Source organism: Nelumbo nucifera, chromosome 1, assembly GCF_055504915.1.
Source record: "Nelumbo nucifera cultivar China Antique chromosome 1, China Antique-T2T, whole genome shotgun sequence".
Classification (NCBI taxonomy): domain Eukaryota; kingdom Viridiplantae; phylum Streptophyta; class Magnoliopsida; order Proteales; family Nelumbonaceae; genus Nelumbo; species Nelumbo nucifera.
Window position 1 is genome coordinate 150,772,503 of NC_142649.1, and position 144,179 is coordinate 150,916,681.

At 39.3% G+C, this 144,179-nt stretch overlaps 5 protein-coding genes, 1 long non-coding RNA gene and 1 pseudogene across 26 annotated transcripts; 2 read left to right on the plus strand and 5 right to left on the minus strand.

Annotated features, from left to right (window-relative positions):
* Nucleotides 1–14,623: 14,623 nt before the first annotated feature.
* LOC148803989 (uncharacterized) lies at nucleotides 14,624–16,787 on the minus strand. The gene is made up of 2 exons (XR_016080390.1): nucleotides 16,243–16,787; nucleotides 14,624–16,039 (listed from the first exon to the last, which is right to left on the minus strand). It is a non-coding gene; the product is annotated as an uncharacterized LOC148803989 (long non-coding RNA).
* Nucleotides 16,788–17,180: 393 nt separating this feature from the next.
* LOC104606605 (serine acetyltransferase 1, chloroplastic) lies at nucleotides 17,181–18,533 on the minus strand. The gene has a single exon (XM_010271896.3). It carries the CDS (start codon nucleotides 18,406–18,408, stop codon nucleotides 17,347–17,349), a length of 1,062 nt encoding a protein of 353 aa, XP_010270198.1. The 5' UTR covers nucleotides 18,409–18,533; the 3' UTR covers nucleotides 17,181–17,346.
* Nucleotides 18,534–48,004: 29,471 nt separating this feature from the next.
* LOC104606606 (Ribosomal protein S10p/S20e family protein) lies at nucleotides 48,005–51,152 on the minus strand. The gene is made up of 3 exons (XM_010271897.3): nucleotides 50,697–51,152; nucleotides 50,492–50,551; nucleotides 48,005–48,610 (listed from the first exon to the last, which is right to left on the minus strand). Exons 1-3 carry the CDS (start codon nucleotides 50,928–50,930, stop codon nucleotides 48,299–48,301), a joined length of 606 nt encoding a protein of 201 aa, XP_010270199.1. The 5' UTR covers nucleotides 50,931–51,152; the 3' UTR covers nucleotides 48,005–48,298.
* A 1,059-nt stretch (nucleotides 51,153–52,211) lies between these two features.
* Nucleotides 52,212–78,301, plus strand: LOC104606608 (transcriptional adapter ADA2-like). Of its 21 annotated transcripts, none has more exons than XM_088894705.1 (14): nucleotides 52,212–52,762; nucleotides 54,419–54,477; nucleotides 55,031–55,209; nucleotides 56,108–56,173; nucleotides 56,349–56,474; nucleotides 56,578–56,634; nucleotides 63,170–63,233; nucleotides 63,320–63,414; nucleotides 63,511–63,618; nucleotides 71,942–72,164; nucleotides 73,454–73,676; nucleotides 73,783–73,905; nucleotides 75,944–76,252; nucleotides 77,842–78,301. In XM_088894705.1, exons 5-14 carry the CDS (start codon nucleotides 56,459–56,461, stop codon nucleotides 78,031–78,033), a joined length of 1,410 nt encoding a protein of 469 aa, XP_088750831.1. In that variant the 5' UTR covers nucleotides 52,212–52,762; nucleotides 54,419–54,477; nucleotides 55,031–55,209; nucleotides 56,108–56,173; nucleotides 56,349–56,458; the 3' UTR covers nucleotides 78,034–78,301. The 21 variants fall into 21 exon arrangements, with proteins under 21 accessions (XP_088750831.1, XP_088750826.1, XP_088750819.1 ...); XM_088894693.1 differs by having other exon boundaries at nucleotides 52,214–52,762; nucleotides 55,031–55,186; nucleotides 56,139–56,173; nucleotides 56,559–56,634; XM_088894702.1 differs by having other exon boundaries at nucleotides 52,216–52,762; nucleotides 54,422–54,477; nucleotides 56,139–56,173; nucleotides 56,559–56,634.
* A 2,215-nt stretch (nucleotides 78,302–80,516) lies between these two features.
* Nucleotides 80,517–90,094, minus strand: LOC104606609 (uncharacterized). The gene is given in 8 exon segments (XM_088894706.1): nucleotides 80,517–80,737; nucleotides 81,208–81,252; nucleotides 81,255–81,431; nucleotides 81,522–81,578; nucleotides 81,581–81,607; nucleotides 82,828–82,912; nucleotides 88,317–88,647; nucleotides 89,797–90,094. Coding segments are annotated over 8 exon segments (960 nt in total). The 5' UTR covers nucleotides 89,958–90,094; the 3' UTR covers nucleotides 80,517–80,660.
* Nucleotides 83,215–83,420, minus strand: LOC148803990 (small nucleolar RNA U3; annotated as a pseudogene).
* Nucleotides 90,095–103,060: 12,966 nt separating the features above from the next.
* SAP (Transducin/WD40 repeat-like superfamily protein) lies at nucleotides 103,061–108,932 on the plus strand. The gene is made up of 2 exons (XM_010271906.3): nucleotides 103,061–103,482; nucleotides 107,473–108,932. The coding sequence occupies exons 1-2, from the start codon at nucleotides 103,240–103,242 to the stop codon at nucleotides 108,595–108,597; spliced, it is 1,368 nt and encodes a 455-aa protein (XP_010270208.1). The 5' UTR covers nucleotides 103,061–103,239; the 3' UTR covers nucleotides 108,598–108,932.
* The last annotated feature ends 35,247 nt before the right edge of the window (nucleotides 108,933–144,179 follow it).

Consider the following 144,179-nt stretch of genomic DNA (forward strand, 5'->3'; position numbering starts at 1 on the left):
AGAGAGAACTGCAGGGAATAGTAAGAGAGCTAAGAGTGCAGATAGCGCGAGATCACCTTGTTCCCGTTCTTTTTCTGTCCCTTGGGGATCAAAACCTTTATATACTAATGTTCTGTCAAATCGGGTGTAACCGCCTTTGATCCTCTGCTATAGCCGTTATTCTCTAGGCTGATCCGATTGGGGCAGGTATCTGTCGCAGTGTACGGTCCTGTCGGTTAAGAGACATTATGCAGACCTGGCGTGTACCACGCCGCCTGACGTGAGACATTGGCGCAGTCCTCTAGACTGGCGAGTGTTGTGCCATTAGACAAGAAACGTGAGAGCAGTCTGACAAACACGATCTTGTCGGGTAGGAAGCTTCCCGAAGACTTCGAGTTATTCAATAGCGAGCTCCCTTATAGCGAACTCCTTTATAGCGAGCTCCAATAGCGAGTTGCCTTGAAGTGTAGCGAGCTGTTGCCAACTGTCTTACAGTTATTCTGTTGGGGTTTCAGTGATCTCATTACACTGAGTTTTGGTCAAGCTGTCACTTACGTTGAGTCATGCCCACGTGACACCTGGTTAGGAGGTCGGGTCAAATCACCCTCCATCAAAATCTACATCCTTCAAAAGACAAACACCCTTGATCTAGATCTCAAATACATGAATGATTGTAGATGGTTTGGGCAGATGTTGGATATCTGAGTTCCAGATGAAGAAAAATAAGGGAAAACTACAATGCGCAAACAAAGATATGCATCTTCATGCACAATGTCCTAATCGAAAAAAAAAAAGAAAAGAAAAAAAAACAGTAAAATGGATTGCCAATGTGTTATGGGCCCGCGCGTAGGATCTCGTCACGGGTCGGTCCACGGGGAGAAAGACCTGCCTTCCCTTGCGTGCAGACCCTATTGCGGAAACTGAATGGGTGATTTGTCCAAGAGACCACCCGAACTCTCCCTTGGGGTGATTTGTCCAAGAGACCACCCGAACTCTCCTCACTCTTTTCTTGACTGGAAAACTAAATACCTTTACTTCAATTCGTAGCTCCTTAAATAGGAGATTACAGAGGGAAATTCCTTGTTGGATTCGGCTAGGATAGGGTAATCCAACTCAAACTAAAACTCCTAATTACCTACTCCTAATGGTAACACAACTCTTACTTAAGAAGAAAAAATAAGATAAGGATAAGGGATAAGGAATGGTGAGGCTGGAGGCGAGTTGGTGAGCCGAGCTGATGTGGTAGGATAAGTGTGGACCCACCTTGATGAGCTGTAATGTGGGCCCCGCCCTACTACTGCTACCGGCGGTGCATGCGTCTCGCAGTGCTGCTGCTGTGCGGTGCGTGCTGCGGCCGTGAGGTGCATGCTGTTGCCGTGCAGTGCGTGCTGCTACCTAGTGCTGCTGCCGTGCGGTGCGTGCTGCGCGCTGCCAGGTGGTGCGTGTTGCGCGCTGCCAGGTGGTGCATGTTGCGCACTACCGGGCGGTGCATGCTGCGTGCTGCCAGGCAATGCGTGCTGCACGCTATCGGGCGGTGCCCGCTGCTGTGCGGCCTGCTATGCGTGTTGCTGCCTATGACTGCGCCGCAGTGCGCTGCCGGTTGGTGTGACCATAACATCACACCCCTCCTAGACAACGAGCTTGTCCTCAAGCTCGAGTTCCGGATACGGGGCTTGGAACTCTGTCAATGGATCAAACGGTTGCACACTATCTCTCAGTCCACCAACAGCATGAACAACAGGGATCGTCCTGTAGCCCAGTGCATAAAGCTGGTTCCATTCTGTTGCATCAATCCCATTCACGATGCCCTTCAGCTTCCAATCACACATTTATTATTTGATGCAGACCCCAGCTACTTTCAGGCCAGCTACAAGGACCTTGAAGTGTTCCCCACCTCCTGGGTCATGTAGTTTGAAGTAGTTTTGTGGAAGGTCCACATAACGAAAATCGCATCCTAGACCATGACCCCGGTGTGTTATGTTGTGGATCACAGGAACGCCCCAGGTATACTTACAAAAGAGAACCTCAAGAGCAGCCTTACAGAAGCGAACCATGTGTTTTAAAATATCCCCTCGGCCTCCCATATATATATATTTTCCTCAATATTGCGGAACATAGGGCTGTCTATGAACACAAAATCCATGCCATCAATATAAGCTTGAGAGAAAATTACCTCCATATCCTGCCCATCCACCTTATATCTCTTGCGCACTCCTGTTTCTTGGATTTCTGCATAGTTACCATCCCCAACCAAAGGAGGAGACTTTACAGTTTCATCCTTCGTGCGCTGGTTATGAAAGAATTGCTCGCAGCGGTACAGCCATCCCACTGGGTCGCCGCTGCCGCTGTATGAGGAAGACTCCAAACGGCTATCCTTGGAAATAACTATGGTTGTCGGGGGCAGCGATCTGCTATTCGCTGGATGCCTCCGCCCAGTACGGACAACTACTATTTGTGTTGGCGCTTCCCTCAGAACTCCCTTCCTTGTTGGAGAGGAATGCTTCCAGCAGGAGTCGCAGTTCCCAAACATCTTCCTTGACTTCACGAACCTCCCTGCTGGTTTCTGCTAGCCTATGTTCCAGTTCGTTGACCTTGAATGATAGCTGCTCCATATCGCCCGTGACGTTTGGCTCTGATACCAAATGTTATGGGCCCGTGCGTAGGATCTCGTCACGGGGAGAAAGCCTTGCTTTCCCTTGCGCCTTCCCTTGCGTGCAGACCCTACTGCGGAAACTAAATGGGTGATTTGTCCAAGAGACCACCCGAACTCTCCCTTGGGGTGATTTGTCTAAGAGACCACCCGAACTCTCCTCACTCTTTTCTTGACTAGAAAACTGAATACCTTTACTTCAATTCGTAGCTCCTTAAATAGGAGATTACAGAGGGAAATTCCTTGTTGGATTCGGCTAGGCTAGGGTAATCCAACTCAAACTAAAACTCCTAATTACCTACTCCTAATGGTAACACAACTCTTACTTAAGAAGATAAAATAAGATAAGGATAAGGGATAAGGGATAAGGGATAAGAAATGGTGAGGCTGGCGGCGAGTTGGTGAGCCGAGCTGATGTGGTAGGATAAGTGTGGACCCACCTTGATGAGATGTCATGTGGGCCCTGCCCTACTGTTGCTGCTGGCGATGCGCGCGTCTCGTGGTGCTGCTGTCGTGCAGTGCGTGCTGCTGCCGTGAGGTGCGTGCTGCTGTCGTGCGGTGTGTGCTGCTGCCGTGCGGTGCGTGCTGCTATCGTGCGGTGTGTGTTGCTGCCGTGCGGTGCATGCTGCGCGCTACCGGGCGGTGCGTGTTGCGCGCTGTCAGGCGGTGCATGCTGCGTGCTACTAGGCAGTGCGTGTTGCGCGCTGTCAGGCGATGCGTGCTGCGCGCTACCGGGCGGTGCATGCTGCTAGCTGCTAGGCGGTGTGTGCTGCGGCACGTGCTGCTGTGCGGCCTGCTGTATGTGCTGCTGCTGCCTATGACACAATGCAACCATTTTGGGTTCCGGGTAGAGAAATAATGAGAGGATGTATAGATGTATGGAGGTCGAATCTAGGAGTAGTGAATGTTTGATTTGTAGAAAAAGATGGATTGTGCCTTTGTCAAAGAGAACAGCGAAATAGACGAAAGATTTGCAAAAAGTAAGAGTATCACCACATCATTAGGTCAGGGCAAGCTTTCACCTGTTATTAACATAATTTAATCAGCTTGAGGCCGAGACCAGCCCGTGGGGAGAATGGGATAGAGAGAAGCAGAGGAGAGGGGGAGAGAGAGACCATTGTTGGGGAATGGGGAGGCGTCGTCAACCGCTGTAGATGCCGCCGACCACTGTTGGAGAATGGGGAGGCGTCGTTAAAGAGATGATGGAAATTGCGTGTGGAAGGAGAGAATCAGAGAATGGGACACCTCACTAGAGAGATTATACCATTCGCCACCTGTGGAAGGAGATCAGATGATACCGCTGCTAACCTCGTCGGTCACTATATGTGGAAGGAGATAAGATAATGGGACGCCTCTCCAGTCGTTGGTCACCACCTGTGGAAGGAGATCAGAGAATGGGACACATCACTAGAGAGATTATATTGTTCGCCAGTCGCTACCTATGGAAGGATATCAGATGATACCACTGCTAGTCTGCTAGTCTGCTACCGCCGTCTGCTGGTCTGGAAGGGAAGTTCAAGTTTGAACAGAAAACAGGTTGAGGCTGAAAGAGGGGAGAGTATCGAATGAAAAATTAGGCTTAAGACTTATGAATTTAAGAAAATAATATGTATATTATAATATTTTTAATAATATTATAATATACATATTATAATATATATATATATATATTAATATTAATATTTAACATTCTCAGGTTGGGCCGGGCTGGGCTTTTATGTGAAATCCCGAATCAGGGCCTGCAGGTCTAAGAGCATGTCCAAGCGCGACCAGGGAGTGGGTTGGGTTGGGCCGAGCCGGACTGTCGGGCTACCTGGCCCATGAATAGGTCTATACATCATATGAGTGAAGGAGATCTGCAAAAGCAAACGATTCGAAAAAATCGGTGGTTGGTCATGAGTGGCAATGACAACGTAGTGGTCGGAGATGAAGATGAGAAGTTACCATTGGCGGAACTCCCAGGAGCGGTGCTTCTCCTCTTGCTCGATCAAGACAATCAATAAGCCTATTTACTTCGATTTTCAAAGAGCACAACTTTGTATCCAAAAAATGGATACAGAAATGCATTCTCTTCACGACACAAAGTTGTCGGAAAATCCACTTTTGCTCTCTGAATCAATGCATTTGTGTATGGAAAACAAATGCTCACAAATCCGAACTAGGGTACATAAATGCCTCGGTTTTATGTTTGTATCGTAAATAAGCGAAGCCTTAAGTTTAGACTGGTCCAATTCAATGTTTTATTGATCCTTGGATGGGGTCCAACCCAAAACTGATCTATTAACACCCCTAGTGTAAGACACAAAAACATACTTTGCACACTTGAATTTGCAGCAAATCCTAGTTCAATGTATACTATGTAACTAATACCCACTCACACACACATAAAAATAAATAAATAAAATAATAAAAATAAAAAGTCTATGGAACTGGAGGATACTAAGGTTGTATTTGGTATTCCTTATTTTAAGAATTTATCTCTTTTTTGTAGTTAAAAAACTTTCTTTTTTTGTAGTTAAAAAAGTCGGTGTTTATAATGGCATTTTAACGGTAGATAAATGATAAGTCCTTAAAATAAAGAATGCTAAATGCAGCCTAAGCATATTAAGATTGTATCGCAGACCCAGAGCTCATGGGTATTGCGGTGGAATCGGAATTTGCTCCTCATAGAATACATCTCACACCGAACTCAGAGCACTATCCGACCATGTATTGGAAACATCTCCCAATGAATAACAACACAACAGGATGTGCGGCTGGCAGGTGTTATAAGGTTTGTGTGGGGAGCATATCCCATTTCCATTGTGGTGTATCAAAGTTAAAATTGTTAGATGGTGAGACCCGCAGCAGTTTATGTGTCATATTTATGTGAACTGGGATTGGGGTACAAGTGGAATTCAGATCTCTTGCCCACGAGAACCCTGTTTACGTCTTACCCACAACACACTACCTCCATGAATTGGGAATATCTCTCTCTGCATAATATTATGCAGAAGATGAGATATTCTTCATGTGTGGCTGCGATAAATGTGGGCAGTATGGTTTTTAAAACCGACCTGGTGACCAAACCGGTCAGGGGTCTGGTTACCGGGTCGAACGGTCTGACCGTTCGAACCGAACACTCGGCCTATTCTGACATAAAAAATAAACAAAGATCAAAATCGTTTGAATGATTAATCACTCAGTTCGGCGGTTCATTGACCAAATCAACGGTTTTAGGGGAAAATTCAGTTTTTAGAGAAAATGAAACCGGTCACATGACTGATTCTCGGTTTTTCTGGTTCGACCATCCGGTCCGGTCCGGTTTTGAAAACGATAATGGGTAGAGTTTGTGTGGGCAGGAGATCCGAACTGGTACAAGTGTATAACTTGGACGGGCCTGGCCGCCTGGGTTGAGAATTTGTTGGAAGTTTGTGCGGGGCCCAACGAAGCGGAAATTCTTCAAATCAGATTATCAGAGTACCTGAGCTGATTGGACCCCTACCGAAATCCTATCTTTTTGTTTTTTCCTCTTGTCCTCTTCTTCGGACATGGCAGAGAAAAACTCCACCATTTTCTGAATGGATGCTTTGTTGTTGGAATAGCGTTTAACAACTGGACCAGGTCGTATGGTTGAATATCAAAAAATGAAAAAGAAAAAACAATTTGGTAGTTTAGCTGGTTAAAAACATAGATCAACTATCCGATGAGCTATCATGCATGTTGCTTAATACTTTACCATAAAAAAAGGGTGATATAACCCACCAACACACGACGAATGTTAAATCAACTGATAATACTCTATAATTGTGGCTTGTGCATTTGATTCCACAACCTTCCTTTAAAAAAATGATTTCTTTACCAATAAGTCTAAAGTGGTTTTTTGGGGGGCTTAAATTGATAGCTTATAAGTTACCAATAAGCAATGCTGTACATAACTGTTAGTTGTGAAAAAGGTTCAACTTTTGAATCTTGATACTAAAAATCAAAATCAATGCATTCAGACTTTATTTGAGTTGATACTTTTTTGGGAGAATGATGGTTTAGCCCAGGGTTAGAAATTTTAGGCCCAAAGTGTAATTCAGGTAGGTGCCAGTTCAGAATGTGGGCATTGGTCTATAGAGTATGGGTATTTGATATTTTGAATGTTTATAAATCTGAAGTAGAATTCAAAAATCTGTATTGGGTCTGTCCGTACTTTTTCATACTTTCATTTGGTTTGACAATATATATATTAGGTAGTTTTTACATTTATAATATTTAGTTTTTATAGAAAGCTTGGCTCATAATTGAACTCGAGCTTGAGCCTTATAGTGTTTTGGCGAGCTGAGATTGACTAGCTAGATATTTGACCCTGCTCGGCTCAACTCAAATCCACCCCTACACCTAATCAATCAGTCATTCTCATTCCAATGTTAAACCCCTAGTCCCACAAATCAAACAGACCGTATCATTGACCCTGAAAAACCAATACATATCATATGAAATGCCATAATAGGTATCGATGCTTTGAACCTTGGTTGTAAATGAATAAGGAGGATGAAGGGGAATTTGAGTTTTCTTTCAGAACATCATTGAGATGTTCTGCTAGTAAATTTAAAATATTAAATAAGAAAATTTTGAGAGCATTTTAATGTATTTTGAGGGATTGGTCATCATTTATAGAATATTTGAGGGCATTTTTGGGATTTAATAAGAAAATCAAAGTTCTGAAAAATGCACATGTTTGTTTTACGGTATCAAACACTGAAAATGAAAAAGCTAGAAGCCAGGAAAAACAGTTTCACCTTAATCCAATGAAGTAGCTACAAAGTATCCATAAGAAGTCAACCCAATGTAGCCAAACGATTCCAGCCTGGCTTTAAGCTTCACAAAAGTTAAAAGTGAGAAGCCCAACAGGCCCAATCAAGAAGCTGCGCCAAACGTGGCCTCAGTAGCACTAATGATTATATTACTTTGTGTAGCATTCATGTGAATACGTATACCATGCACACAAACAAATTAAGGTCATGCTATTTCTTATCACATACATATGAATGGGGCAATACATACAACCAAAATATGTATAAATATATATGGGAAGGGTTGGCCCACGAGATGTGTACATGGGCACCTCGTACTAGTTCGAGCCCATTTATAAGCCCAATATCATTCTGGGCCAACCTTCAGTAATGCTTATACTCAATCCTGGTTTCGACCAAACGATGGGATCTCTAGGTCATAGTGGTTGGAAAACAACTTTTGTGACTTCATTGTACAATCCACGAGAGCTAAGAATAACATGTTAAAGAAAAGAAATTTGCCCATAAAACAAATCAGATGTTTTCCAGAAGAGGGCATTTTGCCATGGAAAATGAGCTTGGATAGGAAATAGAGTAGTGAAACCGAAGAATGGATTGGATAAATTCATAACTGAGTGAAGAACTAGACAAGCTCAGAGCAAGAGTAGCCGTAAGGTCATATCTCTGGCACCAGTTATCATTGTTTAACATGTCTCTACTCTATTATCAAGTTGAACACGTTTTTCATTAGTATTTCCAGGTTAAGACTTGGGATTAACTGCTTGGTGATTCTATGTTTCCAAAAAAAAAAAGACTGAAGAAGTTTTAAGAGAAATGCTAAAAGGACGAGTCTTAAGACCCTTGCCAGTTGGCAGTTGCCACCTCGTTTCGTATTAGTTCCAGTCCCTTAACACCATGAAGCTGGTCCATGGTGTTTCAACATTGCTTTTAAGTACTAGCACATACACAAGTGCTCCATTCGCCTTTTGAAATGTTACTTATCATGGTAAATGCATTTATCCATGTACCGTGTTATTTATTTTTCAAGTAAATAATACAGTGACCATTTTACCTATAAAAATCTATTATTAATAGGGGCAATTTTGTCCTATCCAAGTGCTGGCAACTTGTTCGAGGTGGGAAAGTTATTATCCACTTAAGGCCTTGTTCGCTTTTCAGTAAGTTACTTATCTAGGTAAATGCAATTACCTGGGTAAATGCATTTATCCATGTACCGTGTTATTTATTTTTCAAGTAAATAATACAGTGACCATTTTACCTATAAAAATCTATTATTAATAGGGGCAATTTTGTCCTATCCAAGTGCTGGCAACTTGTTCGAGGTGGGAAAGTTATTATCCACTTAAGGCCTTGTTCGCTTTTCAGTAAGTTACTTATCTAGGTAAATGCAATTACCTGGGTAAGTTTTTCCTAGGAGGAAACACTTACTCAAGTAAGTGCATTTACCCTTGTTTTTTTATTTCCCACGTAAATAAGGCAATGACCATTTTAACCATAAAAATCTATTATTAAAATAGGCATATTTGTCACATCCAAGTATTGGCAACTTTCCCCCAAGTCGTGGGAAAGTTATTTACCCACTTACGAGATGGGTAAGTGATACCTAGGAAAATAAACTTTTCTTGGTCCCGACATAAATCTGAAAAAAAAAACATGAAATTCTTGGTCAATGGGAACCAAACTCCTTTTGACCAACTTTACCCCTCTCAAAATCCAAAAAAAACGCCCCTAAGAGATGGGCATCAGTTATCCGATAACTGATACACAAAGAAAATTAATTTTCCATGGACCCCGCATAAATCTAAAAAAAGAATATGGGTGTCTTAGTCAATGAGAGCCTAAATCCCATTGACCAACTTTCCACTCTCAAAATCCAAAATAAGAACAAAACCAAGATGTTTTGGATTTGGATCCATGGTAGTTTCCAAGGCACATTATTCATTTAAGGGAAATTGTCTAAAACTTACCATTAGTTTTCAGCATTTCTCTTAAACGCATCATAATTTTTCAAAACGTCTAAAACTCACCATGTCAGTAAGTTTTTATTTTCCAAAACCCACCTTCTGTTAGTGCACCGTTAATGTTTCTTAATAGAAGTGTCCACATCAGCATAATGTAAAAAACACTAATGTGGACCCCACTATGTTCGTATGGCAGCATAGTATATTTTTTTGTTAGTTATGTCAGTATTAGTTGGTAGTTATTTCAATTTATTGTTACAGCTTGTTATTTCAGCTTTATTATTAGTTTATTTGCCATGTAAGCAATAAGGGCAATTCAGCTATTTTACAATTAGTCAACATATATAAATATTAAGAGTGGATCGGCAGATCATTATGATTGACCCTCTCTCTCTTTTCTAAAACCCTTTATGTGCTTCTACTTTTCTCCCTCTCTTCTTCTTCTTCCTCTTTTCTTCTTCTGAAATCTTTTCTTTTACTTTCGAATTCAAGACTGATTGTAGTCTTGATCGACTACTCTTAAATAACAATTTTTATGACCAAATCACCCTTGAATGGCAAGTTAGAGGAAAAAGGGTCTTGTTAAAATTTCAATTTTCTTTTTTTTTTACATTTTAGTGTTTTGTTAAAATTTCTAATGGTTTTTATGATTTCTGTTTTTCTTACATTTTTCTATTTTTTACAATCTATAAAATATCCTGTATTTTTTGTTATTTATTTGCAATTTCTGTGTTTTTCTATAATTTTTGGTGTTTTTTCTACAATTTTTATTTTCTGATTTTGTTTTTCAATTTATGTAGTTTCTATAATTTGAAAATACTTTTTATTTTGTGTGCAATTTCTATAATTTTTTAAATTTTTTGCAATTTCTGTGTTTTTATGTATTTTATATTTGAAAATATTTTTTGAACTTTTTCCTTTTTCTCATATCTAAATATTAAAATATATGTATATATTTTATATTTTTCTATGAAGGTTAAAATAGTAATATATTAACAGCTGTTAGTCTCTTTAACGTCAAGTTAGAGACATGGTGAGTTTTACACATTTTGAAAAGTTGTGGTGAGTTTAAGAGAAATGCTGAAAACTCATGATGAGTTTTTGACAATTTCCTTTCATTTAAAGATGAATTTAATAAAACAACGAACTATCATCCTTTAGCTGAGAAGCATATATAACATGTATTAAACAGAGTCCGAATCTTCTCTTCACATCGACCTCACAGCATATACCAGCTGTACATTAGAAAATCTCCCGTACTTATATGTTATTATTCATGGGGAGATGTTCCCAACATACGGTGGATGTGGCTACAAGGTCTGTGAGGAGCGTTGAGTGAGGAACAGATCCCAGTTCTATCAAGCAAGGTCTATAAAGACAAGATTTGATCAAGCATTCCCATTTGCAGGTGTCCCTTATTGGGGGTTTGTTCAAATTTGTACAAATGGGTTTTTAACTACGATTTGTAAATTCATATTAATTGCATTTGAGCAGCTGTTTAACCAATAATCACACACCAGATCAGCTATACATGCAAGCGAGAAATTCATTGGTTTTTTTTTTATTTTTTGTGATAAACATTGGACTAGTTACGGGGCATCATATACAGTTTGACCTTGGATGACTAAACAGCCCATAACACAGCCATCGACTGCAGCCATTCCGGATTTATAATTTACACCTTATCTAATAAAAAATTTGCACTCATTCACAATACAAGTTTTATAGAATTTATGCCTTTATTTTACCTTGGATTACATCATTTGATTTTTCATTTTATTCCTAACAAAATCTTCTACATTTTATTTCCAATTTGACTCCTCCCAAGCCTGTATATTGTAATGATTTAGATAGTATTTCAATTTTTAATACTTTTATCTTTAGACTAAAAGCCCTTTATCCATTACGGTCCCTGCCTCCCTACCATCTAGGGTCTTGGGAGTGGTTGGACTAGATATAGACCCTTAGAAGTTAGACCCTTCCTTTGGTAATAAATTAAACGAGAAGTACGGTGCAGCCTATTGCAGAATTCTGAATTCTATTACAAATCTACTGCTACAATAATTCAAAATGTCAAATACCTCCACTTTATACATCAATGCCCGCCTATGAATTGGCATCAATTCTGAGCTGGCACCTACCCCAATTATATGGTGGGTTTAAGAATTCTGACGCTGGGATGAACTGTCATTCTCCCTAAATTAAATGACTACATATGCACATAACCATTGGCATTTTTTATTTTTACAAAGTGATTTTTACAAATTTATTCCCAAAGAAAGTTCTGCAAAAACTAGACCAATTACTGAGAAATTTCTAGTGGAAAGGAGATAAAGATAAGTATGGGGACATAATATCTTTTTGCACAAAATCTGTAGGCACTTTTCACAAAGCACCATGGAAACAGATAGAACATTTGAAGTTAAAGCCGCTATGGAAACTCTTAACTATGGGAGATTAACTTCTTTGAAGTTAAAACCAAAAAATCACACTCTCAATGGTGGAAAAGCATTTTAAGAGTAAGAGATCAGATATCTCATCATCTCTGTTGGAAGGTTGGAAATGGAGATAGAATAAATCCAATCACAGATCCTTGGAATCCCTGGCTTGCTAACAATACACCCCAGTTAAGATCTCATCAAATACCAAATAGGAGGAAATGGGTTGTAAAAGATTTCGTACAAAATCAGAGAACTTAGAACCTACAACTTCTAAATCAAGTCTTTGAAGCTCCTTCAACCAAGGCAATCTCTAACATTCCTCTCAATCCACAACAAAGAATTGATACAATGTTGTGGAAAAGATCGAAAGATGGGTTGTACTCAGTTGAATCAGCCTATAGAAGCTTCTCCCAAGTAGATGAAGAAGGTACCTCAAAGGGACATGTTCGTTGGCCAAAACTTTGGACAATAAAAACTCCTTTTAGGTGCCAGCTCTTCAGATGGAAGGTTCTGATGAATGGGGTTAAGACGAAACAAACAATTTGGAATTTAAGACACTCAGGAGATGTAAATTGTACTTTCTGCGATAGTACTCCTAAAACTCAAACTCACATCTTCTTTGGATGCACTTTAGCAAGAGCTGCATGGCTAGATGCCCAAGTGGGTTTCAACCCAAAATATTTTGTTGCCTCAAGGTCGGTGGATTTTTTAAGTTGGTGGTTGGGTAGCTACTCTAGTTCAGAAGAGTTAAAGAACTTTTATATGGCTAGAATTTTGGCCTTCCTTCGAGCGATTTGGGATCACAGAAATGATGTGATATTTAGAGGTAAACTTCTGAATCCATTGGAAGTTAAAAGACTTGCAGATAAATATGTTCCTTTTACTGGGAACACTCAGTAGATTGATATCCTAAGTAATAGTGCTCACGCTGCCCTCCCTATTAATCTGTTCTCCTTCAATTCACACTCTCTAGGTATAGTTGATGGATCTTGGAATACAAACACCTTCTCTACTTCTATAGGATTGTACTTATTATCTTACACATACAATATTTGCATTGTAGAAGGACAACAATGCCATGCCATTAATGTCACAAAGCTGAAATTTTGGACAATCATCAAAGGCTTAAGAAGACTCATTTTGCTGAGAATCAGTAAAACCACTCTTATCTCGGATGCAAAAGACGTTCTATTAAAGCTAAAGGGAGCCATTGGAAACATTAGATGGAATGAGCAGCACTACTGAATCATATTAAGTATCTCCTTACCTTTTTTTGATAATATAAACTTATTGTATGTAAATAGGAATGATGTTAGCACCGCCCATACTAAAGCAACAAGGGCAAATGTGAATAGGACCCAGTTTTTTGTTTCTCGACCTCCCTCAAAGATCTCACTCTTACTTTTGTATACTTGATATTTCTAGTGGATCCGTTTACTTTAAAAAAAAAAGTGACCACTCTCATAATTGAACCAATGGCATAAGACTCATAAAGTTATTAAATTATCTTTATGTTTTAATTACGATATATCACATAATCACTATCAGCTACATGAATCCTAATTCGCCTGTTTAATGCCATGTCCATTGCTAAATTATGATCACTAAAATCATGTAAATATAATAAATAAATACGGTGATTATGATTGGAAAGACATGATATTTGAACAATTCATAACCAACCAATTGACATCATAAAAGTGATAACCAATCAGGTAGGTTTTTATTAAAATTCAAGGGGTTTTAATTGGTCAAATTCATGGATTTTCCCTTTTTTAGGCAGTTTATAGCTGTTGTTGAAAACAACGCACTGTGCACACTAGAGAAAAGCAGACAATAGGGTAAAATACAAAAACCTCTCCTGAAGTTTTTGACAATCATAAAAAACTCTCCTATAATTTTAATTTAACAAAAGCCTCCCCTGAATTTTTAAAGAATTCAACAAAAACCTCCCTTCCATCATTTATCTTAGATGAAAAACTGTTAAAATTACGAAAGTGCCCCTAATTAACTGTCAAAGTGTCACTAAAATATTTCAAAATACTAGAATTGTAAAAATTTCAAAATACCAGTTCCTAATTTAGCTTTAAAGAAGCTCATTCAGCAGTTATGTTCCGACAACCGAATACCAGTGGTTGAAACAGGTGGTAGGAGTCGTGACATTACAAGAACCATTTTTGTCAACAATTCAGCAGCTGCAGAAGACATGAAAAAGCTTGCAAAGTTTTTAGCCGGTAGGCTTGCAAAAGGGATGGGTGAAGAGAGAAAGAAGGCCGCTAGTGAGATCAGGTTACTTGCAAAATCAAGCATATTCAACAGATCCCGCTTGGCAAGTGCAGGCACAATCCCCAATTTATTAAAGCTTCTATCCACAACTAATCCATCAATACAAGAGAATGCCATAGCATCCCTATTGAACCTTTCAAAACATTCCAAGAGCAAAATGTTAATTGTCAAGAACAATGGATTGGAATTGATTATGGACGTTCTAAGAGGAGGAATTACAAAAGATTCTCAGCAGATAGCAGCTGCTATACTTTTTTATCTTGATTCAGTTGAGGAGTACATAGATGCCAAATTTAATCTCTTCCTTGGTAGAGCTGATGAGAATTGGAACAGTTTGTAGAAAGAAGAATGCTTGTGAAGAGAAAGCAGACCACTGCCACTAAGAGTTGTTGTGGCGGTGAAAAGAAACAGAGGAAGGGAAAACAGAAAGAAGAGAAGATCGAGAAGAAGAGAATGAGAGGAAAAAAAACGAAGAATAATGGGAGAGGGGAGAGAGGAGAGGATCAAAGAGAAAGAGAGAAAAAATAAGAGAATGAGAGTGCTTCGAGGAGGTCACCACCGCTAGTTGGCAAAACTCTATTCGCTGTTAATGTGAAGAAGATGAATAGTGCCTTTCGGTTGCTCCGGCTCAATGGAAAAGAGGGGAAGAAAAAATAGTGAGGGAAGATTGGGGAAGGATTTCACGTTGTTCCCTCGTTCTATGTCGAGAGGAAGGGGAAGCAGGGCCAATTTTAATATTGGGTAAATTATAAAGGCCCCCCTTTTACTATGGGGTTTGTGACAAAGGCCCCTGTACTATGTTTTGCGACAAAGACCTCCCTGTACTTTGATTATGAGACAAAGACCCCTTCCGTTAGTCTTCCTTCAAATCCGCCGTTACAATATTTTTTAATCCCCATACTACCCTTATAATAACTATTCTCATAAAATATTGTTGATCTTCCCCAACCTCAAGATATTGCAGATTTTGAGCTGAACCATTCTCGAGCCTTCCATTTGGCTATTTAGGGAGTTCCAGCTATCCATACATCGTGACAATCAAGTTGCAGAGTGTTATCCATCTTCTCTCACTCGTGTATCCATAACGACGGTCGAAGTCGTTGAACCAAGGAAGATTCTTAGGCTGGTCGAAGCGGGGTGGCCAGTCACGGACTCTCCAAACTCGTCGATATGATAGCGGCGGTGCCGGAATCGGAACGCAAGTCTCTACTCCCCCGCCAATGAGACAAGCCCATCTGCACCGCTTCTAGTATTGTTTGTGGCTATCATGTCGAAGCCCCATCGTTGTCCACACATCGCTACCACTGGGAACATCTGTGTGTATTTCCCCGGTGTATTCCCCCATTACAACATATTATAATCGTCATTTGAGTAGTAATGGGAACCCAAACAGCACCCACTGGAAATTCCAGTGAATGTCGTACACAAGCGTAATCCCAGTGAACGCCTGTCGCAGCACCCATCAGAAATTCTTCTTCTTTCTCATCGACCCTTCCAACGGCTAAAGTCATTCCAAAACCCTCGAAACAAAACACCACCACCCCTCCGACGAACAACAACCCGCCAATGCTTGTAATCACCTCTCTTAGAAAAACCGTCAAACAATTGGAGGTCTTCCTTAACGACGATTGCCATCACCAACACGTTGCAGATGTCTGCGAAGATGGTGAAAGGGGAGAGAGCGGAGAGAGAACGAATCCATGAGAGAGTGATTTCGACAAGGACGAGAAGGAATATGTAAGAAGATAATGTCAAGGTATGGGTGCCCACGATGGATGGCAGGTTTTGGCCGATGAAGACGAGATAAGCAACGTAGTCACCACATTAGGAGATGCAAATAAGGAACTCCGTCAGATACCAACCTGTCATTCCAATGGCTTTGAAACCCAAGTCACCATACATATGAACTTCTTCTGATGCTAACCTGTCTCTGCATTGAACCTGTAGAAACAGAGAAGATGGATTATATTTGTGGGTTTTCGATATATGGTAGAGTTAACCAAAATCTTGACGAAAGGAAAGAGGAAAGAAGAACAAACAAGGAGGAGCATGCAGCTACTACTGCAAAACAACACTAGCTCCCTACTCAATTCATTAATAGCACGTTAGATCAAGAAGAATGGGAATCGTAAGTGTAATCTTACAAGCTAGATCGCTATAACCTGGCCTTTAACACACTTGATCCCTGTCCATCCCCCTGAACAAGCTCCGAAGCCACTATCATTCCAGCTCCGTAAGATTCCCAGAGGATTGAGTGACGATTATCCCATCCCACGACAGGTTCAATACTGAATGGAAGGTGAAAAGCAGTAGTTGAAGGAGCAAGAACAAGTGGTTAGAGCAATCGCACCAAAATAGCAGGTGAAATGCAACGATCCTCTTCCCCTTCACATCTCACTCGGTTAGAGCAATCGCACCAAACTCGTATGCTGTTAAGGGAAAGGGGAAGAAAAGAGATCGGGAGAGAGAGAGAAATGCAAAATAAGGTCAGGGAAGATCAGGGAGTCTTTGTCACAGTCCCCATAGTATTTTAATATTTTGAAATATTTTAATGAGAGGTATATTTATAATTTTAATGGTAGAAGAAGAAAAGATCGTGACTTCTTGAGACAGAGATGTTTTTAATTTTCGTTGCCTGCGTGCGCGTATTTAATTGGAGAGTCGTGCAGCAACCGAGAGATATTGGGATGAAGCCAAGGTTCAAAGTATGGATACATTTAAAAAGCCGGTGGAGGCATATCTGAGCGTATCACTACCTGTTTCTTTATTTATTTTTAGTTTTTTTTTTTAAATTTAATTAAGAGGGGTCGATTTATAAGGTCCGTCCACTCTCTAAACAGGCTAGGACCACGAAACACCCCTTATAGAGGAATATGAGAAAACCCCAGTACGATATTTATCGATACGGTGGAGCCAATGCCAAACTGTTATTGACGTGTAAGGCGCAGGCCCATCATGTTGGTCAAAATGAGATGAGGCGGCCGGTGAAGGAGGTATGTGTGAACGTCAAAAGTTGATATTCTAATGGTCAATTAAATAGAAGCTCTAGTGTTCAAAATTCAAACATTGACCAGAGAAGAGATACGAAACTTATCCTGTGGATCTCCTTTATCTTTATTTCTATGGAGAACTTAAGTTCTCTCTCCCAACTCCCAAGTCCCAACTACATCATATAAGTTACAACAACAGAAAAGAAAACGGGAAAATAAAAACGATAACAATCGACGAGTTTATCCCCTAAATGGCTGCTAAATGACATAATCAGACCACTCAGTAATAAATGAGGTAAGATCCATGTTGAAACTAGGGATCTCATCCAACTTAATTGGATTCGCCTTCCCTCCGATCAATTTAGCAGGGTTTCCCACAGCAGTTGTTCTTGGGGGTACTTCCTTGAGCACTACTGACCCTGCTCCAATTTTGGCTCCATCACCAATTTTAACATTCCCCAACACATTAGACCCTGCACCCACCAACACCCCATTCCCAATCTTAGGGTGTCTGTCCCCGCTTACTTTCCCTGTACCCCCTAATGTCACGTTATGCAATATAGATACATTGTTCCCAATCACCGCAGTCTCTCCGATCACCACTCCGGTTGCGTGATCCAATAAGATGCCCCGACCGATTTTCGCCCCGGGATGGATATCCACTGCAAACACTTCCGAAACCCGATTCTGAATCAAAAGAGCTAGTGATTTCCTACTCTGTGACCACAATTTATGTGCAACTCTATGTGCTTGGCATGCTAGGAACCCTTTAAAATTCAGCAGGCACTGTACATAACTGATGCAAGCCGGGTCTCGTTCCTTCACCGCCCTTAGATCATCTCTGATGTCTCTCCTGATCTCCCAATCCTCCGTGAAGACGCTCAAGAAAACCCCTGATAGGGTGTCTGAAGAGATGCTGGAGGTGCTTAATTTGTTTCCTAGATGGTTTGCAAGTGCGCTTTCTAAAGAATTATGGGACAGGATCGACACAAAGTAGTAATTTGCCAATACCGGCTCTTGCTCTGCCTCCGATTGAGCTTCCTCTCGCATTTTCATCCATATTTCTTCTTTGCCATTGCTGTCTTGACTCGCCGGAGCACACGGAACAAGCTCTGAAACTGGATGCCTTGAGGGTTTCATGTAATTGTTGTAAGGAGATTTGTCGAGATGGGAGTCGAAAGAGAGCAGTTTTGTGGCAGCATCGGTGGTTCTGCAACGGTCGACGCATGTTGCCATTATTGTCTTGGAGGTCTTCCTGTGGCACCTACTAGACCGGGTGGGTTCGGGGAGGATCGGCGAACCGACTAGAGAAGCTGACATTAGAGAGAAAGAGAGATGTGGTTGGTCGAGAGAAGGATTTTCAGATGGCGGTGGTGGTGTTGGAATTGGAGGTGCCGCGTAGGTTACTTATATAAAAGCTCAAAAAATCATGAGCTCACGACTTACGCCGTTACGCCTACGCGCAGTTTCGTGGGGAAGTCTTCTTTATTATTATTTTTTTCTTCTGTTTGAAAAAAATAAATAAATAAATTTTTTTCAGTATATATCCTCTGCTTCTCTTTTATTATGCCTGGTGCTGGTCTCGAGGAAGTTAGAGCAGTCAATGGACCCCATCTGCACCCTTTTTGTCCCACTCCTGTGCTCCCCTTCAACGTTTATCGTATAATATCCAATAAATAAAAGGAAAATTTCCTCATCAGTACCCTCTACTTTGGGTCACTTTGATATGATGCAAGTCGAGCGGGTTGGGGTCGGGTTTATTGTCAATCCAGGCTCGGTTCTAAAATTTGGGTTTAAGGCCCGAGCTCGAGGTCAAGTTTGATTTTTTCAATCCAAGTTTAAACCGCCCTATAATTTGATATATTCGGGTTGGGTTCAGGCTTGGGCTAAGTTTGGGTTGGTCAATGAATCCACTCTAATATTATATATATAAATGTATTTATGCAAATATATATATATGTATGTAAATGTGTACGTAAATTATCTATATAAATGTTATATGTACAAATATGTATATATATATATATATGTATGCAACATTTACATATATATACATATACATATAAATGTATATAATTGGGTTGGGCTCAAGCCAGGTTCAGGTTACCTAAGGGCTAGGCCTGAGCCCAGCCCGAAAAAAAATTGACTTCTTGGGCCCAAGCCCAGCTCGAGGACCGAAAATCCAAGCCCAACCCGTGCAAAATTCCGGGTTGGGCTTGTTCGGGCTCGGGCTGGCCTTCCCAAGTTGCACCCCTATACTTTGATCCCCAAACTTTAAAATGTGACAATTTAGTACCCGAACTTTCAAAACGTGACAATCCAATACCTGTCGTTAACTAGCTGTTAATCAGCCATTAAGTGACATTTTAAAAAGACACAAATGCCTTTGAGTGTCATCTAATTTTCTTAATCAACTATCCAAACATTGACAAAAAAAGCGACATTTTAATAGTCCCAAATCCTTGCCACTTCTATTCAAGAAAGTTGGGGTCATCTAAATGCCCACTCAAACTTAACCCCAACTTTCTTGAATGGAAGAAGCAAGGATTGGGAACTGTTAAGATTTTGCCAACGTTTAGATGGTTGATAAAGAAAAATAAATGACACTCGAAGGGCATTTGTGTCATTTTCAAATGTCACTTAACAATAGGTTAACTGTTGATTAATGATAGGTACTGGATTGTCACGTTTTGAAAGTCCGGGTACTAAATTGTCGCATTTTAAAGTTTGGGAACCAAAGTGGCACTAGGCACAAAGTACAGGGTAATAATCAGGAATTTTCCCTAAATAAAAGGTTGGTGACTCCAATCTAATTAGGGATGAATAATAAAAACCGAAAAACTAAAAAACTAAATTGGACGAATGAGACTGAATCGAAAATTTTGAGTGGCTACGAGTCGAGTTCTTTACGAGCTATTCAAGCTCGGCTTGGTTTCAATCAAGCTTTGAGTCGAGTTCAAACCCAATTTACAAGATTGTTTATTAGTCGAGCTGAGCTCAAATAGCTACATATAATAATAATAATAATAATAATAATAATAATAATAATAATAATAATAATAATAATAATAATAATAATAATATATTATAGAAAATAATATATATAATAAAAAAATTATATATAATTTTAATTTTTATAAAACATTTTTCTCAAATCGAGCTTGAGCTGAGCCGAGCTCGAGCTTTTGACTCGAGCTAAGCTCGAGCCGAGCTTAAATAACTAGCTATTCGGTTTGGCTCGATTTGAATCCACCCCTAATTTTGATTAATTGAATTAATCGATTCAGTTTAGGTTTATTATTTTTAAAAAACCAAAAATATCATTTTAATTTCAATTAATCAATATAGAAAACCAGAGGTTAATCGAATTGATTGGTGTATATACATATATATATATGTATATAATATTATTTATTATTTAAAATGTAATATTATATATATTTCCAGTTTTTTATTATATATTTATTTATAATATATACTATAAATATAAAAAACCGAAAAAACGACAAACCAAAGCGATGATTAACGAATCAATTTTGGTTTTATTTCAGTTTTCTAGAAACTTATAATACCGGTTCAATTTAAAAAATAGGCCCAGGATTCAGTTAATTGTACCGTGAACACTCCTGGATCTAACATTTAAGCCGCCTCCCCCGTCTCTGACCAATAAATTTCCATCTCTGCACTGGATTTGTATAAATTTATTATACATCCCCGGTCTCTAGATTCTTTACAGATGAGTTTACTTTAAGCATCCGAATCCTCAACAGTAATTTTTGAAAAATATATTTATTTAAAATAAAAAATGTTAAAATATAAAGAATATAGCTAATCGGGGTCAGGGCTTCAGAAAGTCAAGAAATGCAAGTGGTAAACCGAAGACTAGCTACAGGTACAGCAGTATGTGACTATATGGGATCCAAGCAATTATTAAAAAGTCGTCGAGTTGTCAATAATATTTTAATTTCAAGTATTTCAACGCTGTAACTTGGTCTTGCCTCCAATAAAACCGCCTTTTATCATGGTTTCATTTTGGAATTTGGACTAAATCATATCATATCCATTTTAACTCTTAATTTCTTCTTGCGTATGCTAACCCAACAAGATTCAGCTCCTCACAAATCATAATCCAATTCCAGCCATTTGTATTGGTATCTCCTTTTTCTACTTTTCTTTGAGAGAGATCTATTTTAGCGTGGAAATTCTCATAGTAGTGGGACTCCGCATGGAGAGCGATCCTTGTTTGTATTATGCTGCATTGTTAGTATTATATGCACTTGGACATAGTAGTCCAGTTGTCCAATATTTTATAGTACTCTTTTTCTATATTTTATTCTTATTTGGTATTGATGTTATTGTTTTAGAGATATGTTTTTGAGAAAATAGTGTTGTATGTACAAGGTCTTTTGTATCATTTGCATTAATGCTGTGTTACATAGGTTGTTTTTTAGAAAAAATAGCATTGGTTTTATTTGGTACAAGTGATGTATTTATAACTGTTTTTAGCATTTGTCTATTTATCTAACGCTGATTGATGCCATATCATTGCATCGTTGATAATAACAGATTATTTTTTTAAAAAAAATATTGTATTTGACATTTCTTCGTACCACACTTTCTTAATTTTCAAGATATACTTACATAGTTTAAAACAACATTTTTTTTTAGAAAAAACGATGCCAAATAAAAGACCGCTTTCTAAAGCACTATTTTTTCTGATATGGACCCGATGTAGCACTATTTTCTCAACGGCATCGATGCTGTAAACACCGCCATGGTCAATAGACTCTTCCTCTTCTTTTTAGTTTTTAATGGTCAAGTCATAGTTAAGAGTTGGTCATACGGTACATATATGCTTCTTTCTTAATTGTTGGGGTGTGCTTAATTTATTTCATTTCAGGATAATTTTTTCAACCTTCAAGGCTTCATCAGCATGATACAATATTAATGTAAGCAAATTTAAAATGTTCAACTGCTCAAGTAGTCTAAGCGGGCTGATGATTGATTACGCTGGTTTTTGACGTGAGGCTGGGTCAAGAATGAACCGTTCAAGGATGATCTTGACCCGCCGAATGTGAAACCGGAAGCAATCGATGCGAGCTCTAACCCTGTAAACTCAGATTCATTATTCTGATGTTTTCGTTTTCTAAGTAAAAATGTTGGAAGTATCAAAATATTCCACAGGATTTATACGTATGTGCTTTTTTTTTTTCTTTTTGAGAAACTACGTATGTGCTTGTTAAACAATTTGATTGGAATTCGCTTTAATGTGATAATCCCACATTCCCACTTTGCTTTGAAATTGCCTTAAGTGTCGTTTGATAATATTGAATCGGGCTCTGAAATATGAAAAATCTGCTTTTTACGCCACCTTAAAAGTTAAAATCAGATCTAAATAAACAAATTCTTTCATCTGAAATCATTTTCAGAGTCAAAAGACGGCTCTTATTTTCAGAGGTCAAGGGAGCAACTGACGTGTTTTTAACTGATAAATTGTGGAATTTTGCATATCTTAGATCCTTATCTATTTTGCAATTTGTGCTGATTCCATTTGATGCGATGCCAATCCAATGGTAAAATGTTTGCTTCTTCTGTTTTTTCACTTGACATGGACGTGATCTGAAATCTTATTCTTCTTTATTACCAGCGTTGCTTTTTCTTGAAAAAATGGTTTCTTGTAAGTCGTAACTAATTATACTTCTTTTATCTGGGTCTCATGTTTCTACTGTATTCCTTTCTTTTTTGACAAGCAAACCAAGGGAGAAGGGAAAGTGCTAATTAAGCTCAGACATCATCAACCAGTTAGCAGCCTAGCTTATGTCAAGTTTTCTTCTTCAATGGTAAAATGATAATAATAATCTGGACCATAACTCTTTAAACAGGAGGATCCATCCGGTTTCCTTAATAACGTTTCTTCACCATTTAAATATTTCACAATTTTCCTTCCCCTATGTAGAACAATATTATTATATATTAATGAGTGTTTTCAATTGGGCAAAGTTTTTCCAGTTTGAATAAGTTGCATTAGCTATTATATATATATATATATATATATATATATATATATATATATATACAAATAGCTCTTCCATTAAGCTATGGGGTAAGATTAAAGAAAGCCATGGGACACCCAACAAAAGCTACTCGTACACGCACATTCATTAAAACGTCGGTATCACCATTATGGATGTTTATATTCGTGGTTGTGAGAAGTTGAAAATATTGTTGCATCTTTCGCTTAGGGATGGCAATTTTTCCCATCCTAACGGGACTCAAATTCCTCGACTTGATGGGTCAAGGATGGGGATTGTTTTGGCGGGATGGAGATGGGAATGGGGATGGAGATTGAGGTCCCCGCCCCGCCCCGACCCCAATTAGGTATATATATATTATATTATTTATATTTATATATATTAAATATATATTATTATATTATATTATATATATCAAAACATATTTAAAAATCATTTATAATTTAAAATTTTTATTTGTTTTTAAGTAAATTTATTTTTCAAATAAATACTGCTATCTAAAAAAAATTGGGTATTTGGGTCCCCGTCGGGGATCGAGGATGGAGGACAAATTTTATCCCTAGTGGGGATCGGGGACGGGGATGGGGGTTAATTTCATAATCAAGGACGGGGATGGGGATTATGATCCCCGCCCCATTTCCATTCCTACCTTCACCTGCTGCTGCCCCTATGGAAGGTTCTATATATTGAAAGATAATTCTTGGAAGGGTGCATGTCAACTCTAGTGGTTGAATACCTCGGATCGCATCTCCACATCAGCACCATGGTCGTGACCGTATGGCATACCAAGGAAGAAGAGTTTCACATGGATAAAGAAATGAATTCCATCAAGGAAAGGGAAACTCCCCTAAGACCTCGAGAGGAAACCTCATCTCAATAACCTCGAAAAGCCTAATCTGACTACGACACAGATGTCCAGCTATAAATAGGCACCTCCCACTCGAGGTAAAGGACTTTTGGCTCTCAAGTCACCTCAACGCACATTGCATTCACCTCGTTCCATGCTAACCTACCCTCTTCGGTTCGTCCCGACCTCCCTCTCCATCACTAGCTTGAGTGTTAGAGTGCCTACTCGGGGAATAACTCTTCAGGCCTCTGACCCTTCTTGTGGTTGTAGATCTCTTCAATGTACGACTTCGTCCTTTCCACCTCTGCTTCATCCAATTGGCAAGATCATTAGACTACGTCTTCAATTTGAACCACCTTGGACCGGACAATATCAATACTTATAATTTCTTCTTATAGTGGTTAGGAAGAAGTCAAACTGTGTTTCCTCATGTTTTACTCAGGGGAAGGGAAGCTACTTTGGAAATTAGAGAGAGAGACCCCTCCCAGCTTGTTTGCTTGTATCAGAAAATTTTGAATAAATAAATAAGTATTTAGGTCCCTATACACAAGAAAAAGATATTGGGGTTTATAGGACTTAAAACTTATTATTCTATAGGGATACACAACCTAGGGATAGGGATGGCAATTTTCCCCATCTATGTTAAGTATCCCATCTCCCCAACAAGGGAGGGATGGGGAAGGAGACTACCTTAATGAAGACAAGGTGGGAATGGGATTAACGAATGCCTTATTGGAGGTAGGGAGTGAAGTCCACACCCTGCTCTGACCCCGATTATATATATTAAATATATGTGTATATATATTTTATTAAATATATAATATTTTCTATGTTATTTACAATATTATTTATATTATATATCAAAATATATTTAAAATATTATTTGCATTTTAATTTTTTATTTATTTTAAAATAAATAAATACCTTTCTAAAAACAAATTTTTAATTAAAAATAAATCAAGGATTCAAGTTCCCAATGAGGAACTCATTTCCGTCGGGGACTGGGAACACAAGCTAAATTTTTCCTGATGGGGATTGGGGTCAAAGATGGTGATTAATTTAAAACTCAGGGTCGGGAACGGGGGAGTATGATCCCCGTCCCAAACTTGCCCATTGCCATTCCTACCCACGGGGTCATCCCCCAAACCCATGAATATAGTTCCAATAATTATCACAGTCGTAAATGTAGTATCCAATAATTATGGAAATTATTTAAATTTTTTAATTATTAATTTGAATAATTTGAAGTTTTATAATTTAACTTTCATTAAGTTATATTTCCAAAATCACTAATTATTGCTCAAAATTTATAGTAAATATCAAAATTACTAAAAAATGTAAAAAAAAAACTTTATTTATTGAAAGTAATTTTCCACTAAAGAATTACTAAAAGATTTTAATTATTATTGAAAATATCAATAACTAATTATTGCTAAAAAATATTGATAATATCAAAATTACTAAAAATGTAAAAAAAAATTAGGGTTCGTCTGGTTTCCAGGAATAGGTGCCTAGAATCGGAATCAAAATGGCCCATTTTGATTCCTACTGTTTGTTTGGTAGGAATGAGATTCCGATTCCCATTCTTGGGGGAGAGGCTATTCCAGCCTCCCCTCCCCCCCAAGGGAATTAGGAATGGCAACGGAGTGGGGTAGGGCTAGGTTTTGCCTGCCTTGTACCCAAGTATACTTGTTAATTTATTTTTTTATTTTTTTTTAAACCAACCTAGAACTATTTTATATTATGTAATATAATATAGTGTAATACAATACAATGCAATATAATATAATATAATATAATATAATATAATATAATATAATATAATATAATAATTATATATATTATGTTTTATAATATATATAGTCTGGACGGGGTCGGGGCAGGGCGGACAAATACTGCCCCTAACCCTAGAGTTTTGGGTGGGGCCCGATAGGGATGGGTGAAATTGCCATCTCTATAGAGAATGGGATTCTCATTCTAGAGTATGTCAATAAGTTTTGGAGGATTTTTAGGTGGAAGGGATAGTTTAGGAGAAATTTTAGGAGGGGTTGGTTAAGTATATGTTTGGCATCAATGCTGTAGATACAGTAGAAAACGGTATTGTTGATGTGTGGGTTGGAAGCATTGTTTTCTAAGAAAATGGTGTCTTTTTTTTGTTTGGAAACGTTGCTGCCACTTTCAGGAGCAACGTTTCTTGGTTGGTCTTTTTTTTGTTTGCAATGTTTCTTGGAGCAACAACAACACTTTCTGTTTGATACCCGTGCTCCATATTTGTTTTCAGCACTAGTACCCATTATAGGAAGTTCATGTCACTACCACATCATGTCTTCGTTGGCAGCAACAAGCTGCAATATGAGAAAACGTCAAAATAGGCGTTGCTCCAAACCACGCCTTCTCAATTTACAAGGCGTCACTTGGAGCACAATTTTTTATGAGAAAACAGTTCCAAACAAATAGACGTTTCTTGGAGCATCATTTTTTTTCTAACGTGGCACTGATGTGTCACCGTTTTATGGAGCAACGACATTGATGCCAAATAGACGCTAAGTGATTAGGAACATCAGAGAGAGAGAGAGAGAGTTGTAGTGAGACTCAAGTGATGAAGAGGAGAGAGCTGCCACATGGCTACATGAAAGGGCAGGGAAGGGGGAATGGAGGGAAGAGAGAAAGAAAGAGAGGGAATTAAGGAGAAAACAGAAAAATGGATTTGAAGAAAAGAAAGGTTGCTGACATGGCTTATATATGGCTATATAATATAGTATAGATAAGAATTCACATCAGTGCCCCATTGCCCATCCCAGTTGTGTATTAGGAACATATCCCTATAGAGAGGTGTTCCCAATGCATGCTAAGATGCGGATGTGGGGCGCCTATGGGGTGCCAATCTGATGTTTATAGATAAGTGCTTATTTCCTGAAAAAACACCGGGCTTTTCCCAGTAAGTATTTTAAAGTAAACACTAGAAAACAGGAGCTAGCCTAGTTCACAAGTTAATTTTATTTCTGGGCAAATGTTGTGTATGTAAAAGAAGTTTTTTAATATGATATGGAAATAATTATGAACCACGCACCTATCCCATGAATTTGCATGCTACTCATTTTACGACCGCAGCTCCGATGAAGTGAGGAAGCTGAGGTTTTAACTTACCATTATATTTTTAACTTATTTCTGAAAAAAAAAAAGAAATAACTACAATGAGTAGTTGATTTTTTTTTTGTTAAAGAGGGTTTTCTTTTGTTTTTTTATATATGAAAGAGAGAGAATTCACAGCCAAATAGGACAACCATGCTGCAGCATTTCCCTCTCTATGTGCATGTGTACAGAGGAACTTTGATGACAATCCACGAGCTAGACGTTTGTAATATCATCCTCTAGGGCCTAGAGATTGGCATCTCCGAGGAACCTTTATCCTGTGTTTGAAGAATTTTGATGACTAGAGACAGTCTCTTTCGGTAATAATGGAAGGGCACTGAATCCAAGTTTGTGGGCCTCTGGGGCAGCCCACATTTCAACAACTGAGATGGAGGAGCAACCAATTCTGCCCCACTTAGCTTTCAAAATTTCTCCATAGTGGTTTCTCATTAGTCATCATGCACCCAAACACACACTTCCCATCATCTTGCTTTACCGAAGTATCAAAATTTATTTTTATAGACTTTTGACCTTGGGGGAGGGGGGGGGGTTCCTTTTATCCAGTTTAAACTCTTGCACCCTCTTAATTTTGTTTTTCATTCATCTAAGTTTGCCTCAAGAAAATCCTTTGCCTATTCTTTTGCTCTACTTATGATTTCCCATGGGATTGAGGGCCTTGTTTTTTTTTGTTTGTTTCACAAGAACCAGTAAATTGCTATCAGTTCCTCGCAGTATTCCTGGTTATTATCCTTCACACCATAGTTTTCAAAATCGGACCGGACGGTCAGACCAGAAAAACAGAGAATTGATCAGGTGATCAGTTCTGTTTTACCCTATAATTATTATTTCGTCAAAAACCGTTGATTTAGTTAGTAAATCATTGATTCAGACGGTCAAATCATTCGATTTTGACTTGTTTTGGGTCCATAAACTCAGCCACCTTGGCTTCTAAATCAACTTGATTCCAGCCTCTATCATTTAGCAACTGATACGTCTCCGTATCAGTTTTGCACAACTTCGAGCGCGTGCGGACTCCGAGAGAAGAAGAATAGAAGGGAATGGACGAACAACGGATGAAAGAGGGAATGAGATTATTATTATTATGCTGGCTTGATCTTCCAATACAATCATAGCTATTTAAATACTTCCACAAAGCTTCCTTCCTTAATTAACTCACTGGTAATAAAAGTAAATCTCTCCTAAAATGTCTCTAACGGCTCTATGATTGACAAGGGAATCTTCATTGCTCCTTATTATTAGCTAGCCATCCATGCATATTCCATTCAGTCATAAATATAATTTCCATCCATCCATTTCGCTGGTTTCCTTATGCGGCCTGAGCGTCTGACTTGGGGATCTTCTTGTTGATTGAGTTCCTGAATGATTGGCATATCATTCTCCTCCTCTAGTGAAGCCACCTTGTCCTCAAGGTGGAGGGTCAGCTAGAATCGCTTGAGTGACTCGAGAGGTTCCCAGGTAGCGTCATCCGGCGAGACATCACTCCATTGCACTAGTGCTTGGTCTTCGGTATGGTTGCCCTTCAGGATCTGTCTTCTGGCGCAAATAGCAACCGGAATTGCAATCGGTTTACTGTCGTGGGCTTCTGGTGGAAGCGACCGCGGGGCCTCTGTGTCGTCACCCCGGAACAGTTTTAAAGCCGAAACGTGGAAGACAGGATGGATTTTGGAGCCTTTCGGTAATTCCAATCGATAAGCTACTCTACCAATTCGCTCAAGCACCTTGAAGGGACCATAATACTTTTTCGCAAGTTTATGTGAGGAACGTTGCGCTACCGAAGTCTGTCGGTAGGGTTGGAGCTTAACCAAAACTTGGGTGACGGGTTCCAAGAGTAATTTACGTCGCTTCTGGTTGGCTTTTTGCTCCATACGGTGTTGTGCCTCACGAAGGTTGGCTTTCAAGATTCTAAGTAACTAATCACGTTCTTCCAAAAGCTCGTCTAAGGCATGAACTGTTGTCGAGTGCTTTATGTACCGAGGAATGACCGGTGGTAGACGACCGTACAAGGCTTGGTATGGTGTCATCTTGATGTGCTGTGATAGCCGGTGTTATAGCTAAATTCTGCCCACCCCAAGAACTCATACCATGTCTTTGGCCGGTCTTGGGCAAATGCCCTTAAGTAGTGTTCCAGCCCCTGATTCACGACTTCGGACTGGACGTCGGTTTGCAGGTGGTAGGCAGTGCTGTGGTGTAACATTGTCCCACTTAACTCAGAAAGCTTGCCCCAGAATTTGCTCTTGAAGATGGAGTCGCGGTCCGAGACAATAGAGCTGGGAAAACCATGTAACTTGACCACCATAGTAGAGAATAATTTGGTTGTTTTGTTGTCGTTACATTCGTCGAAAGAGCTCCGAAGTGGGCATACTTCGTTAAACGGTCCACCACGACCATAATGACCATGCAACCATGCGACAAGGGTAGGGCAACCACAAAATCCATTGTTAAGTCATCCCAAACTTGTGCCAGAATTGGAAGGGGTTGGACTAACCCGGCCGGCACTTGCGTGGAGGTCTTGATTTGCTGACACACAAGGCACTCCGCAATGAAGGACTCGACATCGCGCCGCATCTTGGGCCAGTAAAAATTGGTCGACAACCTGACCAAGGTCCGTTTCACACCGGTGTGCCCGGCCATCGGCGTTGCATGGAATTCGTGTAATAAACCAGACTTGAGAGATGATGAGGGACTAATGTAGAGCCTGTCTTTGTAGAAAAGAAGCCCATCTTTAATGGTAAAGCTGGGAGGTAGTGAACCAGCCGCCATTTGTTGTAGGTGTACCATATCCGGCAGTGTATGGCTTTCACTTCGCAATGTGTTGAGGAACTCCGGGATGGGACTGCTTGCAATCATCATCAGCGTGGATGGTCCATCGGTTGAGGGCTCGTCTTCGTGCACCCTTGATAGTGCATCGGCAACCTTATTGGCACAACCCGGTTTGTATTCAATTTGGAAGTGGAAATTGAGTAGCTTACGGACATAAGCCTATTGGTCCGACGCTTGAACCACCTATTGCAGCAGTTCTTTAAGGCTCCGGTGGTCTGTCCTGATAATAAAAAAATGGCCCAACAAGTATTGTCTCCATTTTTGCATGGCTTCAACGATCGCATGCAATTCCTTGTGGTACGTTGATGCCGCTCGCATTCTGATTCCCAGCTTCTTACTAAAGAAAGCGATCGGACGGTTTTCCTACATTAATACAGTGCCCACACCGACGTTTGAGGCATCCGTTTCAATGACGAACGGTAGTTCAAAATTTGGGAGTCTTAGAACGGGTGCACTGGATAGAGCATTCTTCAGTGCGATGAATGCTTCCTCGGCTGGCTCAGTCCAACAGAACGCGTCCTTCTTAAGCAACTCTGTTAACGGTGCCGCGATGCTTGCATAGCCCTCGATAAACCGACGATAATAACCGGAAGTCCCAAAAATCCACGGAGTTGTTTTATTGTAGTGATAGCCGGCCATTGGAGCATGGCTTCCACCTTCTTGGGATCGGCATGGACACCCCGACTGTCGACAACGTGGCCTAAATAGTCAATTGACTTCCGGCAAAAATGACACTTAGATAGCTTGATGTAGAACTGTTGAGAGGCTAAACAGTCCAAAACTTGTTGGAGATGGAAGACATGAGACTCCTCATCAATGCTATAAATTAGGATGTCATCGAAGAACACCACGACGAACTTTCGCAAGAAAGGAGCTAGTGTCTGGTTCATGGCAGCTTGAAACGTTGAAGGAGCGTTAGATAGTCCAAATGGCATCACCAAGAATTCGTAATGGCCCTCATGAGTCCGGAAAGCCGTTTTGTAAATGTCCTTGTCGTGAATCCGGATTTGGTGATAGCTGGCTCGCAAGTCCAATTTAGTAAACACAGTTGCGCCTCCAAGCTCATCGATGGTGGGAATAGGGAATTTGTCTTTGATGGTTGCGGCGTTTAAAGCGCGATAATCCACGCAAAATCTGTATGTACCATCTTTCTTCTTGACCAAGAGCACTGGCGATGAAAAAGGGCTCTAGCTTGGGCGTATAATCCCTTGGTCTAACATCTCGTGCACGAGCTTCTCCATCTCTATTTTTTGGAATTGCGGGTACCAATAAGGGCGAACGTTCAGTGGGCGCGAGCCCAGCAAGAGATGGATGCGGTGAACTTGAAAACGATGAGGGGGTAGGCCAGTGGGTGGTCTGAAAACGTCTTCATAATGCTGCAAAACCTGGAGGACGGTTTTCGGCAATCCTTCTGGGAAGGATATATCTGATGCCGCCTTCTCCTGTGTACTGTCCTGTTGCAACTGGTACAGTTCATATGCAGCAACAATCCCGTCGTGGGACACCAAAGCTTGTAATTGGTTGAAAGAAAGTCGTTTTGGAGCTAGCGTGGCATCTCCTTGTAAGACCACCATTTGACCCTGCCATTGAAATTCCATGGAAAGGGTTGCGAAGTCCTGAGCAACAATCCCTAATCCTTACAACCATTGTATGCCCAAGACGATGTCCGACCCATGGATCGGTAAAACGAACAGGACTACCGGAAAAGAAAAGCCTTGCATGTGAAGTGGAACCTCTGGGCATTGGTGATCACAAACCAAAAAGCCCCCATTGCCAATATAAACCTTAAATGAGGAAATGGGGGTAGTGTGCAACTGAAGTTTCTCTGCCAATCGGGGTTGAATGAGATTGTGCGTGCTGCCGCTGTCGATGAGGACATGAACTCGATGACTATTAATGTCGCCCCATATCCACAATGAACGAGGGCTGCCTGGGCCAGCCATGGAGTTGAGGCTCGAGATGTCACCGGTTATGACGGGGTTGTCTTCCCTCGTACTACCGTTGTCATCTTGAGCAGTTGGCTCAACCTCCTCGTCTTCGGAGATTAGAAGCATAAAGGATTTGCCGTGAAATTTATGATTAGCGGACCACTTTTGATCACAATTAAAGCACAAGCCCCGTTGATGCCGTTCTTGCATCTCACTGGGGGTTAACCTTCAAATGGGTATATTCGGGGTATTGGGTGGTGCTTGACGGTTGGTGTTTTGCCTCGGCGGTGGTAGCACTAGTAAGGCGAGAGGTGGTGGAGTGGGTAGTAACGCCGGATTTTGGCTCGTGGATGAATCCGTGATAATTGGAGTGGATGTTGTTGTATATTGTATCGGTTGTGAGGACCGTTGTTGCCAGCGTGGGCCTGAAGGGTAGGGCATCTGTGAACCTTCATATTTATCTTCAAATAAGTGGGCTAAAGAAAAATCCTCGTTCAAGGATTTTGGTCAGGCGATCAACAATTCCCGCTGCAGCAATGGTTTTAGTCCGGATATAAAAAACGAGATTAACAAAGATTCCGAGATACCCACGACACGGTTCATAAGTCTCTCGAATTCTGCCTGGTATGCACTCACCGACCCATGTTGAATGAGTTTTGAAAGTGTCCCCTGATAATCCTCAAACTGAAACGGGCCGAACCGCACCTTGACTTGGTGAAGAAAATCGGTCCAATCACGGAGGAGGTTATTATTGGTCATCCATTGGAACCACTCCGAGGCCATTCCTTCAAGATGAAATGCCACAATCTGAATACGTTGATCTTCTGCGGTACCGATGAAGTCAAAATATTGTTGAATACGGAAAATCCATGTGAAGGGATCGGTGTCATTGAAACGAGGAACGTCGAGTCGCAACGATCTGTTGGTGTCGTGAGCATTGGTTGAGAGCGGCCGGGATGGATGGTGTGTTGACAGAGGCTTGGGCAACCTGCTAGACGAATCGCCGCCGGTGGTTTCTGGTTCCTTACCACGGACTTGAGATTGTAGTTGGCCGATCTGTTGTTGCATGGCATCGATCGACGCTTTCTGAGATGTGTATTGGTCCTGCATGGACTGTATCTGCACATTGAGCAAATCAAATTGTTGTTTCATAGCAGCCATAAAATTTTCTTGCATGGTTTGAAGGATTTTGGTTTGATCAGACATGGTTTTGGATGTTCGGGTTCACGCCATCTCAATGAAAGCACCAGTTTGATACGTCTCCGTATCAGTTTTCCACAACTTCGAGCGCATGCGTACTCCGGGAGAAGAAGAATAGAAGGGAAGGGACGAACAACGGATGAAAGAGGGAAGGAGATTATTATTATTATGCTGGCTTGATCTTCCAATACAATCATAGCTATTTAAATACTTCCACAAAGCATCCTTCCTTAATTAACTCACTGGTAATAAAAGTAAATCTCTCCTAAAATGTCTCTAATGGCTCTATGATTGACAAGGGAATCTTCATTGCTCCTGATTATTAGCTAGCCATCCATGCATAGTCCATTCAGTCATAAATACAATTTCCATCCATCCATTTCGCTGGTTTCCTTATGCGGCCTGAGCGTTTGACTTGGGGATCTTCTTGTTGATTGAGTTCCTGAATGATTGGCGTATCAGTAGTAGGGGGCCTCTATCATTTAGCAACTCAGTTAGGGGGATCTGATCGAGCCAATTGTCAGTCCAAAATTTATAGTGAGTTCCATTTCCAACTTCAAATGTTCTCTTTTTGTTGAATATTTTTCCTCGAGGCCCAGGAACACGATTTTGAGGGGTGGGATGATTTAAAAAATTTTCACGTTTTAAATATTTGGCTTTTATTACTTGGACCCAAAGGTTCTCAGGATTTTTAATAAATTTCCAACCAAGTTTCATGAAGTTGGTTTGATTTATTTGGGTCATCATTCTGATACCTAACCTAGCCCTCTGTTCCTTTTGCTTGTAAAAATTGAGCCCCAGTTGGTGAGAGCAAAGATTCAATTATTCTGTTTTGAGCCCCAGAGGAGTTTCTTCTGTTCTTTATCAATTTCCTGTGTTGTTTCCTTACTATATGTTTGGTTTGATGGAAAATGCAGGGAAATGAAGGAAAAGGTAGAGAAACCTTTACAAACATTGTATAGGTTTTCTTGTCTTTCCCTTCCTTTTCCTACCTCTTCCTTCAAACATAGCCTTAGGGATTCCAAACATCATTTGGTATTGAGCCATGTTACCTATTACTGCTTTTACGAGAACTAGTTTCCTCCCATAGAGAGTTTTACTCTTCCATCCATCTATTTTATTTTTTACTAGTTTTAGAACTTCCTCGAAGGTGTTTTTTGTAATTTTTTGATTGATTATTGGAGCACCAAGATATTTTCCTTCAATGTTTGTTCTTGATTCCTACTATTATTGCAATTAGTCTTTGAAATTTGGAGCATGGTTTTTAAAACCGAACTGGTCAGGGCACCATTTTCTGGTTCGGCGGTTCAACCGTCTGAGTCGAGTGGTTCGACCCGTGATGTCATAAATAAATAAAAATAAAAAATACTTATATATAATAAAAAATACCATAGAAATATACAGAAAAATATAAGAAAAAGAACAACATATGAAAAAAAATAAAAATATCTAAATATAAAAATAATAAAATACAGAAAAAAAGTATACCTTTAGGGATTTGCCGCCGGTGGTCTCGGGCAGTTCGCCACTGCAAGTCGCTCACCGTCCGCCACTGCTAAAAGTTGCTTGCCATCCACCACTACAAGTCGCCACTGCTACAAGTTGTTTGCCATCCGCCACTACAAGTGGCCACTGCTGCAAGTCACTCGCCGCCCGTCACTACAAGTCGCCACTGCTGCAAGTCGCTTGCCGTCCGCCACTACAAGCCGCCATTGCTGCAAGTCGCTTGCCATCCACCACTACAAGTCGCCGCTGTTGTAAGTCGCTTGCCGTCCGTCGCTACAAGTCGCTCGCCATCCATCGCTGCAAGTCGCCGCTACTGCAAGTCGCTCGTCGTCCGTCGCTGCTGCAAGTCGCCACTGCAAGTGCTTGGGTGATTCTTTTCGCCGTTGCAAGTTCGTTGGTCGCCGTCGGTGTATGTCTTCGTCGGATGCCAGAGCTGATGGCTGCCGCAGGTGGTAGGGTGTGAGGGTTGAGACTTGAGAGTTGAGAGGACTGAGGAGTGACTGAGTGAGGAGGGAACTCGGGAACCCTAAAGGCTAAACCAAATAAAGGACTAGGATTGGGATTCGAAAGTCGTGGGATATAATTGGCATTTTATTTTTTGTTTTTTATTTAAAACATTAAAAATAAAAATATTAACCCACAAACCGCTGCTCGGGTCGAACAGTTTAGCAGTCCGACCGCCCGGGTCAGTGGTTTTTTTAAACTTTTCAACGTTTTTTTTAATTTTCCGATTTCTAGTAAAATCGGACCCGGATGGCTGACCGGTTTTGAAAACCATGATTTGGAGAGCACATTTTTTGAGAAGAACATGGCCAATTTTTGAAAGTTTGGGTTTTGGAAAGAAGCTATTGCAAAGTTATTTAAAATAACTTTTATGATGTAGGAAGCTTCTAATTTTGCTTTGGCAAAAATTAAACAATCGCCGGCAAATTGGAGAATTGATACCATTGGACCATTTCTTGAAGTTCTAAAACCTATATTTGCTTTGTTTTCCACTATCTATGTACGAATATGTCTAGATAGAACTTCATTGCATAGGACAAATAAGAGCTTCATTGCATACAACAAACAGATAAGAGGATAGAGGGTCTCTTTGAAAATCAGAAACATTTGAGAAGGCTGGACTTTGGACTGCTATTTGGTATGTCACTCATACATTGAAATTTCCTATATATTCTTACTAGTGTTGCTTCAAATCTCCTAACGCCAACCTACATTTAAACAGGCTTGGCTCAAATTGTAAATAAAGACAAAATAACAATAAGAAAGGTGAAGGTAGTATCCATGTAATCAGAATCTCTATTCAAATACTATATATTTTATGAAACATGAGATCAAATTATCAAAGAAAAGCATATTTTTGGAATCAAAAGTTCAAGAAGATGTTTCTGATTTTATTTTTTAAAAAGTAGAAAAGTCGTACATGACTAAGAAAATGTTTCTTTTTTTTTATTTTGAGAATAATATTTTCAAACTAATTGCATGCCCCAGTTTTCTTAAAATCAGAATAAAGAAAAATAGCTTTTTTTTTCAAATAAATCTTAACCATTAAAATTTTTATAAGAGATGGTCATATTGGGAACATCCTATAACAACATAATATTTATATTTGCTTATAAAACACAATTATTTTAATCATGTTAATACAGTCAAAACACTGTGCGGATAGCATTCTTGTGAATAAATGGGTCCCTGATGCGTCCACCAAAAACAAAAAATGGGTCGCTCATGATGTTGAATTGTTGAAACTCCCCAAGAATTTGTATGCGTGTTACTGTTTGGTTTTTGATCTGGCGTAATCCGGCTGCTCTTTGTTGGAGACGATCTGACTCCCAATAATGATGAGAACTGGGGTAACCTGTAAGAGAGGAGTCAAAGATCCCAAGGTGGCTTACTTGACGGAGACACTCCGATGGCTAAGTTAGCATACAGTAATAGTAGTAGAGAGCTTGAAGATGATAATAGTGAGTTAGAGAGCTAGAGAGCAAATATTACGTATAAAAACATACCTTCGCCCCTGGGGGGTGAAGTCTTTATATACTGGAGTCCCCGTGGGTAGGTGGAGCGGTTCCTGGATCCTCGCTGTGATGGGATCCGCTTGCATGTTAGGTGGATAAAATGCCACCAACCGGTAAGGTTGCCCGTTCCCGTCTGAATCGGGGAGTGGATGAGCTAATATATCCGTTACAAGGTACGATCCCGTAAGATGCGGAACACGGTGGTGAGATCCTCGGGGTTGCCATGCGGTGGTCGGTCTGAATGGGAGGCGAGCTGCCTATAAGGTACCAGGTTGCCTGGTGGCGAGCTGACTGGTGGCAAGCTGCTTGAGCTCGTGCTCTTCAGGTCTGCCCTGATATGAATGCCGAAGTGCCTTTAGACCGAGGTGATCCTGGTGTGACCTTGTGTCGAGGCATACTTGTCCGGAGGTAGTCTTGACCGAGGTGGTCGTTCTGTCCGGGTTCGACCTGTAGCGGACTTGATATCGTTATCCTGGTCGCGATCCGATACCGGGGTGACTTCAGTTTGGGGTATCGAGGTGCCCGAGGTTGCTTTGTAGTGAACTGATCTGCCACTTGTGTCGAGTCACGTCCACATGCCAATCTGGTCATGTTGAGTTGTCGCTTATGCCGAGTCACGCCCACGTGTCTCCTTGCTCCCCACTCCTCAAGCTAGGGGTCTTGACTTGGTTCGGGGAGTTCACGATGTGACAAGTGGATTTGGCTCGAAGTCCAGACTGCTCTGTCAGATAGATCACGTGCGATTCACGTGCAGATGTCATGGGATCTATTAACTCCGCAGATGCCAAAAAACGTGCTAAACTATTTTCGACCTCGAGGGTCGTACAACCGGTTTTCTTAGAAGCCGTTAGATTGCTTCGATCTCGACCGTTACTTCTCTGGTATGGTGGCTATAAATAGGGGGTCTCGAGATTCACTTTTCTCGCCACAAATTCACGAGTATGTTCTGAGGTCGCGTCGGGATCCTCCAACTCGCTTTTCTCTTTGTTTTCCGAGGTCAACCTTGTTTTCGGTGAGTCTGTGCTTCCCTGTTCTTCCTTTTTAAACATGTCCAGTTCTAGTATAGACAGACTCTTAGGTAGTTCTAGCGAGGTTGAGGGTGCCGTGGGGTAATCCGCGACCCCTACTAGGGAGCTCAGCTCGCCACAAGGTGATTTCCCTCTTCAGCTTTTAGGGGAAGCTTCTGCTCCCGAAGTTGAGCCATCTCAGCTCGAGGAGACCGAGGTTCAGGAAGAGGGTCCGTCTTCTTCCCAGACTCGGGATCCAGATAACTTCGGTCCTTCCACCCTGACTTCCGATAGGTTGATGTACCTTGTAGCTCGCTATCGTCTTCCCGATAGCTTGGTTTTCAGCCTTCCCCTAGGTCAATACCCTTGGGCTCATGATCACCATGAGCTCGCAGTCTTTGAGGAGCAGCTCGCTGCCGGGCTGCGCTTCCCTCTCCACCCCTTTATTGTAGAAGTAATCAAGTTTTTCAACATCACTATCAACCAACTTCATCCGAACTCGATTTGGAACATAGTTGGTACGATCTCACTTTTCTACGAGTACAACCATCCCCTGTCCTTAGACATTTTTAGCTCGATCTGTGCCATTAAGAGGAACTCGGCTTGTCTGCGTGGGGATGCCAGACAGAGCTATTACATTTCTCCTTGGCCTGGGTTCAAGATCCTGTTCGGCTATCCGAACAAGGTTCCCTCCTAGAAAAGGAGGTATTTCATTGTTCGTAACTCTGAAGGGTGGTATTTTCCAACCCACTGGAGGGTAGTTATAAAGGATCCCGGGGTGAGCTTGGATGCGACAACTAGGGTAGTCATCAACTCGTGGAGGGACCTCGGCTTCGAGATGAAGGATTTCTTGGCCGAGGAGAATCTTGCACGAGCTGGTCTGAGCCCTCCTGGTAGGTTTTCTCCTTAGTTCTTTTATTTTAGAGTTCTCTTTAAGTTTTTGACTAACTATCCCGTTTTTGCAGTTACAACGCCAGAGGTCGACGCGGAGAGCCTCCTGAGAAGCTCCCAGAGGAGGAAGAAACGGAAGGTCGCGAAGAGACTTCACTGGGAAGTCGGGCCTTCAACCTCTGGAGCAACCGAGGTCCTGGCCGTGGAGCTGATCTCCACTGAGCCCCCCAGGGAGGAGGCCCGACCAACGGCCCCCAAGGTGGTCGTGGACGAGGGCCGCAAGGAGGAAGCTTGTCCTCAAGAACCAGAGGATTTATCTGCTTCAGAGGGGCCAGTCACCAAGCCAAAGAGCGCCCCCACGAGCGAGAAGGAAAGCATTATGGATCACATGATTGCGGTGCTTAAGAGCAAGGATTCTGTCTTTTTGGTAGAGGTCGCGCGATGGGCTAATATGTCTTCAACCCGGCTCTTGGGATTAGCTTCCAGCCACTGCATGGTGGTAAGTATTCTGCCTCCAGTTCCGCCCCCTTTTTTTTTACTTACCTCGATTTTCTTTTGATAGGTCAATTCTTCCCTTCACGCAATGGCCTGCCAGTCCATGATCCGCTCAAAGGAGGCTCGGGACGCCAAGGTGGAGGTACGAAAGCTCCATCGCGAGCTGGACCTAGCTCGGGGCGAGGTACTTCGGGCTAAAAAGGGAGTCGAGTGCCAGAAGCAGTTGATCTTGGATCAAGAGGGACAGATCTTCATGCTGACCGAGGAGACCACAAAGCAAAAGGAGCTGATCTCAACGATGACCGAGGAGGACGCGAAGCAGAAGGAGCTGATCTCGACGATGATCGAGGAGAAGGCATGGCTTCGGCGAGAAATCGAAAATCTCGAGGCCCTGATTCGAGAGTGTACCAAGATCTTTGAGACCGCCATCCAAGAGGCGCAGACAGAAGAAAGGAACCAAGTCGTTGAGCGCTTCAAGGAGTCCTTGGAGTTCCGTGCTCTCCAGGTCGAATATGGTTCAAGCTCCTACCGCTCCGGGTTCAAGTTGTACAGGTATTTGGTCCGACAAAAATTCCCTGATCTCGACCTCGATGCCATCACGATGTCAGGCTTGGCCCCCGGAGTGGCCAAGGTAGCGAACGAGGAGCCCGACTCGTCAGGGGAGGAGAGCGATGACGAGGTCGAAGAGGTGGACCCCTCGGATATGGTCGGCAGTCCTCCTACGTGATAGCTTCTTCTTTTTCTTTTGCTTTTGAATCATGGATGTACACCCCGAAGCCACTGAGCTGGGGTCAAAACAAAATCTATGTATCTGCATCTTTCATGAGTGAAATAAACATTTCTGAGCAATCCTTGTGCAAAAATATTCTAAGTGTAGATTACCTAAATTGTCGAGCTACCGAGCTGGACAATAAGTAAGGATAATCGTAATAGAAAATTTTCTAAGTGTTTGTTACCCTGAACTGTCTGCGAAGGCATAGTAGGGGTAACTCCATGTAACATACGCCGAGGCGAGAGACATCGCGGGGTATATACCCGTCATGTCCGCGCACAGGCTACTTATTTGGATGTCGGTTGTCACTTACGGGTCCGACCTGCTCTTATGTGCCGCAGTGGGCTAGATATCGTAGGGCTTATGCCCGAGCTATCTATGCCTCAGGTATTCGAAGCAACTTGCCCATGCCAACGAGGCAACCAGGACTTATGTGGTGCCGAGGTTTCCGCCAGTTCGGTACTTTAGCCCTTAGGCTCTGGGAGCGACTTATAGTCCACTCCTAGACTTTGCCCATGCCAAAGAGGCGACTGGGTCTTATGCAATATTGTGGCCCTTAGGCTTTGGGAGTGACTCATAGTCCACTCCTGAACTTTGCCCATGCCGAAGAGGCAACTAGGTCTTGAGCAGTATTGTAGCCCTTAGGCTTTGGGAGCGACTCATAGTCCACTCTTGAACTTTGCCCATGCCGAAGAGGCAACTGGGTCTTGAGTAGTATTGTAGCCCTTAGGCTATGGGAGCGACTCATAGTCTACTCCTGAACTTTGCCCATGCCGAAGAGGCAACTAGGTCTTGAGCTGGTGCCGAGGTCAATTGTTAGCTTGGCCTTTGGTCTTCTGGGGGTGTCTCTGTAGTTCGTTCTTCAGTTTGGCAATCAGAGGTAGTATCGCCTTAGGTTGTTGATGTTCCACACTCAAGGTACTTTCTTTTCTTCTAGGGTTTCAAGCTCATATGTACCTTCCCCAAGTACCCGCTTTACTCGGTAGGGACCTTCCCAGTTCGGTCCGAGCTTACCTACACTGGGCTCAAGTACCATAACTTTTCGAAGGACCAGGTCCCCTACATGGAAGTTCCACTTTCTGACCCGAGCATTATAATACCGAGCTACTCTTTGCTGGTAGGTTGCGGTCCAGATATATGCAAGGTCTTGTACTTCTTCCTCCAGGTCGAGGTTGGTACGGAGCTCATCACCGTTTTCTTCTTCGTCATATGCTTCCAGGCGTAATGTAGGTACCTCGATCTCAGCGGGGATTACCGCTTCCGTGCCGTAGGTGAGGTTGAAGGGGGTTTCACTTGTGATGGTCTTGATGGTGGTTCGGTAAGCCCATAGTACGCTGGGCAGATCGTCTACCCAGAGCCCCTTAGCTCAGGCTAAGCGAGCTTTCAATCCGCGGAGTATGGCTCTGTTCGTGACTTCCGTCTGCCCGTTCGCCTGGGGGTTTGCTACCGAAGTGAAGTTCTGATGTATCCCCATCTTGGCACACCAGTTTTGGAACTTAATATCTTCGAACTGCCTATCGTTGTCAAAAATGAGCACTCGAGGCAGTCTGAAGCGGCATACTATGCTTTTCCAAAAGAAGTTCTGTACAGTTCGAGCTGTGATTGTTGTTAGGGGTTCCGCCTCTACCCACTTCGTAAAGTAATCCACTACTACCACTAAGAATTTCCTCTGTCTTGTCGCTGGCAAGAATGGTCCAAGAATGTTGATTCCCCACTATGCGAAGGGCCACGGGCTGGTGAGGTACTTCAGGTCGGCAGCAGGTTGGTGATGAATGTTGCCGTGCCTCTGGCATTTATCGCATTTCTTGACAAGCTCAAGTGCGTCTGCCTTCATCGTGGGCCAGTAATATCCTTGCCGTAGCGCTTTCTGGGCGAGAGCCTTGCCCCCCCAGGTGTCCACCACACAGGCCTTCATAAGTGTCATGGAGAACGAACTTAGCCTCTGAAGGCCGCAAGCAGCACAAGTAGGGGAGCGTGTAGGATCTTCGATACAGTTGTCCGTCTATCATGACGTACTTGGCTGCCTGTCGCTCTACCCTTCTATCCGCGATGCGATCTGCAGGTTGGGTTCCGTGAAGTAGGTAGTTCGCGAGTGGGTCAATCCAGCTCGGCTCTGTTTGTGTAACAGGAGCGACCTCTTCTGCCCGCCCCCCCCCCCCCCGAGAATGCTGGGCCGAGGTAGGTTCTCTATGTACACGGTCCTCATGGTGTTGCTGCTCGTGTTGGCTAACCAGGAAAGGGCATCGGCCTCAGCATTCTCGGACCTTGGAATCTGCCTGATGAAGTATGATTGGAAGCTGTGTAGAACTTCCCTAACCTTGGCTAAATAAGCAGCCATGGTGGGGTCGCAAGCTTCGTAATCACCGATGACTTGGTTGATGGTTGACCACGAGCTGGGAATCACTACAAATGATGATGTGTTTCGCTTGCTCTTTCGCCAGTGTGAGCCTGACTAGTAGTGCTTCATACACTGCTTCGTTATTGGATGCCGCGAACTCGAACCAAAGTGCGTACTCCAGTTTCACCCCGCTTGGCCCTGTAGAATAGCGCCGGCTCCACTTCCTTGTTGATTGGATGAGCCATCTACATGGAGGATCCAGGGCTCCTTGTCCCAAGTTGGCCTCGCTCTAACTGGGGCCGGTGCTGAAGGTGCATTCTGCTATGAAGTTGGCTAAGGCTTGGGCCTTAATCGCCGTCCGAGGTTCGTACCGGAGGTCGTACTCGCTGAGTTTGATGGCCCACTACGATAGTCTGCCAGATACCTCAGGCTTGAGTAAGACTTGCCTCAGAGGTTTGTTCGTGAGGACTACGACTGTGTGAGCTTGGAAATAAGGGCGAAGCCTTCGAGCTACTATGACCAGTGCGTACGCCAATTTCTAGATCTCTGGGTACCTGGTTTCTGCGTCCTGCAAAACTTTACTCACATAATAGATAGGTCGTTGGACCCGATCTACTTCTTTTATTAGTACCGAGCTTACCACCTCATCGCTCGCGGAGAGGTATAGCTTTAAAACATCACCCTCCTCAAGTCAGGTCAGAACCGGGATACTAACTAGGTACTTCTTTAGCTCGTCGAAGGCGAGCTAACACTCTTCAGTCCATTCAAAGTCTTTACTTTTCTTAATTGCCTTGAAAAAAGGCAGGCAGTGATCCGCTGACTTGGATATGAAGCGGCTTAGGGTAGCTATGCGGCCATTCAACCTTTGAACCTCTTTCAACTTGCGAGGTGGCTTCATATCTAGGATAGCCTTGATCTTTTCAGGGTTTGCTTCGATGCCACGCCGGTTAACTATGTAACCCAGGAATTTACCCGAGGTGACACCAAAGATACACTTGTTAGGGTTCAACTTCATACTATACTTGCGTAGGATTACAAAAACACATTGCAAGTCACTTATTAAACAGTTTGAAAACTGGGTTTTGACGACCATGTCGTCTACATAGCATTCAACCTTATTGTCGATCAACGGCTCAAACAGTTTGTTGACAAGTCTTTGAAAGGTCGCCCTAGCATTTTTTAGCCCGAAGGGCATGACCTTGTAACAATACAATCCTAGCTCAGTTATGAATGTTGTTTTTTCCTCATCGGCGGGGTCCATCTTGATCTGGTTATAGCCCGAGTATGCGTCCAGAAAACTCAGCAACTCGTGCCCTGAGGTCGCGTCCACTAGACGGTCGATCTTAGGGAGTGGGAAACAATCCTTTGGGCAAGCTCGATTCAGGTCGGTGTAATCGACGCACATGCGCCATTTACCGTTGGCATTTTTTTACTAGAACGGGGTTAGCCACCCAGCTCGGGTAATGGACCTCCCTGATGAAATCGGCGGTGAGGAGTTTCCCGACCTCCTCATCGACTATCCTCCAGCGCTCCGGGGCGAGGTTGCGTTTTTTCTGTCTAACTGCCCTGACTAAAGGATCAGCATTCAACTTGTGAGTTATTATCTTAGCATCTATACCGGGCATCTCTGTCATGGACCATGCGAATACATCTAAATTTTTAAGTAAAAAACGTACTAGCCAAGAGCGGAGAGGCTCCTCGATCGTTGCTCCGATCTAGAGGGTCCTGGCTGGATCTTCCGTTGAGGTCGGGATGTGGATCGTCCCTTCGGTTGGCGTAGCTTGCTCCTCGAAATACTCCACAGGTCGCTCTAGCTCGAGGTGCAGTTCACGAACTGAGGACTTTCCTACGGCGGAGGTGCAGCCCGCGACTATGGATCCGCCAGTGATCGTGCTAATCATCCCACGGATTGGTCTCTTTTCGGGCAGCTGTCTTTGCGGTTGCTCGTTGCGCTGGCTGCTAGGATCGGGAGCATCTCTCCTTTGCTCCCCCTACCGATCTGCCTGATTTTTATTACATTTTTGTACAAAATTTTTCAAGTACCCGCGACGGATGAGCTTTTCAATCTCATCGCGGATTTTTTTACAATCTTCGGTACTATGACCGCGATCTCTATGAAAATGACAAAATACATTTTTATTTCTAGTGGTCAGATCCCCCCTCAACCGAGGCGGCCACTTCACAAAAGAGGCATCCTTGATCACCATGAGAATTTCCCCTCGCTTCGCATTGAGGAGTGTGAAGTTCGTTCTTTCAACCGGGGGAGCTCGAGGATGAAAATCTGACCTATTCCCTCCCTTGGTTGGAGACTTGCTTTTCTTCCTCTTGCCGCCACCGTTGTTCAAGTTGTGGTCTTCTCTCTTTCTTTTCTCTGCTGGGGCTTCAGTCCTTTGGTTCATCTCCTCCTTGGTCCCGATGAACTGATCGACGAGCTTAAGGAATTTTGTGATGTCTTTGGGTTTGTTTGCCACCACATGCCATTTGAATTCCCTGTGGGTGATCCCCTTCTTTGCTGCCGCGAGTCTTATGACGGGGTCTAAGTCCGAGATTAGTAAACAAGTGTCGTTGAAGCGTTTGATGTAGCTTCGAATTGACTCTCCTTCCCTCTGGACTATACTGAGGAGGCTTTCTTGTGACCTCGGACACTTCTTGCTGGTGATGAAGTGCGAGGTGAACAATTGTACGAGTTGCGCCCAACTTTTAACTGTCCCAGGCGCGAGGTTTCTATACCATGTGCGAGCTACCCCTTTGAAGGTTGTGGAGAAGGCAATGCACATACAAGCTTCGTCAACCCCAGCGAGGTGCATATGGGACTGGAAAGAATCTACATGATCATTGGGGTCGAAAGACCCATCATACTTATCCAGGGGGAGACCCTGAAGTTCATCGGCATCAGGGAGGCCAGGAGCTCAGGGGATAGCGGAGAGGGTACAGAGAGGAGGGGAGCGGTTTTTGTGATTCCCAAGCTTACCTCCACCCTACCTTTAGGCTGCTTAGGTCAGCTGGGTCCCGCGAGCTGGCTTGGGTCTACTGCTCGAGGTGCCCTAGCACGTCTCCTTCGTTGCTGCTTGACTGGCTCTGCGGCAGTGCTGCTAACCTCTGCGCTATTGAACGGTGTCTTGGCCAGGAGCGATTCGGGCTACTGGCTACTACGGACAGAAAGGCCTTGTCTGGAGTCCTCGTCTAGGACCTCAAACCGGTTTCCTGCAAGAGTGCCTTCAGGTTGCGAGGGCCGAGGTGGATTGGTTTTGGTGGGTCGAGTATCTCTTGACCTGCTTACTTGCTGGGAGACAGGAGGAACAACTTGTCTTTCCCTCCTGCCGTGAGACGAGACCTAGGAAGTCTCTCCCTGGCAAGGACGGCTGTTCTGGTGGCAAGGCTTGCTCGGGGTAATCGGACACTGAGGCAAGGTTGGTCGTTGGTTCTACTGCAGCGGTGGGAACTACTGTTGGTACATGTGGTGCAGAATTTGCTGTTGGTACTGCTAGAACTGCTGGACCTGATGCATTTGGGTTTGAATAGCCCACACACAGTATACCAGGTCGCTTAGTTGGTTCTGTCCGACTCCAGGGGAACTATAGAGGTTTCAACGGAGGTCGCACCCACTATAGGGGGAAATGGGGCATTCACAGGCTCAGTTGGTTGAGGCACAGTCAGTGCTGGACTCCCACCCGCGGGGAGCGGTATGGTGAACTGAGCTATGCAAACAGATGGGAACTGAGGTTGCCCCCCGGAGACGTTTGCTTCATTGTGCTGTCCGACATTGCTGGAGGAAGCCATGGGTTTGATCTTGAGCTTGGGGTTTTTGAAATGGAGATAAAAGGCTTTTAGTAACGATTTCCCATAGACGACGCCAAATGATGTGGCGTAATCCGACTGCTCCCTGTTGGACACGATCTGGCTGCTAGCAACGACGAGAACTGGGGTAACCTACAAGAGATGAGTCAGAGATCACAGGGTGGCTTACCCGGCGGGGACACTCCGATGGCTAAGTTAGCACACAGTAGCAGTAGTAGAGAGCTTGAAGATGATAATAGTGAGTTAGAGAACTAGAGAGCAAAGATTACGCATAAAAACATACCTTCGCCCCTGGGGGTGAAGTCTTTATATACTGGAGTCCCCGTGGGTAGGTGGAGCGGTTCCTAGATCCTCGCTGTGATGGGATCCGCTTGCGTGTTAGGTGGGTAAAACGCCACCAACCGGTAAGGTTGCCCGCTCCCGTCTGAACCGGGGAGTGGGTGAGCTAATATAGCCGTTACAAGGTACGATCCCGTAAGACGTGGAACACGGTGGTGAGATCCTTGGGGTTGCCATGCGGTGGTCGGTCTGAATGGGAGGCGAGCTGCCTGTAAGGTACCGGGCTGCCTAGTGGCAAGCTACCTGAGCTCATGCTCTTCAGGTCTGCCTTGATATGAATGCCAAAGTGTCTTTGGACCGAGGTGATCCTGGTGTGACCTTGCACTGAGGCATACTTGTCCCGAGTTAGTTTTGACTGAGGTGGTCGTTCTGTCCGGGTTTGATCTGTAGCGGACTTGATATCGTTATCCTAGTCGCGATCCGATACCGGGGTGACTTTAGTTTGGGGTATCGGGGTGCCTGAGGTTGCTTTGTAGTGAACTGATCTGCCACTTGTGTTGAGTCACGTCCACGTGCCGATCTGGTCATATTGAATTGTCGCTTATGCCGAGTCACGCCCACGTGTCTCCTTGTTACGAGGTCGGGCCAAATTCCTCTTCATCAGTTTTGTTTTCCTTTCTTTGGTGCGTGAAACAATATCTAATTGTGTTTCAAGATTTTTCTTTTCTTCAAAGAATCAAAAAACGACCCTAGTCCCTATACAATTCAAAATCCGCCCTCTAATTAAGAAAACCTCGACAATGTGTGAGAAAATACCAATTAGAGCATGACGTGGAATATCAGAGGCCCTATCAATCTTCTAGTTAGCCTAGCCACGTGTACTACAAGTCCATTGCATTAGCCCCGGTTCAAAGCTCTCTCAAACAGGAGGGCCCTTCCAATTACATGGATAGGCCTCCCCCTTAGACAAAGGGACTGGACAATGTGGACTCAACATAGATGTTTCTTCATTCAATTTAAAACATGGTTTCTAAAAACGAATCGGTGACCGAACTGGTCAGGGGTCCAGTTACCAGTTCGAGCGGTCCAACCCTTTGATCCGAACTGTTGGCCTGTTCTGACAAAAATTAAAAAATTTAAAAAATTGAAAAATGGTCAAAACCGTTTGAACGGTTAACTAGCCGGTTCAGCGGTTTGCTGACCAAAATCAATGGTTTGGGGGGAAAAACAGTTTTGGAGGAAAACAAAAGCGGTCAGGTGACCGGTTCCCAGTTTTTCCGGTCCAGTACAGTGATTTAAAAGGTAGTTGATATCTAATAATCAAAACCAAACCTCATTTAAGAAAAAAAAAACCAACTTCAAGGCTTTTTATGACTCACTAGTTACCATGGAGAAACTAGAAAGTGGGCCCCAGTTAAAATACAATTACAATAATGTGATCCTAATGGAGCAAAAAAGTTTCAGTCATAAATGGAACCTCATTTAATTTAGGGACTTGTTGATAATAGCTGAATAGCTGAACTGAATGACTATTTTTTTTCTTTCTTTTTGTCTTTTAGAGATAAGTTATTCGGGATGTTCTGATCTCTATCCTAAGCTTTAAAGCTGAAGTTGGTTTGGTTACTGTAGCCTCAAAATATTTATTATTTAATTATTTTTATCCACTAAAGCAATAAGTAATCCAATTCAGCCACTTCAGTCGTTATCAAGCAGCCCCTAAGTTTCAAGTCAATTAAAGAACCCAGCCTTATGGCTTTAGAGACTTGCCACACAGACACACACCAGCTGTCCCATGCCGAGGATTGGAGTCTAACATAATATATGCCATACAATTTGTTGAATGGAAATAACAATTGAAAGATGATACTAAAATTTTAAAGACATGAAAACAAAATCTAGAAGGGAAATAAGTGTTCTTGTCTTCATGTTGCAGTGCGATATGAACATGAAACGTTCATACAGAGAGGTCAGACTGAAACACGAAAAAAATTGCAGCAATCTATCTTTCTCCCACAACTGTTGCTTGACAGGAAAGGTACAAGCTACAATTTTAGGAAAGATAGTAGTAAGAAGGTGTTGACTGAAGACAGAAATGGTGAGTTTTACTGAGCATCTGGTACATTTGATCATAGTTTGACCTCTACATCAACACCGGCTGGGAGGTCAAGCTGCATCAGAGAATCTATTGTTTGGGCAGTTGGGTAGAGAATATCAATGAGGCGCTGATGGGTCCGAATCTCAAAATGAAACCTTGCATCTTTGTTAACATGAGGGGACTTGAGAACACAATAGATTCTCTTCTTAGTTGGCAGAGGCACAGGCCCCATGGTCCTCGCATTGGTTGTTCTTGCAGCATCCATTATCTGTTTGCATGAGTCCTCTATCAGCGGCACCCAGTAAGACCTTAGTTTTATTCTAATCTTTTGCTTTGGCGCCATCTGAGGAAAAGAAGAACATCTACATGGTTAATGCCAACTACAGTAAAAGCTCAATGGAAGAAGATGCAAATGTTTGTGTTTTGTACATGTCAAAAATGACAAACCCCAGAAACAGATACCTTGATCATCTGCATTTGAATTCAAATTTGGACAAACAGCATTTGCAGTCCTAGTTTTTGGAATTTAGCTAATTTGGATGGTCCAAATAAACCACAATAACAACCATTGGCTTCCATAAAGTTACGAGAAAATACAATAGCGTTAATAAACTTTTTATGAAACCAGAAATCCTCAAAAATAAAAATTATTTAATTTCAAGATATGTCAAAACACACCTAACGCCTATAGGAACCTCTAGCCTAATTATATTATGCTAGAGGTCTAGAGGAATCCCCTTTTATGATCAAGTCCGAGAAGTCATCTTTTGGGATAGAAGGGTTTGGAACAAATCCCCACCATCTGATTTTCAAGTTCTTAAATCCAATCAGATAGACATGAACCCAGAGAACCTTCCTTGCCTTGCTTCTACAGAAAGTACCATTCTACTGATCTAAGGTTCAAAATAGAGCTTCCACATAAGTAACATTTGTTAACCCCTATAGAAAATTCCAACTGATATACCATTTTAAGCTTTAACCTTAAGATGGAAAGAATCCTTTAACATCTTTCTGCCACGAAGGCATGATTCACAAACTTCTTGATAGCATTGCTACAACATGGTTTGGTGAAACTAAGAAATCATTCCATATGTCAAAGGTCGTTACCCAATGTAGGTTCCAGCTATGTGGGGTCTTGGGAAGGGTGGAGTGGATATGGTCTCTTAACCTTTGGCTTTTTTTTTTTTTTGGCACAAAGTGAGCACTTTCAGACTTGAACCTGTGTTCTAACACTTGACAGCCTGAGATTTTACCATTACATCAAGTAATGACCCCTACATTAATATAATTTTGTTATTGTTCCAAGAAGGGAAAAGGGGGGAATGCTAGAGCTTGCCTTCAATGATTATCTTCTGTTTTATATTCCACTCTGTTGAATGTCATATCTATTTTTAAACTATGGGCCCTCAAATCATTTCACTCTACATCAACCTTTGTCATTTTGGCCTGCCCCTAGCTCTTCTAGGCCTTCAACTAGCAGCAGGTCACTTATGCTCACCCCAGATCTAACTCCACTTGAAAAGTTTTATTGCTACTCCACCAGGATTACCAGTTTATCACTTGGAAAAAGACCAACTTGAAATTTAAGGCATAAAATGATCAATACTGGAGATGAAAGTTATCAACAACAGATAATTTGTGCTATTGCACCATGATGTTGACAAAGCAAGGATGGTAGCTAGTGGTGTCAAACTGTCAATCTTATATCAGATGCTATCATTTCTAATACAAAGGTATGGCAGTTTCGTTAGCATTACCTACTTTGTGAAGTGGTTCAACATAAATGATTTCAACTAACTGGTCCATAATTCAAAACTATGGCTGTTTCAAGGACTTAACCAACTACAATCCACAGCTTCTGCCTATTTGAATGCAAGACTTTACCGAGTTGATAACCCCAACAACCAATATTGCTCAACTAGGTAAAGGATGTGTACCTAAAGCCTAAAATTTTCTGCTATATGGTCTATTTTTCAGTGTTATTGCTTTTCTATCAACAAACCGCTTAACTTAGTTTCCATGCTCGGAAGCTTATTGGGATTATCAATATCAAACTTTCAATCCATGGATACAAGTCTCTAGTAGTAAAAGGCAGAACAACTTATTAACAAAAGAATTCTACTTATTTGCTCATCTATCACTTCAATTGACACAGAAAGAAAGATATAAATACATTATATAAAAAAAAATGAGTTGAATCCTTGAATAAATGAAGATTTTATACCTTATCGACATCGGCACCCATGGCGAGTGGAAAAGAATCGAGATTCTCAGATTGCCCAACCTAAGAAGAAACATAATTAAGTACTAATTTTTAAATCTCTCTTTTCCTCCAAAAGTAAATCATAGCACAATTAAAAAGTCACATTGTTTTTGATAGAAACTCGGAGAGCGTTGGGGAAAGGACAGAAAATGCACAAAGTACTCACCTCAATGGTGTCTGAATTAGGTCCATCGATAATTTCTGGAGGTGGTTCTAGGGTTTCTTCAGACTCAAGAACCTCTGGTGCGGCGAAAACCCTTGAAGGACGGGTAACCTTTAGGATTTGTAGCTTCAGAAAATTTGAAGGTAAAGAAAAAGCTACCGCTTTCGATTTGGTAGAAATGGTGGAGTTGGGCAATGAAGGAAAGCTAAGGTTTGCGGATATTGACGAGATAGCCATTTGAGCGCTCTACTCTCTGTCTCGCTCACTTGCTCGACCGCCGAGGACAGCACAGAGGAGAGCTCCACTCTGGGAGAGACTGACGGTACGTTATCTTATCCAACATAAGTGTCGATCTCTATACTTGAAGTTGGGTGTACGTTACGGTCGACGCACCCCTTGTTCAGGTTAGTTAAAGGGAAAATTTCTGATATATTCTGTATTTTGCTCAGAGTTACGATTAGTTTTCCAAATTTTAAAATGCCATATAAGTATTCGAACTTTCAAAATGTGATAATTCAATATTCGAATTGTTAAAATATGACAATGTACTTGCAGTTGATTTGTTTCTTAATCAATTGTTAAGTGACATTTGAAAAGTCAAAAATACTTTTAGAATATCATCTAATTCTCTTTATCAACCATTCAAATATTGACAATAAAATGAATAATTCCAAATTTTAAATTCTTCTAAATAATCACCAATTTTTTGAATAGAAAAAGCTAGGATTCGGGACTATTCAATTTTTTGTCAATATTTGAATGATTGATAAAGAGAATTAGATGGCACTGTAAGGGCAATTTTGACTTTTCAAATGTCACTTAATGGTTAATTAACGAACTAGCTAACGATAGGTACTAGATTGTTGCAATTTAAAGTTCGGGGATTAAATTGTCACTCGAGCCAAAGCACAAGATATTGAGCATGAATTTTTCTTTAATTAAATTACAAATGAAAAATAAAAAAAGGGAAAGTTCTCAATTAGTATCTTATACTTTTAGTCTAGTGCCACTTTGATCCCCAAAATTTAAAATGCGACAATTCAATACTCAAACTTTTAGAACGTGACAATCTAGTACTTGCTATTAACTAACTATTAACCAGTCAGTTAAGTGACATTTGAAAAAGACACAAATGCCCTTTGAGTATCATCTAATTTTTTTTACCAACCATTCAAGCATTGGCAAAAAAATAATAGTCCAAAATCCTTTTTTTTTCATTCAAACAAATTGGGATATGTTTGTGTAGGCATTTTGGTGATCCCAACTTTCTTGAATAGAAGAGGCAAGGATTTGGGACTATTAATTTTTTGTCAATATTTGGATGATTGATAAAAGAAATTAAATGACACTTAAAGGGCATTTGTGTCTTTTTCAAATGCTACTTAACGATTGATTAACAGCTAGTTAATGACATATAGTGGATTATCACATTTTGAAAGTTTAAATATGCATTTTAAAGTTTGATGACCAAAATTGCAGTAGATTCAAAGTATAGAGTACTAATCAGCAATTTTTCTTAAAAAAATGCAGGGCGAGTTAGCGCGGTTGACCGGACCGTTCGGGTCAATCGTCTGAACTACTCCGGTCGGTCTCTCTCTCTCGTTTCTGTGATAATTTTCGTGATTTTTATCCATCACACAAGTAGAAAAAAAGAAACGAAAGAAAAGCCACGTCGGGATTTTTGGTTTTCATTTTTCACCAGTCAACATGGTAAGACAAGATGATTTGTCGAATGAGAGCCTTAGAGGTAGTATGAATCTTCGATCTACCCGCGCAAGTCAGACCAGTTCGAGGCTCCTATAACTATCGAAATCGATGCATGTCGCTAGACGCTAGTCGCTACTTGATGATCGTTTACATATTGTTGAAGAGAAATTTAGGGTTTCTCCTTTCGGTTTTACACTCCTTTGTATTTTTAGTCTCTTATTTAATAACCCATGCTCCCCCAGGCCCAATTTTCCCTAACGAAGAAGTCGCATTTTCTTCTCATTTGAGTTTTCTCAACTTCTGAGATAGATGGGACGTTCTCGGGGTGTTCCCAATTCTGCAGATGAGGATCCTGGTCAAAGGTCTGTCTTGTTACTTCTACTTGTTCTTCTTCATTTTCGTCTTTTTGATTTTGCTTAGCGAGCTATAGGTTTTCTAAAATTAATAGCTGATTTTGGTGGGGTTCTTACTTCGAAGGCCATCTCATTTTGATTATGCATGTGTTATTGTTTGATTGTGCTTCGAAATTCTTACTGTCACGGTGTCTACTTGTTCGGTTTTATGCATCTGACTTGCATGACTAGTTTTCAATGATTTGGTTATACGTTTTCATTCATTTGTATTGCCATTTTGAATTGTCTCAATTTGTTTTGCCTTTCTTTTTTATTTACATTCTATATGCTTTTCTCGGCTGTCGGGAAATCAGAAAATCATTCATTTCTGATCTAAATTCTCCGGATTATACACTGACATATATGTAATCATCCTATGTGGTCGAGGATTAGTTGTAAATTTATATGTATGGAGCCCAGAAACTTCCTTTCTCAAGCAATACCACGTGCTCCTCCTCTGACATACATCTATGTGATATTCTTACTTGTATGGGTGACTCCTTTTATCCTGCTTGACCCTCCGGCCTGGGGATGTTGAACTGTATTTATTTGCTTTTATCTGCATAGGTGATTCAAGGTATCTGTTATGGATACTTATCGCATTGCATCTTCATTTGATTATCATCTAAATTTCTATCATTGAGTCCTTTAGCTTGATCTCTTCTTACTCTCCTATAGCATTTATATGTAGGAAATCAGACACAATATAAATTATGGCCTACCTAAATAGTCAATCAACTATATAGGAAATTAAGGACTCATGGACATAAAAAGGTTTCTTTTTTTTTCCTTTTATTCTTTTTACCAATTCTTTATCTTGTTTGGTAAGGGCTGTTCAGGTGGATAGATTGGAGCTTTCATTGGTTGTCAATTATGTTTCCATAACCAATCTAGCAAACTGTGTTCAAAGTACTAATTTGATTTAGATACACTCTCCATTCCATGTCAAATGCATATCCATATGCTTCTTGATATTCAACTTAAAGGGCACTTGTTTGCCTGTTGCAAGGGTTACTCACATGGATAAAAGCTTACATTTTCAATTATGCAAGGGACCGATTCCAATTTCTACTTATTCATTAGAGACACTATGTTAGAGTGAGAGACATTGTATTTGCCCACCTGTTCATTTTTCTTGAGTTTTGGCTCTGTGAAAGAAAGGCGTCATTACTTGGTATGTTGCCAAACTCATGAGCTGACAATTATGAGAATGTGGGTTCAAACCTGAGAGCAGCCACCTTGTGCTAAAATATCTGGAGGTTAGGTCAGTATCCAATCCACCCTCTCAAGATCCTGGATAGCTGGAACTAGCATTGGCTAATGACCTTTCTTTTCCTGGTTCTGTAAATAACAAGGGCATAAAAGGTGTCAAAGCGGCATCACGTTCCGAGGTTCTGTTTATTTCACTGTTTCACTATGGGACCACATGTGCAATAGTGTTTCTCTAGGTAGAATAGGTGGCTTAATACCAATCTGCCTGTCTACTGAAACCTTTCCCATGTTTTTACTTTGTACTTGAGATACTATGTGGAACTTTAAAAATATAGATTGCTTAGGATTTCCACTATTTTTGCTTAGTTCTAGTTTGATTGGTTCTATCTGAAATGCACTGCTTTATTCATTTAGTAGGTCAAAAAGAAAAAGAGTTGCTTCAAGTGGAGAAAATCTAGAGTCTGCAACTACAGGTATGTTTTTGTTCTTCTGAATCTGAACGGTGAAAATCCATGCTATTTTCATTTGAGGTAGTAGGAGGATGCAGTCGCAGTCTTTAAATTGGGATTGTGCACCACCTATAGTCAAAGTACAATTGGTTTTGAAGGGGTGTTAGATCAGCAAAAATATAATGGATTTGACGGCTTTAATCATCCAATTGAGTTCTCTTTTGCTTTATCTGAATTATTCTTTTGTTATCAGTATATTTTCCAAGTGCCACTACCCTGCCTTGTGTATGACCTTCGATAACCATCTTTATAGTCTATCCAATAATTAAATTTTGTTTGATTCTTGGGTTTCCAAATGCAATTCAACTAGAAGCATAGAACTGTCAGCATGCAGTATTTATACCAATTAAGTCTGATCATGCAACACATGCTGATTGGTAGCTAAGTGGTGCATATCTGATGCCATTTGTGGGCTTCCCCTCATGAAAAATACGATTTACTTCACATTATGACATCAATGAGTTATTTATTATTTGTCTATCATTTCTAATTTTGGCTCGATTTGTTGTTGAGAAAGGCCAAGGAACAAATGAAGGAAAAAGGGCTTTATACCACTGCAATTATTGCAACAAAGATATTTCTGGGAAGATTCGAATCAAATGTGTAAAGTGCCCTGATTTTGACCTATGCGTGGAGTGCTTCTCTGTTGGAGCTGAGGTCACACCTCATAAAAGTAATCACCCATACAGGGTTATGGTTAGTCTCACCATGCATACAACCTTTGTCTTTTTGATATCCACCATATTTTTGTTGGATAAGCTGGGATGGAGCTGGTGTATTTTCATTGTTGCTTGTGTGCCATCAACCAATTTGGCTATTGGTTTGGTCCTTTTTTTTATAAGTATTGGTTTGATCCAATTATTAGGCTGGCATAACTTCTGGTGTTTCCACGGAGTAAACCCAATTGTTTTCTTGTGGGATTGTAACCATTTCCTGGTGTTATAACATATACACCTTTGGACTTTGGATCAGTCTGACATGGCTTTAAAACCTAGATCTGTGCGTAATTCAAATGAACTTTAATGAGTTTATGAACTTAGCAATTAGGTTACTATTTAGATTTGATTGCTGCCTAATGATTCTGTTTTTAAAGTGATCAATAAATCAAAGATGCAAACAGATTTTAAACCCAATGCTTCTGATTTAAACAATGAGACTTTACCAACTTATAAAGTGTGCATTTGAAAAAAAAAGGGTGTTTTCAGTGGGCAATTTTTGCACAATCGCCTGTGAGTTCAACCATACCTGCTGGACCACTCTTGTTGGGCAATACCAGCCTTTATAAGTTGGTAACTCTATGACTTTAGAAAAATATAATACCAATTATTGCTCATTATTGCCAGTTAAAACATTCCATTTGTGTGGGCCTTTGGCTATTTTAGCAACAAAAGAAATATCTGCAGAATTTGTACACATAATGATCTACAGATTTAAGTTCTTTTTGGATCACCAACTTGCTAGTGAAATAAGTTTAGATAAAAACTATCTCATGTAAAAATATTGTTTACATAACTAATTGAAAAAAAAATCATAACAATACTTCAGAATATATATCAATTACATTCACATTTTCTTCATGCATTTTGTTGAACAGGACAATTTATCTTTTCCATTGATTTGTCCAGATTGGAATGCAGATGAAGAGATACTGCTGCTAGAGGTATTTCTATTTCTTTAGTCCAACTTCATTATTGACTGTTTGCTGGTTTTCAGGTTCTCCTGAATTGGCATATGTTAAATCTGGTCAATTAGCACATTGTTTCAACTGGGATTTGAAGAATTAATGCTGTTTGGGAACTTATAGCCTTAAAATTTGTGTGGCATCCTATGTATAGGGAATTGAAATGTATGGACTTGGCAATTGGGCAGAAGTTGCAGAGCATGTTGGTACAAAGAACAAAGCACAATGTATTGACCATTATTCAACCACATACATGAATTCTCCATGCTTTCCTCTCCCGGTATAATATCAGTTATCTCATACCAACATATTTGACTGTTTGGCGTTAGTACTTATGTATTTGACTTTTTGTAATTCTTTGTAGGACATGTCTCATGTTGTAGGGAAGAACAGAAAGGAGCTTCTTGCTATGGCCAAAGGGCATGGTGAAGGCAAGAAAGGTTTGTGATGTTGATGTGTTTTCCCCTCTTTTTTAGTTTCAGTTTAATGCATAGATTTTTTTTTTTTTTTTTGAGAAAAAGGCAAGGTATTTCATTCTTTTGTTCAAATCAAGATAATGTGATGTAGGACCAGCTCAGTTCTAGTCCTTAAAGAGTGTTGAATGGTCTTCTTGATCAGAAATTTATGGCTGTTGATGGCTTCTTGAAGGTACAAGAGAGAAAATAAGGAGAGAGAAGAGAGAAAATACTTGGAATCACTCACAGGGTGCCTAGAATCACTCTAGGGCATGGGAATCACTCACCATAGCTAGCATAAGCTGAAGAAAAGTCGATAAACTTCATTGCCTTTGTGTAAAACACTCATACATATTTATAGACTCTAAACTCATAATAATCCTAGGAGTCAAACCGTTAGACTTGATAATCCTAGTAGGACTCAAACTAAGCTATCATATCCTATTTCAATTCAAAGAAGTCTCAATAACTCTAATCCTACTTATGCAATGACTCTGAACTTTTAAACATAAGCAAACTATAACTAGACAAATTAAACCCTATCATTGGATCCCACAGAAATTGCAAAATGACAAAATACCCCTACTCTCCAAAAATACAAAAATACATAAAATTTCATAAAATTCCAATTTTGACTCTTCAGATCCTGCACCATTCACCCCAGGTTAAAAAAAAAATCGTCCTCAAGTTTTGAAGAACTTGAGGATGAAAAGTTGATATGCCATAATTACAAAAGGACTAGGACCTCCCACAGCTACATGCTTGGAATGTAAAGGCCATACACTGAACTAGTAAAGGATCTTGAAAGAAATGTATTTTTGAAACATTGCCTTCCATAACCATCTTTGTTAAATAATCAATAACATTAGTTTCTTGAACACTTAATTCATTAACCAACTATTGTGATGAATCTTCCCTTTGCTTATCCAAACCCTTAGCTACAACATTTGGAACTTTTCCTTCAACCTCTAGATTAAGAATCACCATCTCTATGTGTTCTGCTATCCGTGGTTCTTCAACAAGCTCTAGGACTCCTTCCATTGTTGATGTTGGTGGAACTTGTGCTATGTCAGGTTGTAATTCTTGAACTAGTTCTAGTTGAACTTGAAAGGTAAAGCCACTTACTTACCAGGATTTACTACGTCCAACACATTTGTATCTTGCACATGAATTTCTTTAACTTGCTCCACTTCTATTTCTTCTAGTGTTTTAAAAGGTGTGGGAGGCGTACGCTTGGAGGTGTGCCTCCAGGCGAGGTGCTCCCAAAACGCCCTGAGGCATGTGCTAGAGACACTGATACCTCGGAGGCGTACGCCTCTTGCGCCTCATGCACACTTGATATGAAAATACAGGAAAAAGAAAAGAAAAAAGAAAAAAGAAAAAAGGAAAGGAAAGGAAAGGAAAGGAAAAGAGAAGAAAGGGAAAGAAAAGGAAAGGAAAGGAAAAGAAAGGGAAAGAAAAGGAAAGGAAAGGAAAAGAAAGGGAAAGGAAAGGAAAGGAAAGGAAAAGAAAAGGAAGGGAAAGAAAAGGAAAGGAAAGAGAAGAAAAAAAGAGAAAAGGAAAGAAAAGAAAAGGAAAGGGAAGGGAAGAAAAGATAAGGGGGAAGAAAATGTTTTGCTCCCTGCCCCTTCGAACTACTATTATGCATCTTTATTCTTCTTAATATAAAAGATTTTTATTAAAAATAAAGAAAAAAAATGAGATCCCCCTTCCTCTTTATCCTCCTCCTAACCCCCCTCCTCTTAAGAAGGTTTACGCCTCCTTGTGTTCGGGAGGCTTACGCCTCTTGCGTTTTGAATTACGCCTCACGCCTCTAGGTAGTGGAATGCCTTGCGCCACGCCTCTGCGTTTTAAAACATTGATTTCTTCTTGATCATTAACCTCAAGTTGACAATGGGTGTTGGAAACTCCAACAATTTCTATTTTTTCTTGGCTTGCATCCTCTTGATTTTTAATATCTACAACTTTTATAGCTTGAAATTCTTCTTCTTTAGGTTCATCCTCAACTTCAGCTCTAGGATAGACATCAACATGTAAGGAATCATCTACTTTCTTTTCAACTTTATACTTTCTTCCCCTTGACTTCAAGTTCTTTGTTGTAACCTGTTGTCTCTTCTTTTGCTCGAAATTAGTCAACTCCATATGTAGATCATCATGGAAGTCTAGTGGGATGTACTTTTCTTGCAAACACCTCTTTATCTCTGCCCATGTACTAATTGGATCATCACTTCTATTTTCTAGTTGTTGCTCAACAGTTCTCCACCATACTTTTGCATGACCCGTCAACTTCATGCACGCAAATCTAATCCTTTGTTTGTCAAACATATCATGCCTATCAAAATATTCTAGTTTAGTAACCTAATCAAAGAATGCTTGTGGATCATCATCTCCTTTGAAATCTGGTATTTCCCTTTCTCTTCTAACATGTTTGAAAACCTTACTCCCATAGCCAACATTATTGAATCTACTTTCTTCCACCATCTTCTCAAACAAGTCAACCAAAGACCCTTTGTATGGTTCAGAAACCCAATCATCATTGACTCTAAACCTGTAAGATTGTCTAGAAGATGCCTAGGCCTATAGAATCGATCACTTTGTGAGAACATAGTGAATAAACCATTAGCTCTGATACCAAACTGATGTAGGACCCAGTGTTTTAAAAGCACAAGGCACAAAAAAAGCGCAAGGGCCAATTTGCGCCTGAGGCACAAGGCGCAAGGCAAGGCGCACGCCTTTTTAAGAAAGGCGCAAAATAAAAAAAAAGCTAAAAAATAAAAAAAAAATCAGAAAATTTAAAAAAATGCCACAAATTTTAAAAAAATTCAAAAAAATATTAAACATAATGTTAATAAAAAATATAAACTTAAATTTTAAAATAAATGTTTTAAAAAACCTATTATCTAAAATTAAAATACATAAACATAACATGTAAAGCATATTCAAATGAAAATTTAAAAATAAAAGCAAACATATAAAGCATTTTCAAGCATGTAAAACCCACAATCTCTTTTTCTCCTTAATTGCATTGTTTCAAGTAGCTAATGTGATGTAAAACATATTGCATTCTTGATTCTATGAGTCACCTTTGTACCACTCCCCTCGAGGCAAGCCCAAACAAGTCTATGTTAGGGTCTGAAATTCTTATTTCTCACATAAAAAATAATGATTTTATAACTTTCATTGCCTTTTAAGAAGATATTTTATTGCAATGAATGAATGAACAACATTAACAAATAGGGGGTTCTCGGAGGGCTGAGGCGCAAGGTGCATCAGGCACATGCCTAGGTGCACCAGGCATGCGCCTAGGACCTGGCGAGGCGCATGCCCAAAATGCGCCTCGCCTGTGCGCCTAGGCACACCTCAGGCACGCCTTTTAAGTCACTGGTAGGACCAGCTCAGTTCTAGTCCTTAAAGAGTGTTGAATGGTCTTCTTGATAAAAAAAAGTATGCCTGTTGATGGCTATAATGGCTTCTTGAAGGTATAAGAGAGAAAATAAGGAGAGATGTATAAGAAATACATAAAATTTCATAAAATTCCAATTTTGACTCTTTAGATCCTGCATCATCATGTCAATTTGTACAAGAATATCCATGTATCCATAGTTTTCAAGGCGTCTAGGCAATTCTAGACGACATTGGGGCACCTAGTTGCCTAGGTGTCGCCTAGGCGATAAAAGTTTTATAATATAAAAAACTGACTTTTGGCTAGTTTCCTAGTTTTACATACCATTCAGCATGTATCTTAATTGAAAAAATAGCAATTCTCTTTATTAAGAACATTAAATTTCCTCTAAAAATGTGGCAAATCATCACATCTAAAAGATAAAAATCTTTTACATGTATTTATTTCATTATTTTCAAAAATAATACTACTATTATAAGTATTTAATAGAGCAAATTCATATTAATTAGCAGCTAAAGAAGGTTATTAACTTTATATGATAAATATTCAAGATAGAAAGTAAAATAGAAAAAAAAAACAAGGATGGAGTTTCTGTTTTATTTAATTAGAGAGAGAATAGAAAAAAAGAACTTTATTATTCTATTCTTTCTTTCCTCTTTCTTTTCTTTCTTTCTTTCTTTCTTTCTTTTTCTCTCCTCAAAACCCTTTGATCTTTTAAATTTCAATAGTAAAACATTAAAACAAAGTATAATTGATATATATAGCATATAATAAAATGTATTAAAACATACATTAATAAGATACATCAATATAAATGACATTATAAAAGGCACCCGCCTTGTCATTTTTGTCGCCTAGGCGGGCGCTTAGTCGCCTAGAAGGGCGCCTAGTTGACAACTATGTGACTCACTATGCAAAGTGTATGTCAATTGTCAATTGCAACTGCCTTGCCATCCAGTACAAAAACAAAGTGGCAAGTTCAAAATAATTGTAATGGACGATGTTACTAAATTGATCTGTTGCCGCTGGTCAAGAGTGGATGGTACCCATGATCTTCTTGATTAGCTCCTCAAATGAACAACGTTGATTCTGAAATTTTCTCTGATTTCTCTCCTTCCATATGCACCAACCAAGATGCTACTACAGAGTTAGTACTCCATAGCTTCCTTTACTATTTAAACTCTTCAGCTTCCAAGAGAAAGGTTTAAAATGTCGATGTTGATGGAAATGTCACTTACCAAAATATAGGACATATGTCGAAAATGTCAGGAATGTCGAGGGGAAATATTGTAAAAATTAGAGACATTGTGGAAATATTATGAAATATGTGGAAATATGCAATGATATTTTGTAAAATGATAAAAGAGGCATTAATACATATTTCTAGACTATTATCTTATTCCCAACCATTATATAAAGCTAAGAAACTAAGATCAATAACAAATTAGTAAATGACGATTTACTGATTTATTATGCATTTTGACGTTTTTACAAGGTTATCTGGTATTTTCTTTTCTTATTTTTAATTCTGATTTATTATAAATTCTAATATATTTATTTCACACTAGTAAATAGAAATACATTTATTCTGATTTCTTAAACATTAAAGTTATAATACATTATGTTTTATTATAAATTTAATAAACTGATTCTCCTTTTTGTAGTATTAAGATTATGATAAATTCTGATATCTTATAAAGCTTAATGAATTTATTATGATTTTTAATACTAAATTTATAATAAATTATGATTTAGTATAAAACTTAATAAATTTATTCTGATTTTTTTATTAAATTTAGAATATGATTTATTATAAAATTTAATAAACATTTTCTGATTTTAATAACTATTTTAAAAATACTAACTAGTTAATATTTTATTACTTGAAAAATATTTTATGTTTTATATTATAAAGTAATTAATTTATTCTTTTGTTTTTATTTTTTGTTAATTATTTTTTATAAATATTTTATTTGAAATATTAAATAGAAATTATTAATGGAATAATTTATATTAATATACTGTATTATATTAATATAATATACTAATATATTATATTATTAATGTACATTAGTCGACATCCTATCAACATAATAGGAAAAACTGTCTTTTTTTTTGTTATTTGGACCGATTTGGTTGACCGAAATAATGTAATTTTTATATTACCATCAATTTTCATGTCGGTGAGCCTCGACATCGACATATGTCGGGTGACATAGCGAAATGGTCTGGCTGATAAAAAAAAAAAAGAGTATAATTGGTCTGTGAAGTTCCCAGGAAAGCAACAAGACAAATTAAATAAGTTGCAGAAATGAGAATAAACCTGTCTGGCCAATTTGCACTTCAGAACAGATGCAACCTATCTCACCAATAAGCTTAATGCTTAAATTTGGGTCTCTCAATTTGGGTGGTAATTGATTTCTACATAATGGTAAGTAGATATAACATTGTTTAAGTTACAAACATGTCTCACATCATTGAGATTATAGTATTGACGATTTTAGACATGTTTGCCTACTTGGATTCTAGACGTAACCATGCTTTTCCTGGGTGTGTCAATTTGTAGCTTCATGAATCCGGCTTCCATTTACCTGTTCCCTATTCACCATTCACCATTGTCCTTTTAATGGTGTTTTTCCTCTGTGTTGGTTAGCTTGTGGAAGAACCAACTATTGTTATCCCTTTCTTTCACCCAGGTGACATTGCCATTTTCACTATTTGATATCCCCTTGGTAAGCAAGACTTTCAAATTCTCATTTAACCCAAAATGTTATATTCTTGATTTCATAAGATATGGGGTGTTACTCAGCTTTCTCTATATTTGTAATTATTGTGAGGCATCCCTTCTTTTTATTCTCCACCCTACCAATGCTTGTCACACACACACACACACACACCCCATAGAGAGATAGAGAGAGAGGGATAGATAGAGAGATGTAAATTGTCTTTGTGCATACACTGTGGTGGTTTCCTGGTTTTGTGATTGTTTTTCTTTTTAAGGCATATATCAAGGAATAGATGATACTATGCCCTTATTCTTTTTATATATTCCACTAGTTTTGACTAACATGGAATGAATCAGACTTCCTGGTTTTTAAATGCTTTTGACTGCTTCAGGATTTCCTATACTTGGGGAACAGATGATGAAGGAAGAATCTCCATTCTCTCCTTCAAGAGTCAAGTATGTCATTGCCTAGGTGACTCTAGTTTTAATTTTTTCTATTTGAAGTCCTCTTATTTTAGTTAATTTTGGATATGCATAATCAGGCTTGAAGACTTGAGTAAAGAAGCTCCAGCAGGTAGATCCCCATCTAGCTTAACTACAGGTACCATGGTGGTTATTCTTGATGGGGTAAATGGTGGTACTGATTTGTCAGGCTGACTACAAATGATTAAGATGGATGTGATAGTTATAATGCTTGTGCTATTATCCTTTTTGTCATCTTCATGTAATGTAGATTCTGGCATTGGCTCTAGCAATACGAATCCTTCATCAACCGGTGCAGTTAAGAAGGCCTCAAACGTTACCCAGGTCAAGGAGAGTCCTGATCCCATTAAATTGGAAGGTGCAGTCTCTTGTGCAATTATTTTTATAGGGTACAAAGGAATTTAAATTTCATTTTCCCTTCCTTTCTAGCTTTTGTTTGCTATCTGCTCCATTATCATTGTTGAGCATTGGCAGTATTTCTTTTAGAAGATGGTAAGGTCAAAATTTATTGCTAAAATGATAATAATACAACAGGCTCCATCCTTGCACAAAACAGAGCCATGGGGCTGTACACCTTCAAATAAGGAGCTAAGAGAAACAAGAAAATTAGAGAGTTATAGTGATTATACAAATTGCCAATTTGAGGCTAAACTCCAGTCCATTTCACACAAATTGTCCAAAGATTCTTCTTTCTTCAAAAATCTCATGGTTTTGCTCTTTTCAGATGGCCCAAATAATAGAAAAATGAATAACTCCTGAAATATATACACCCCTTTCACTGAAGGATAACCTTGGCCGTCTTTGGGACATTTTTTTTCTTGGTTCCTTTTATTTTTGTTTACCAATCTTCTTGGGTATGAATACCCACAATAGTCTGAATCATAGTTTTCAAGGCGCCAAGCTGTTGCTAGGTGACAGGGGGTGCCTTGTTGTCTAGTCGCCTAGGCGAAGGATTTTTTTTAAGTAAAACCATATATCCTAGGGTAGTTCCCTAGGTTCCATAACCATCTTCCCTTAATTATTGTCCATAATTTTCATAAGAGAAGTATAAGTTTCATGTTCAAGTCTAGAAAAAACAACATTTTATGAGAAGAAAAAGAAGAAAGGAAAGAAAATTAAAAAAATATGGAGGCTGAACCCCTACTTTTGTAATAGGAAAATAAGAAAAGAAAAGGTGGAAGAAGAAAATGTGTTGATTAGATAAAATTTTAAGCTCTTCCCTTGCTTATTGGTTTAGGTTTTGAAATCTTTGAGGATTCAATCAAGGATCAAAATTGGACAATAAGATAGAAGTCGAGGCCGTGTGCTTGCAAGATAGACTGGGGTCGGTGAACATTTACAAGTGGTCTCCTTCATCAAACTCGAAGAAATACTCGGTAATGGATGGAGTTAAAGTACGCGTGGTGGGTCTACCTTTCCATTTGTGGAAGGATGAAGTAGCAGAAGACATCGCAACTTTATGTGGAGCAAGATTGGCGGGTGTGTTTTGGGAAGATCTAAGGTCTGCAACAATCTTATTAGATGGTGTCAAGCCCGAGGAGATTCCCAGGAAAGTGAACCTGAGAGTTGAAGGGGCGTTCATGGCGGTCTGGTTGACTTACTCCATTGAAGCTGAAATGTGGAAGGAAGCTCGTAGGCAGGAAGATGGTAAGGTTGAAGAAGAAACATTACGTGGCAGTAAGGGGTTGGCTAACCTACAAGGTAGACACAGTTACACAAAAGAGGGCAAGCAGGCTTTTGGCAATTTAAAAGCTTTGCTGAAGATGGAAAGGGTCACAAACGTGATCAACAAGGCATGAGATGGATACCTGACAGAACGTATGCACTAGCAGTAACACATGGCGTCCAAGCTACTTTATTAAATGCACATGTTCGACTAAGAAAAGGTGAGAAGGGGGCAAAGAGTAAGGGAGCTGAAAAGCTGGGGACTTTTAAAATTAATAGGGCCCAATCTCTACCCAATCCAGGCTAGATAATTGGGAATGGGCCTCCCCCAAGTGGTGGGTCCCCGTTATTAAAAACTGGGCCAAATAATAATTAGAAGGGACAATGTTTATAATGGGCCGACCATTGGGGGCCTATCTAAGGCAGGGCAGAAGGAACATTTTGTTAAAAGTCCAAATGGGCCGAACATTATTGGCCCATCAAAGGGGATCACATGTTTTTTAAAAGGTCACGTGACTAAGGGGGGGAGAGTCGATAGATGGTAAAGTCCATCTATCTTCTTCTTCATTGATCTCAACAGGTCGAATACCACGGAGAGAGAAGTTCGCCATTTCAGGGAACTCCCTACACTGGGTCGCGGCAAAAAAGATAAACAGACTGTCGCCAGAAAGACGCAATCCAAGGAGCTTCAGGCAAAGTGATCTTGAAGGGCAGAAGGAGCATGCGTGCTCTGAGGAAGACGAAGCTAGTGAGAGCGATTCAGACTGTACAATGAGCTTAAAGAGCATTGGTCTGAGCAGATCAAGAAGTGTTTTTGATGAAAACAGTTGGGGTACAGAGGTGCTTTTTCAAGAAAACAAGGAAGAAGATGTTTCTCAAAAAGTGAAGAAGACGATGTGAATGATTTGGATCGTCTGACAAGAGTTGAGGTTTAGGTGATGCCTGCACTCACAAGGGAAGTCAGCCCAGTAGCTCAGGAAAATCAGGATACAAGGTCGGTAAGGAAAAATCCTAACACCTTGGTTTGTAATTTTATACCGGAAGAAGGGAAGCATGGGAAGAATAGTTCAATTGCTAAAGCTGACAGGGTATTGACTCCTACTATAAACTCTCTGAGGAAAGATCAATCACAGGGAACAGATTTAGGCCCCTCTCCTTATGCGCATTCCCCTCCCTTGTTTGATGGCCTTTTGGTTCCCAACAACACAAGTATGGATGTCCTTTCGGTTTTGGTCACTAATGTGCCTTCTGTGCTTGTAACAGATACTCCAACATCCCGAGTGGAAGTTCCAGTCGGGGGAAAGATAAGAGAGAACGGTGGTTCTGAGAGAGAACTGAGAAGGGAAGAAGTGGCTCCTAGAGAGAGAAAGGAGGAATTAGAGAGAATATGGGAGATGATCTGTGCATTGTTGGAGGAATACAAAGAGGAGGAGGAACTAGGCCAAAGGGAGAGAGCAGAAATTTCTCAAGAGAAGGAATTCTATAGAAGTTCCGAGTTGGGGGGAGGGGTAGCTGAAGTTAATGCACCATCTAGGAAGTTCGAGGGTAACAATAAAAGGAAAAAGAAAAAGAGATCAGAAGTGGAGATTGATTTCAGATATTGAGGGTGACATTGAATTTAGCAGGAGAGGGGAAAGAAGAAAGATTCTGTAGTAGGTGGAACCTCTTGGGAAGGCATTTTTGAAAAGAGGTACTCAATGAAAATCATAAGTTGGAATATGAGAGGATTGGGAAGTGAGAGAAAGAGAAGGGCTATTAAAGACCTACTAAGAAGAGAGAAACCGGACATAGTATTGATACAGGAAACCAAGTTGGCAGAAATGGATAAAAGGTGGGTCAAAAGTATATGGAGATCAAGAGGAGTTTGCTGGACCTCGGCCCCTTCTTGGGGTGCCTCTGGAGGTATAGTAACACCATGGAGGGAGGATGTTGTAGAATCAATGGAGGAGCTAAAAGGGAGATTTTCTATGTCATTAAAGGTTAGGAATGTGAGGGATGGATTTACTTGGGTTCTAACCAATGTCTATGGGCCAAACACGTATAGAGAGAGGAATGAGATGTGGGAAGAATTGTATGGAATATGGGACTTATGGGAGGGTCCTTGGTGTCGTGGGGGGGACTTTAATGTAATTAGATTTTGTAATGAATCCAACAATCCCCAGAGAACAGTTATTACCAGTATGAGAAAGTTTAATGAATTTATTAGTAACTGTGGTCTAAAGGATTTACCTCTCTTACAAGCCAACTTTACTTGGTCTAATTTCCAAGAAAACCCTCTTTGTTCGAAATTAGATAGATTCCTCTTTAATGAAGAGTGGAAGAGTCATTGGAGGAACTTGATGGCTAGAGAATTACCCAGTCATTTCCGACCATTGCCCTATCCAGTTAAGTCCTTAAACATTAGCCTCTGGCCCACGGCCTTTTAGATTTGAGAATATGTGGCTCACTCACCCAGATTTTGTGCATTTGATTGGGGAGTGGTGGAGAGAAGATTTAAGAGGGGTGAAGTGGAAGGGAGTGAGATTCCACAAAAAGTTGAAAAGGTTGAGGTCCAAAATCAAGGAGTGGAACAAGGAACAATTTGGAAGAATAGAGGAACAAAAAAGTAACTTGTTGTCTAGGATCGAGGAATTAGATTCTAAAGAAGCCCAAAGGATGATGAGTGAGCAAGAAAGGGTGTTGAGAAGGAACTTAAAGAAGGATTTGGAAGAGGTCCTGTTGAGAGAGGAAATTTCTTGGAGGCAAAAGTCAAGACATAAATGGATTAAGGAAGGAGATGGAAACACAATTTTTTCATGCGTTGGCTAATGGGAGGAGAAGAAAAAATTTTGTGGCTAAGTTAGAGATGAATGGGGAGGAAGTAACAAATCAAGATGAGATAGCAAGGTTGTTTGTGGATCATTTTAAAGCAATCTATAGGAAACCCTTGAATAATAGGCCAATATTGGAAGATTTGGAGTGGACCAGGTTATCTAAAGAACAAGTAAACTGGTTAGAAAGGGATTTTAGTGAAGAAGAGATCAAACAGACGGTGTTTTCAATGGATAGATCCAAAGCTCTTGGTCCAGATGGCTTCACAATGGCTTTTTATCAGGATTGTTGGGATGTGATTAAAGAAAACCTTGTTGGGGTGTTTCAGGAATTTATATATAAAAACAAGGTAAGCTCTGGAGTTAATGCAACCTTCTTAGCCCTAATCCCAAAGAAGATAGATGCAAAGGACCTTAAGGATTTTAGGCCGATCCGTCTGGTGACTAGCATCTATAAAATTTTGGCTAAAGTGTTGTCTCTGAGAATCCGAGTAATACTACCATCCATCATTAGTCAAGCATAAGGTGCTTTCATGCAAGGTAGGCAAATAACATATCAGATTTTAATAGCAAATGAGTGTGTGGAGGACATGAGAAAGTCGAGGAATCAAGGTTTTGCGTGTAAGTTAGACCTAGAGAAGGCTTATGATCTTGTGGATTGGAGTTTTTTACTAGAGATCCTTGGGTGTTATGGCTTCGGAGATAGATGGTGCAACTAGGTAAAGGGCTGTATTAGTTCTTGCCATTACTCAGTCTTGGTTAATGGGGTGGTCAAAGACTATTTTCTAGCTTGTAGAGGCCTTAGACAAGGAGACCCACTCTCCCCGTTCCTTTTCACCTTAGTTGCAGATGTTTTCAGAATATTAATCTCTAAGGCAGATAGGGAAGAGGAAGTGAGTGGATGGAGGATTGGAAGGAACAATGTCTGGGTAACCCATCTACAATTTGCTGATGATATCATAATATTTTGTGAAGGAGGTGACAGGCAAAAACTGAGGAACCTTAGAGCATTGTTACAACATTTTGAGAAGGTCTCCAATTTGAAGATAAACCTGGATAAGAGTTGTGTGGTCGATGTCAATATGAATGAGGGTATTATTCAGTCTGTGGCAAATTTTCTAGGTTGTCCTGTTTCTTCTTGGCCCTTGCAGTACCTAGGTCTCCCTCTAGGGGCTTAACCCAAGAGAAAGTAGTTTTTGGAATCCGGTTTTGGAAAAAATTGAGAAAAGGTTAGCAGCTTGGAAAAGAAACTATATTTCTATAGGGGGTAGAGTGACTTTATTGAGAGAAGCCCTAGTGAACCTACCAGTCTACTTCTTGTCCATTTTTAGGATACCTAATAGGGAGGTTAAGAAGTTGGAGAGGTTAATGGGAAATTTTCTTTGGGAGCTAGGGGAGGAAAAGAAAGATCATTTAATTAATTGGGTAATAGTTTGTAGGAGCAAAGAGGAAGGTGGACTGGGGTTAGGTAGGTTAACTCTCAAGAATAAAGCTCTATTAGGAAAATGGTTGTGGAGGTGGCCTAGAGAAAGGGAGAGGTTGTGGCATGAAGTGATAGCTAGTATACATGGAAGACTAGAAAACGGATGGGATGCGGGTGTATCAAGACAAGCAACGTTGGCATCTCCTTGGAAAGCAATCCAAAGTATCCTCCCTCAATTTCTCAACTTTGTTAGGTATGATGTCAATTTTGGTAACCTTGTTTTATTTTGGGAAGACACTTGGGTGGGGACTACTGCTCTAAAGGACCAATTCTCGTTTCTTTATTCTATTTCTCTTTACAAGGAAAAAGTTATCTCTCATTTTCTTCCATCTCATATTTCACCTTCATCCTTAACTTAGGATTTTGGCTTTCAGAGAGGTTTGAGGGATGATGAACTTAACAGTGTCTCAGATCTGTTGTCTCTTCTTGGCAATGTCTTTTTGGACCCTCTTAGTTTGGATGTGAGATTATGGTCCCCTAATCCAAAAGGGTACTTCTCTTGTGCTTCTTTTTTTAAGTCCCTTTCCTCCTCCCCGAGTCAGTGGGGTTTTTCGACCAAGGAGATTTGGTTTAGCCTGTTCCACCAAAAATTGTTATTTTCTGCTGGGAGGTGCTTTATAGAAAGATTAATACCTTGGACAACTTGCAAAAGAAAAGGCCTTTCATGTGTTTATCCCCTAACTGGTGTGTACTTTGCAGGGCTAATGGGGAGGATTGCTCCCATCTACTTGTATTTTGTTCCTTTTCTAGAGCCATTTGGAGTTAGATTTTTTCTTTGTTTGGGTGCAGGTGGAATTTGTCCACGGAAAAGTCAGCTATTTGATCCTTCTTTTTTTGTGTGGCCTACAAAAAACGGAAAAATGATGTGGAGATGTATTAGAGCAGCCGCATTGTGGACAATTTGGGAAGAAAGGAAAGCAAGAATATTCAAGGAAAAGGAAAGAAGCATTCAGGCTGTTGAGGATGGCATCTTAACTAGGGCCATTCATTGGCTGAGAACTATGGACCTCTTTCGTACTTTTTCCTTTGATGATTTTTGGAGAAATTGGTTGGTGTTGGCTAGCAGCCATACAAGGAAGGACAGGGTTTCTACAGTGTAGACCCCTCTGCCTAAAGGATGGGTAAAGCTGAATTTTGATGGTAGCAGCCAAGGAAACCCAGGCCCATCGGGAATAGGAGGGGTGCTAAGAGATACGGAGAGCAATATATTAGCCTTGTTTTCAGGTCCTGTGGGATTAGGAGACCTAATAGAGCTGAGATTTTGGCAGTGGTACAAGGTATTCAGATTGCAGAACAATTAAGAGTTCAACATCTGGTAGTTGAAGGAGACTCTCAAATTGTTGTGGGATGGCTGACAGATCCAACTTCAGCCATGTGCGACACAAAGATTTATTAAGGAAAGTCAACTGGTTTACAAGAAATATGACAGTTACCTTTTGTTGGGAGGGAAGATCAGCAAACACCTTAGTGGATGGATTAGCTAAGCAGGGGGCTACTAGGGAACATTTATTTTGGGCTGCTTTGTAATTGTATTTATGACTAATTCTGTTTTTTATTTGATGTAATACTGCCCTGAAGAAGTAACAGCTCGTGCCTCTCTTGAGTTCCCTGTACTGCATTTTCTGAATTAATAAATTATATTCATTCATAAAAAAAAATCAAGGATCAAAATTTCGATACGATACACCCTGTATCGGGCATATTGTATTGTATCTTTAGGGTACCAATACACCTGTTTATAGGTGCTTTTGGGAACACATTTTTTAAAATAATATATATAATTATATTTAAAAATGAAATTGAAAACCAAAAAAAGTAAAAAAATAGGGGGAATATCATTATAAGTACCGATACACAGAGGTGTATCGATACTTTGAACCATGGGTTCAGTACAGCAGTTAGCAATTTTTGTGTTGATTAAACCCTAACAAACAAGAAAATAATAAAAAGAAATTAGTATATAAACACACGGTATTTTATAACACAGTCACAAAACTGCTTGGTGATTGGGCGAGGCGAGCCTCCAAGAGCACCTTGTTGCCTAGGCGTTGCTTTGACAACTACGGTCTGAATATCAATCTTCTTGGAATTATATACTGTAATGGCATTATTTATAATTTTTAACAGCAATAGGCCCAGAACTACTATGTTATATGGTCCTCATCTTATGTTTAACCATTATAACCTTTTTAATACTTTCTTTTATTAAAATTTCTAGTAATATTTAGTTATATACTTATATTTTGTAAAATAGTAAAAACCATATTCTAAATATAAACTTTATTAACAGGGCTGGATAGGTTTCCCACTTATTAAATCCATTTTTATTATTTAATTAATAAAAACCTGCATTTCAGTGGAATTGATCAAACTGGTTCTCTGATTCAGGTTTACAATGCTATTTGCATTTGCATAGTGTAAACTGGCTATACCAACCATCTTAGGCTTGATTTACTTCTTAAAATTCTTTTTAAGAACTGGTTGCCCTAGTTCAGAATCTTCCAGTTCTGAATCTTCCAGTTTTACCTGCCAATCAGACCAATTTTACCTGCCAAAAGAACTGGTTGGCCTAGTTCAGAATCTTCCAGTTCTGAAATCATGTTTAGTTCTGATGGATATGATTTCTATTTTTCTATGATGTCCTTAAAAATGTCTTCTATTACATTAAGGACTGTTTCCTATCATAGGGCAATCCTTATTTACTTCTGCTTTAATGTTGTCAGATTCTGAAGTGGACAGGAGTGTTGGAGGGAAGAAACCCAAGTCTTCAGGGGATGAGGGACCTTCTCTGAGTGAATTGAGTGGCTATAATCCCAAAAGGCAGGAGTTCGATCCTGAATATGATAATGATGCTGAGCAATCCCTGGCAGAGATGGAATTCAAGGATGCTGACACTGAAGCTGAGCGTGAACTTAAGCTGCGAGTTTTGCATATCTACTTGAAAAGGTGTTAATCATTTTTCATTGTTTACTTGTAAATATGCATTGATAGAACTAGTAAAGTTACACTAATAAACATGACATCATGAGACCTAATGGTAAGGAAAACTGATAGACATGAGAAATAATAAATTGAAGGACAAAGTTTTCTTTTATCAGTTAGTTTCAGTGTCAGACCAGCATCCTTAAATGGATGAACCACTAGTCTTTTAGTTATTTTGTGCATTTTATAGTTCTATGCCATTAGATATCAGATTGTTTTTTTTTTCCAATTGAAATATGTTGTGCTTATTCTTGTATGAAATAATTATTTCTATTTTCTGAAATCTATGCTTCCTGTATTTTAAGGTTTGTGGAATCCTGTGCTTTGTAACTCTTTGTGATTTTGGTTCTCATACCAAAATATTTCTAACATTAGCACTAACAGAATGCAGCTGCCTGTGGTTGCAATAAATAAATCCTCAACCTTGGTTAATGAACTATTTTCATTTCTCAATGTATTTTCTGTTGAACTTCTATCTTCGTGCATTGTGGTTATTTTAGATTAATGATTACACATTCTATCAAAAATAGACCAATGCTTAATCAAAGTAGAACATATTGAGGTTTAGGGGACTATTGCTTGGTGTAATGGTAAAATCTTGGGCTAACGAGTGTGAGAAAAAGTACTGAAGGATAGTATCCTGTCCACCCTCCCAAGACCCCAGATAGCTGAGACCAACATTGAGTAATGGACTAGATCATCTTGAGGTTTGGAGTTCTATTGGGGAATGCCTCTCCTGCATAATAATAATAAATTACTATTACTATTGTTGTTGTTGTTGTTTCTCCTTGAGGTTTTTGTTAGATTCCACTTTTGCACTCCAAGGGTCTTGTTCATTTTCCCTACCCTTTATTTTAACAAGTTTCTCTTGATTATTAAGCATAAAAAAAAAGGAAAAATAAACAGTAGGGGTGAATGTCGAATAAGAACATGAAAGGTGCCAGCTGGCTTAGCTGGAAGGGTCAGTGGATGTGGTTTCTACTGACATGGAATCAGATCTTGTTTTCACCCTCCCCACTTGGCCACTTCTACCCCCAAATTTGCCTAGGAAAAAAATGTAAAATACTTTGTAGTGTTGCATTCTTGAGGTTTATTGTCAGGTCCCTGCTTTATGCTCCAAAATTTTTGTTTGTGTTCTCTTCCTTTTATATTAATAAACGTCTACATCATTGATCCCCGTGGGATGAAAAATCAAACAGGATATAAAGTTTCTTTTTTCTATTTTTTTTCTTTCCATGGTAAACATATTTTAGTCTTCTTGGCAGGCTTGATGAGAGGAAACGTAGGAAGGATTTCATACTAGAAAGAAATTTACTTTATCCTAATCCTTTGGAGAAGGATCTTTCACCTGAAGAGAAGAATATATATCATCGATACAAGGTCTTCATGCGCTTTCTTTCCAAAGAAGAACATGAGGAGTTGATGAAGACTGTAATTGATGAACATAGGATACGGAAACGAATTCAAGATCTTCAGGTATAGATTGTTGGATTTTGACTTGTACATCTAAATCTCTTTTCACACACACACACACACAACTGACTATCCCCTAGGTTTGATGTGGTGCAACATCATTCTACAGACAACTAGTGGTGACAGATTTTGGATTCAACACTTGTTTTCAGTTGTCATGATTCTACAGACAACTAGTGGTGACAGATTTTGGATTCAACACTTCTTTTCAGTTGTCATGATTCATGAACATGTATGGTACTTCTCTTTTTGACTATTAGGAGGCCCTGCAATGACATCGTTTTACATGAATGTGCATTAGGGGATCTAAAACAGTTGACCTTCAAATGTCAGTGACTGAACCACCTCTGGAAATATGATCTTGTAGGACAACCATGTCAAGAGTCTCATCAAATTCATGGTGGTAGTTTCCGTAGTTGTCATGGCACCTAGGCAAAACTAGGCCAAAGGGCCAGCGATGTGCCTTGTCACCTAGGCTATGGTTTTTTTTTAATTAAAAGCCTAAATCCTAGGGTTATTCCCTAGGATTCATAGCAACCAGCAATCATCTTTCATTAATAATTAGTAATTATCTTCATCAAAGAAGTATAAACTCCATATAAAACATAGAAAATCAACATATTCGTGAAAATAAAATGAAGAAAGAAAAGACTAGTCAGAGATGAAACCTTTTTTGTCCTTGGGAAATAACAATTTTTTTCTTCAAGGGTTCAACAGTGTCCATTGATTTGTGTGTTGATCAAACCTAACATCATCATCATCATCATCATCATAATAATAATAATAATAATAAAAGGAATCTAGTATACGAGTTGTGAATTTTTATAGCTGTCAACTGGTTGGGGTCTACCCAATATAACTGAACTGATTATAGTGGTTCTGGTTTTGAGTTTTGTATCCCAGTTGGGTCAGGAGCATTTTTTGCTGTTCTGAATCGATTATCCAATTAATAGGGTATAAACGTCTTATTGATTTTCTTGTATTTTTTATATTTTGTCTAAAAGGGTAAATTTCATACAGTATATAATATAGTTTTAGTTTATTAACATTTTTTATCGACATATAAATGTTTAACTAATTACTGTCATTTTTATTAAGGTTACATTATCAAAAATGAAATTCCGAGTTGTCATATTATAGGTTAAGTATAGATGTCAAGTATGATAATGTCTAAGTAGGTAATTATCAAAAAAAAAAAAAAAAGTGTCTAAGTAGGCCAGACCCAATTATCCTGATTAATAATTGATTTAGTTCTGCTTCTGAGCTTTGCGTCCCAATTAGAATTGGGTCAGGACCGGTTCCACCCTGTCCCATACCAGACCCAACTCATTGACAGCTCTAAAAATATTATGAACCCACAAAATGAATAATTGTGTTATAATGTTTATTGTAATATTTAACCTAACAAAATAAAAAATATAATAATTTTATATGATGCCTTGTACATAAACAACTAGGTGCTTGGGGGAGGCAAACTTCCATGGCGGTTGGGTGCCTTGTCACCTAGGCACCCACCCAGGTGTTACATTCATGGGTACTTCTTTGGACAATTATGAAGCCCTGCAAGTGGCATTGTTGTACATCAATGCACATTCAGGGCGGTGGGGTCTACCATACGATGAGTCCCACATGGGGTATAATACTTAATTTTTTTTGATAGATATATAATAATAATAATACTTGAATTATTGATCAAACCATCTATCAAATTAATGTTATAGGCTCATAGTCCCATCAGACATGACAATAGTTCCATTAACATGAAAGTAACAACATATCTCTTATTTTCAACTGCTACTTTGGGTACCATTTCATCGAAACTAGCTCAATCACAAGTATATTTATTTTATTTTGCATGTTTGAAATGACTAAGTTACAACAGAGATATGTATCATAATACATTGAATAAGCTGTGGGATGTAACCATGATTCAGGTTTTCCCAAGTCAATGAGTTGGATGCATCGCCTCATTGTTGGATATTGACATGTCCTTACGGCTTACACAGCAACTGACTTGCATTTATTTTAATATTAGAGTTGTTATGCTCCAAAAAACTTACCCTTGACACAATTGTAGAAAAAAAGAAATTATTTATAGCCCCTAGCAACCAACACAGAAGTTTCGTAAGTTTAACCATTGAAAATGTCATAAACCATCCAGTGGCCCTAATTCTCTTTATTGTTTAGAGATTTAACTCATTGGCTTTCATTGAACTTAATTTCAGTCATTTTAACCTTCCTCTCACATTTAGATAAAAATGCTTGCACAGGAGGCTCGAGCTGCTGGCTGCCATACATCGGCTGATTTAGATAGATATATTGAGCATAAGAGAAAAAGGGAAGCTGAAGAAAGTGCTCGCAGAGGGAAGGAAGGTCCTTTGGTTGGTCCAAGTGGTAAAGTACTCCAAAGAACAAATCGGCCAAAGGGGGAAGCTGACAGTAGCCCTCGGGGAGGTGTAAAGGGCTCATTGGGTTTAGAGACAGGTGGTAAAGATTTAGCTAGTACAACTTTGAGACAGTCTGCAATGGATGATTGGTGTATAACAGGTCTTCCTGGATCAGATCTACTTAGTGAGACTGTAAGTACGCATTTTTTTTTTGCATTCCAGTATTTTGATACAGGCTGAGGTCACATCTCATAACTTTAAAGAAGATAGGTTGATATTATGAGTAATTTAGAGAACTGGACCAGGCATAGAACCGAAAAGGGGAGAGGTTCACGAGTCAGAGGTTCAATCAGGGTCAAACTGGAAGTTGAACCATGATAACGTGACATATATGTATATATACTATGGGTCGTATAATTACTATATATAATTTATTTTACAAATTATATCATACTTGAATGTGGTAGATAGATGGTAAGTTTCTTAATTTTTAAAACCAATGATTAGGGTTCAAACCTCTTAACTTGCATTTTCTTTAAAATGTGTGTAATAAAGTAATATATGTATATATAATAGGGAAAATTTATGATGTCGGAAAGACATGGTATCGGAAAAGTTCCCAATCAAACCCACCTGTAAATTTTGATAAATTCCACCTAATTGGTTAACATGTTTATGATACTCTTGATTGGTCACAAGTTTCTTGGGTATCATGTCTTTTTGGTATCATAGTCAAACCCTTTACAATAATTAATTAACACATAAATAAATATATCAATGTTAATTGAGTAAAATACATAAATAAAGGGTCCATGGGTTCAAGTCTTGGCACAAGTATTTTGGAATTTCAAGTGTTGTCCTAGTTCGCTGGTTTTCTGGTTGAACCAGTTGGTCATCCAGTTTTCATTGATTTTTTAGGAATTTTGGTTCTTGACCAAACCAGTCAGGGTCCCTGGTCACAGTTCAACCAGTCCGACTGGCCATCCAGTCCGGTTTCCTAAACACCAATTAACAGTTGACACTATCTTGAATGATCCTGGTAGCAAAATGAGGTTGCTGTCAATGCTAAAGCATTTTGGTGCAACCGCTTCTCAAATTTTCTAGCCTTGTTTCATAACCAACATATTGGAACTCTTGGATTGAATACCAGTTACTTTGGTGGTTCAGGGTTTGACTGTCTGGGTTGAATAACTAAAACTGATAGCATAAAACTTTTATGTATATTTCTGTGATTTTTCATTCTTTGGTTTAACGTTTTTCTTTAGAAGTGGATAGTCGTGAAGCTTGAACCTTGTGCGGCTATGCCAAGGTTACACACTTACACCCCATGCATCTAAAGGCCCCGGTGCCTTACCTCACACCACGAACTATATCTGATGCACAATCAAAAAGGTAACATAAAAGCTGATTTCTATAGTTAGAAAGCATCTGTATTGATCAAAGAAGAATCAACGACAAACCTGTGCTTTGCTTTCAAGGCTTCGGATTCCCACCTGGAAAAGTTTCACCCTGAAATTTGGTTTATGTGGATGAGAATATTCAGGCAACGGCCCTAACTGATTTATCCCGTCCAAATCTAATCAAATGTTTGTACTTGGTAGGTTTAAATGCGTTTATTTCCATATCACATTGCATTACTGTATAATGCAATTTGTGAAAGATGCTAATAATTGCAGTACTATATAATGTCTTTGTTTTGGTTTTTGCCCCACCCGAAGCAAAAAATTATTGTTTAACTTGAGGTGTTTGAGATTGACTTGGCAGATTTTGGTATTTCGCAGGATCAACGTTTGTGCTGTGAACTCCAATTGTTCCCTTCTCATTATCTAAAAATACAGGAAATTATGTCAGTGGAGATATTCAGTGGTAACATCACCAAGAAATCTGATGCATATCGTTTCTTCAAGGTTGAGCCAAGCAAATTAGATAGAATTTATGATGTGCTTGCAAAAAAACTGATTGCTCAACCGTGAGAATAATCTGATTCTTCCATTTATTGGAATGTAAAATTTGAATGTTAAATTATTTTTACATGAATGAGTCTTCTATTTTGCTTAAAATGTGAATTTTTAGAACAAAATCCATCATAATTTATGGAACATGATCTGGCATTTCCCTGCTGGTTAAGTCTATGTTTAAGCGTGCAAAAGGTGAAGCACTGATGTGAATGCAATTTATTGGAATGTAAAATTTGAATGTTAAATTATTTTTACCTGAATGAGTCTTCTATTTTGCTTAAAATGTGAATTTTTAGAACAAATTCCATCATAATTTATGGAACATGATCTGGCATTTCCCTGCTGGTTAAGTCTATGTTTGAGCGTGCAAAAGGTGAAGCACTGCTGTGAATGCAATTTTGTTTAAATAGAAGCAAGGATCAAAATCTCGGGCATATCTCATCGGTATCCAAAGGGTCCAATACAGTTTGATACACTGAAATACACAAGCCTTGAGGGTTTTGAACGTTTGGGATCAACACTCACGCATAAAAAATATTCCAGGTGCCAAGCTTTGAACATGGCCATCTCGGTATTAAGCATTGAACATGACCACATGTTCTGAATCCTAGAATTTAGCATTTTGGTGACCCTGAAAACAGAACGATATGCATCGGTTCTTTGAACCATGAATTTGATGACTAATCGACTATGATAAATTCGGTGGAGCCTGACTATGGATCCTTCGACTGCTCATCTGGTTTAGTCTTTTTATTTTTTTAGGGATGGGCTTCAGGGCATGGGCGATAAATAAAGTACTCATAATTTGAAAGAATTTTTTTTTTAGTTGAAAGAAAATTAAAATGGCAATTTGTATGAAGACAAAAGGGTTATCATACCGGAAGAACTTTGACCATTTAAAACTGCACTTTCCCGTAAATTTTGATAAATACTAGCTGATTGTTACCAATTTTAATCTTTCATGATACCGGTTGATTGGTTCAGTATTTTAGATATCATGCTTATGTTTAAGTCGGACTCGATTAAAAGATGACATGAACGGTTTTAGTAGCTAAGAATTCTTGTATCTACTTTGCCGTAATATCTAATAGACACGATAAGAAATCGAAAAAAAGAAAGACATACAAATTGGTTTAGAGCGTTATTGGCCTAGTGGGTTCAGCGGTATTCTATTTTCGAGAGGCCAAGAGCCCAAGATCCCTTGCGTCTACTGTGAAATTTTAAATAGTAGAATAGAATGGTGGATTTTAGATATATTCAATGGCTACCAAGAAGAAAAGGTTTTATACATTTAATGTTATAATTGTTATATTGGATGCACATTGATCTTGCTGGCTGAATTATGATCTATGCAACTGAGAGATTTAGTGTCAAATTCTCATTCTAAGCTATCATCTAATCGTCTATGGAAGGTTCTTTAGTAATCCAATAGAAGACATGGACATCCTGATTGGACCAGGACAGCTTTATGCTGAATGCTAAATAGGCTGCAAACAGAATTATATTTACGTAAGAATTCAAATTTAGGCTATCAAACATTTTATTATAAAGGTATGTTTGGAAAATAAATGGTTGGTGGAATAAATGCTTTATTTAATAAGTACTTATTAACGCTTGGAAGGTATTTTTTCAAATCATTTATACTTATTTGTTGCAATGTTTAGTTAACTATTTATCCTATAAGTATTTATATTTGCAGAAATGATAATTATAGCCCTAGCTTAATATAGACATATATTAAATATTTATGAACGCTATATCGACACTTTGATTAAAAAACCAAAATAATAAACATCACCATTTAGGGCCCATTGTGTGCTGGATATGAAAACCAAAGCAAAACAGAGCATTAGAATCCTAAAAATCAAGGGAAGAAAGAAAGGGATTGGAGAAATAATGAAAAATGGAGCCAAAAAAAGAGTTAAACAGTGGGTTTCATAAACTTGATGTCAAATTCCACAATGGTTGCTGCCACTACAAATAACATTCGATGGAAAGAAAATGATAAGGTCCTTTCAGCTTTTTGAAGATGGGGGCAATCCCTAAATAAATAAATAAAACATTGGAAACAATCTTGTCCCAAAAAAAAGTAATTATTGAATAAGCACTTAAAAAAACACCCAATTCTGACATTTTTTAATTGCTTATTTTCAAAATAAGCACTTATTCTGGGCTAATTTGCTAAACATGAATAAAATACTTGTTTTCCACTTATTATGTGGTCGCAACACTTAAAATAAGTATGTATTGGAGTAGAACAAATACTTATTTTAAGTGTTATTACAAAGTAACATGTACGGATGTACCCCGTTAAGCATTCACAAAGATATCAAATGGCAACGGAATAATCTGAAAGATTCCAAGGGAACAAAAAGAGAAAGGCCCATTAATACCGGAAGACAGATCGGACAGGACAAAATTCTTCCTGCATTGACAGTTACACCTAGCTGATTCTTCACAATAGTTAAGATAGCCCTAGACTGAAATTTCGAAGGGAAAGACAATGGTGGTGGGACACATCTATCTTCTAATGCCTGCCATAATTTGAGCACCTTCACAGTAAGTGGATAAGTATGCAAAGTGCACCAATCTTATTTCTAAGTTGGGTACAAAGAATGTACAAGACACCAAATCCAGCAACTCTAGAGGTCTAGATGAAGCCCCTTCTCGAAGTAAAATGTTACCAATATGGGTCCCACCAAGTCCCCAACAGCACAACCTGCAGGAAAGTAAATGCTATAATATATTAGCTTGGAAACTTGAGAGCATCAGACATTTTTTTTTTGATGAATAGCATCAGACAAAAATAGTGCTGCTGTAGTTTGCTAAATCATTAGCAGTCATTGTCACCGTCACAATAATTTTAACAATTATGAATATCACAATATGGGATTTTGAATAGATCATCCAATGTTGGTTTCAGGATGGGTTAGCTGGATACGGTCCTAACCTTTGCCTTTTTTACCAGATTCTATGACTTAAATCACCAAATATGTATAAGATGGTGCCTTGAGCAAACAGGGTTAGAATGCTGCTATTTTCAGGGGTCTTTACTCAAAAAATTAACTGGGGAAAAATACGACCCCAATTCAAAGACTAACGAGTCAGCAGCCAAAAATAAACCAACATGGGTAATCTAGGTAATGAAGATCTTATACAAATACAATGAAAATTAAGTTATGTGCTTACCAATCCATTGCCCAGCTGAAGGATGGAAAATTAAGTTATGTGCTTACCAAAAACTAAGGATGCACCGCACCTTATAGTTGCAGCAGAAATCTTTTTACCATGAAGCCAGATTTCTTCTTTATTAACTTTATTGTCCCGCTCACTATTGATTATATGAGCAAAGCATCCGTATATCTCAATTCCAATTTGGACAACCCATGATGCCATAACTCCTAACAAGGGTCCTATTAAACAGAAAGGAGTAAAAGGCATTTAAGTCACACAACCAAGCAATCCACCATAGGAATAACAGACTAACAGGAAAAACATTTGACCTCTGAAGGTTGTCCTACTGACTCTGTAAAAGTAAACAAAAGTGGGCATTCCCCTTCTGCCTTGCGCTTTGCTGATTTGGGCACATCTACACACATTAACTCAATTCATAAGTTATCTATCAAAGGGCAGAGAAGGGAAATGAAATGTCCAAAGATATTAATTAAATCCATGAGTTACATGAATAAATGAGCATAGGTAAAAAGATGGATAGATAACCTCAAAGAATTCAACAGCCTTGACCATTCAAGTGAGGGAGAAATACCCGTATGATTGCATTATAAATATGTTCTGCAAACCATCAGGTATGCACCTTATCTTATTTTCCCCCTTTTATTTTATTTTATTTTCTCATTGCATACTTTTGGAATAAAATTTACACATTGGACTGTTCGAAACCAATCAGAGTTTTACATAGACCTTACATCCTTGACCAATATGCCAAAAGCCTTAAGACTGTTGGAAACTTGGAATGCATCAAGCCAAGCACTTCAACATGCTGTAACATACCACCATGTTTCTGCAGCCGGCATCTCAGCAGCTTCACTCTGGGCAGCTCTCACTCTAGCAGCAGGTAGCCCTTTCTGCGAAAGCTTTCACTCTGCTCTAGGGAGCCCTTCTCCCAGGTAGCCCTCAATATGGTTCGAACTTGGTAGGCTCTGGTACCATTTCTTATGTGCTTGACCAACATGCCAAAAGCCTACCACCACACCTCAAGTTTGAATCATAGTGAAGTTTTAAGACCATTGGAACATGTCAAGCCAAGCACTTTAACATTTAGGACCCTATAACAATAGATCTCCTATGTTCTACCCAGCAAATAAATGTGTTAATAATCGTGTTGTATGCTATGCAGACCTTTCCCCTAAATCTGAACATTGTTACATCCAAAAGAATAAAAGAGTAGTTACTAAACCAAGGAATAGGGTTCTCTATAAGCAATGTACCAAAAAAAGTATCTTGCTTTGACAAAGCAAATAAAATGACGCTGAAAAGTAATTTTTTGAGAAAGATATTTCATCCTGTAATGGCCATCATATTATCAGGCAAATAGCCTCCATTAGCATGATGTCATCCTCCAGTACAGAAAATAAGCATCAAAGTCCAATACCATACATTTCAGACTTGTACCAGAACAACACAAAGTGTAATTTCTACATTTTCAAGGTTGCATCTCTATCTAATAGCAAACCTAGGAATGTAAATAGATAAACATCTTTTACAATTTTACTTCATCTTAGTACAAGTAACAATTGAAACATATACCATAAATCATGCATTGTATTTTTTATTGGGGAGAGCAAATACCCTTAAGAAGTTTCCATGCCATTCGTTGTGAAACATAACAAACAGCAAGTCTTTCAAGTACACGTCTTGTAGTTATAACTGTAGTCTGCATTAGATAATTGATTGATCAACAAGTAAAGGTCAATTAGCAACAGAACAATATTTAATCCAAGGCATAAGGACAAGCAACTAGTACCTGAGACTACAAATTACTAAACCTCCAGACGATCTTATAAGAATACAAAACAATCATTGTGTTTCAAAGTCCAAGAGGACCACAAATGGGATGCTTGATTATGAACAAATTTAAATAGCATAGAAGTGGCTAGCAAGCAACAGCATAAGCAATTAATTGGTGAAAAGAGAGCCCTATTAAAAGAGCCTTTTTCTTGAAAGGTAAAAGGTTTGAGTCTGTCAGACAACCTTGTGACCATCTCAGCCATCAGATTAAGGATGACTGAGAACAATCCTCTACTTCTGTGGAGACCCAGATAATGGGGGGCCAGCTGTTAATCACAGTCTGATCATACAGCCCTTAATACATCCACCAGACTTGGGTTCCTGTCTCCTTCAAACTCAAGGATACAAAGGCATAGGCCTATAGAACAGATCATAAAGAGCAATATTAGAGTGATAAATATTCTTTACTTCTTCCGCAGCAATAGAGCTATATTAATAAGAGACAGAGCTTGCAGAACATATGCTTGGGCAAAAAGGCCAAGAGATTGTTTCTTGTTGTAGATGGCAGAAGAGATGATTTTATTCTTGTGATCAGAAATTTATGAAAGAGGCCATTACCTAAAGCTGGTCCAACTATCAGACAGGTGAACTAGATACAAGACTATAAGCCTTTTGCCAGAACCATGAAAAGGTTCTATCCAGAAACTGTGGCAGAAATGTGTATGGCACCGTAATAGACTCAGAAATGAAGTCAAACAAAGGAACCTAGGAGTAGCTCCAATAAGTGATAAAATGAGAGAAAATAGACTGAGGTGGTTTGGTCACATGCATAGAAGACCATCTACAGTACACATTAGAAGAAGTGATCTGTTACAAGTTGAAGGAGCTAGAAGAGCTAGGGTTAGACTGGAAGTGGTAAGACATGATTTTTACTTTTTTAGTGCCCATAATTTGACAATGAACTGGAATGATGAAATAGGATTCATGTAGCCAACCCCATATAGTTGGGACAAGGCATAGATGAAGAAGATGATGATGATGATAAACCATGTAAAGGTTCCTCTGCCTCCTGGAAGATAAAAAGAAGATAAAGCAACTGGATATAATGCTAAGGTGCCAACTGAGCTTGGGGCTAAACTGAAGAACGAAAATTTTTGTTGTTGTTTGTCTGCCCTTCATTTTGTGTTAATCAGTAGAAAAAAGTATATCACTTTTTGTAACAGTCGTTCCTACATCCCTCCAAAATCAAGCCAATAAAAACTCAAGTCCAATATGGATTTTGATTTCAACCTATAGCCTCATGGCTTCATCGATGCTAAGAGAGGTCCGCCTTTCAAATGTCCACAGTAGGGAGTAGTCCAGGGGCAATGCTCTGCCCCACTAGGTCAACCACCAATGACAAGTGATGATATAATTAAACTATTAAAGAATAAAAGTCATTAAACAAAAATTGGATCTTAATCTATTTTAAATCAATCCAATCAAAATTCCAGATACAGAATCTGGCTCAACTTAGTTTGATGTGTTCAACTTACATGCACAATAAAAAATAATGGAGCAAGCTTTATCTATTTGGTCAGCTTAATCAAAAGTAGATATCATATGGTGGTGGTTTTTCTTTTTTTCTTGAGGGGGGGTGAGGGGAACAGTAGTTGAAGCCCAAAAAACAGGAGGGAAAAGCATCAAAAGAGAGGAGCTGAGAGTAGCACAATATACTTTGAAGTGCCAAAATATGAAGAAATTTGATCGAGGAAAAAGAGAAACAATGATCCAAACAATTTCTTCGAAAAGAAAACAAAAAAAGGAGCAATAGAGGCTAGAGCAATAAACTACAGAGAGGTATTTTGGTGAATCCACATGGATATCTTCCATTTTAACAAGAAATTCATCTTTCTCCATGGTTTCAAAGTTCTCCCTTCCCAAAAAATTTTCAAACAGTTTCTCCAAAAGAGATGAAACAAAACATTTGCTAAATACAACCCAGAGAATTTTTCTTCATTCAGCTTTTCTTTTCTTTTCTTTTTCTTTCTTTTTCTTTTTTGACAATTCATCAAGCTTCTAATAGATACTTTTACAAGCATGGAACTGTGGCTCATGCACATAGAAATCTGACAAGATGGATACAGATGAAATGTTTTCCCTTTTTTTGAGAAAAAGGTAGCCGTAAGTATTGCATAAACAAAATAGACAAAACAGTGTACAGAGGGGGTGTAGAAGACACAACCTCCTCCCCCAGCAAACTATAAAGGAAGCATATTGTCACTATAAAAAGAAAATCCCCCTTTGGGTCCCTGATTTGACTAGCACATCAGCTATTCAGTCCAATTACCTGGGGATCCACCCTGATTGTTGCATGCAAAATAGCCATCAAGTCCCCAGCTTCAGAAAGTAGTGAGCCAACCTCCATGGCCCACTTTCCTGATTTTTTATCCAGTTTATAGTGTTTGGTGAGTCTCTTTCAATGGTGAGAGAGGAGATGCCAAGATGTTTAGCAGTTAATTCCTTCTAAATACACCATTAAGTGACAAAGGGGGACAAGTTACATACACTAGCTCAGTAGCTCACTTGCTAAAACCTTCAACTGTTCAACAGATTAAGAATGGGCAAGATGGTGAATATGCCATAGTATAAACTGTTGACAGTTAAATAGATAAAGAATGAGACCAAATTTACAAATGGCTTAAGGGAGAAGACAACTTGTCCACTTTCCAATCCCTTAAAATTCTTACAAGACCCCAAGGTTCCAAGAGAAATCCACCAATAACCAAGAAAGAAATGATGCAATCAACTGGATCTTCAAAGAGGACAAAGTGTTCAAGGAGTGTCATCCCCATGAAAGGTCTTACCAAAAAGACTCATCAACCGCTTCTGAGACCAATGTGATAAACCGAAGTAAAAGAGGGTAAATTGCAAGAATAGATGTTCAAGGAGTGCATAGAGTAGTTCTATGAACGAATCTAGGCTCCCAGCCATTAGCACATACACCATGGATGCTTCAAATTACAGAATGCCATAACTTATCTAAGTCTACCAGAAACCTCCAGAGCCACTTTCCTAACAAGAAAATATTTCTAAACTTCAATATACCAAACCTAACCCCCTTCCTCTTTCCACTTACACATCACTTTCCAGTTAATTAGATGGCCTCTCTTGGTATCTCCAAGTTCCCAAAAGAAATGCCACATGATTTCTTCTAGCCTTTTAATGATCATAACGGGGGCCTTAAACATTGAGAACAGGTACATAAATAGATAAGAAAAGGTAGCTAATCAAGGTCATCCTAACTTACAAAGGGACTCGACTCTTTTTCAAACTGAGAGTTTGTTAGTGAATCTATCCAAAACCAAGCCCCAAAAATGCACTAGAGTTGGTGTTACCTCTCAAAGAAAAACTCAAATAACAAAATGGACAAGAGGAAACAGAGCATCCAAGTAGTGTAGCATAGTGCATAAGAGTACTAGGTTTCATGTTTAATCCTATTAAGCTATTCTTAATTCAGATTAATCCTCAGACCCAACAGCCTCTAAAAGCAACCTAAGAGAGACTATAAGTTCTTCACACCATCATCCCTTCCATTCTCACAAATCATCAATAAATTGTAAATAAGAGACTCACACCCCTTCCCTCCTCACTCACTCGCTGTTCCAGCCCAGCCTTAGTATCACTATTGAAAAGCCTACTAAAGATGCCAACCACCAACATGAATAGAAATCCAGATAAAGGATTTTCTTGCTTCAAACCTCTCTTGCCCAGAAAGCAATCTTGAGATAAGGACACCAAACTAGATGTCTCAACTCTCAAGGTCCTTTATCAATTAGGTTCAAACCTTCTCTTATGCCCCCTCCAAGAAGACCGATCAAAAAGGTCACAAGCTTTCTCTACATCCATCTTGCACACCAACCCCTTAGTATTTAGAATCCTGAAGACATCCATCCTTAAATTTTCTCATGACACCTCTAGACCTCAAGTACAGCACTTAAACAATGACTTTGTATGAACTTCCTATGAGACTTGTTGGCCTGAAGTTTATTGATTGGGATGCACCAGGTTCTTCTGCGACGAGAGCAATGAAAGAAATGTTTGACCCAAGAATACTGTCCATAGGCAGAGACAAACTTGAGAGGGAATGTGAATGGACCAAATCTAATGGCATGGGAAGGTATCGGAAATACCATCTGAGCTTGAAGTTTTATCCTTACCCTGCTAATTATGCTGTCAAAAGATGTTACCACATCTTTTTTTTTTTTTTTGATCAATTTGTTACCACATCTTTTAATTAAGGGTATTTTTTTTTATCAATTAATTAAGGGTAAATTGCTGAAACCTCCCCTGAAGTTTTGTAATTGCAATCATAGTTGCAAGTAAATCCCCTTTGGTAGAATCTTCTAAAAAGAGGCATGGAAATGTCCAAAATACCCATGCAGTTACTTTTAACAAAAATGTTTATTTTCCTAATTTTCTCTTCATATGAATCACTACCTCAAACCCTTCTAATCTCTTTTCTGAAGTTGATTTATTTTCAAAATTTGCCCTTTCATATCAATCACTCAAAGGTAAAGTTACAACTTAAATTCTCTTTGTTTTTGTTGTTCATAAAGTTTGTATTGTTTTTCTTTTCTGTAGAAACCAGCCTCAATAGTACCTACATGGGTATTTTTGACATTTCCATGCCTCTTTTTAGAAGATTCTACCAGAGGGGGTCTACTTGCAACTCTATCAGAAAGTTCAGGGGAGGTGATTGCAATTACTAAACTTCAGGGGAGGTTTCAGCAATGGTCAGAAACGTCAGGGGAGGTTTCAGCAATTTACCTTTAATTAAAGAAAACTATGATCCAGTCCAAAGGTTCAGGTCCTTTCATTCTGACACTTTTATATTATTATCATACTTTACCTTCGTTTTAAGAAAAAAACGTTTTTGTGGCAATAGTCGATCTGTCAGCATCATTTAACTACAAATGAAGTTGAACTTAAATTAGTTAATGAATAGATTTTAGGATCATCAAATCTCAAAATATTTTATCAAGTCATATGCATGGTATTCCTCTCATGCAATAGACAAAAGAATATCACAAAAGCCACTGCATCAGAAAACAGCAACCAAACCTTTGACAGAGGCTAGGTCAAAGACTTTTAGAAATTTCATACCATAAGACTGAGTGAAGTTCGATAAGATACAAAATTATCATTGTCAAAAATAGTGCACATTGTGAATACAACGAATTGCATGCTTGAATTTAATCAAGATAGTTGAACTAAGTTGTCCTTGAATCAGTAACCAGCCATGGAACACCGAAAGAAAGCACATGAAATGAAGTTAGTAAGATATTCACCTTTCGCAGGATTTGCTTGATAGATTTTTTGAAGGGAGTAACCAAGTCTACATGGTTCTCTTCTGGATTGTCCAGCAAGAAATCATCATCATCCTCATTTTCTGAATGAGGTTCCAGAAGAGGCAAATAGAAAACCAAGAAGGACCTCAAGGAAGTCATTGCAAGGGACCTCAGTCCAAAGTCTGAGAATAGAGGTTTTTGCTCTATTGGGTATTCCTTGGTGTTGTACTTGATTGAATCATGCTGAAAAATATTCCTAGAAGCACTTTGTAGATTGGAAATATGGTCTTCAGTCCATTCTGTGTTAGCATCACAAAAAGAAACTGATATCCTGCCACCACTAAAACAATAATAAGTTTATGGTTAGAAAACAAGTGCTTGGCAAAGGAGTGATAGCAATATGCAAGGGGAATTGCAAAGATGGTGTAAATAGCAAATTGATCCCAAAGAAATGTACCAATGAGTGCAGCTCAACATGAACTGATAACCCAATACCCTTACTCTTCTACAGATGAAAAATACTAAGAACAGATTAAAATATTTCATCATAAACATTATATGCTATATGAGTTAATTGGGTCAAATAAGTGCCAGAAAGATATAATTGAGATAAATCTGAAAGATAATAAAATAAATCATCAGAGACCCCTTTTAGTGTCTGGTTGAGGAATGACAAAATCCCCTTTGATATACAAATTATCTCATTTATTGAGCTATTCAAAATGTTATAGAGATTTTCTTCTCAAGTTAGGACCATCAGCTTCTTATGGTAAAGTGATTTATTGAACAGTCACCTTCTTTTGTTTCACATTGCTTTGCATGGATGACGTAGGACAGGTAGGGGATCATATAACTTTCGGATCTAGTAGTGGGCTTCATAGTCCACCCAAAGGCTGAATTATGAAGAATAAAGATGGAGAAGCAAGTAGATAGCTTATTCTCCAGCGAAAAGATGAGAGGGAGAACAGAAATGTTAATGGTGTAATGTTTCCTTCTTGTCAAAACATGTTGGTGCTTGTAACACTAATTATGCAGGCATAGGTTAGGTAGGTAAACCATGCAATGCCTGGTTACCGTCATAAGAACAACCAGCAACCAAAATTTATTAACAGTCAACCGTACAGACCACCCGGCAGACGTATCTAGCTCTTACAACAAAACCAAAATGTAACACTAAGAATACTATGATTCTAAGCTCCAATGAGACAACGGCACTGGACTTGTTGAAAGACATGGCAGATTGCAGCAAACTCGTCCACAAATAGCCAGAACACTTAACCCAAATATGATAATGATGTAATAAGCAAACACAAGGATCGCTCGTCAAGAAGAAGTTGGCAAAACCCTAACATCCAATGTAGCTATTTACTCAAACAAGTCAAGAAAAGTAGAGATACGCATTCAGAAGATAGAGATGCATTTGGCCTGATTACAGAATAGAAAAATCAAGAAAATATAATTCAACAAAGAAAAAGATTACCCGAACAAGAATCTAGAAGCAAAAGGCCTTGCTGCTGCAACAGAAGCAGCAGCGGTCGAAGCAGCGAAGGTTGCAGAGAATAACCCGGAAGAATGCAGGGTGTGGCTCGAAACTGCAATATTTTTTCTCCACAGATCCAACAAAAGAGCTATTCCTGCCATTTTTCTCCCTGTTCGAAAATCCCTAAAAGCACGTGGGGTTATATGCTATGTTTGTGTTTCTCAAAGGAATCCTTTTCATGAATAAATTATACATGATGGAGACCGTTAATTGTAAACTTCCGATGTTCCTTCTCCTTTCACTTCCGGTTCCGGTCGGTTGGTTTAGCCCAATCATAACTCAATTCAATATTAAATTTGGCAAGCGAGGAGGTCCGACTTCCGAGAGAACGAGAGTTGGACTCCCTTGCATATATGATATATATCTACGACGCCGGAAGTGTGAAGTCTGAACACTCCATATCTAACGCACACAGTCAGTGAGTCACACACCCTCCCTGCTCAGGATACGAGTGTCATTTTGTTTGTCAAAGTGGATTCCAATCTAACGTGCAAACCTCTTCATTGTGCTTACGGTCAATGCGATTATAAAACAGAACAACGCGGGTGATTGGATCAGGGCAGACACGGCCCCCACTTACTGGCAACATAGACAACCTGTTACACTTCCCCCAGTACCAGTAGGCAGTAAGTAGCCCAGTAGGGACTGGATCTGGTTATCAGGTTAAGCGGTAAACTCGCACTGACGGGTTAGTGTCGTCGTCGGGTAAGGTTCATGTTCAAATGGATGGACCCGTGCTCAACTTGGCCTATTGCCATTGCGTTTGCCGCGTTGAAATCTATTCTATGTTTCCTAAACTTTAGGGTTGTGTCAAGGCAGTATCCAAAATTCCAAATTTAGTGTGTCTAATAAGTCGCTGCCATTAACCGTTCGTTCACATGATCACATGTGACACTTAAAACCCGAAGAATAGTGTCATTGCTACAACGGTGTCGGAAACTGACGGCGGTGCCAAGAACAGATTTGAACGAACCGAACCATCGATGGTGCCAGGAATGCTGAAACCGCCATTGCCATAATCTCTTGTATATTCTTTTTTTTTAAATTTTATATAGCTGATGAAAATTCCTTGTATATATTAAAATCCATTGTAAATAGTTACTACAATCTTTCTATCTTAGAATCAAGGGTGGAACAACAACATCTAATGAGTAGTTTTGATATTTTCAAAATTAACTGATAAATTATTAATGACCGAGACCTATTATACACAGTCTAAAACTTAGTTCAGGTACTACATACACATGTTTTGAAATTCGGAGATTGACTTAACACACCCCTACAGTTTAGGGTACTGGAGTTTTTCCTTCCTAAAATGCAATTGTCCATGTCTGTCAAGTGTCACCAACTACTTAACAGCCAAGATATTTGTTGCAAAGTAAAGTTACTAATATTGCAAAGTTAGAAGTTGAGAGGAGTTTATCCCTTAAATTGTTTAAAAATAGGAGGTTGATGACCATCTTCAACTATGTTCGGGCACCAAATTACATGTTAATCAGCTATTCTTACGGGTACAAGTCGAGCAGGCTATATAACGGGTTTAAGCTTAAACCAGTGCAACCCTAAGAATTTAGCCTAAGGCCCAAGCCCAATTCGAGCCCGATGTCATGTCTGCACTGTCCAATTTGAAATTTGATGCATTCCGATTAAGCTCCGTTACACTCAATCAATTCACATTAAAATTTAATATAAATGTATATATGCATCATGTAAGCATATATATATATATATATATATGGTCTATCAAAAAAATATGCATATATGTATATACATAGGCAAGGCAGGCTCTGGTTAGAATAAGGCAAAGCCAGGCTTGGGCCAGGTTTGGGTTATCTAACAGCTAGGCCCGATCTTAGCCCGAAAACAAAAAGCCCAATTTTTTGGCCCAAACCCATCCTAAATTCCTAAAATTCGAATCCAGTTTGTATTAAATTGTGGGCCGGGTCGGTTCAGGCTTGAATTGGGCCCATTCAAGTTGCACCCCTAGCTATTTTTGAAGTTTTCTTTAATTTTTTTTTAAACCAAAACATGCGTTAAAGCTTGCATATAAACTGAGAAAATATCGAGTATTTCTCATTCCTGTGCTTTTTTAATGTAGAACGTGATAATCTCGATTACTTACATTATATGTTGATTTTTCGGGAAAAATATGCTGTTCTTTTTTTTTTTTAAGAATGCTTTAGAGTGGACTCGGATTAAATATCAATTAGAACAATTGGTTGTATGAGATGTTCTATTAATTTGGGTTGTTGGAAGTGGTAACCTCATTTTAGGCATCATCCTACGTTACCCAAGTAACACATTTCTCTGGACAAGTGATTCCTAGGGAAACATAGCTCGGGTATACAGTACGGTTTTTAAAATCGAATTAGACAATGAACCGGTCAAGGGTCCAGTTCTTGGGTCGAACAGTTTGACTGTTTAAATGGAACGGATGGCCTGTTCTGACAAAAATAAATAAAAAAGTGATCAAATCGTTGAACGGTTCAACCACTCGAGTCAGCGGTTTGCTGATCAAATCAACGAGTTTTGGGGATATAACAGTTATGAGGTAAAACAGAACCGTTCACTTGACTGGTTCCCAATTTTCCGGTCAGACCGTCCAGTCCAATCTGGTTTTGAAAACCATGGTATACAGCGCTCATTCAGACAAAACATTAGGTTCCATTGTAAAGGCGGTCAAACATGAGATTATTGCAATTCTATGAGATCCACCCACTTATCCCCCAAACAAAAGAGGCCTTAATGTTGTAGGTAAGGAAAAACAGTAATATGAATTTCGTTTGGCCCATTTTCTCATTACTTGTACACAATATATTCAACTACCTAATAGAAGGAAATTGAGTTGGTTGTGGGTGAGTTTAAACATTCCCATGCTTGATAACGTGGACAGTTACATAAAGTTTTATGTAGAATGGATAGGCTTGTTTTGAGTGTACAATATATGGGGTGCAGTGGGGCAAGCTCAATGTCATTAACCTAGCCAAGTCGAATTGGGTTTAGGTAAAGGGATGGTTCGGGTTGAGAAAAGGCAAGTCCATATCAAACTCAACCCATTGACATCCCTACTTTTCGAGATTCTTTATGGTCGAAGGCAGGGCTGTAATTTAAGCAATTGATGGGTCAGATCAACCTTATCACCTATGGTAGTAGCTTTCAAGGTTCAAAATATCGATATTTTGTTTGCCCTTTTTTTTAGTTTTTCTTTGAAACTAGTTCAGAGGAGTTGCTTTAAAGGCCTGTCTACCCCTGAATCTCCTACACTCACATTGGTGTGTGCGGGGCTGCACTACAAATCATATTTAGACACGTCTTACGTCCCATGCATCTCAACTCACATGTGCGGGTCTTACTTTCCTGATTCCTCCATTATTCTTTTCTATAGAGTAAAATAAGTGAAAGAAGGAAAGTTCAAAAGAGAATAAGAGAGGGAAAAAATTTTGCAAACCCAACCTTGGCTGTGCAGACACCATTAATAGACGACTGTAGACCTCCATTTCTTCTTCATACCTCAGCCAGGGTTAGAAGACATTTGCAACAAAATCCATTTGTTTTTCAATCTTCTATCAAGGGTTGGAATTTTGCAAAGTGAGCCTCTGTTTTCTAAATCTGAAATTTCTTTCTATACTCTTCTTCAACTTTTGGTCAAGCGTGCGAGTGTATCAAAGTGCTTCCATTCTACAAATCCGAAATTTCCCACTCTTTTTTGACCTTCAACCACCCATGCCTCCATCCTTAAAATCAATCAGGCAAAGTTTGGGGGTCCTTTAATCTCATGAAGACTAAAAGTCCCGACGAAAATACGACCTTCAATGTGTGCACGGAGGTGTACCAAGACGACTTGGATAGCCTTGTGACGTTGCTGATCCATGGCTTCACATTGTCAAGAACATTTGATTTGTAGGGTTCTGAGGGCTAAAGTCAAAAGAAGAAGAAGATAAAGACGCCTGGAAAAAACCCTAAAATTCAAAGCCTAGTGAATCAAAATCTATATTACTAAAAACCAATCAATGTTTTTTTCCTTGTCTTTGGAATGTGACTTCACGTTCTAGAATCTAAATAACCCCCATCAAACAATCATCTTTGGCCTGTAAATATGACATTCCTTTTCCATTTTTTCTTTTAATTTATTAGTTAAAAAATAATATAAATAACAGAAAAAACTTATGACCATGTAATAAGTCCCGCACATGTGAGCCAGGGTGGCATGTGAAGTGAGACGTGTGAAAACTTGAGTGGAAGAGCACTCCCGCACTCACCAACGCGAGTGTAGGAGATCCAGGCTCCCTGAATCAGGCCAGACCCTGAAACACTCCTTGTAGGGGTGTATCAGGAAGCCACTAATACAATACATATCAAAATTTTGAACCTTGATAGTTATATAAAGCTTGGTTTCGGGCCCAACTTGACTTGGACGGTGAACCTAAAATACAAGTTTAAGCATGAGCCTATACGAGGCCAAGCCAAGGTTGGATTGGGGCAAGCTAAGAATTATCACCTCTACATTTAACTCAAGCTTTTTGGATGAAATGGGGGTGGATTTTTAGACTAAACTCCCCATTGACTTGAAGATTTGGTTCTACTAAAACTTTAGTAAGGCTTGGGTTCAACCTTAGATACCCCATCCCAACCCAATTGAACAAGGATGGGATTGTCCATCCTTTCATCTTTGTCCTTCTCAATGTCTTTCCAAGCTTTCTTTTGTTTTTCTCATAATCTAAAAGAGAAGTAAAACCAAGAAAGAAAACCATTAACCTATATATCTATAGTCAGGATGGCATTAGATAATCATTCCGACAGATGTTGAGAAGGATTGTCTCCTCATAAGATTTCATTGCAGTCATATGAGCTACTTTATTTCTATTTATGCCAATGAAGAAGAAAGCCACATCTAGACCTTGTTACTTGAGTGGTAGTCTAAAGGAAATTATCAAGCACTCTATACATTTTAATATGCTTCAATCTCAACCTCTAAAATTTCTAAACCAAATCACTGGAGGAGAATATTGCGCACTCTATTTTACACTTTTACAATTTATTGTCACTCTATTTTAGCCATTAAAAGAGATTCCAAAGGTTATTTTGCAACTTATTGTTCCTCAAAACCAAAAGAAGAAGCTAGTTAGGAGTTAGATTAGTGAATGATAGCAACGTTAGAGAGAAGGGAGGGAATTTCGAAGGGTTTAGGAAGGGGGTCCAGATCTCCTGCCCACGCCTACCCACAATACACTATCTCCCATGAATTGGGAACATCTCCTCCTATATAATACTATGCAGAGTATGAGATGTTCTCCATGTATACCTGTGATTAACATGGGCAGAATTCTCATGAGCAAGAAATCTGGAGTCTTTGGGAAGACAGAGAATAAAGAAACCACGAATCAGCAGCAACAATGGGTGAGAGAGAAAGAGAGAGGACAGGACGCAGATTCGTGTTGAAAAGGAAGACAAGGGCTTCAACTTTACATGCTTGTTATGCATATTCGTGATAAGGACAGGGATGAAAAGATAGATGATCCCATCCTAACTAAACAAAAAGCTGACTTAACCCGGAACCCATAATTTTTTTTCTTTCTGGGTATTATAAATTAATGGGGGTTAAGGGGTGGAGATACAATAGAATACACATGAGGTCCACTAACCTTACCATAGAATACACCTGACTCCAAGTGACATTCTCAACTACTATGTCATTAGCAACCCGAGCCCATCCATTGCAATATATCAAAAATATATAACATATATAAACAAACATAAGATACATGATATATGTATGCACAATCCTCTCTTTCTATACACTAATATACCCCCCCCCCCCTGAAAAGTCTGGATCTCTTGCACATTCTATTTTGCAGCATATTCTGCACAAATCAAGGAGAGGACACTTGGATAAATCGAAGATCCAAGATGTATCAATCCCTTGATTTAACTGTGTAATTGGCAACCGATGAGACACCACAGATAGGCCTGTGTTCTCACAAGGTGATGACACATGTCCCATGAAGAGGCGCAACGAATTGTTAACACTTACATAAGGGCATCCCGATGTAATACTCTAGACCTCAAACAATTTCACACCAGCGCCACATAGCACATCCTAATCGTGTGCTGGGAAGGAACATCTCCCCGTGACAAGTATGGAATATGATGAGACATTATTGAGAGAATTTCCCAATACATGATTGGAATGTATTGTGGGGGCGCTGATGTGTACTCCTCTCAAATTCTCTAGCTCTCTTACTCTTATAAATTTATAGTTAATTTCACCAACTCAACTCAACCTAATTGATCATCCTTAGTGATTATTGACTTGAACATCAGAGAACCACTCAGTGAGGATCCACTAGGGTCTTTTAATTGTCCCTATGCTTGCAGGTTGTCCAAAGTCGTCAACTCTTCCAACTTACTAGCTTAAGAGTGGCATCAATATGTGTGAACGAGTAAATAAAGAGGTTAGTTGTTTTTTTTTTTTGTTATTTTAAAGCTTTGCCCAATTTTGAAAATTGAAAACCAAAAGAGAAAAAAGAAATCAGGATTATTGAAGAACAAGATTGTCGAAAAGAACAAATTGGTAAATGACTAGTGGTTTTCAAGGCTTTAACAATCTTGTTAAAACGAGGAAGAGTAGGCCTTTGAGTGTCCTCATGAATAGTCCTCTAAAGCTCATTTTCTTTTCAATTTCTGATTTTTTCTATGTCACACCCCTAACCAAGGTTAGGCATGAGACAACACCACATGCTTTTTAGCATGTAAGGCTTTACTTGTTTACAATCAAACTCAAAAAATTCTGACAATAAACTTTAAATCAAAACAAATCACAAACTAAAAGTAAAATCATATAATCTCTAGTAACTTGAGTTCCATCAAATGTCTAAGGCTTTAGTGAAAACTCCTGTCTACAAAAAAACACAATAAATCTAAAATCCAACTAATAAATTTTACTACAAGTTCTAATGTAAAGAAATCCGTATTAATGCTCTCTCTCTCTCTCTCTCAAGCAGTCCCATACAATAACTATTCATCTCCGGCATCTAAAAAGGAAGAGAAAGAAGAATAATGAGTACGACCCTCAGTAAGTAACATTTCATCTCCCCAATTGGACCAAGCATGCGAAAAAAATAATAGCAATACTAATAACAATAAATAATTCATAAAATCTACATATTATTCACATGTTTCAAACAACTTAATCCATCATGGAGAAAAATATTCACATATTCAATAAGTATCAAACTTCCCCATAGTCTACAAAACCATAAGGACAAATTGGATGGAACACATGTCGTAGACTGATGTCTATATATTCAAAGTCAGAGTTACATAGCAATTTTACAAGAATAGATTACGAACACTTTCACCCCAGTGATAAAGGACCACATATGTACCCTATGGTAAGGGCCCAAATTCAAAATAGACTAGTCCATGATGCCATTGTATTCATCCCTAATAGTAGGGTTCATAGCATAGTCATTTATTATTAGAATAAATAGATTGATACATCAATCCACACACACAAGTATCACAAAAGGAATAATAATAATAATATTATTATTATTATTATTATAATAATAATAATAATAATAATAATAATAATAATAATAGAGCTAAATAAAGAATAACAAGTTCAAAAAAACCATTGATTCTTTTAAGGAATAACAAGGTGTAAAATATCAATGTATCATAATAGTAAAAAAATATTTCATTTATATTCCGAATTCTTAATATTCACATGCTTGGATTCTAATTTAAGTAAACATAAACAAATACAAATGTATATAACCAAAAATTCATTTGTCCATTTAATTGACAAAAAGAGAGAAAAAAAAAACTAGAAGATGAAAAGTCACTTGCTCAATATGTTGAGTCCAAAATACCAATACAAGTGAGTCATGGTATACCCAAAAGCCTATAAATCAATGAATAATTGTTACAACCAATTTCAAAATTTATACTAATACATTTGTGGTGTTAAACTGCAAACTTATTGTATAAGTCTACCTAAACCTCTACTAGTTTACTAGATTAGGTTCTGAGACTACCAGATTTCTAGATTTGTTGTGTTCATGGACCCAAATTTTAAGACTGAAAACTTCCAGCTCAAAAGTCCACTTAATAATAAATCTTGTAAAAGGGACCGATTTCATGTTTTAGTAGATTATGTGGAGTGGTTGAATTCGAAACTGAAATCACCATATGTCTTATTGAAAAGAATTTCTATGTCACCTGTCCGGTAGGAAACAAAAGAGGCGATGATGGTGAAGATATAGGGTTTGTCAGTGAAAACATGAAGAAGATGGCCCTGTTATCCTCCACTAAATTTTTTTTTCTCATGGCTGGGCTAGATGGTCAAAACTTTTTTCTTTTATGAAATAATTTTCTAAAATTATTAAATAAATGAAACTAACATCTTGAGACAACTGTTAAATTATTAGCACATGTACAACACTCATAATGTATGATGCTGATGTGTCGTAGTATATTTAGATGTGCAAAAAGTTGTATAAAACGCAATATGCAGGAGACCCGGACTCTTTGACTATATACCCTGACATTGCAATATTCTCAGTCTCATTCCCTTTGGTTATTTTGTTTCCATTCCTCCTCTTCCTCCACTTCTTCTCTCTCTCTCGTTTTTTCTCACACACTCTGTCTCTCTCTCTCGTTTTTATAGTTGACACGTTTGATTCTTATTGAATGTGTAGAGCCGAGTAATAAGGATGTAAATGTGCAGGAGATCCCAACTTCCTTACACAAGGGAAAGTGGAATAGGATAAGGTTGGATGGCACAACCCAAGAAAGAATATCATGTTGTCATAAAACATGATGAAATACAAAAAGAAATTAAGGAGCATCACATGCTTGACAAGCAGAACTTTCCAAGTGAAGTGATAGCAAAGATGCAGAGCAGGAACCAATAAACAAAAAACAAGGGTTTGTCAAAGATCAGCCGTCCGTGAGTCCTGGGTCTCCTACGCTTAAACAAATCACTGAAAATTCATCAAAATTCACCCTAGGGTTGATTGGTCAAACTCTCAAACGTGATTGGAGTGTCAATTCAACTAAAAGCCTGTGCCTATCAAAAAAAAAACAGAAAAAAAAGAAGAAAACTAAAGGGATCGAATCTTGTAACAATTTATGAAGGTGTTAACAGGTTCAGTTGGTAAGATTGTTTGTTCATTGTAATGGAGGCTTGGGGATCTAATTTTGCACTGTGTTCCTTTCTTTCTTTGGAACTACACAATGGATATAACCCATCTTCCATTCCCTAAACCCTCCCAACCCTGATGACAATGGATTTGGTCCTAGGTTTCTGCTACAACGAAGCTGAGATCCTAGCTACCAACTGGGCCAAATAACCAGCTGAGATCCCAACCCACCCGGCCGGTTGTTTAGAACCATGGAACCGGAAAAAAGAAACTGTAATAAGTTATTAATAGGTGCAAACTACATCGATCATATCATGTATCAATTTATGAAAATTTATAGAAAACCATATTTCATATCTATAATTCCATTGTAGGGAAAAATCATTCTAGGCCATTTCCATGCAAATTAATCAAGACAAAAACCCATATGTAAAGAATATACATTGAACATCAATATATTTGATATCACGAATATTTATTGGTTGTAATTTAAAAAAAAAATGTTAGTGATGAGAGGAGGATTTAATTTGGAAGAACAAACAAACAAGCACCGTTATGGTATATATCATATATAGAATTTGCAGAAAGTGCAGTAAAAGCTGAGAGGTTAATTGGATTAGACTTGGGTCGAGTGTTTTTTTGACCGGGAAGGTAGGACAAATGAAGACCTACTCGTTAGGCTTGGCTTGCGACATGCATGGGGACTTCCAAGTTCCAACAAAGGATTCTCAATGGATAACTCCACTCCTAAGCTATTGGGGTTTGCTGGTTAGGAGCTCACGAGGCCACAATACGTGAAAGGTGAGATCAGTCCACATTTATTTAGTTAAAAAGTGCCCAAAGAAAAAAAAAGTTTAAAAATGAGGGAGGGATTCATTAGAGATATATAAGATGACAACGTAGTATGCTTTCTCTGATTCTGTCATCTATCCTTGCAGTCAAGCAGTGTACAGACAGATGGGACTTGGCGATTTAGGTTTGGAGTAGTACTCTCCTCTCCAGACTCCCTCCCAAAGTTTGGCATTTGGACTTTGGACTTTGGAGGGTTATTGTCTGTTGTCCCGGTGTGGGTCAATGGACTTATAAGGACTGCCTTAGTTTGTAGGTGTAAGTGTGTAAACTTTGGGCAATCGCACATAGCAAATAGATATGCAAGGCGCGGGTTGGGTTGGGGTAGGGGTGGATTCGGGCTGAGCCGAGTCAAATGTTGGTACAAAAGCTCCTAAGTTTGAGTTCAGTTCAACTTGAGTTCGATTATAAGTCAAATTTTCAATAAAAAATAAAAGTTAAACATATAAAATTTATTTATTGTACATAAACAATATATATATGCATATAAAAATTGTTTTTACTTTACATACAAAAACTAATAATTATAAAATTATTTATTATATATATATATATATATATATATATATATGTATACATATAATAATAATTGTTTATTATATATATAAGGCCTGCGAGTTTTACAAGATGAGCTTCACTCGACTCAAAACTTGTTAAAAGCTCAATTCGTTTCCACCAACCAAGGCCCAACCTAAATATACAATTTTCGGGCCCCAATTTGGTTCAACCCATGGTCAAGCCTGAGTTTACCAACCCAACACAGTTCAGGTTGGGTTGGGCTGGGCTAAGCTTAAGTGGGTTGGTCACGTTTAAAGAGATTTTATTATTCAATTTTTATATAATTGTTTTTTATCGAGCTTTGAATCCCGACTTAGAAGTATTAATATTAACTCACTAAAAATATGCATGAATTTCATCAACAAATGCATATCTACATATTTTATATATATTAGGGGTGCAACTTGGCGGTTGGCCTGGGTTGAAGGTCAACCCAAGCCCAACCCTAAAGGTGAGAACCTTGGCTCAGGCTTGGCCCAATTTGAGGTTAAGCCAAGTTTATTAACCCAGGCCCAACCCAAGCTTAACCCAATACAACTTGGATACTACTGGGTCAGGTCCGGTTGATAAGTTTGGGCAGGCTGATTGATTTTGAAAGAATTTATGTATGTATTTTTATATATTAATTGTTTATTGGCTTTATGGCCCAGTTTAAGAGTATAATTAATTAAAAATATGTATAAATTTTATTTACAAATGTACATATATATACAATGTACACATGTATGCAAAATTAAAATATATATATATATATATTTTTATATAAATACAATAGGCATATGTATATATTTTTTAGACAGGCTTGGGTCGAACTTAGGCTCCTCCAGGCCTCAACCCAATCCCATCCCAAGTTTAGATCAGGACCTAGTTTTTTGGCCCAAACCCAACCTGCAGCTTGAAAATTCATGTCCAACCAGTGGAAACTTGGATTGGACCCATTCCATACACCTCTAATACATGTATATATATGTATATATAATGGAAATGATTTTTATGTATATATATATATATATATATATATATATATATTTCTTCATGTGGGACATGGATTAGGTTGGGTGGTCCAGGTTTGGGTTACCCAAGGCTAATCTGAGAATCAAATCAGGCTCAAAATTCTGACCCAAACCCAGCGTTAAGGCAAAAAAAACTCGGGCCAAATCCATATAAATTTCAGGTTGAATTGGATTGGCATCGGGTTGGGGTCGCCCAATTTGCACCCCTAGGTTTCGGGTGGAATCAAGGGCTAACTGATTCTCGTCGTTTTCGGTAGAATTTAATATATTTCTTTCCCCCATCCTTTCTCTTCTGCAAAATGAAAACCTTTTTCCTCGCATTGATTGGTGGGGCAAACCTTTAATAACGTTATTAAAAACAAAAATAAGGATGGTGAAGGGAATCCCTACATTTCTGCCTATATCCCAAGGCTAGCGTGCGGGTGCGGCGTGCCCCTATAAAAAACATGGGGAGGGGAAACATCCATTCCAAGAAGAGGAGGATTGGAGGATCATTGGACGAGTGACGGAGTGAGTTTTCACTTTTCAGGCAGAGGGGGTGGAGGCATCGTTCTTTATTAATCTTTTTACTGGTGCCCGGCCCCCCCTTCATCTTCATCACCTCCAAGTCTCCAACAGTGTGTGGTGCGGTGTTTTAGCTTAAAACAGGATAGCTTCATCCTTCGTCTTGCAGCTAATAGCAACGATTCAGGATATTGGCAAATAAAAATATGAAATAGTGCAGCAGGTTTACTGCCTCCGACCTTTGTTTCGAACCCCATATTTTTTTTGACACGCCTGGATCTTTTATTCGATCCATGTAATCAGAATCTTACCCCAATGCACGAAGGAATCAAGTAACTCAGATCCTCTCAGATATTACGATTTGACAATAAACCGGACACCAGTTTGACAAAAACCCATTAATTGATCTTTGATCCCAAACACTTTGAACCGGGGACGGTCAATGAAACTGTTTCAGGCTTTCAGCTTCACCTTGGTTGTCCGAGTTCTGCAGGTGCTCGCACAAGTGCAAGGCAAGTCACGTGCCGAGGACAGGTGAAGGTGAGTGGTGACACATCAGTCATCACACAAGACCTTCTTTTGTATTAGAAACGTTTTTGTTATTTGCAGGTGAACGTTCTGTTTGGCTGTGACCAAAGAAAGCCCTAATGCCTGCCCCATGTTTGGTTGGTAACTTGGTCATTGGTGGGGAATGATTGTACGTGGACACTGCACTCCTGTGGAGTGGAGTGGCCCCTTGGATAATGCATCCTAGGGAGGTGAAGTGCCCAGCGGAACCATCAAACCCATTTGCATTTCCATCTGTCTATCACCAGATTAACTGGATTTTGTTTTTGTGATGCATGATGTTCTCTGGAGGAGAAATCAGAGAAATGGTTGCTGCAACGAGAACCGCTTATGCAGTCACCTTCAATGCCACTCGCCATTTGATATGTACACGTGGCGCTTTTAGATGTGGCTGCCAGACGTTGATTCTACATGGCGAGTGAAGACAGCAAAACCTAGATACGAAAGGGGAGTGGGGAGGAGGGAGAGCAAGAGAGAGAAGAGAAGTACGTGTCGGAGAGCACCCGAAAAGACCGCGGAAAATTGAAAAGACCGTCGGTATTTTAGACCCACGCCATGACGATTAACGAGCCCCGCCGTCGTTGCAGGGCGGGAAATCTGCAAAAATTTGTGAACCTTTTACATATAAAAACAACAAAGACCGCGCTTACTTAAGTGTAATCTCCTTCGCCCCTCTTTCTCCCTCTCCCCTCCCTCTATCTCACCCTCGGGTTCGGTTTATTCTTCTACTCACTTTTTTATTTTTAATGTCGTCGTCTTCTTCTTCTTCCTCTTCGGAAGGAAGCGCTGAAGGAGGAGGGGATGTCCATGTCCATGGAGGACAAGGAAGGGGAGGAGAGTTCGAAAGGCCTTCCTCATCTCGTCAAAGATCCGGTGATGGGGTTTGGCCGGAGCCTTTCGTCGAAGCTCTTGCGTATCAAGTGGCCATTGATGCTGCTCGAACCATTGGTCGCCTTGCTGCTGGTCCCGCCGTCGCCAATGTCTTTCAGGTCGGCCCCATCTCGATTGCCCCTCTTTACGTTATTCTTTTTACGCTTATCTTTTTTTACATGCGATTGTGTTCTTTTCCGTCCAATGCTTGGTTGTTATGTTCTTCACTGTGCAACTTTTATCATCACCTTCCTCATCGTGCATCGTCTCCCCATTATAGAGAAACCATCCTTATCAAAGCTGCATCTTTCCATCATTTTCGAGTGCTGTCGCTCGAGAGTTCAAAGACCATCAATAAAGTTGGTTTTTGTTGTTTTCTTTTTCATGACGATTCACGAACGATGTTTTCGCCTGGATATTCAACGCCTTTGGTTATTCTTCTTTCTTGAATTGAGTTGGTGAAAACACTGTATGGTGAATGTAGCATTTGTTATGGTAGTGCACTAACCTCCATGCACAGTCACCTCGTTCAGTCGGTATCCTATCCTGTTCAGAGTTTAACAATGCATATGGTGTAATTTCTGTGGTCAAAAGTCTACAAATTGAGTACAAAAATCAACCTCACCAGCACTGGATGCGTGTACATGGAATGTGGAAATTAATACTCTTGTCATTATTTGAGCGAGTTGGACATTGAGTCATACACTCGTTCCTTATTCCGTCTAAGCGATTCGGGCGGTTTGAAAATAGAGTCAAATGTTGGATGCCTATTGCTATTAGCTTTCCATACGTTTCTATTCCTTCTCGATCATCATCATCACCATCAATGGGTGAAATTTTGTCATTCAGCCCTTTATTTTTTTCAGTTGGGGTGTATTGGCTCTGGTGTTAACCCTCTTGGGCATGTTATGTTGTTACTTGTTTGTTAAGTCCTGCCACAAGCCTGTTCTCAGTAATTCATCTGCTCATAAAGCTTCGGCACCACCACCACATCAGGATCAATGATGCAATCCTGGACTTGATTACACGGAAAGATGGTCAAGGAAGAATACAATCTCTGGATTTTCTCCCACCTGATAACTGAGGAGGGGGTTCTCTCTTTTTAAGTCCAGGTTGGCTTTACAGGGTTCCTTTTGTTAGCTATACAAATCTTTCCTTTTTGACTGAGCTTTCTTGTCTCTGTCTACACTGGATACAGTCTTTACTGTGGGATACCTTTATTTATTACAAAAGAACAGCAAAACATAAAACTCTCTTTACTAGGTGAGAGAGACACAGAGGTAGCTTCCGACCCATATCTAGTTAAATAAATTATGATGAGTAGAACTATCCTTTCATTACTGACTATTGGGGCAGAACATTTTAGTACACTGTTCTAGGTTCCAGACCTTAGCATATGATGATGATGATGATCCTTGTCTGTGGGATGTCATTCGGTTTTTTCTTTTTTTTTTTTTCCTGAAAATCATTCTATTAAATAAGAAATACCTATATTTATCTTTAATGGAAACAAGTTATTTGTTGATTGTTTTCCATCCCAAACAACTGAACTTTTCTGATGCTCTCTACCAAATATGCGCCTATATACGCTTTGAGCTGAGATCACACCAGTCCCATTCGGTTGTCTTGTGATAAGATTCGACGAAAAATAGAGGCGTTTGGTTTGAGTCCAGAGCTAGTTTGTTAGATACACAATGGGTCTAAACGTTGGGAACATGTTTTTAACTGATAGTTATGTGGAAAAGTTTAAATCCAAGTCGGGAAGACAAGGAACCACAGACAGACAGAAAGAGCAAGTTGGGTTTCTATCTGAAAACTGTAAAATTGCAGCGACGCTGCTTTTCACGAGACTGCCGCTATCTCGGAAATGAAAGAAGGTGGGGCTTTGTGGACTCGAGTCGCTCACCCTTCCAATCCCAACCTCATATGGTCATACCAATGTCTTGTCTTATTCCATCTCATTTCTTCTCGATTTTTTATGTTGTCTTATTCTAACATTTCTCGTCCAAAATCCAAATGGGTTCTCTCTCTCTCTCTCTCTCTCTCCCTTTTTTTTTTAATTTTCTCCTTTTCTTTTTCCTGCCACGTCGACTGCTGACATGAAGGCCATTTCTTAAATGACCTACTCTTTTTTAGCCATGTAGAACAATGTTGTGGTTGGTTAGTGTGGACCTTTCATGGGAAAGGATACACTCTGAAATGTTTTGTCTGGAATCCAAGCTACAGTCTATCAAACCTATTCTAGCCTGGGATCGCAGTAATAACAGTAACTCATTAAATATTTCAGTTATCTATTTTGTTATACATTTTTTAATTTAAATTTAAATAAAGTCACCATATATGATATACCAATGAGGAACAGACTCTACAGAACACGTGGACGTGGTAATTCTCACTTGGCCCAAAATTCTAATATTATTTTTCACAAAAAGGAATTCGACGAACGCTTTTCTTTTGTAAGCAGCGCGTCGTCCTTGGCTGTATCTGGGTCTACTAGTAGCTGGGGGTGGGGTTGGGGGTGGTGGTCCGGTCCTTGAATCAGAGTCTTGCCCTGTAAAAGGTTCCAAACCTCCCAAAAATGAAAACTGAATACCTCCAGAAAATATTCTTAGGAGTTGGGTTGTTGACGCTTGACTACAAAATGGACATGGTTTTGTAATGTGCGCAACTAATGTGTCACGTGGCAAATTGTAATTTATATGCCGTTTACTAAGTTGGCTGAGCTCGGAATTTGTGCCTACGTGGTGCATCGATCCTTGGCCATGCATAAGTGTATATATATATATCCTTGGCCATAGCACTTGCCAAGTGGCTAAATAACCCCACTGATCACCATTCTTCTTGAACAATCTTTGATGCCCTCTTGTTTACAGGTTTTGCCACGTTGCAGTCGATTAATGATTAAACTACGCAAGTAGTGGGAAACTGGGAATGGTATTTTGATACATGTGATCACGTAGATAGCCAAGCTGGTTTTGAGTTTTGACATTGTCCTACTGTTGCTGTATCCCGCTGGCCGCAGAGATTTTAAATTTTTAATCCAACAGTGGGGAGATGATAAAAAAAAAATCTATAATAATAGGTTAAAGAGAAAAGCTACCTTGTGCCTGGAGGCTGAGAGTCTCCCTGGCGATGTGACATGATATGTTATATTGTACTAAGGACAAATCGATTCACATATATACATCTCTACACCCCCTAGAGAGCAGCAGCGTCACAGCCTATATCGTAGACACCAGGCTTATCTCTCTGGTCTCAGATGTCTCTGTCACGGCTCCTCCCCATTACTCTCAGATATATCTCTCCAGTCGGTGGTTTATATATCCTTTCTGCCCTTATTAATTGCTTCGGGTTACGGGGAATAGGTAATAGACCCCAGGGTTGATAGCCGTCCCCGTGCAGAAGGAAATATTTTAGGAATCTTTCTTGTGTGTTGGGTGTTGGTATTGTGGATACAGTATTCGAGGACCTATAAATAGCCTGGCCTGCCTGTAAGCGTATATAGAATACGGACGGCTAAGTACGCGGCAGATACAGATTAAGCCTTTGCCAATCCATCTCGACTGAGGAGTGAGGTGATGACTCTCCCCTTTGGTCATATTCCCCCATTCAATATTTTGACTCCCATGTGACGGATGATGATTCATGAATATTTAGTAATTACTAATATCATACCGATACCGTCCTCGGCTTTAACCAGTAACCAGGGTTGCAGGCCATTGTTTTCAGTCCAAACTAGTCCCATTTATGAAAATCAACCCGACGGACCATCCTTTTAATTTTTTAATATATCCATCTCCGCCCGTGATCCCTATTTTTTTTTTAGCTTTCAAATTTCAAGTCTTAAATAAAGTATTCTACGTACGAATCTCGTGCTTTGCCCTGTTTGTTCTATTGACTCGATCTCAAACAGTCAAACCTTCCTTGTATCGTATAATATTCTTTCTCAGCTCTCTTCATACTTTTCATTAGAGGAAAGAGGAGGAAACCATTTCCAGAACAACAGTCGCTCCTTTTTTCCGTGTTTTTATTATATATTTCATGACAACGTTGCCTTTGATTATGATCATTACATCATCTTACTGTCGATATTTTGGATTTTTATGAAGGTGTGCTCTACGTGGCGAGCTGTGTCACGCTCCGACCTTTTATGGCACAACCTCACTCGTCAGATCTGGGGAGCTGACCGTCTACAGCATGACACATGGCGTGACGAATTTATAAGTCGTCATCGTACGGCCTTTAACTTCCGCTATCGAAGAGCTGTGTATACAACATTGGAGTTCGACGCCTCCGGTAACGACAACGACGGCCTTATTTGTAGGTGCCTCGCTCTCTCCGACGTGCATCTCGCCTGCGGCTTCCTTGATGGAACCGTCCGCCTCTTCGATCTCTCGTCCAGGCTTCACGTTGGTACGTTTCGACCGCACCACCGTGACGACCTCCTGGGTGCCTTTTCGCGTGCTGTCTCGGGTATCATTCTCACGGATACGAAACTCGTTTTTGCATCCTTGGACGGGGATATCCACGTAGCCAACATCCATGGCGTTGGCACGCGTAGGGCCCAGTTGGGGAGCGTGTTGAACGACGGCACGTTGGTGGACTTCAGCGGTTGTGCGCGGTGGTGGGTGGGCCTGTTCGCCGGTGTTCCGGGGCGTGCTTTCCACGTGTGGGATGGTGACACGGAGGAGCTGATGTTTGTTGGTGGGTCCTTGACTGACCCGGAAGCTGTGATTGGATGGCGCCTGCTGACGCGACTGGGGGAGACGGTAGGACGAATCAGAGTGTCGGGCTTGGAAACGGCGGTTGCATGCACTGGATCGAGGGTGATGGTGTTTGATCTGCAGAACCAAGGGTTGATATTGGGGGAGGAGGAATTCGAACGGGGCATCAATGTGAACTCGGTTGATGTGTGTAACGATGTGTTCTTGGTAGTTGACAACCGTGGTCTAGCCAGTGTGCGTCGTGTAGGTAGCTTTGAGGAGGTGTGTAGGTTTACGATGAGGGGAGGAGCGCATCGAGGCGGAGGAATGGTATTGGGGTGCGTCAACAGTGACTACGCGTTTTTGTGTAGTGGAGGGGTGATTAGGGTGTGGGACGTGCATCATGGTGGCTATCTGTACCGTCTCAGGGAGAGGATGGGGGAGGCCACTGCGTTGATCTCCGACGAAAGTTACGTGGTTGCTTCTTCCTCTGACGCCACCATACATCTGTGGGATTTTGGAGCTCTTTAGCGGGTGTGGATGTGGTTATGGGTATGCGGTGATGGGTTGTTAATGGATTTATCTAACGACTTATATAACAAAACAAAAGTCCATTGCTGTTTGCTGACTGACGTTAAAAGAGAAACTGAGAAAAAGGAGAAAAAAAAAAAGAAACAGAGAGACGTAGACAGATTAGGCTTGACCAAAGAATGAGAAAGGGGAGTTGTTTTAGTGGCGGAAGTGGTACTGAGTGGACGAGGGAGAAAACCTAAGTTGGGTTTGTACAGAGAGAAAGAGAGATTTGATACACACACCGGGATTTGGCATTGCCTGGGGGTTGAGTTGTAGCTTTCCCGAGAGAGGAGGATGTACTTTCTGCTATTTAATTTTAATTGGCAAACTGTTGGAGACATGTGACATAAGCGTATTTCCTTTTTTGTTGTTTTCTCGCCTGCCCTCTCTTTTTACTTAATTGATTTTCGACTTTTCATTTTATCATTATCATTGATTGAATAATTGTTGGGTGCCATGAGAAGCGAACTCGAGCTACTACGTAGCTAGTGGCTAGAGAGCTGATGTATGAGGAGGTATAAACCATTAATGGGTTGGGACTTGGGGGGGGGGCGAGATCGGATATGCTCGTCACACAAGGCGCATCACACCGACGTCACACTCGCATCCTATCATACATCGGGAACATCTCTCCCGTACTTGTAAGTGATTATGCACGGGAGATGTTACCGTGCTCGGTGGATGTGCCTGTGAGGAGCAGATCCCGTTCCGGGGGGTGGTATGGGCATGGGCCCGTCCGTGGTTCTGGATGTACGTACGGGTGGTGTTTTGGTGAATCAGGTCTTTGACTCTTCGGTGACGAGAGAACAGTTATCTTGTCTGACAGGAACGATCCGTCTGGCGTCTGGTACATCTGAAACTCTCTCGTTTTTATAATTAATTTATATACCTTTCTTTAAACAAAAGGTTGCTGCATTCAATGTAAGGCTGCCACCGAAGAAGCTACGCAGAGTCAACAGATTCAGACTTGACTTCCTTGATTCGGTAGGACCTCTTGATGCAACAAGCCAATAACAATATGAGAGGGGCTGGGGCGTCGTCCAGACCTTCGGATTCGGTATTTTGACTATAGAACATGATACCGGGGAGGGGAGGGTATTGTGATTGTCTTTTCACCGGTCATCCCCCCATTCTGGCCACCGAAATACAGAAATCTGTAATTCTGTATCCGATGTCTGCAACCAATAGAGGCAAAAGGTGACGACAAAGCGCATTTTCTTCGCCATAACCCGGCAAAATGTTGGGCTGCTCATCAGCAGGTTTGTTTATTTCAGGCATATCTGTTCATAACGGGGATCTTAATCAATAATAGCTTTGTCGACGGCATCTGTTCACGAATACTAGTTTATTTCAGGCATCCGTTCCATTCATAATTAAGTCTGCCCCCACTCCCAGTCCTGCAGTCCACTAGTCCAGTCCGACCGGTTAACCTACTCTCCCAGTGTGGTCCCGCTGCCATGTTCATAAGATTGCTACTCAGTGCCATCCCTTACCCTTATTAGCAAAGGTAACTATGAAGTTCGGTACTCGTCCATGCACATTCACCTCCGCTGCACTGAAAAGCCCAAGGCTCCAGCATGGTTGGGAGTGTGATAATAGCTTAGCAGCTCCTTAAAATCTATACTGCCGGACCGGAATGACAGAATACCCAAGGTCTTTGACCAATCGAAACCCCCCATAAATAAATTTGATGAATAGCTAGCTGATCGATCATCAGTCATCACTTTTATAAAAATAATTATTTTTGTTCTTATTTTTTGTCACATGTGAACATGTGAGAATTTTAAGCAAGGCCTATGTGTAATTATTTATTTTTTTACTTGAGTGGTGTTATTGTAAGATCGTGGATACAAGGCAGTCTGTACTACGATGGTTGAGGAATTGGCTGAACGAAAAAGGGAAACAAAGGAGATAAGGAAGTGGCTAGACATCAAAGAAAGGGTTGCCTACATACCCTTCGTCCTTCGACGAGGGATCAGGCTACTGTAGTTTGCCTGCATTGGAATTCCGACGAGAAAAGAGAAAAAAGTGGTGGATGTCTGATATAGAGAAAATGCTGAATGAGAGAAAGGGAATGAACTGGCATCAAAGTGATATGTTAAAAATGGTTTCAAGGCCCCTATTTATAGTTTTTGGGTGTATAATCCAGAAGTTTTTTAAGTTTGTGTTTTTCATATTTTCACTTCATATTTTAAATTGTTTTGTACACATATTTAAGACATGTGGTTATATATCTTTGTAAAATTATTTTATTAATTATTATTTTCAGTTTTACCGTTTTGTCACATGTTTAGTTCATTGATTTATTTTTAGAATGTTTCCATGTTTGTTTCTTATTCAATAATAAGAATGCTTTCTTGATTTCTAGAATATTTATTAATTGTATTGAAATATTCACACTTATTAATGAACCAAATTGACTCAGGTTTGATTGGTCTTGTCACGGTCGTTAATCATATGTTTTTTTTTGTCTTAAAAACGACTTTTAAATTGAAGGTGAATATGGACTTTTTGAAACTTTAGGGTTAAGAAGTGGATCTAAAAATCCCTAACTTTTTATTAATATAAATCTTAAAGCAGTCATGATCCCATATGGTAAAAAAAAAAAACAAAAATGTAGGAACGCAAAACCCTTTGAAAATTTCATCTTCTCCACCCGCTTTTTAAGAGACTCCATAAACACTATCCGCTCTTTTATGTATCACCCCCTAAACTGCCATGTTTGTGGTGGTTTTGCAATTTCTTACAAGTGTCTGTTTAGAGACAGAGATCAAGCTTTCGTGTAAACATTCAGTTTCTTTTCCCCTAGAGTCTCTATTGGTAGGTTCTCTAGATGAGACGTAGGATCAAACTCTGCTGCCATTAGGGTTGGTGTGGGTAGTGGATATGGTGACGGGGATATAAATTTGATCGGTTAATGCAATAGTAAATTCTTGGGATGGCCATGATTGAAAATTCAAAATGGTGTTCAAGAATGAGAGAAGCCCAATGTTCTAAATATCGATATGTCCAATACGTACGTCGGTAGGGCGTATTGGGCAGTATCAGTACTGTTTTTTTAATTTTTATTTTTTTCAAATCTGGTTCAGGGGGGGCGATTTAAGGTTCCTCCACCCCTGAACCGATCAAAACCCTGATACACCCTTTATAGGGACATATCAGGGTGCTCCCGATACAATATGTATCGCTAGCATGGGCAGATAGGTAACGATTTTTTGAACTTTGGAGAAGCCATCCGAACTTGTGAAAAAAAAAATAATAAAAAAAAAAGATTTTCTGATTAATACCCTGTACTTTGCGCTTCATGATGACATTTTAGCTCCCAAACTTTAAAATGCGATGATTTAATACCTAATTTAAAACGTAACATTTTAGAGGCATTTTAAAGTTTCGTAGAGCAAAGTATCAGAAATTTTCCCTTAAAAAAAGGCCAGAATCACTAGCCTCTTTCTAGACCCCACTTTTGGTCCGGCATTGGGAAACGCCTCTATAGAGGAGAGTGTGTCTGTATGATCCAATCATTTTGCCTTATGAATCATTTAGTCTCCAGACAAGAAGAATAACATGGAATGATGGTTCGATAACACACCTCGAAGATAATATTGTAAACATAAACAAGTCAAATTAGGAATGCGCTCGAAAGGAAAAATTTTTAGAAGAAAGAGTAGGAAGAACACAAAATAAAATACGGTTCATTCTGGTTCTTCCCAGATCAGACTGTGGGTTTGTAATTGAATAAAAAATAAGATTGTTTCTTTCTTGATGTTGATCAGCATCGTCAGAGAATTCAGAATTAATGCAGAAACAATTCAATTCTCTGCAACTGCAAGCATGCTGCTAGATGCAGACTGATTCCAATGTCCGGAAGCTATCATCGTCTTGTCCGATCCATTTGGGTCGCATATTTGCGTGTTCTAGTCAACAACGTAAATGCTCCTCCACCTGTGGACTGTAGTTGAATGAGAAAAATAAAAAGAAAAAGACAGAAATTAGAGGGGGGCTGGACAGAAATAGACATATTAGAAAGGATTATCCTAGTCTATAAAAACAGGTAGCTTTGTACATTTATGTTTACGGAGACGTGGGCATGAAAATTTTCGAGCCCTGAGCCATTTGAGCGTGGTTTCCAGGATCGGCCGATGAAGTAGCTAGAGCGGCTATGAAAGCTTTTACACTCAGAGTCGCACTGTTTTGTTTACGTTTATTAGTTTGAATAATGGCCGATTGTGAAACCACGCTGTGTCGTTTGCAGAGAATCATTGATAGCTACATCTGAAGTACAAATAGCCTACCCTCGTCCCATTGCCTAATCTTCTCTCTCGAGCTGTGCCATTCTTTTCCTTTCATGAGGTTGCCGGTTGGTGAATCTCTCTCTTCTTTCCGAAGACCGGAGACAGAGTTATAAAGGTTGCCTGAGCCTGACCCCAAAAATCTTCTTGCAGAATTCTATGGGGTGGTAGCTGACGCCTGACGGGAGCTCACTGTAAAAGTAAATCCAATCTCTTGGTTGACTGCGGCCTAGGCTGTGTAGGCTGCTGCCTAGATAGCCATAGGCCATAGCCTGCCGCCTCGATGCTTCCCCAGTGCAAATTTAACGGCTACGAGACATCTTGCAAATTAAATTGCAATGCTGCAGGGGTCTGAGACCCTGCTTCCAGGTTCCAATATATTATCTTCAGCGATACACACAACCGACTGAAGCTTGTTCGGTCATCGGTGACGGTGAGGCTCCGATCGGATCCAAGACTGGAAGTTGAGCCTGGTAAAGGGCGGAATCACCTTGAACTTGGAGGGGACCAATGCACCAGCTTCATTCATCTTGTGGTTGTCATGAGCCATCCGTTGAGTAATGATCTCAGCGAATTCATCTAAAGAGTCGTATTATATTACTAGTCAGGATTCAGGAACCGTTCAATTTGTTCAATTTGTTCAATTTGTTCAATTTGTTCAAATTCAATGTTCTGATCGTTCAATTTGTTCAAGTTCATTTTAATTTAGATTGGTTTCAACGCAAACCAGTCCTGAGACCTGTATTCTTATCTTATGTCAATGGACCGGATATTGAATTAATTCAACCAAATCCAATATAAATTTATTACGGACGGACCAGGTCCAGTCCAATCTAATAAATATTTTGGACCGGATTGGTCCAATTTGTTGTCTTTTTGGTTTGTCCAATCCGTCCAAATTGATTTTAGACTAACCCCTTCAGTTTAAAACCGGTCCATTGACACCCTTATGCACGACTGGCTTTATTTATACCTTATAGAGTAAAATGCAAAAACCTCCCCTAAGTTTTCTGGCAATCATGAAAACCTCTCCTATGTTTTCACTTTAACAAAAACTTCCCATCTACTTTGTTTTAGAAAACATGCAACCACCTCCCTTCCTCAGTAGAAAAGCCAATATAATTAGGGGTATCCATGGTTTGCTTAACCGAACCATGGGCATATTTTGCAAACCGAACTGGTACCATTGATTTTTGTATCAATTCGAACCAAAATTGAACCGAAACAAGCGATTAACCCGGTTAACCGGTCTTTGGTTGTTTTTTTTTTATTTTTTCATTTTTATTAAAAAAATGTTTCCTATCTGAAATAACAAAAATAACAAAGGATTCAGATTTTGATTTGGAGAAAATAACAAAAATAACTATAAGAGAGAAGAAAACCAGAGCCCAAAGTAGAGATTCAGATTTAGAGAATGAAAAGAATGGGGAAGAAAGAGAACTAGACGACAGCGATGGCGTCGGGTGAGGAAAAATGGTTCGGTTTCTGTCTGTTGATCTATTCTTATTTTCTTTCATAAACAAGAAGAAAGATAAGTAGATAACCAGATGATGGCGACGATGACAACGACGACAATGGGAGAGGAGCAGTGGCAATAGCTAGGGTTTCTGGCTTTTGTTGTTCAAACAAGAAGAGGCCAGAGGGTTTTGGTTTTGGCCTGGGTTCGAATGTTTGATAGAAACATTAGTTTTCCATTTTTTGGGGGGCTTGGACCGAGAGAGAGGGGCATTGGGGGCTAGGCCGCTAGGGTAGAAAGATATTAAAATAAAATATAATATATATCAGTCAGTTCGGTTAACCGTTGTTTTTTTATAGGTTAACCAAAAACCGAATTGATTCTTTGTTTTTTTTTTTAACTCAAACCGAAACCGAACCGATCGATTCAGTTAATTGGATTTTTTGAATCGATTTCTTCAATTCGGACCGATTTTTTAGTTTCTTATGGACACCCCTAGATATAATGTGTTTGTTTTTTTAAATGCCTATTTTTCCCTTATGCCTAGATATAGATTTATTAAAATACCTTGTTTATTTTTTCTCAAGAACCGAGACCAGAGTTGTCGGTCTTCTCTCATGTAAAAAACAAAAATGTCCTTGTTCATTAAATTTTCAAAACATGCCCCTCCTCATCACCCATGATCTCCATCATACGTTATGTATTCTTCGTCTTCGTCCTTTCTTTCGCCCTCCACTAGAGATGTTTAGACCAAAAAAGAAAAATGCAAAGTTACGATTTTGTCCATTTTTAGTATTATTGGATGGATGGTTCAGGGATGTAAGTATAACGGATGCATTATGAATGAAAGGCGTGTGTGGTGGAATCACTATGGATTTATTTGATTTTGATATTTGTTTCTCTATCTGAACCAAATATAAGCAGAGGAGTTATCATCTCTAATTTCATTGACGTGAAGCATAGTCATAATTTGGTGTCGCAAGACCTCTAATCGGAATTTGACTCCATCTCCGATCTCATAGACTTTGACTTGAGCGATTTTCTTCTTCTTCTTCGACCCATCAACCGAGCAAAGGTGAGAATCATCTTCCAAACAGTTGGACTTTGTGGTTGGTTTTGAGAGTTTTTAACAACAAAATGTTGTATTTTCTCTTGGAATGTAGGAACCGGTGATAAGACAAATAAAAGGGCTTAGTTTGGAAGGAGTACAAATACAAATATGTACAATGCAAATACATACAAAATAATTCAAAATACAAGATTTTGCACTATACATGTGTATTTATACTCTTTCCAAACTGAGCTATACTCTCGATTACGCGGGTAATTCAAACTTTTTAATTTCATTTATATGTGTTAATTTCATTATGGTGTTCTAAATTTTGATGAAACATTTTTCTTTATGAGATCTTTAAGGTTGATGATTGCTTGAAAAGTAGAAAATGTGCTCGAAGCACTGAGGGGATTTAGATCTTCATTACTACCTATAGAAGCACAGAATATCCTTGATTACAGAGCACTTGATCTCCAAAAATTCTACTCAAATGCTTCCGTTTACTACAATGGTGGGTTTCTTATCGTTGCCAATCCACTAAGACATTTTCAAGACACGCTAAGGAGACTCTAGAATTGATTAGGGCCATGGGTATGCAATGGACATGACAAACTTGAGAGAGAGAGAGAGAGAGAGAGAGAGAAGGCTGGCTAATTTGGTTCTCAGCTCTCGGAAGAAAATGAACAGTGTTTTGGAGGGTATTTTAATAAATTACATCTAAATAGATAGACATAAGGGCAAAATAGGCATTTAAAAAATAAGCACATTAAACCGGATTTTCTACTGAGGAAGGGAGGTAGTTGCATGTTTTCTAAACAGTACAAGGGAGGTTTTTATTAAAGTGAAAACACAGGGGAGGTTTTTATTAAATTGGTATTTATTTTTGTATCTTAATGCCAATTTTTATTGATTCTTTAAAAAAATATTTTATTATTTTTTATTGGTTTATTATTATTTTTAGGTAAAATTATAAGAAACATCTAAATTACAATTCTATAAACCACCTTTGTGTGTTTTGACCCTAATAATGGCCCCACCTATATAGTTTTGAAAAAACGAAAAGTGCAAATACTTCCTTTCCATTGGCTTTTCAGTAGTAAAGGCACTAAAGTTACCAAAATACCCTTATCATTGTTAATGGATTATCATACACAATTTAAAGTTTCAGCTTTACCCTCTACTAGCTTATTTTGTCAAACAACTTTCAAAGATTAATTCCCGTTACTCTTCTTAGACAAAGTTAAGCAAAAAGGCGGAAGTGAAGTTAAGTTAATGCATTACATCAATATTTTTTATTTGAATGATGATGAAAGGAAGGTATTTGCACCTTTTTGCAAAACAATAGGGGAGGTCTTTGTTAAGGTCAAAATATTGGAGAGTTTCATAGGATTGTTAGAAAACCAGAGGAGGTTTTTATAGTTTTCCTTATTTTCAAATGGAAGTTAAATTGATTTTAAAATAATTAAAATCTATTTAAAATTGATATTTTATATTAATTTTTGAAATTAGTAACAATTAAATTATTAAGTATATTAAGTTTTATTAAATATAGGTTCCTAATGAAATTTAATTAACTATATTAAGTATTTATTTTTAATAGAACTTAAGTTGGTTTTAAATTAATCAAAATTAATTATAAAACTAATAATTGTTAGATAAATAATTATTTTATTTTATCAATAACTAATATTTTTTATCAATAAAACTAATTAATAATTATTTTATTTTATTTAAGTAACTTACTAAATTATTTTTATTATGGTTAATTAATTTTTATTATTTTCAAATGGAATATAAATAGATGATAATTTTAAATGGAGGAAGATTATTTAGCGTAATAATATATCATTGAGTATCTCAATTTTAATATAAGTAATTTGTACTAATAATTACAGTTTAATGTAAATATATCTAATGTATATAAAATTATGGTTAAATTGAAATATATATAGATATAGATAAATTTAATGAATTTTGTGAAATTTAATAGACTAATGGAGATGAGAGAGAATTAGTGGCAGTAGTTATTGAAGGAGAGAGTTAATGGCATAATTAATGAGGAGAGAGATAAGTGACTTTAATGAGGAGTGTTAAAAGTCTTAAAGATGATTGGTCACTACTTGAGTTATTTTATTCAATTTTAAAATTCAAAAAAAAATTCAAAAAAAATTCAAAAAAAAATTCAAAAAAAAAATTCAAAAAAAAAATCAAAAAAAAAAGATAAGTGACTTTGAGGAGAAACCATAAAGTATGAAAGTGCCAACTTGGCACATTCCATTTTAATATATAGATACTAGTGGGGCCTGTGTGATGCATGGGCTTTGTTAAAAGACTTTGAGCCAAAAAGAAGCTAGGGATGCAACTTGGGTGGGCCCAAACTGAGCCCGCTCCAGCTTAATCGAAGCTTTTGCATAGGTTGGGCTTGAGTTTTCTAACTTCAAGTTAGGCTTGGGCCAAAAAACCTTAAGCCTAACCTAAACTTTGGTTGGGCTTGGAATCAGGTATCAAGTAGCCCAAGCCCAACCCAACCCAATCTGAGCCCACCCAACATTTTGTACATATCTACATATTATTAATCTATTTCTACCTGGAAAGTGGGCAACAAAGCTAAACACGCTTAAGCACAGCTTGAAATGTTGAGTTAAGCTTAGGTTAGGAATGGGTAGATTAAGTAAGGCTTAACCTTGAGTTGGGCTAAAGCTTGAGCTTTAGGTTTGAGACTTTGGTTGGGCTTGGGTTGAGCCTCAACCTGACCCAACCCATGCAATTTGCACCCTAAGAAGCAGCATTGTTTTTAATTTAATTAATAAGTTAATTATGTAAAGTAATGTTCACTAATTAATTACCTTTAACTAAGTTAAGTAAGCTAAAAGTGGCCTCCATTAAGTTAATTAAGTTGTCTTATGTTACCTAATTATTTTAGTGAAATTAATTATGTTAAGAAACATAATTTAATTATGTTTAGAATATATATATATATATATATATATCATTGAATATCGCAATTTTAACATAACTAATCTTTACTAACAATTATAGTTTAATATAAATGTAGATTATTAAAAGAATTAAAGGGAATGAGAGAGAGAGAGAATGAGGAGTGTTAAAAGTCTTAAAGGTTATTGATCAATAGTTTAGTTATTTTATTCAATTTTAAAATTAAAAATTTGAATGGACACGATCTAAAGGCTAGAGCTTGAAACAATGTAAATTTCGAGTTGCAGCCCTACTCACTAAACCATTATTTATTTTGTTTGGTTGCTTTATAAAACATAAGATGTTTTAAACTTTTTTTTTTGTTAATGGGTTAATTAATTAACTATTTGGTGAGCATTAATTTTCATATGAGCACCTCTTGTATTACTTAAATTAATAATTTGTTAAATAGAAATAATGGTAACTTTTGTTAGTTAATGAATAGTAATTATAAATTTTATTAATTATAGATAACATCAATTTTGTAATTTTGATTAATAACTAGAAATGCAATAAAGTTTTTTGTTTTGATAATTATGATTAATATTAAGTTTCTTAATTAACAATAATTCAATAATTTTGGAAATTCAGTAATTCTGTTAACAACAACTACTTCATTACCCGTTAATTCAATAATTAATTTTGTTAATCTACAGTAATTAACACTATTATAATTATAATTAGTTTTTCTATTAAATAAATATGTTAAAATTATGGCTACTTATAATAATGTTAATTACTGATTCCAAATGCCTAATCCCACAAACCGAATGGACCCTAAGTTATCTTGCCATTTGTGATATTAAATGAAATAAAATAACTTTTATTAACTTTTGTGTCCATATAGAATCCAAATAAACAATATATATAACAATTCCAACTAAAAATTAAACATAAACAAATGAGGAAATAATTTCCCAAATCCACATTTGTATCAAAAGATCATTTTAATGTCAAGAAATTTATACAAATAAAATGTTAATAATGGAATAATTATTTTAGCACTTAAAATATATAAATTTGCACATCATATGTATCTTAAATATGTTATATATTTTTATAATTATTGATTAATATTTTAATTTACATTAAATAACAATATATTTATTATTTACAAAAAAAAATAAAAACTTGTTTCAAAATATTAAAAAATATAATATAAAATTGAATCTATCAAATTCACTAATCTTCATTTATATCAAAAAGTGTGTTTTAATTTCAGAAAATTTATATAAATGAAATTTACTAATGGAATAATTATTTTAGTAATTAAAGATTATGAATTTGCATATGATATGCATCTTAGAAGTTTTAACAGATTTGATATATTTTAAGTCAAGATTATGTATTTTTATAAATTATTAATTGATATTTTAATTTATATTTGAGAATTTAATGTTTGGTCACTTTTTTGCTTATGCTAAAATGTAAAAATGGTAAAATGAAAAATAATTGATATACAAATTAAAATATGATAGGTGCATATGTATTTTTTTCATATACACCATTAAAAATACATTTCTTGTATATTTATACATTATTTATGAGTATTTGACATTAAATTTAGTGTTATTAATATATTTATAGAGTTGAATACATTTCCCTGGTGTATCCAAGTGTTTCCATATTTTTTTGTGCATACCCATTCGTTTCCAAAGCATATCCATCTGTTTGGACCTCTGAAACATTAATGATAGTGCATCTCTTGCTTGGTCTTTTGGGTCAGGTCCATTCAAATTTTGACAAAAATCCAACTCGAAACTGCCCAAATTGTACCCCTATAAAAAATGTGCAAAATACCATGACTCCAAGAATTCAATTGGTCAACCATTCACCTGCTCAACCATATGATATGATCCAAATGTGACAACGCGGAGATGCATTCTTTCATCTTTATTACACTCGGCAAAAAGTTGACCCAACCCATGAACCCGACCCGACCCAACCCAAAAAAAACAGGGTTAGGGTCTCCTATTTAGCTACCCGAATGTGAAAATGACCAGACCCGACCCAACCTGAAAAAAACTGGGTTGGGTCATAGGTCAACCTGTTGAACCGATTGTCAAGTCTAATTGGGATTATTTATGCATTGTTATAAGTTTCCACTCTTTAATTTTTTTCTATTTAGTCTCTACTTTTTATTGTTTACTCTTTAAATTGTTAAATGTTCAAGTTTTTTATTTTATATTTGGAATTTTAAGGTTAATTCTTTTAATTTTGACATTTATCATGTAATTTTTCTTTATTTTTTTTTTAAATTTCAATTATTTTTTGGGATGACCCCAATTGACCCATGAGTCAACCTTAACCCGAATATTTAGGGTTAGGGTCTAGCATTTAACAACCAAATCCGAAATTCAACCCGAAATACCTTGACCCAACCCGAACCTGACCCACCCAACCCAATTGGCAGGTCTAATCTTTATTGATCGCAATGGAACTAACCAAAACGAAGTCATTTTCCTACCATACCAGGAAAAAAAAAATAAAAGAAATAATTGAGCACATCCTTAGAGGAGAAGATTAAAACTCGAATTCAGACTCAAGCGAGCTTAAGAATATGTTCAATATGTTCAAGTGTTTTTATCTCATGCCTTTCACAGGCAAATTGATACAAACCCACACACGAGATCACATTGGCACCCCGCATGCACATCTCAACGTGCATTGAGAAAATCTCCCGTAGTTATCATGGGGAGATGTTCCCAATACACGGGTGAGAGGTGATGTGGGGCGCCAATCTGATCTCCTCACAGAATGCTTAATTATGGGATTTGCAAGAATGATGTAAGGTCGCTAGCTAGATGTAAGTCATGTAACAAAGACATGGGATTAATACGGACTATCCCCACTTTGTAGTCCCGTGTATGAAGGAAATAACAATATTTATCTTGTATTCTTGTAATATCGTCAACAAGCATCTGAATGAATGGACCATGGAGATTCCAATGTCTCATTGGTACGTTACAATAATTTTAAACATCCCTTTTCTGGATGTATTTTAAGATCTCTTTAGTACATATATGCAATAGCACTACAGAACTACTAACCATTGATTGCACTTTTAATTAAGTAAAAAAAAAAAAAAAAGTCCCCATAAAAGGTTGTTGTTATCCATTGTTTAACATCATTTTTCAATACCTTGGGCCCAATACCCGTCTGAGCCCATTTCACCAATTCAAGCCCTGTGTCGGCCCAAGCCCAGCCTGAATGAATGTGTAAAATTTGTACTGCTCCTTTTAGAGTAGAGATCGGGCTAAACCCTGAACTTGATCTAGGCTCCCAGCCCACCCAAGTTGTAACCCTAAACCTAAACGAAGAGTCACATTACACGTAAAGGTTGTCTGAAATTTGAAGGAGACGCAAGTGGAGTTATTTTATTGTAGTTGACAAATTTTTAATGTTAGGTGGTCACTGTTATGATTTGTTTTACACAAAATAAAAGTTAAAATTGTTATGGTTTGGCACAACTCTTGGGGACCAAGGATCCATTTGGATGAGTTTAAATGCCGATTTAGTGCACATGTCCATTCTAATTCTTGCTGGTGTTTGGTAAGAATGCATTTACTTATTTACTTATTGAAAGTGACAGCTTTCACAAATTTTAAGGTATGCTTGCATCCAAAGTGAGAGCAAAGTTTGCATCTTAAAAGATTGATGCAAACTTTGCACTTGAAGTTGAGCAATGTAAAAGTAGGTAGATTCCAATCTAGAAATTCATGTTTAGACCCATTTCTAGAAATCCTTTGGCAAGAAAGTAAATTTAATCAATGCAAAACTAAACCAATTTTGCATTTGCATGGACCAAAAAGCATTCTACGTATTTGTATTTGACTATTTGTATCCTATTTGCATTCTTCCCAACCCAAGTCTGCAAAAGGGATTTTTTGGCTCTCATATATATATATATATATATATGTGTGTGTGTGTGTGTGTGTGTGTGTATGTATGTATGTATGTATGTATGTATGTATGTATGTATACTAAAGTAAAAGCTTGCTATGTCAGCAGTCCTCTCCTTGCTACGTTACCCAAATCGAGCAATTCTAGAGGGGGTGCAAGATTCCCTCAAGAAGCGTTAGGAGTTTCTACTTAACATCGCTTATCTCTTTTTTTTTCCTCTCCTTTTTATTAGGAAACTAACTATCCCCCCCACTTTCTCCTAAATTATCTCTAATTCCTATTTATCCTCTCCCCAAATTTTCATTATATCTATCTAACAAAAGTTTCAATTAAAACATTTGACAATTATTTAAATATTATAATGAAATTATATTAATAAACTTTAAAATATTTATTAAAAATACAAAAAAAAATATAATAGGTTTAATAATATTTATATTATTAATAATTTTATATTTTTATGAAATTCATATTATGGATTATTCAATTTAATAAATAAATAATAATTTTAAAACATAAATAAAAAATTGTTTAAATAACAAAATATTAAATAGATAAATAACTATGTAACAAAATATTTAAAATTACATAATAACTTTAAAGAAATAAAATTTAAATAACAAAAAAGATTAATTTTTTCGGAGAAGTACAGACAGACCCAATGCAGATTTATGATTTGCACTATAGAGCTATAAACATTCAAAAGGTCTGACCTTGGGCTGAACTGTCATTCTCCCTAAATTTTTTACATATGATTTAAATATTTAACATAATCAAATTTTAAATAATTAAAATAACGAAATTATGTAATAATAGTATAAATTATAATTTCATGGATTATTAAATTTAATAAATAATTATTTTTTTAAAATTTTAAATAATGATATTATTTAAATAATTAAGTAATACTAAAAACTAAATCATATCATCTTAATAACAAAATTATGTTATAACTTTAAACTATTAAAAGAACAAAAGTAATTATAACTAACGGGGCCCCATGTGATGCATGGGATGTGGGACCCCTCCTTGTCCCTCGCCCCTTTACCCAAATCGAGCAATTCTAGAGGGGGTGCAAGATTCCCTCTAGGAGCATTAGGAGTTGCCACCTAACATAGCTTATCTCCTTTTTATTAGGAAACTAACTATCTCCCACTTTCTCCTAAATTATCCCTATCTCTCCCTAATTCCTATTTATCTCTTAAGCTATTTCTAATTCCTGTTTGTCCTCTCCCCAAATTTTAATCTATATCTATCTAAAGAAAGTTTCAATTAAAACATTTAACAATTATTTAAATATTTATAATGAAATTATGTTAAAAACTTTAAAATATTTATTAAAATACAAAAAAAATTATAATAGGTTTAATAATATTCATATTATTAATAATTTTATACTCTTATGAAATTATGTAATAACAATATAAATTATAATTTTATGGACTATTCAATTTAATAACTAAATAATATTTTTAAAACATAAATAAAAAAATATTAAAGATAGCTAAATAATTATGTAATAAAATATTTAAAATTACATAATAACTTTAAATAAATAAAATTTAAATAATAAAAATATTAAATATTTTACATATTATTTAAATATTTAACATAATTAAATTTTAAATAGTTAAAATAACGAAATTATGTAATAATAGTAAAAATTATAATTTCATGGATTATTAAATTTAATAAATAATTAATATTTTAAAATTTTAAAAATGATATTATTTAAATGATTAAATAATATTAATAACAAAATCATATCATATTAATAACAAAATTGTGTTATGACTATAAAAAACTATTAAAAGCACAAAAGTAATTATAACTAATGAGGCCCCATGTGATGCACGGGATGTGGTACTCCTCTCTATCCCTCACGCCCATAGTCAAGACACTCTACCCTATCCTTGCCCCGTCCCTGGTGGCTGGGCGGGTTGGAGGTGAGACAGCCATTCCCCATTGGGGATGCTGGGATGGGGAATCCCCAAATTTTCCCCACCCCGAGGCAACCACCTAAAAATATGATTTGTTGATATTTTAGAAATTGGATAATGAGAATTTGGGGTCTTTTAGGAATTAGATTATGACAAATTGGGGGTATTTTATAAATGGAATTGTGGGATCCTAGGATTATAAGAATATGTGGAAAAACTTAGAGATATTTTAAAAGTCAATATTTTTTCCATCCCTATTTAAGATCCGAGAAAACTTGCCCCATTCGGGGTGGGACAGGGTATTATTTATGTTTTATATACTATTTTTTAATAATTATTTATGTTTCATATACTATTTTAAATAAAATTTAAATGTTTTCAATATAAAAATTGAATACTAAATAATATTTTAAACATGATTTGAGAACAAAAAATAGAGTAAATAAAAAAATTATGTAGTAACTTTAATAAGAGTATAAAATATAAACAAATGAACAAATAAATATTATTGAAATAGTGGAAGTAGATTAAATAATTGAGAGGTATTAAAGCTTTTTATTAGTTATTTAATGTATTTTCATTATAAATATATCATCAGCAATTGTGTATTTTCATTATAAATTTTCAATAATTATTGGAGATTAAACTATTGTTATTTGTTAGAGATTAGACTATTAATTCAGTTGAAATTTGGAGTGTTCAGTAGGCAATTCAGTTTGGTTGGAGATTGTTTGGCTAGCCAAATTGAATTGGTCGGGTTATGGAGTTGGTCACTTGAAACTGACCAGCCATTAGTGAAAACTAACCATTGGTTAATTAATAAATGTTCAATTTGTTAATGTTTAGCGTAATTTACATTAATCATTTTAATTTAATAAATTTTCATTAAACTTTTACAACAATTATTTATTCAAAAAAGAAATTACTAATTGGCGTAATTTACTAATTTCTATAAAATCAATAAGTATAGCTAACAATTATTAAATAATTCAGGAAAACTCTTTAACTAATAATCCATAATTTTTTAAATAAATAATAACTAAAAAATTGGGAAATGAAGTCTACAAAAAATTCTCCAAAACTATTTAAATAGTAGTCCATTATTATTATTCAACTAAATTATTATTAAAAATATTTGGAAAATTAAATTAGGAAATTAATCTATCAGAAATTGTTTCATATTTATTTAAATAACAAGCAAATATTATTATTTTAATAAAAATTGTGAAATAATTTAGGAAAATTATTAAATCTATCCACACCAGTCTAGACCACTTGGTTGTTTCAACCACTCTTGGTTTTACATTAATTAACAACAAATGATTTACTTTTAATTAAAATTAATGTAATTAACCATAATTACATTATTTTACTATAATTGCATCACATTGATTAATAGTAAATAATTTAGGCTTAAAAGTAAATAATTTACATTAATTCACATTAATTTTTTGTTATTATAAATTACTAATTTAGTGTAAATTTTTGCTAATCAACAACAATTTCAATAATTTTTGGAAATTATCAAAAAATATTATAATATATTTTTATTTAATTTCCTGTTAGTTAATTAGTTATAGAAAATTATTAGAATTGTAGAGATGACAATTTTCCGTGTAAAACTAGGGCCCTACCCTGCCCCACCTTGAATGGGACAAATTTTCTCGAATTTTAAATAGGGATGGTGAAGAGACAGGGTGGGGACGGAAAAAATATTTTTTCTCCAAATCAAGGACCGAGAAAGGACGAGGTTTGCGTATAATTCCCCAAACCTGATGGTAAATTAGTAAAATATCATATTGATTTTTAAAATATCTCCACGTTTTCTTCATATTCTTATAATCCTAGGATCCCACAATTCCATTATAAAATACCCCCAAATTCCCATAATACTATTTTAAAATATCCACAAATTATATTATTTTTAGGTGGTTGCCATAAGGTGAGAAAATTTTGGGGATTTCTCATCCTCGATAGGGAATGGGTGCCTTGCCTCAAACACCCCCCCCCCCCCCCCGACAAGGGATGGGGCAGGGGATGGGGTAGAGTGTCTTGATTATGAGGGTGAGGGACAAGTAGGAATGCCCCATCCTGTGCATTGAACGAGGCCCCACTAGTATATATATTAAAACAAGTCAGTCTAGAAATTTTCTCCTTTTTTGAATTTTTAACTTTTTTTAATCCTTGTCATTTTCGAAATTACCAATTAGAAACTTTACTTTCCCAAAAAAAATCTTCCTAAAATCTCTCTCTCTCTCTCTCTCTCTCCACACACACACACGTTCGAGTAACCTAAATAATCTAATATCCTAAAATTTCTCCCAAACAACCTCCTCTACTATCCCCAACTTTCTCCTAAGCTATCTCTAATTTAGTAGAGAGTTTCTCTTCTTTATTATCTTTAATTCTTATTTATCTTCTCCCCTAGTTTTTATCTACACCTATCCAATGTTTTAAAAGGCTAAAAGGTGGAGGTGAGGCGGTTGGGTGCTAAAGAGGCGAGGCGTAAGCCTTGAGGCAGTTTGAGGCATAAGCCTCAAATTAAAAACTTAAAAATTATGAAAAAAATAAATAATTAAAGTTTTTTATAATTATTTATCACTTAATGTATCAATGGTTCAACAATTGCTGATTGTTCAAATCTTTTCAAGATTACTTGTATGAACTATGAATTAGATCTTTTCAAAATTGTTCAACAGTTGTTGATTGTTCGAATCTTTTTGAAAGTTTCAGACAAATCTTGAAATGAATTAGACTCATTTGCATGGCTGCCATGCTAAAACTTCATTTATGGTTTTGACAAGAGCTGTTCATGGAAGATGACAAAACGGATCCAGATTCAATATATATTATGAGTTTATGACAACATGGCAACATGTATCCAAGCATTTCATTAATTAATTATCCAAACTAAAAGAATGTAGCATGCTAGCACCTCTGAGTCTCTAACCTCCCATAAATCTACCACCCCACCTAGCTAATAGTTTGAGACAAAAAATAAGAAAAAAGTGAAAAGGAGGAGGAGAACCTGTAGAAGAAGAACAAGAACAAGAACAAGAACAAGAACAAGAAGGAGGAGGAGGAGAAGGAGGACCTGTATGCAGTCCCACTATTTGATTTCGTCCAATATTCTTGTCTTCTTGAATCTTGAGTTCGGCCTGAGAAATGAGTTATGTCTTCTTGAATTCAATTGAAAAACGAAAACAGAGAAATTAGATTTTGGTCGTAGGAAACCCTACATTTTGGGGGTTTTACTTTTTCTTTTACTTTTTTTCCAAATTTGCCCATGCTAAAACCCAATTTTCCCCACCCAAAACCCCTTTAACTTAAGGCTACCGCCTCATGTAAATTGATGCGAAAGGCCAAAGGCTTACGCCTCACTAAAATTGAGGCTTACACCCCTTGCTCGGAGATTGAGGCTACTAAGGCTAGGCGAAATTTGGCCGCCTCACCTCAGTCACCTTTTAAAACCATGCATCTATCTAAAGAGCGTTTGAATTAAAAGTTTAAGAATGATTTAAATATTCTAACCAAATTATATAATAACTTTAAAATATTTATTAAAAAGACAAAAAATAATTATAGTTGGTTTAATAATATTCATATTATTAATAAACATATATTTTTACAAAATTTGTCACAAAATTATGTACAAACAATATAAATTATGATTTTCTGGATTATTCAATCTAGATGTTATTCAAATCAATGTTCAAAGTATCAACACATATTGGGCCATCTTAACCAATGCATATCGCATTGGGAGCTCCCGATACGCCCATACGGAGGGTGTATTGGGGTTTCGATTGGTTCAGGGGGTGGCCTTAAACCAGCCTCTTTTGAACTAGATTTGAAAAAAAAAACTAAATAAATAAATAAAAAGATATCGATACTGCTTGATATGCATCTAACGGCATATCGTGCGTATAGAGATTTTGAACCTTGATTCAAATAATAAAAAATCTAACATTAAAAATGAAATATTATTTAAATATTTCAAAAACTAAATATCTTAAATAACAAAATATTAAAATTAATATTTTAAATTAATTAATAATATATTTTAAAAAGTTTCTAAATAACATTCAATTATAATAAATAGATTAAGATTTTAAATATTTAGTTAAATAAGTAAATATTTTAAATATTGTAAAATTTTCATTTATACCTATTAATAATTTTAGAAAATAACTTAAAAATTATTGTTTATTAATAATAATTTAAATAACTTAATCTTTATTTATTATATATTTATCTATACTAAAATTAATATTTATTGTATTTTGGTAATTATTTATTGTTTTTTGAGATAAATATATTTTTAATAATTATGTATAAATATATCATTATTTTATTATTTAATAGAAATTTTTCAATAATTATTGGAGTTTAGAGTATTGTTATTTAGCTTATTAAATTTAATCGTTGTGTATTTTCACTATAAATTTTTAATAATTATTGGAGATTAAACTATTGTTCATGGTTGGTTCGATTCAGTTATTGGTTGTTTGGCCAACTAAATCGACCTGGTCAGGTTGGGGAGTTAGTCACTCAAGTTGTGTCGATTTGGGTCAATTTTCGATTTGGTCGGCTAGTTCAAAAGATTTAAACTTAAAAAATTAAATTTAACAATTAAGTTTAAATTAAAAAAATACAATGGAATTGTTAAAAAATAAATTTAAAATTAAATTTATGAAATAAACTATTTTAGCCTAAGAAATATTGGAATTTTCCCACTTTCACGTATTAAAAAATATATTTAAAATATAAAATATTAATATATATCTATGGTCGGGTCGTTTGATTTTAGTCAATTTACAAATGGCCAAAACAAAACTAATCCAACCCATTAGGGTTGGGAAATTATTAAACCAAAGCCGATTGGAAATATTAGTAATCGAGTTGGTCAGTTTCATTAGTTTGATTCAAAATGGCAACGAGGCGGGGTGGAGACGTGGAGCCTCTCCCAATCCTTATCCCCGCAAAAATCCCCATCCACGCCCCCATCCCCATCCCAGCTAACGAGGACAAAGTTATCCCCATCACCGCGGGGATCACCAGTCCTCGTGATTCTTTATAATGTCAGCCATTATGTTTATTGTGTTTTATTTTATTTAAAAATATAAAAATGAAATAATTAAAATTTACAATCCTATTAGAAAAGATTTAAACATATTCAATCATATTTTTAAAAATATTAACATATAGGCGTATTTGTACATATATACGTATATAAACGTATGCATAGATTCCATGGAGTGGGGACCGGGCTCCATGCGGGGTAGGGAATGCCCTCCCCGTCCCTACACCATCCCTGCCAACAGGGATGAAAATTTCCCCATCTCTGTCCTTGCAAGGGGAAAATCATCCCCATCCCCGCCCCATTTAGGGTAGATCCCCATGGGGATCGGGGAAATGGGGAAAATTGTCATCCCTAAGTTTGATAAAAGTAACCTTATCTAAAATTAATTATTGTTATTTTGTATTGTAAAAAAAATTTATTAAAAGTAGTATATAAAATACAAATGATTATTAATTATTATATAAAACAATTGTATACTCTTACATGTTTCTATTGTTTATCTTTAACTTAACAAATCCCATGCATCGCACGGGTCCCAGCTAGTTATTAATAAAATAATGAAATATTAATAAAACCAAAATATAATCTATTCTTTCAACTTTAGTAATTTCAAGGGGAAAAATAACAGGTAGGTCCTACTTAAAATTCCCACCTATTCACATCTAACCAAGAATGAAAAATAATTTATTTAATAATTAATTAATAATAAAACAAGAAATCCAACTCTTTGAAAGGGAAAAACAAGTGGATCCCACATAAAATTCTCACTTGTTCACATGTGACCAAGAATAAAAAGAAAACAATTATTTTTATTTAATAATTAATTATTAATAAAACAAAAAAAAATCCCACTAGCACCAGAGTTAGGGGGTGAGGGTGGAGGATGGGCTACCCCCATGATATATGTGTGTGTGTGTGTATGTATGTATGTATATATATAACAAAAAGAATAATATAATCTTTTAACTTGAGTAATTTCAAGATGAAAATTAACATATGGGTCCCACTTAAAAACCCTACATCTCTCTCTGTTCTTTTTCTTCTTTCTTCTTCTTCCTCCCCTACTCTCTCCTTTGTCCTAACCACAAAAAAAAAATGAATAGTTATGTTTTTATTAATAATTCATTAATAAATAATTAATTTGTTTTTATTCTTGATCACAAGTAAACAGATGGGAATTTATATGGAACCTTGTTATTTGAACAGTTCTACATCAGTGGGTCTTATTAATTTAGTATTTTATTTAATAGAACCGCCAATGCCATCTCTAACATCAATTATTTTTCTTTAAAATGACCTTTTTCACCATAATTTAACGGGCATAAGTGGCCTTTTTGCTAGGGCTGCAAGTCGGGCCGGGTAGGTCGGGTTGAGGCCAACCCTAGTCCAACCCTAAGTTCTAAACCCCAACTCGACCAATCTAACCCAACCCATCCCAAAGTCAATTTCGGGTTGGGTTGGGCTCGGGTTGGGCCCAACCCAACCTTCTTCCCATCCCTTAAAACCTCATAGAATTTCTCGATTTTAGATCTTAACTCAACTTTCACTACATATATTAATCCTATGTTTCATTAGTATTTGTTTGTTGACTTTTTTTGTTCTTTTTGTACAAAATTTAGAAAAACAAGTGTTAGAAATGACTATAGTTTATTATGATTTATGAGTTATGGCTCACGATAAATCTTTCTTGGGCGGCAAACAACATAGAGGAGATGAAAAACAAAATTTTCAAAAAAAAAAACATAAAATAATGTTATTAAGGTTTTAGTCTTTCTAATTAGGATTAAGTGAAGTGATTATCTTAAAAGAAATACATGATACTATGTGGTAGGGGCTATGCAAATATCATGCATCTAAACAAATCAATGTATGTTATATATTACATATAACATATACTTATATATGACATGTACTATAGAGTTGGGCTCGGGTTGGGTAAGGGGTCAACCCTAACCCAACCCGAAGTAAAGTCGGGTTCATGAATTTCAACCCTAACCCTAACCCGAACATCAACCTAACCCAACTTTTTCGAGTTGGGTTAGGGTTGGGTTCGGGCCAACCTGACCCAAGTTGCTGCCTTAGTTTTTGCAAAATTCAAGGATCATTAGGGCGAAAAATCAAATGCAAAAGTATGCTTTGGTGGGTCAATCTCTCCTATTTTGTTGCAAGTTTTAAATGGCCAGATGTCAAAAAAAAATTAAGTTGGGCCATAGAGAACAAGGGCTGAGAATTGGCATATGTCGATTCCTATGAATATTAATTGAGTGTAAAATAACAAAAAAGGTCATGTTATATAAGAGGGAGAAATGAAAATGGGAATAAACTTACTATATTATGTGCTTGATAAATAGCAGATGCTACTAGGCTTTGAATATTAGGCCAAGATGGATATAAAAGTTATGAGAAGGGAGTTGAGAATGGGAGTGAGAAGAGGGCTGTCGGCTGAGAGAAGAAGAAAAAGAAGAAGAAGAAGGTGACCTATAGCGTTAATGGCTATGGCTATGGCGACAACAACAATGATCTAAGATCTCTCTCTCTCTCTCTCTTTCTCTCAAATTTGTGAATGATTGAGTATATGTTTGGCATCGATGTTGCAGTTGAGAAAACGGTGCTGCTGATGTGTGGCTTGGAGCATCTTTGCCTTTCTTTTTTGTTTGGAATCATTGCTGCCAGGTAGGACGTTTCCTGGAGCAACAACAACTTTTTTTGTTTGGTACCAATGTTCCAAGAAACGTTTTCTGTACTTCTATCCATTATCCACTGCCACATCACTGCCCTATTGGCAGCAACGAGTTGCAGCTCCAGGAAATGCCTAATTTGACGTTGCTCCAAGCCAAATTTGTGAATGACTGAGTATATGTTTGGCATCGATGCTGCAGTTGAGAAAATGGTGTTGTTGATGTGTGGCTTGGAGCACCGTTGCCTTTTTTTTTTGTTTGGAATCATTGTTGCCAGGTAGGACGTTTCCTGGAGCAACAACAACTTTTTCTGTTTGGTACCAATGTTCCAGGAAACGTTTTTTGCACTTCTATCCATTATCCACTGCCACATCACTGCTCTATTGGCAGCAACGAGCTGCAGCTCCAAGAAACGCCTAATTTGACGTTGCTCCAAGCCATGCCTTCCCAATTTCCAAGGCATGGCTTGGAGCACCATTTTCGATGGAAAAACGGTTCCAAACAGATGGTTGTTTTCTACAACAACGTTCTTTCCTACATGGCGCTGATGTGGTGCCGTTTTCTGGAGCAATAGCAACGATTCCAAACAGACACTGAATTTTAGATTTCTCTCACAGATTTCAAATCTCTTGTATCTCTCTCTCTTTCACATCTCTCAATTTGGATCTCTCTCTCTGATCTCAGATCTGAGATCATTCTTGATGGTGCGCAATCCGGCTGGTCCTAGCTGTCAACGACCTTGCCTCTGAACAGAGTTACAGGGAGCCTGAAACAGAGAAGATGAGGAAGCTCCGGGGGGAACCCGATATAAATTCTCCGAAGCTCAAGTTAGAATTCTCTCAAAGGCAAGATAAAACCAGATGGCGCAAAGTTCACATACCTTGTTTTTGGAGGGTAGGGAGCCTTTTATAACCACCTCGTGCACTCACTCCTAAGCTTCTGTCAGGTCGGGTATGATTACCTCTGGGTTCCTGCCAGTTCGGGTGTCATCCCCTCTGCTGGACAGAACCGCCATTGCTCCCTTTGTCGGACCCGTCTCTGTGACTGGCGACGACGGTGGCAGGTGGTCGTTGAAGTGCGGCTGTCAAGCGTCAGATCCCAAGTCAGTCAAGTGCGCCGCCCTTGGATATGGACCTCCTCGGTGTCAGGTATGGTACGTTTGTTCAGTTCGGCATCCCGGAGGTGAAGTGCTGGAGTGGTGAGCGAGGTGGTCTTGAGTTCAGATAGGGGAGTGTCCTGAACTACCATGAGGCGGGCCAGTTCGGGTTATTGCCTTGTGTGGCTCGGGGCCTAAGGGAGAGTTCGGGTTCCTCGTAGGGAGTTCGGGCTCCTAGTAGGGAGTTCGGGCTCCTTGTAGGGAGTTCGGACTTCTGGTGGGGAGTTCGAGCTCCTTGTAGGGAGTTCGGACTGCTGGTTTCCTCCCTTTGGTGCTCGCGCCCTGGGCGCGCTGTTGTGCCGAGCTATTTGCCTTTGCCACATGTTGAGTGATTACGAGGTTGGGCCAAATCTTCCTTCATCAATTGCCCCCCACTCCTCGTGCTAAGGGTCTTGCCTTGGCGCAGGGAGTTCGCAAGGTGGCAGGTGGATTTGTCCCGTACTTCGAATCTCGGTTGACTGATAGCGCGAGGTGCGTTGTCAGGGTTCTTAGTTTCTTCAAGCACCCAAAAGACGAAAAACGTGCCGACCTGCCTAAAAATGCTGCGAGACGTGACAACGCATGCTTTATTTCAAAAATCAAAAAAGCGCGCCGTTGGGAGACGTGACAGCAAGCGTCTTTTCAAATTTTGAAAACGTGCCGCTGCCGCCTTTAATGCGAGGAGATGTGCGCTGGCGTTCTGTCAGTTTCAGAAAGACGTGTGTCGACGCTCTGTCAGTTTCAGAAAGATGTGTGCCAATCACGTCTTGGTCTCAGGGGACATGCGGTCAGCGCGACTGCGGGCCATCGGATTGGTTTTGATCTGTGCTGTCGCTTCTCGATTGCTGTGGGTATAAATAGTGGGGGACCCCAGTCACTTTGTCACTTCTGTGCTTTTCCTCTTGAGCTCGCGTCCAAGTTTTAGCTCGCATCTAGGCTTTCAGTTCGCGTTCAAGGTTTTTGCTCGTTCAAGTTCCCGTAGTCTTGTTCAAGCTTTTTTTCCGGGTGAGTACCTTCCTGGAATCCGCCTTCTCTCCTCGATGTCTAGCTCGGATAGCTCAGACGGTTCTTCAAGTGGGTCAGATGCAGGTTCTACAAACCGAGTTGCATCTCTTGATAGTCCTAGTGAGCCGGAGGTAGAGCTCGAGGAAGAGTTCAAACCCATAGGTCGAGTCGTGTTGGGTAGTTTGGCGTCCACCTCTCGTCGGGGTCAGACGTTAGACAAGTTTGGCCCCTCGACCATGACGCCTGAGGGGCTCCAATCCCTTATTACCCATTACAATTTGCCTGGGGAGTATGCTTATTTCATACCTTCGGGTAGCTTTCCTTCGGAACACGGTCCTGATGAGATCGTGATATTCCGGGAGCAGCTCGCTACGGGGCTGCGATTACCTTTCCATATCCCCTCCTTGTTGAGGTCTTGAACCACTTCGGCGTTACGGTCGGCCAGCTTCACCCGAACTCCATTCGTAATTTGGTGAGGACAATCTCCCTATTTTGCGAATAGGGCTTTCCTTTAGACTTGGAGATTTTCTCTTCCATCTTAATGCTTAAGAAGCAAGCGGGTCTCCTCCCTGGGCGTAGGCGGGCGTATTACCTGTCTCCTCGCCTGGGTTTTAAACTTTTACATGAACTTCCTAACAAGGTCCCGGCGTGGAAGCGGGACTACTTCGGGGTGCGAAGTGTGCTGGGGTGGCTGCCCCTGACTCCGGTGTTACGCTTGACAAAGAGACGGTGAAGGGCCTTCGGCAATGGGCGCGGCTTGGGATAAAGTGCCAACAATATCTGATGGAGGCCAAGCTCATTGCGGCCGGCCTGAGTTCGGGTAGGTTCCTTACTTAGAGGTTCTATTTTGCTTTGTCTGGCTTTTTTCTGATGCCGAACTCTTTTTTGCAGGTGTGATGGACTCAGGAAGGACTCGTGGTGGGCACTTGTTTCAAGGAATGAAGAGGAGGAAGCGAGTCGCCAAGCGAACTCGCGCCGAGTTGCCCCGGGATGCGTACTACCCGTCAGGGGATCCGCCCAGGGAGCCCGAGATGGCTCCTCCAATGCAAGAAGCGGCAAGGAGCCCGTATGCTGAGACTACTTACATGGGGGCACCCACCTACTCTGGTGCTCCTGCTTACTCTGGGTCTGCTCATACGCGAGCTGGGCCCTCGGGCTCAGGGGCCCCAGGGGAATTCAGGAGTGTGCTGTCGCCGACCTACGCTCTTCAGAAGAGTAAGGAGGCCATTTTCCCCGAGGAGGTCGTAGCGTGGACTGATCTCCCTCTACACCAGGTGGCCTGCCATGCTGTTACTCATGCCATGGTGGTAAGTCAGACTTTTTATTGAGCTCTTTTGCTTTTATCCTTCTTGTTGTCGTTCTTTTGATCACTCATTTTTTTTGGTAGGTGAACTATTCTATCCATGCCTTGGCGGACCAGGTGGAAAGGAGCTCGAGGTAGGCGCGAGCTGCTGAAGAGGCTCTTCGTGCTGCTGAGGCGGTGGCTGCTCATGCTGTAGAGGCCAGGCAGGCGAGGTCTCAGAGAGATGCCGAGGCCATGAGAGTCGTAGTGAAGCACATGGCGGACCTGAGGCTGGATTTGCAACATCAGGTCGAATACCTTCAGGAGGACATTAGGGAGAGGACGCAGATCTTTTCTCAAGGTATTGAAGATGCCAAGAAAAAGGCTGTCGATGAGTACATCGCCTCGCCGAGCTTTAACGACCTAATGGTGGATTCGTACCGAAGGGGTTTCAAGCTAAGCCGGTGGATGATCCGGAATACGTACCCCGAGCTCGATATTAGTGCCATCTCCACTTCGCGCATAACTCAGAAGATGGCCAATGCTACTGATGGTGAACCAGATTTCGAGGGCGAGGCAAGGCCTTTGGGTATCGTTGAAGTGCCTTCCGATAATGAAGTAGCTCCGGGCCTATAAATTTTTTTTTTCGAAATGTACTTCCTTATTTTGAAATGGAATGACTTTTCTTTTGGTTAAGTGTTGATTGTTCTTTCTCCCGAACTGAACGTATTTGCCGAACTGACCATACGTCCGGTATGTTTTCTGCCCGGGTTACCGCACTCACGCGACTTGATTTCGTGTTAACTGTTTATGAGATGCCGATGTCCCTATTAGTTCGTTGTCTTTGTTTCGCCTTTGGCTTTTTCTTTGCTTGCCTGTGTTGAGGTTCCTTCATTAGCTCGGCATCCTAGCCCTTAGGCTTTGGTGGCGATTTTATCCACTTCGCTTGGTGGTTTATAGGTAGTATCGCCTTAAGTTGACGATGTTCCATGCTCGGGGTACTTTCTTACCCTCTAAGGTTTCGAGCTCGTATGCCCCCCCGAGTGCTTTCTTTACTTTGTAGGGTCCTCAATTTGGTCCGAGTTTGCCCATGCCAGGTTCGGGTACCATGATCTTACGGAGAACCATGTCACCGACGCGGAAGCTCCTCTTCTTTACTCTGGCGTTGTAGTACCAAGCTACTTTTTGCTGGTAGGCCGCTGTTCGGATGTGCGCGAGGTCTCTTACCTCGTCCAGTAGGTCGCGGTTGGTGCGTAACTCGTCTCCGTTTGTCTGATCGTCATATGCTTCTAGTCGTAGTGTAGGTATTTTGATTTCCGCCGGGATTACCGCTTCGGTGGCGTAGGTGAGGTTAAAGGGGGTCTCTCCCATGGCGGTTTTTTCCGTAGTTCGGTGAGCCCATAGAACACTTGGTAGCTCGTCCGCCCACAACCCTTTAGCTCGGTCTAGTCATGCTTTCAGTCCGCGGAGGATGGCTCTGTTCATTACTTCTGTCTGACCGTTTGCCTGCGGGTGTGCGACCGATGTGAAGTTCTGACGAATTCCCATATCTTGGCACCATTCTTGGAACTTGATATCCTTGAACTGTTTGTCGTTGTCGGAGATCAGTACCTGAGGTAGCTCGAAGCGACATACTATGTTCTTCCAAAAGAAGTTATGTATGTTTCGGGCTGTGACTGTTGCCAGAGGTTTAGCTTCTATCCACTTTGTGAAGTAATCTACTACCACCACTAGGAACTTTCTCCCACCTGTTACTGGCGGGAATGACCCCAGGAGGTCGATGTCCCATTGTGCAAAGGGTCATGGACTGGTGAGGTACTTGAGGTCGGCAGCAGGATAATGGTGGATATTGGCATGCTTCTGACACTTGTCGCATTTTCTGACGAGCTCGATGGCTTCTGCCTTCATCGTTGGCCAGTAGTATCCTTGTCGAAGTGTTTTTTGGGCGAGGGCTCTGCCCCCCAGGTGTCTGCCGCACAGACCTTCATGAGTGTCGCGGAGTACAAGCTCGGCTTCGACAGGTCGCAAGCAACGCAGGTAGGGGAGCGTGTAGGATCATCGGTACAACCGTTCGTCTATCATGACGTATTTGGCTGCCTAGCATTGCACCCTCTTGGCTGCATTGCGGTCCGCAGGGAGGGTTCCATCTAGCAAGAAGCTCACGAGTGGGTCGTTCCAGCTCGGCTCTTCTTCAAGGACGGGAGCGACCTCCTCTGCCCCATCGAGAATGCTGGGCCGAGGTAAGTCCTCTATGTACACGGTTCTCATGGTGTTGTGACTCGTGCTGGCTAACCGGGATAGGGCGTCGGCCTCAGTATTCTCTGACCTCGGGATTTGCCTGATGAAGTGTGACTGGAAGTTGAGCAGAGCATCCTTTACTTTTGCCAAGTATGCAATCATAGTGAGCTCGCGTGCTTCGTATTCGCCCGTAACCTGGTTGACCATGAGCTGGGAATCACTGCAGATAACTATGTGCTTTGCTCTTACCTTGTGTGCTAGGTTCAGTCCGGCTATCAGTGCCTCGTACTCTGCCTCGTTGTTGGATGCCGCGAACTCAAAGCGTAGTGCGTATTCCAATTTCATGCCGCTCGGGCCGCGTAGCACTATTCTAGCCCCGCTGCCCTGCTAGTTCAAGGAGACATCTACGTGATGGATCCAGGGCTCCTCATCCCAGTTCGCGTTTGGCCTAACCAGGAGAGATGCCACACTGACTACTACTTCACGGGGTTCAGACTCTATTGGCTTGGAAGCTCCGGGCTCGTCCGAACTGGGGATCACGGGCTTGACCGGCCCAGGGGCTTCGAGGCTAAACGTGCACTCGGCGATAAAATCTACTAAGGCTTGGGCCTTAATAGCAGTTCGTGGCTTGTACTGGAGGTCGTACTCGCTGAGTTTGATGGCCCATTTTGTCAGTCGACCGGAAACCTCGGGCTTGTGTAAAACTTGCCTCAGAGGTTTATCAGTCAAGACGATGACAGTGTGAGCCTGGAAGTATGGGCGGAGTTTCCGAGCTGCTATCACCAGTGCGTATGCTAGCTTTTCTATCTGCGGGTACCTTGTCTCTGGTCCCTGCAAAATTTTACTAACATAATAGATGGGCCGTTGGACCCGATCTGACCACCTCGTCGCTTGCCGAGAGGTATAGTTCTAGGACCTCGCCCTCCTTGGGCCGGGCTAAGGTTGGCACACTAGCGAGGTAGCCTTTTAGCTCGTCGAACGCAAGTTGGCAGTCTCGGGTCCACTCGAACCCTTTGCCTCTGAACTTCTTTTACCTTCCGGGGTGGTCTCATATCTAGGATGGCCTTTATCTTGTCCGGGTTGGCCTCAATACCGCGCCGGTTGACAATGTACCCTAGGAACTTGCCCGATGTGACACCGAAGACACATTTGTTAGGGTTCAGTTTCATGCTAAATTGACGCAGGATTTGGAAGACAGAATCTAAGTCTTGTATTAATTCCTGTGAAAACTGCGTCTTGACGACCATGTCGTCTACATAACATTCTTTCTCGTGTCAATCAAGGGCCGAAACAACCTATTTACAAGTCTTTGGAAGGTTGCCCCGGCATTTTTTAATCCGAAGGGCATGACCTTGTAGCAGTACAAGCCGAACTCGGTTATGAAGCTTGTTTTTTCCTCATCGGACTGGTCCATCTTGATTTGGTTGTAGTCCGAGTAGGCGTCCAGGAAGCTTAGCAACTCATGTCCCGAGGTCGCGTCCACTAGGCGATCAATTCTGGGGAGGGGGAAGCAATCTATCGGGCAAGCTCGGTTCAGGTCAGTGTAGTCGACGCACATGCGCCACTTGCCGTTTGCCTTTTTCACCAGCACTGGGTTGGCTACCCAGCTCGGGTAATGAACTTCCCTTATGAAATTTGCTGCGAGGAGCTTTTCGACCTCCTCGTCGACCGCCCTCCAGCGCTCTGGGGCTAAGTTGCGTTTCTTCTGTCTAACGGGTCTGACAGTTCGGTTTGTAGTGGTTCCTCGATGGAAGCACCGATCTATAGTGTGCGAGCTGGGTCTGTAGCCGAAGTTGAAACTGCGACCGTTTCCTCTGTGGGCGAAGCTCGTTCCTCGCCTTGCTCCGTAGGCCGCTCCAGTTCAAGGTTGTCGGCCGCCTTGGTTTTTCCCTTCAGGGCGGCAACATAACACTTGCGGGACTCAAGCTGGTCGCCCCGCGCTACCCCAACACCGAAGTCTGTACGGAACTTCATTGCCAAATAGTATGTGGAGACCACTGCCCGCAGGATATGCGTAATTGGCCGCCCTATTATGGCATTGTATGGGGAAGGGGTCGCGTCCACCAGGAAATCATGTTTGAGTCTGACCGCACAAGGCCATGTGCCGACTTCCACAGATACTGTTATTTTTTCGAGGGGTCTGACTTCCTCTCGCTAAAACCCACCAGAGGAGTGTTCGCGGGCTTTAGCTCGCTCTTCTGCAACTGTAGCTGGTCAAATGCTGACTTGAAGAGGATGTCCGCCGAGTTGCCCGAGTCCACGAGTACGCGCCTGACCTCGAAGTCGTTGATCCTCAGTTTTATGACAAGCGCGTCATCATGGGGGTAGTGGACCCCTCGCCCATCGTCTTCCGTGAAGAAGATCGGCTCTTCAGTCTTCGGTCTCTTTGGGGGGTTCTGTTCCTCTTGGGCTGCTTCGCGAACTGACGTCCGGGCCGCTGCCGAAGTACACCTTGCTACCACCGAACCTCCCACTATTACATGGATGGTTCCCGGAATTGGCCTCTCTTCTAGAGGCTGTCGTTGCAACGATTCGGCAGGTCTGCTGCTAGATTCGGGGGCATCCTTTCCGTGCTCCCCTTGCCGACCTGCCTTATTGTTATTATTATTATCATGTTGTACAAAATTCCTCAAGTATCTGCGACGGATGAGTCCCTCTATCTCATCCCAGAGATTATTACACTGTTCGGTACTATAACCGTGGTCGCTATGGAAACTACAGTACAAATTTTTATTTCTCTCGTTCGGATTCCCCTTTATGCGAGGTGGCCACTTTACGTATGGGGCGTCCTTGATCGTCATTAAGATCTCGGTCCGCCTCGTTTAACGGCGTGTAATCCGTCCGAACTGCTAAGGGAGCTCGGAACGACTGGTTCGGCTTCGGCTCCCAGGCCGGGTTTTTTCTGTCAACTGGGTTGGAGGGCTCGCCTTCCCTCTTTCTTTTTTCGTTCCCGCTTTTGGTCCATTGGTTGATTTTTCCTCTGTTCTCATGAACTTATCCGCGAGCTTGAGGAATTCGGCCACGGTTGCGGGCTGGTTAGCTACCATGTGCCATTTGAACTCTTTGTGCGTTACCCCTCTCTTGGCCACCGCGAACTGCACCGCGGGGTCTAATCGTGGTATCTGCAAGCACGCTTCATTGAACCGCTTGATGTAGCCCCAAATGGATTCTCCTTCTCTCTGGACTACTCCGAAGATGCTTTCCTCTGTTCTGGGGCACCGCTTGCTGGTGACAAAGTGTGCGGTGAAGACTTGCACGAACTGGGCCTAGCATCTTATCAACCCGGGGGCCAGGTTCCTGTACCAAGTGCGGGCTACCCCCCTGAAGGTGGTGGTGAAGGCCACACACATGCACGATTCGCTGGCCCTGGCGAGGTGCATTTGGGACTAGAAAAGCATCAACGTGGTCGTTGGGGTCAAAGGACCCCTCATACTTGTCCAAAGGTGGGAGCTTGAAATCTCTGGGCATGGGGACTGCCAGGAGTTCTGATGCGAGGGGGGAAGGAACTCAGAGAGTCGGGACAGCTTTTACCTCATCCGAGCTCGTCTCTTCCTTACCTCTGAGCTCGGGCAGGACACGGGTGGCAGTTCGGCGACTTCGCCGGTGCCTTCATTGTTGAGTGGGCCTGGTACTGGCGCTGCTGGCCTCTGTGTTGCCGAGCTCGATGGGCCTGGAATGCTGGTAGTCTGCTGCCAGGGCGCTGAATCGGTTCTCCGTGAGCGGGAACTCGGGCCTGGAGCGCCAAGGTGCTGACCTTGCGGGCGAGGTTCCTGACCCGCCTGCGAGCTACGAGGCGGGGGTAATTTTTCTCTCTCTTCGGCCTGGGGATGAGGCCTGGCTGTTAGGGGGGTTCTGGGGCCGGGAGGCTTTTCCCTGGTGGGGGCGTCCACCCTGAGGGGAGGCCTTAACCGGCTTCGGAGCAGGGTGCCGAGGTGGAAGTAGTGGTTGGTTCAGAGGCAGTTGGGGGAACTGCTGCTGATAGTGATACTGGGAGATGTTGTGCAGTACTTGGTGATGCTGGAGCTGATGTTGCTGAAATTGTTGCATTTGGGCTTGCATTGCATCAGGTCGTCCAACTGGTTCTGGCTGGTTGCCAAAGGGACAACAGTTGGTTCAGTAAAGGTTGTTTCGATAGAGAGAGGAAAGGGGATGCTCATGGCAGGAAGGTTTACGGGCGCCACTGCTTGTGGCGCATTCAAACTGGGGATCCCATCCACCGAAAGGGGGATGGTGAACTGTCCGACGCACACCACGGGGACTTGAAGTTGTTCCCCGGTGGTGCTTGTCTCCGTGCCACGTCTGGCGTTGCTAGAAGAAGCCATGAGTAGTGGGGTTTTTGGAGAAAAGAGGTTATGAGTGTTTAGAGGGAGGCTTTTAGAAACTGTATTCCCACAGACGGCGCCAATTGATGGTGTACAATCCGGCTGGTCCTAGCTGTCAACGACCTTGCCTCTGAACGAAGTTACAGGGAGCCTGAAACAGAGAAGAAGAGGAAGCTCCGGGAGGAACCCGATATAAATGCTCTGAAGCTCAAGTTAGAATTCTCTCAAAGGCAAGATAAAACCAGATGGCACAAAGTTCACATACCTTGTTCTTGGAGGGTAGTGAGCCTTTTATAACCACCTCGTGCACTCACTCCTAAGCTTCTGTCAGGTCGGGTATGATTACCTCTGGGCTCTTGCCAGTTCGGGTGTCATCCCCTCTGCTGGACAGAATCGCCACTGCTCCCTTTGTCGGAGCGTCTCTGCGACTGGCGACGACGGTGGCAGGTGGCCGTTGAAGTGCGGCTGTCAAGCGTCAGATCCCAAGTCAGTCAGGTGCGCTGCCCTTGGATACGGACCTCCTCGGTGTCAGGTATGGTACGTTTGTTCAGTTCGGCATGCCGGAGGCGAAGTGCTGGAGTGGTGAGCGAGGTGGTCTTGAGTTCGGATAGGGGAGTGTCCCGAACTGCCATGAGGCGGGCCAGTTCGGGTTATTGCCTTGTGTGGCTCGGGGCCTAAGGGAGAGTTCGGGCTCCTCGTAGGGAGTTCGGGCTCCTAGTAGGGAGTTCGGACTGCTGGTGGGGAGTTCGGGCTCCTTGTAGGGAGTTCGGACTGCTGGTGGGGAGTTCGAGCTCCTTGTAGGGAGTTCGGACTGCTGGTTTCCTCCCTTTGGTGCTCGCGCCCTAGGCGCGCTGTTGTGCCGAGTTGTTTGCCTTTGCCACGTGTTGAGTGATTACGAGGTCGGGCCAAATCTTCCTTCATCAATTCTCTTTGTCTCCGTTTTATTATTTTATTATTTTAACTTTAAACAAATTATAATTTATATTAAATTGCGAACCATTGTCTGGATCGAATTGTTCACTGGTCAAACCATCTGGGTCAACTATTTGTTGACCAATTCAATAGATTTTGATAAAATAACAGTTCAGTATTAAAGCGAAACTAGTACCTTGGTGGTTTTCCAGGCCGAATGGTCTGACCGCCCAATTCGGTCCGGTTTTCAAAACCATGGCTGATAGGGTACTTGAATAATGGTATTATTTCTTAGTTCTCACCCTTCTCTTTCCTTTGCGCCTTATCCCCCATAATAGAACCCAGATTGGAATGAACGTTATAGTGCATTAGCGGGACGGGATCTGCAGGTAGACATAACATAAATAAGTACGTTAAACGAGCACTTGATAAGTATTGTGGCAACTGTCAAAAGTGGGTTTTAATCCTTTTAAGGGTGGGTGAAGGTATTTTAAGGGACAGGTATCATAAAAATTTTCAAGTGATCATTGAACATGCTTACATCATTGTGCCTACCTGATCCGACCTGGCATTAGCGCTACATTGGCATCATTCCAAATGGCTAATGAGTCGAACTGAAATCCACGAGAAAAAGAAAGTCGCCTTTCATTTTACAAGAATTCCATTCAAGAATCAAAGTTCCTTTTACAAAACAATTAAATCTCTCTAAAGTGTCTCTTCCTCACGATATTCTCATCCATGACTCACTTTCTGAACATCATAGAGAGAAGACCCAAAAACTGCATTAGCATACCATGCACCCCTCAAACTCAAACAAAAGATTCCTGCACTTCCTCTCATTATCATATATATGCTGGGTAACTCTAAAAGTAGTAATGTAGAACTATAGATAATTTGAAGTCAATGATTTTTTTTTCTTTTTTTAGTTTTTGTCCTGAGTGATATGTTAGACTGCAATAATGAGTGTTAAAATAAGTACTTCTAGAAAGTACTTGTGTAACAAGTACTTATTTTAACAATCATTTTAATCATCAAACAGTATCATAGTATCCCACAGACCCTTCTCATGGGGTTAAACAAAATATTAAGAATCGATGGAAAGCCAAGAGAGGTTTCAATGTGAAACCAATGGAGAGTGGGCCTTTTCTGCTCAGTTTTAATTGGCCACACTTCCCATACCAGGAGCTTTATTGAGGAGTCATGGCCCATGGGCAATCAAATATTACCCAGTACTGTTTCTCAAGAAACGGGATCCAGAAGTGGAACT

Excerpts from the sequence above, each read along its gene's own strand:
- LOC104606605 (XM_010271896.3), bottom strand. The coding sequence starts at position 18,408 with ATGTCAGCTTCTCTAGTCGGTTCGCCGATCCTCCCCGAACCCACCCGG.
- LOC104606608 (XM_088894688.1), top strand. The coding sequence starts at position 52,710 with ATGGGACGTTCTCGGGGTGTTCCCAATTCTGCAGATGAGGATCCTGGT. Across the intron at positions 63,234-63,319 it reads TTCTCTCCTTCAAGAGTCAA|GCTTGAAGACTTGAGTAAAG; the intron begins GTATGTCATTGC and ends ATGCATAATCAG. Across the intron at positions 76,253-77,841 it reads CAGATCTACTTAGTGAGACT|GATCAACGTTTGTGCTGTGA; the intron begins GTAAGTACGCAT and ends GGTATTTCGCAG.
- SAP (XM_010271906.3), top strand. The coding sequence starts at position 103,240 with ATGTCGTCGTCTTCTTCTTCTTCCTCTTCGGAAGGAAGCGCTGAAGGA. Across the intron at positions 103,483-107,472 it reads CCGTCGCCAATGTCTTTCAG|GTGTGCTCTACGTGGCGAGC; the intron begins GTCGGCCCCATC and ends ATTTTTATGAAG.
- LOC104606606 (XM_010271897.3), bottom strand. The coding sequence starts at position 50,930 with ATGGCTATCTCGTCAATATCCGCAAACCTTAGCTTTCCTTCATTGCCC. Across the intron at positions 50,552-50,696 it reads CTAATTCAGACACCATTGAG|GTTGGGCAATCTGAGAATCT; the intron begins GTGAGTACTTTG and ends GTTTCTTCTTAG. Across the intron at positions 48,611-50,491 it reads TGGGTGCCGATGTCGATAAG|ATGGCGCCAAAGCAAAAGAT; the intron begins GTATAAAATCTT and ends TCTTTTCCTCAG.